General features: G+C 55.8%; 3 protein-coding genes and 2 long non-coding RNA genes across 9 annotated transcripts; 2 read left to right on the forward strand and 3 right to left on the reverse strand.

Annotated features, from left to right (window-relative positions):
- Nucleotides 1–1,568: 1,568 nt before the first annotated feature.
- On the reverse strand, nt 1,569–25,948 carry LOC139046148 (uncharacterized). Its single transcript, XR_011505756.1, has 5 exons — nt 25,599–25,948; nt 23,431–23,531; nt 14,850–14,963; nt 6,808–7,032; nt 1,569–2,562 (listed from the first exon to the last, which is right to left on the reverse strand). It is a non-coding gene; the product is annotated as an uncharacterized lncRNA (long non-coding RNA).
- Nucleotides 3,810–63,907, forward strand: CAMK2A (calcium/calmodulin dependent protein kinase II alpha). 3 transcript variants are annotated; one of them, XM_014852627.3, is made up of 19 exons: nt 3,862–4,069; nt 18,944–19,038; nt 25,618–25,677; nt 31,586–31,640; nt 32,467–32,532; nt 32,641–32,713; nt 35,613–35,715; nt 37,004–37,087; nt 37,220–37,314; nt 38,339–38,461; nt 38,838–38,921; nt 40,442–40,484; nt 43,013–43,053; nt 47,838–47,870; nt 48,850–48,898; nt 55,232–55,307; nt 57,942–58,036; nt 61,802–62,030; nt 62,331–63,907. In XM_014852627.3, the coding sequence occupies exons 1-19, from the start codon at nt 4,008–4,010 to the stop codon at nt 62,332–62,334; spliced, it is 1,470 nt and encodes a 489-aa protein (XP_014708113.1). In that variant the 5' UTR covers nt 3,862–4,007; the 3' UTR covers nt 62,335–63,907. The 3 variants fall into 3 exon arrangements, with proteins under 3 accessions (XP_014708114.1, XP_014708113.1, XP_070373296.1); XM_014852628.3 differs by lacking the exon at nt 47,838–47,870 and having other exon boundaries at nt 3,810–4,069; XM_070517195.1 differs by lacking the exons at nt 61,802–62,030; nt 62,331–63,907 and adding an exon at nt 58,878–59,090 and having other exon boundaries at nt 3,866–4,069.
- Nucleotides 63,908–72,882: 8,975 nt separating this feature from the next.
- SLC6A7 (solute carrier family 6 member 7) lies at nt 72,883–93,673 on the reverse strand. Of its 2 annotated transcripts, none has more exons than XM_044777831.2 (14): nt 93,068–93,673; nt 88,131–88,314; nt 86,317–86,415; nt 85,992–86,226; nt 84,129–84,267; nt 82,573–82,707; nt 81,503–81,606; nt 81,250–81,374; nt 80,439–80,551; nt 80,052–80,183; nt 79,476–79,575; nt 79,181–79,281; nt 78,500–78,667; nt 72,883–74,668 (listed from the first exon to the last, which is right to left on the reverse strand). In XM_044777831.2, the coding sequence occupies exons 1-14, from the start codon at nt 93,656–93,658 to the stop codon at nt 74,459–74,461; spliced, it is 2,436 nt and encodes an 811-aa protein (XP_044633766.2). In that variant the 5' UTR covers nt 93,659–93,673; the 3' UTR covers nt 72,883–74,458. The 2 variants fall into 2 exon arrangements, with proteins under 2 accessions (XP_044633766.2, XP_014708112.2); XM_014852626.3 differs by having other exon boundaries at nt 86,317–86,448; nt 93,068–93,671.
- Nucleotides 92,756–95,967, forward strand: LOC139046149 (uncharacterized). 2 transcript variants are annotated; one of them, XR_011505757.1, is made up of 3 exons: nt 92,756–93,076; nt 94,850–95,011; nt 95,833–95,967. It is a non-coding gene; the product is annotated as an uncharacterized lncRNA (long non-coding RNA). The 2 variants fall into 2 exon arrangements; XR_011505758.1 differs by lacking the exon at nt 92,756–93,076 and adding an exon at nt 94,477–94,595.
- Nucleotides 95,968–98,900: 2,933 nt separating this feature from the next.
- Nucleotides 98,901–115,599, reverse strand: CDX1 (caudal type homeobox 1). Its single transcript, XM_014852675.3, has 3 exons — nt 115,048–115,599; nt 100,469–100,614; nt 98,901–99,899 (listed from the first exon to the last, which is right to left on the reverse strand). Exons 1-3 carry the CDS (start codon nt 115,490–115,492, stop codon nt 99,687–99,689), a joined length of 804 nt encoding a protein of 267 aa, XP_014708161.2. The 5' UTR covers nt 115,493–115,599; the 3' UTR covers nt 98,901–99,686.
- Between the last annotated feature and the right edge of the window lie 9,753 nt (nt 115,600–125,352).

Genomic DNA, 125,352 nt, shown 5'->3' on the forward strand with positions numbered 1-125,352 from the left:
TTGGCCCACTTTCCACCGATTCTGCTCCCCATGCTCACTGCCCTTAGTGGGACAGGCCTGTGGGGACCCTTTAGATGGCACGTTTTCTGTGGCACCTGCCTGCGACCTGCAGGACCCTGAGGCCCTCAGGCACGGGCACGTGAGCACGTGTGTGGGCTGTGGAAGGGGGGATTGAAGTCGGCTGTCACAATGCTCCTGGGGCTCCAATCACCCACCCACCCCCTGCCATGGCCCAGGAACTTGGCCCTGGTCCCGTCTGTCCCTCCCCATCTACAGGGGTACAGCGTGTGTTCACGGTCATGTTCCTCATCCCAGCGTGTCAAAGCCATGCTCAGCCACCTCCAGGGCTCCCACCCCTGGCCACCAGCTCATGGCATGCGGGCCTGCTCTTGAATACCACATGCGTGTTGCAGATGGGGGCACACGTGCTGGCTCGCATGCCTGCCATGGCCCTAGGGAGCGGGGAGTCTGGCAGGAACAGTCCCCCTGATGCAATCATCGGCTCATTCTCTCAGCACCACGGAGGCAGGGCTGGCTCCTCACTGCCCCCCACCACCGGGCACAGCTGCCAGCCTCAGCCTCGAGGACACAGGGGAGGCAGTGAATTAGTGGTCGTGCCTCTTACTCAGGGTGGCACTTATGCTCAGGATGGGGGCCTGTCCGGGGCAGTGCCCACACCCCTGCGCTGGGTTCTCAAATGTTGGGAGATGTGTGTGTGTGTGTGTGTGTGTGTGTGTGTGTGCGCACAGGTTAGAGTTGCCAAGGAGACCTTTTCCTCTTCTCCCACCCGTTCCTCCCTCTCCCTGCTCTCCGGCCATCTCTCCATCAGCAGGATCCTGCAGCCTGGGCCCTGCCCATCCCCCCGCAGGGAGGGAAGGAAGAAAATGGAAAAGCGAGAAAGTGAAAAGAAAGAGGAGAAAGGAGAGCTGAAAAGATAGCAGGATGTCAGAGAAGAGACAGATGGGGTGACGGATGGATGGGGCTGGGTTGGCTTTGCCCCCTGAAGCCACATAGGCCACCTCTGTGGTCCCCATCAGAGACAGGGAGAGAGCTGGCCATCTACACCTCCGTCCCTTCAAGTCCTCCTCTGAGTCACCGCTGGCTCTTCCTGTGACCTGGTGGCCGGACCTCCCCCCATGCACTCTACGCTCTTCTGAACGTGCTCCATGTCATCAATGAGGTGGTCAGCCAGCTCCAAGCCAAGCAGGACTACCACCTCCTTTGCAGAGAACATTAGATTCCCATTAATACAGCCTCCAGGCACATTTGCCCTTTACTTTACTTGTTGATTTCTAAAGCAGAGTTATCTTGGCACCTGATGAGCTGGACGCCTTGTGACCCCTACCCCTCTAGCCCCAGTCCTTTGTTCCACAGGCATTGCTGCAAACCAGGCCTGGGCAAGGTGATGTTCAAACCACAAGCTCAACTCCAGTGGGGACTCAGAGAATGGCACCCCAGAGTGCTGAAACCTGAAGATGGTGGTGTGTGCTTCCAAAATTCAGAGAGTGATGGGGAGGAGGAAGGACTTTGAGTCCCTTAATAATAATAATTGAGCATTTACAGTGTGTCAGCTACTGTGCTCATTTCATTTAATCCTTGGGACAGCCCTGGAGGTAGGGAATATTATTAAGTCTATTTTGCAGATGAAGAAACCGAGGCACAGAGATGTTAGGATACTCATCCAAAATCACACAGCCTGTAGGTCGTGGGGGCACTCTAACCACTGCGCAACACTGCCTCTTCTCTCCCCCGGGGCAGTGACTGAGGTGGCCTCAGTGGTCACTAAGCTCTCACATGTGGAAGCCGTCCCCTCCTGGGGACAAGCTAGAGGGTCTGGGGCAGGGAGGTGGCGGGGAAGCCCTTCCTCCACTTCCCAGCATACACTTCTAGCCTCTAGCGGTATTCTTTGCCCTGCCGGCTGCCCACTAGCTGTGCAGCCCCCGAGGACGGGCCTCTCTTCTCTGCCTCTGAATTGCAACGTTGGCGGCAGAAGCGGGAAGCATATTGTGCACAGAAACAAAACTGAGTGGTTTTTCCTTTTTCCGAAGGTGGTAATGGTGCAATTAGTGGCTAAGCCATTACCCCCTCCCTTGCTCGCCTCCCCCCCCCTTTCCCTCTGCCTCCCTCCCATTTCTCTCCTGGGAAGAAGTGGCTGCATCGGAGATCCAACCCGTCATCCTTTCCCACCCCCGACTCCCAGGCAGAGGGGCAGAGTTGCAAGGGGGACCCAGATGTCACACCGGTCCTGAACCTGGGGTAGTAAGGCAGGGACCTGCTGGGGTTGGGAATTACCAACAAGCAGACAAGGTATCCAGAAATGAGGCGACCAGTAAGGCAATTGGGAGGTTCAGAAGGGGTGGGCTAGAATCCCGAGGGTTTGCATCCTAGATCCTTTGATCTGATCTGTGCCTGTTGTGGGCTACTGCTGGCGTGAGGCCTCAGCCTGGTGGGCTGTGAGACGAGCTTGAGCGGATGGGTGGAGGTGAAGGGTCTGAGATTCTAAGTCCAGGCTGGAGCGATAGGGGTGGTCATGGTCCTGCTTTAGACCTTCCTTTTTGCCTTCTAGAAATGAAAAAGAGGGCTCGTGTTTACATACTTCCCAAAGGCCTCCACAGCCCTTAGCCCACTCCATCCTCGCAGCCTTCCTCTGCAGTGGTAGCTTTGTTCTGTTTGGTAGAAAAGGAGCTGGAGGCTCAGAGAAGGACAGTGACTTTCCTAGGGTCACACAGCTAATAAATGTCAGAGCTGGAATCGAACTCAGATCCTTAAACTCCAGTCCTTTTCCATCTTAACCCCCCAGCCTTGGGATGAGATCTTGGGGCTGTAGATATGGCTGCTGCCCTGAAGAGTTGAAGTTGGCAGGAAAAGTGTCCACAAAATTTTGGAATGAGGATTTCAGGGCAGGTCCACGGCCACTCCCCTCCATGCCAGGCCACACTTCCCTCCCCACAGCCTCCTCCGCCTCTTTCACCTTGACTCGAAGCACAAGCAGAAACTGGGACATGAGCCCCAGGAGACCAGATTTCCATGGTCCCTCTGGAGGCCTGGGGTGGGGGAGAGGTTGCAAAGAGGCTTCAGGAGCAGACCAACTGTCATGACCATGAGGGGTAGGGGTGAGCAGGCAGCCAGGGCTGTTCCCTCCAGAATCCTGGTGTCTTCTCTGCACTTCTCGCCCAAGCTGGAGTGCCAGTGTGATGGACAAGGTGGCAAAGAGCAGAGAGGGCAAGAGCAAAATAAGACAGACAGAGGCAGAGGCAAAAGAAAAAAAAATATAGAGGGGAGCAGAGAGACAGGTACAGTGATCTACTCAGAGAGAGGGATCTCCATGAATTAGCTATCAACCGATAGCTGTAAACCTTAGAACCCAGCTGTTGCCAGGGCAACGGGGCAATACCTGTCTCCCCAGAGGAGATGAAGTTGCCAGGGTAACTGCATCCTGTCTTTCCTGGGGACCATCCTGGAATGTGGCACCCACTGACTGTTACCATGGCAACTGCCTTTTTGCCCCACTTAATCCCATCCTGTCTGCTACAAGGGCCCCACAGTTGGAGATGGGGGAGGTGGGAAGAGAGAAGATCACTTGTGGACCAAGTTTGTTCTCTTCGCCTCCTCCAGCCCCGCCCTTGGGCCATCACCTCGGGGGAGCTGGGGCCACCCACCCTCGGACCCACAGAGGCCTGCAGTATTGTGTGCAGTAGGGCCAGGGCGTCCCGGAGCAGGTTTCACAGTGGAAGGCAGGCAGGTGTTGGGGAGGCAGTTACCGGGGCAACGGGAACAGGGCGTTTCGGAGGTGGTTGCCATGGGGACCTGGATGCTGACGAAGGCTCGCGAGGCTGTGAGCAGCCACAGTGCCCTGCTCAGAAGCCCTGGGCTCGTCAGTCAAGCCGGTTCTCAGTTCGCACTCGGCAGCAGGGGTAGGCGAGTGGCCCCTAGTTCCGGGAGCAGAGCAGCAGCGCCCCAGTCCTGGTCCTCCAGCCCCGAGCCTCGCCTGCCCTCCCAGCGCCAGGATGGCCACCATCACCTGCACACGCTTCACGGAAGAGTACCAGCTCTTTGAGGAACTGGGAAAGTGAGTTGCACCTCAGAGAGTCCTGGAGGGTGCAGGGGGTCAGCGTCATGGGCGGAGGGTGTGCACCTGCCGTGCTTCCTGTGCACACACAGGGAGGAAGGCTGCGTGTGCTTGGGGGCACTTGCATGTGCAGGGTGCCCAGAGCCGGGCATGGGCATGTTTGCGGGTGCACCAATGTGCCAAGGCCAGCCAGGCATGTGTGTCTAGGGGTGAAGTGTTGACAGTGCATGTCAGTGCGTGCGCGCACACACACACAAATGCACATCACCTGGGCACACACAGATTCTTAGAAACTCAGGGTTAAAAAGGGATCCTCCCAATCAACTGAGTCGAAGGCTGGACTCCCCTGTCGAGTTTCTCTTGAGGTGGCCATCTGGCCTCAACTTGGATATCTCTGATAACAGAGAGTTCCCTACCTCCCAGATAGTCCTTCCTGACTCCAGACACCTGCAGTCGCTGTGCAGAGTGGCGGACTTCTCCCTGTAAACACATCCCTCCCCTCCTTCCTCCTCCCAGCTCCTCTGGAAGTGAGGGCATCAGTACAGCAGGGGTTAATAACTGAGCGACGACCGAGGAGGCTTCCTGGGCATTTGGAGGAGGGGAGGGGCAATCGGGCTAGTTGGAGGGGACACTGCTGTTGCAGAGGCTAGTGGCGCGAGGGTGCCCCAGCTCTGGTCCCTGGGCCAAGTTGTCCAGCCCCAGAGCTCATTTTCTACCTCCGATGACTAGTGTGGAGAGAAGAGTGGGAGGATGGGGGGAGAGGGGAGCCCCTTGGGGTAGCCCAGTAGGCTGTGGCGTGTCAGGGAAGCGTTCCTGGATGTCCCCAGCTAGGTTGGCGGAGGATCTGGGATGGGTCCAGGGTAGGGTGCAGTTTGGGGCAGAGTTTGCCCTGTGGGCAGAGCAGCTCCAATGCCCTGGGTGGTCTCTGCTGTAGCAGCAGGAGTGCGGGGGAGACGGGCCCTGTAAGCAGGGACGTGCTGGTGTGAGGTCTGGCTGTGCACACACAAGTGTGCATTTTAATGTGTATTGTTGTATAAGGACTGACTCGGGTACACTGTGTGCACTGAAAGGGTGTGCGAGTGTTCATGTGTGTGCGCCAGGAGGAGATGCTGGCGTGTGTTTCATGTGTCAGTCCTGAAAATGCGAGTGTGCCCTGCAAGGGTGCCTGTGTGTGAGTGGCATAAGGGGTGCTGTTGGCTGATTTGCATGGGAGTGAAGGTGTGAACATGCATCACTGTGTGTGCACATGTGTGGCAGGTCAGAGCTGTGTGCACATCAGCAGGCAAATGTGTGTGAGGTCTGGGCGTGTGCAAATATATGTCTGTGTAAGGATGCAAACATATGTGCGTGGGACTTCGGCACAGTGGTGTCCCTGTGAGGTCTGGATGTGCACATCCTTGTGAGGACTAGGGGGCGTGCACACAGGAAGGTTTACGTGTGTGCATGTGGGGCCTGGGCCCACAGGCTCGGGTGGGAGTGTGGGTGTTGTAGGCATGTGGAGCTCATGCTGGTGTCTGCCTATGCGTGGGAGGTGGGCCTGTGGCCGTGTACAAGTAGGCTGCCTGCACACACACATACACGCACACACGCTTACACACCAGGCTATCCTGACACCTACAGGCACATGCCAGCTCCCTTGTACAGACACACATCCATGTGCAGACATGTGCTCACTCTTGTCTGCAGACTTCCTGTCTTTCTGAGTGTGTTTTTGTGCTGGGGGCAGGGGGGTAGCAGGAACAAAATGTTTAGGGCTGCTCTGGAGGATGGGCTGTCTGCTAAACTTGTGCAGAGCCCCCATCTCAGCTGGTTTCCAGTGCCCCCTGGAATCCAAGGATGCCCTGATTAGCTGGGAGCTGCCTTTCGGGATGCAACCCAGGCTGGGTTCTGGGAAGACTGCATCACAGAGTGTGTGCCGAGGAGTTGAGATGTGACTCAGGCCCTCAAAGTGAAAATAAAAGTGATATTTTGCCCCAAGAAGAGATGGATATCATGAGGACGGGTGCTGTGGGGGCGACTTGGCAGAGAAAGCCTTCATGAGCCGTCTCAGTCACAGTGGCTGCCAGGGCGCCTGGAGGGACCCGGGCAGGGGCAGAATTCCAGGGGATAGGGAGCCCTGTTGTGGCCACGGCAGGAACACCAGGGGTGGCAGGCATGGCCAGTCCTTGTCTGATCAGTTCTGGCCCTCTTCCCTCCAGAACCACTGGTGCTCTTAACCTTTTTTAGGTCACATATTCCTCCAGGAATCTGATGAAAGGCTAAGTCTGCATTGCCCAGAGAAATGCACAAACCTACGAAATGTTGCCTGTAACGTCAGGAGCTTGCAGGGCATGGGAAGGCTATGGATGGGCCTTAGGTTAAGGATGCTTGGACTGGAAAAAAGGGGATGAGGCTCCACACCTCTGAGTGGCCAGGGTACCACTGAGGATGGGGAGCACAGCATGGCAGCTACAGTCCAAGCGCCCAGTGGAACAGGTAGGGGCAGCACCCAGCGGAGGGCACAGGTTCTGGACCTCATCACCCATAGCTTTGTGATACTGGGCAGCTATGGCGCCTCTTCCGCCACCTATAATCTGGAGATAAAAAGGCCTGTGAGGGTGAAATGAGATGGTATGCGTGAACACACAGTGACAAGCTTGGCACACAGTGGGTCTTCAACAAGAGATGGCTGCGGGATCATTGTTGCCCCCAAAGGCTGGGCAGACTGGAGCTGGGGCTGGCGGCTGCCACAGGTTTACCTTTTGCCTGGAGTTTGCCTGGCTGCAGGAAGGAGCTGACCAAGCCTTGCACCTCCTGGGCTGTCAGGGATTCAACAGCTCCTCTTCTGTCAGGAGAGGCAACCAAGATGCCTGAGGGCCCATCCTTCCATTGGTGACCCGCCATGCCTGCCGGCTAGGACGCCGCAGTCACCACCGAGAAGCTGAGCTCCCTTCAGATCACTGGCAGAAGCAGCTGGGTTGGCCCTGCAAGGGGACATAGGAGCCTTTGGACCTCCTGCAGGCCCTGGGCTGCCCAGCGGGGGAGGAGGGCATGTGCCTCTCCAGGGCTCCCTGGCGACCTGCCCAGTGAGCCTGGCTCGTGACTGCAGGCCTTCGAGGAGCCTGGGGTAGAGCTAGCTAGGGATGCAAAAGGTGCCACCCCTCTCCCGCCTAGTGGGCAGCCGGCTGGATGGCCAGGGCTTTGGGGGCCTCTTGATGCTGCTGGACAAAGGAGCCACTGCAGCATATGCTCCAGATAAGCCAGGAACTTGATTCCAGGTCCCCTAGAGGGTTGAGGTGGGGCTGCCTCTGGGGACCCAGAGACTAGCTCACTCCCTCCTCTCTTGACCCGAATCCTCCTTCCTCCCAGGGGACCGGGGGACGGGAGAAATGAAAGCCCAGACCTCAGAGGCAGAGCAGCTTGTTCGGAGGTGGGATGCAGCAACGCCAGCCCCAGGGTCAGGGTGGGCCTGGGCAGTGGGGCCAGAGCTCCTGGCAGACCAGGGTCAGGGGAAGGGGTCAGGTTCCAGGAGGTGGAGAAGGAGGACACCTCCTCCAGCCTTGGACACTCTCAGAGCTTTGAGTCCTGCTCCCAGGAAAGGTTAGAGAGGCAGAGGGTTGCCCTGAAGCCTGTGTAATCACTGGGCTGTGCAGAAAAGGAGATTTTACTGGAGAGAGGAAGAGGGAGGGAGCGAGAGAGACTGGAGAGAGTGCAACCCACTCTTTCTCTCTAGAAACAGGCATCTGAAATTGACTCTAGGGCAGTGTTGGGGCTAGGGGAGGGTCCCAGGGGCCAGCAAGGTTGGCAGAGACAGGGGAAAGAGCTGGCCCCGGAGCCCCCCACCCTCTCTTACCTCCATGTATTTGTATCATGGCCTGGGCTTGAGCTGGACTGATCAGTGGGGGACACTGGGGCCCAGAGGTAGCTCCCTGCAGTGGGGGGGTCCAGGGTCCCGGGTGCTTAGGTTCCTTCTTGGATGCAAGCTCTAACATCTGCAAAATGTGTTTAGCAATCCCGCCCTTCCCTGGCAGAGCTGTTAGGGGGATCAGTGGTGTAAGACTGGAGAGAGAGATGTTGGACATTGATGCACCACCCAGAGCCGACGGCTGTGCTTTTACTTTGCTTCTCATAACCTCTCACATTCACAGCACTTTGGGACCAGCAGGCGCTTCTCCATCCATTAGCTCATCTCTGAGGGAGGCAGAGGGCTTATTCCTCCATCTTACAGATGAGCAGACTGAGGCTTGAGGAGGTGGAATGACTGGCTCAGGAGGCTGGTGACAGCCTTTGCACCTGTATGGTCTCCAGCACCCTGCATATGGGTGGAAGTTTGAGGAGGGGGACCACTCCTGGTGCTGTGTCTAGGGGACCCTGCTAGGGAAGAGGGGCAGTGGCCTTGTGGACGAGGGAACTCTGAGCTGTCGTTTACTTTCCAATCATGATTCTGCCTCTAATTTTCTGGGCCACCCTGGGTGAATCTCTTGTCTCTTGTATACCTCAACTTTGCATCTGTAAAATGGGGATCAGAATACCTCTGCAGGGGCTCGAATGACCCATTAGAGTTGCTTCCCTCTGTAGCCTCCCTCTGCGGAAGGCACACACGGGAAATTTCAGACTCTCACAACATCAGGACTGGAAGGACCATCGACCCTGTCTACTCATAGCATAGACAGTGAGCCACCAGCCAGGGAGAAATGGTTTGGCCAAGGCCACGGGGAGAGGCCATGGCAAAGCCAGGGTAGGGGACCACATGGTGTGCAGGGGCCAGAGGGCAAGGATGGGAAGTTGGGGTGCAGGTCCTCAAGGAGGGGTGGCACGGACAGGGGAGGGGACAGCCTTTCCTCCCTCCCCCTCTAAGCCATCAGAGCCGCAGGCACGCACATGTTCTGGTGCATGCCGCAGTCCTCCGCCCCCACGCAGCCGCCCCCACACAGGCTGAGCCACACTGACACTGTGCCGAGCCTTCCTCCCGCCTGCCTGCTTCCCTACACAAACATACAGTGACACTGCTGCCGGCACCCCTGCAGTCTGGGGCCCCGGCCTCTCTGTGGAGTGAGGGCAGAGCCTCGGGATGCGACGCCTGCGTTCTGTCGCTAGTGCACACACACAGGTGCATATGGATGTACACACACACTGGCTCCAACAGAGCATTGAGCAAAGTCTACCTCCCAGAGCAGCGAGAGCAAGATGGTGCTGGCTGGGCCTCTGGGCTCTGCTGTCTGTCTGTCTCTGTCTCCATCTCTCTCTGTCTCGGCCCTTCCCTCTCTTCCTTTCTCTATTTCTCCCTGGTCTCTGGCTCTGTTTCCCTCGCTCCCCTTCCCTCTCTTCGTGCAGGTCCTTTGCCATAGGCCACCCTCTCCTGCATGCATGTTGCCCGTGTCACATTCTCTTCTGAGCTTCTCCCTGGCACAGCAGGAAGCCTGCACCCCAGGCCAGCCTGGCGCAGCCCCCAGAGCATGTCACAACCTGCTGAGGCCAAGCCCAGGCACTCGAGGTCCTCGTGGGGCATGGCTGCCCACTCAGGCATCAGGTGGGGCTATAAGGCCAGTGGGATTTTCTGTGCTGGAGAAGAGTGCGGGCCTTGGTGTCTTGGGGCCATGTAAAAGGAGGAACTTGTCTGTGACCCTTGCATCCACTCAACAAGTATTTCCTGAGCACATACTCTGTTCCTGGCTCTGGGCTGAGCCCAGCAGGTGCCACATGCAAGACTTATGCAGTCTCCACCCTCTTGGGGCTCACGGTCTACTGGGAAGCGGACATTAATTAAATCACTTCAGAAATTATTTAAATGCAACTTTAGGGGCCATGAACACAAACAAGGAGCTATGAGCTGCAAAGAGACCTCAATTAGTTGGGGTGAGGGAGGGATCAGGGAAGGCTCCCCTGAGGAGGTGACATTGGGAAGCTGGAGGCCAAATAAGAGTTAATCAGAGGGAAGAGGGTGGAAGAGTGTTCCTCAAAGGGGGAACAGCACAGGCAGAGGCTCTGAGGTATGTATTTTGGTGGAGCATGTCAGCCCTGGGGGGATTGAGGGGGGTCCCACTTTTCTTAGGTCTGCTCAGCCTGCCCCCAGTTTTTAGATGCCTGGGATCTTGAAGGATTATTAAAAACCTGTAGATTGTCTAGAGAAGGGGGGCCAGGCAGGGTGGTGAAGTTCTGGAAGCCATACCAAGTGAGAGAGGGCCGAAGAGCTGGGGGACTTCAGCAGGAAGAAGAGACCCTCGGGGGCGTGCCCTCCCCTCTCATCTCCGCAGGAATGTCCTGATGCCCCAGAGCAGAGAGCGCACAGCCCTGCGTGGCCCTGGAGGGCAGAGCAGGGCCAGGTCTGCAGAGTGACAGGGAGGTAGATTCCAGCTCAACATCAGAAGACCTTTCTAGTGGTCAGAACTGCTCCTCCAGGTGGACGCGGCCTCAGGAGACAGTGAGCGCCCTGGTAGCAGAGAAATGTGCATTCATTTCCAGCCCTCGTCTCACCCCTGTGCCTCCATCTCCCTCCTGCCCCACATCCCTGACTTCGCCCAGTGAGATGCTTTGCTGCAAGCATGAAGTGGAAGATGGTTTAGGGGCCAGAATATCTTCAGTCTCACTAGAGTATCAGAGTGATATTCCCCTTATTCTCCCTTGTCTTATGGATGGGGAACTAAGGCCCAGAGAGGGCCAGTGTCTTACCTAAGATCACACAGCCAGTGACACATGAGAATTGGGCACTCCAGCCTCTTTCTAGTCCAGTGCTTGGCTCTCTTACCCCTTCGAGCCCCTCTCCGAACCTCTCAAACCCTTTAGAGTGTGCATGTGGACAAAGGCAGGCCAGGAGGCCATCTGAGGCTGGGGACAAAGCAGCTACTTGGCATTTCCTCTGCTTTGCCTGCTCTGGTCCTGCCTCTGAGCTCTGTGAGTATTTTTCTATTTTCCTTTTTGTAACCCATGCAAACCAAAACCGTGCAAGAAAACCCATGCACAGCCAAAACAAGGAACATGTTGGAATTTCTGTTGGTTCAATGTTCCCTGAAGCAAACAGAATCTTCTGGTTCCCAAGCCTTCTGTGTCCCCCGTGAGACTTCTGCTGGGTTGGCGTAATGCAGGCCTGTGGGGTGCAGGACGGCTCGAAGATGCCGTGTCCCTGCAGCATCTTTTGGAGTCTGGGCCTGGGCAGCTGCAGCTGGGGGTGGGAGGAGGCGAGATGTGTGGCTTCAGTAAGAGGTCCTAGGATTTTCTGGCTGTAAAATGCTGTCGTTTGTGAAGTTCTGGGCAGAGCTGCTGTGGTGAGCCGGGGAAAAGAGAGAGGAAGCCAAGCAAAGGAGGTCCTGAGTCCCCAGCCCCTATCTTCCCTGATCCCTTTGCCATTTGGGGACCTGTACAGCTGTGTTTTGTTTGTCTGTTCTTAAGAAAAGGCACTGCTGCTTACAAAGAAATAAATAATGAGAAAGAGAGGGCTTAAAAGAGACTGATCAACAGGTGATTTCACAGATGGGTAAACTGAGGCTCCAAAAGGGAAAGAGAGCTGCTTGAAGTACATAGAAGTGGGTGTTGTGGAAATGGGATATTCCTTTTGTTTCTGAACAAATCTGACCTCAGATTTTTAACTGTTTTGCGAATCTAGAGGCCCTCAGAGAATCTCATATGAGCCACAGCCACTCTCCCCACAAAAATGCATCCTCGCTCCAATGCACAGAATGTTGTGTGTTATTTCCCAAAGATCCCTCTGCACTAAAGCCCATCTGTGGACCTCAAGTTAGGGCCCCTCTGATCCGAGAGTGTGGGGTATTGGAAAGAGCAATGGACGATGAGTCAGGAGTCCTGGGTTCAGGGTCTTGGCCTCAGTTTCTTCATCTGTGGAATGGGGAGAGGGTAGGCCTCAATGTAAGATCTCACTGCGTGTTCCAGCTTCCGATGCAAACACACATGGCCCACATGTCGCTGGCCCCTCTGGTGGAGCTGCTCCAGTGGCTGACCCCAGCTCTGTCCCATCCCCCAGACATCCTAACCCCACCTGCTCTGGGTTCCATCTACGCCCCCAGGCCTTGCTCTGTGCTGATGATCTGATCAGCTAAGCTGGGCTGTGAGCTACTGACCACCAAGAGGTGCTGGATGCTAATCCTCTCACAGATAACAGCTCTGCATTTGAGCCAGAACTTTCTGAATCACCCTAGCTCATCTCAGAGAGAGAGAATGCTTCGCGATCTTAATGGAGAGTGGGGTGACTTTAGAGGGGACCCTGGACTTTGATTATAGGGTGCCTGTCACGTAGCATCTGTGCAAGATGGTGAATAGCTGAAAATTTGGGACTAGAATCCTGAAGAGAAGATGGTCTATGTAGAAGCAGATTTCAATCTTGGGTGATGGTCAGTGGCTTTCACCATTCGTTGTCACAGAATCCTTTGTGAAGCTGATGAGAAATATTTCTCCTCTGCCCAGAGCAATGCACAGACACAGAGTAATTTTATTAAAATTTTAGGTGTGTTGGTGAACACTCAGGACTTCCCCAGAGATTCCAGCTAATGGCCCGGTAGGGAGGATGTACGGGAAAGTGGTAAGAGAATGGGTGGAGAGAGAACAGGGAGCTGCTACGTTGTTGGGGGGGAAGATAAGGAAGTGAAAGCAGTGTCGGCGCGAGGGGAACACCAGGGAGAGTGCACCCACCCAGAAACGAAGGGAGGATGGGCCTCCATCTGGGTGTCAGTGGGGCCAAGTGCCACCTGGTGTGGGGCTGGGCAGGCAATGAGGCCCAATGAGGGCCGCAGGGACTGGGGAGCATTGGGTGGGCAGGCCTGGCACAGCTTTTCTTCTAGGGAGCCCGGGGGTGGGAACCAGATTGTGGTGGGTTCAAGGAGTGTGGGAGGTGGGAAGAGGAGGCGGTGGATGTCGGACACTTGTTCTGGAAGTTTGGCAGCAAAGGAGGGAGGAAGGAAGTGGCCCAGGTTGCTGGGTTGAGAGAAAGGTTCTTGGTTTTTAATTTTTAAAAATGTTTTGGGCAGGATGGTTGTTTATTTTTCCAGAACGAGGGAGACCTGGGTGTGTTTGAGGAAACACCCAATGAAGGGAAGACCCTAAAGATTATCAGGCCCCCCGACAATGAGACCACCAAGGTGTCTAGGTGGAGGGAGGGTTCAGTGACTGTGCTGTCTCCGGAAGGCCCCGTAAACAGTGTGTCTGTCTGCTGAGACCCACAGGCCTGCCTGGGCTCTGGGCGGCTCCGGGTGAAGGTGGAGGTTTCCTTTAGAGGAAGTCGGCAGTACCCAGTTTAGGGTAGCAGGAACCCCTCCCCATCCCAGGAGGAAGTGGGGCTGGGGCTCCTCATCTCCATCTTTCAAATGGGGAAACTGAGGCCCAGAGGGATAAGCAAGTGGGCAGCCAAGCTGGGTGAGTCCCCAGGTCTTTCAATCCCCATGTAACACTCTCAGTGCTGCACCTGGCTGCCATGGCAGCATTTTGGGGTGTCTCAGGCCAGAGAGGGTGGTAAGCCCCCTGTGGGCTGGCAGCCAGCAACTCCCAGGACACCTCGCCTGCCAGGCAGCCAGGAAGCAATTTCCCAGCATGGATCTTGCTTTTCAAGGCCCATTAGCACGTTCTCACATTCTCGGCCACGCTGACCCGCTCTCACAGTGCCCTCTCAATCTGTCTGTTGGGACGCTGGGCACAGCCTCGCCGTGGACTCACGCTCATGCCTGCACACACCCGGGGCAGCTGCTCTGCCCTGAGGAGCAGCCCCCTGCCCTCCTCGCCACGGGCCCCACACCTCTCCTGGCTTACTTCCTCCCCAGGCTTGCCAGACAAGGTCCATTTTGTTTCTGATGATGCCAGCTGTTCTCATCAGTTTATAGATGATGATGCCTATAAAAGGCGTTGTTTCTTGAGCATTTACTATACTCCAGGGACTGTGCTAAACCCTTTGCATACCTCATTATCTTGAATCTAACACTGAAGCCTTGAAACAAGTGCACAGGGTGGGTACTATTCTCATCTGCCTTTTACAGGTAAAGAAACAGGCTGCCTGAGGTTAACCTGCTAGTAAGGGACAGCACCACGGTTTGAACTCTGGTTGGTCTGGTTCAGGAGCTGCTGTTCTTATTCACGTGGAACTTCACTGTCCCATATGGTGATCACTAGCCACAGATAGCTATTTAAATGAAAGGAAATAAGAAATCCCGTTCTTCAGTCACACCAGCCACGTTTCAAGCGTTCCTTAGCCATCTGGGGCTAGTGGCTGCCACATTGGACAACACAGAATATTTCCACCATCACAGAAAGTTCTGTTGGACAGCGCCGGTGTAGAATATTAAAGGTGGGAGGGCCTCTGTGCTATTTATCCTCATCCCTGCCCCAACCTCCCTGTTGCGGATAAAGAAACTGAGGCCGACGTTGGGGCAGACCCCTGCTCGAGAACTTCCAGCAGGGCTGAGGGCTGAGAGTCCATCCCTTCAGTGTCTGTCTGTCTCACACACGCTCCTCCCTGCCCGCATTCTGTGACCTTCTCACTCACATGAGCACACTCTGCATCCAGGGTGACATAGTATGCTTTGTGGCAGCCAGAGCCTCATGGCATCACGTACACTAGGACAGTGATGGGGCTGCCGACACACACTTCTGGGCAGACGTGCCCCCTTGACCCCTTTGCACCCAGGAACACTTTCACAGGCACCCTCAGGACCCGCCTGGGGACATCCCTCGTCACACAGGGCCCTCACATGCAGGCCTCCTCCCTTCCCCTTGGGACCCCTGGTCACACCCTCCCACCTACCCTCCCCACCTTGGCCTCCTCCCCTCTCCCACCCTGTCCTGTTCCAAGTTCCTGCCCACCCACCTGCCGGCCACCTGCTCTGCTCCGGGCCGTGGGAGGAGTGGGCTGGCTCTTCTGTTTGCCAAGGCTCTGGGCTGTGGCCACTCGCTCATGCAGGAAGAGAGTGCAGAAATATGCCTTTTTTAAACAAAGGATAAAAAGAGGAAGTTAGGGCTGCAGGCTCGCTGCCCCTACTCTTATTTTTGCTGCAGCGTCTCCTCTGCCCCTCATCTCCCTGATCCCAGCACCATGGCAGGCAGGGGTGAGCCCTCCCACGTGTGGATGGAGACCTGAGGCTGCATAGGTGGAAAGAGGGGTTCCCTGGCCCCGGCCCTGCCCTCGCCCCATTTGATGCTCTATGTGCCTGGCACTGTGCCCAGTGTTTGCACGTGTCAGCTTGCTGAATCTCCCCAACACCCAGAAGGTAGATGCTATTATTGCTGCCATTTTACAGGAGGAAACAGAGAGGTGAAGTGCCAAGTTCAATATCACACAGTGAGTTGGGGGCGAGTCATGATCGGACCACAGGGCTTTGTGAGCCCAGAGCCCCTACTCTTGAGGGTCACACTCTCCTGCCTTTGAAGGAGTCAGAAGAACAAGTGCAGGTGACCTGGATTTCTTCACGGCCTCACCAGGAATATGCCTGCTCACTTGAGGCCTCAGTTTCCTGGTCTGTTCAGTGGGGGCTCATAATGCCCACTTCACAGAGTTGCAATGAGGGTCAAGAAGAAGCTTAATGGGGAATGTGCTTTTAAAGGGAGGACGTCTTCTGGGTATGTGAAAGGCTGGTGGCCTCTGGATCAGCAGCTCTAAACTGGTTTGTACAAACTCCTCTCTCTGAGCATCTGCTAAAAGCTATGCATCCTTGCCCCAGAAAAAAATGCACATACCCACACTCAGAGGCACAGGATGTCCTTGGGGAGCACAGGACCCCTACGGCCGCACCCCCCACATCCTGGCCCCCTACTTAGACCCTGGTATTTACACAAAAGCTTGGCGCTTTGTTCTGAGGAGGAAGTTCAGCGAGTGTGCCTTCTCTTGTTTACAGGCGTGGCTCTTAGGTCCTCGGGTCCTGGGCAGAGCCCGGGCTCACAGGGCCTGTGGAGCCTGATGCACAGAGCCCCGTGGGACGGCCTCATCAGTGCTGACTTCCAGGAGGCCGGGCTCTACAGGACTTCCCTGGAACACGGGCAGGGCAGTGCCGAGCAGGCTGGGACTGTGTGTTAAATGAAAATACGGATTTCCTTGGCCCACACCCAGAGGTTCTGGCTTGGTAGGTCGGGTGGGGCCTTGGAATATGTATTTTTAAATGATCCCCAAGGATCTTGAGGATTCTAAGGCAGCCAATTTGATGACCATTGATTTAAGGTCTTTACCCAGAATGGAATTTTGTTTCTCTAGTGGAGAAATTGCATCCCTCCCTCCCGCCATCCACCTCTGATTAATTGAGCTCCAGCTCAGGACCAAGCAGGGGCTAGCTGCTGGTAAGTGAGACAAGACGCAGCCCCTGCATTCAGGACCTGCGTGCCCCTCCTCTCCCTGGAGTTCTTAGAACCTTTCCCAGAAGCGGCCACTTCAAACATTCTCTCCCCTGGGGCCTTTGAGGATCGAGGCCTCCCTCAGGGCAAGGACATGAAGGTCTTGGGGTCCATCCCCTGCCAGGGTAGGGTGGGAGTGCTTCAAGAGACCATCACACCCCCTTCCTCAGATGCCTCTTCCTGTTCCTAACACCCCTCCCTGAACATCCTCTCCCTTGTCTCATTCCAGTCCCTCTCGCTGTTGCTGGCATCACCTCCTATTCCTGCAGGTGACATCTATGGAGGCCCGCAGGGGAGCAGGCATTGGGTACCCGGCATGGGGGTGTGGGGACAGAAATAAAGTCCTGGCCCTCAGGAACTCATTGCTGGGTGGGCAAGACAAACGGCCAAGCAACTACAGCCTGGGCTCGATGGGGAGGGACTACAGGGTGCTCTGGGGGCACAAACAAAAGACCCTCTGGCAGCGAGGCTCCTCAGGGAAGGTGGCCAGGCTCCTGCTGCTTTCCTCCATGGGAAGGACAGGCAGGGGCTGCACAGCCCAGGGAGAGTCCGTTGCTTTGCGAGACCATCCATTTGTCATGAATTCTGGCCTTCTCTGGCTTTCCTAAGAGGTCATATTTCCTGGTCTCTAGCCCCCCTCCCAGATCCTTCTTCCTCATCTTTCCACACAGTTCCCTACCCCTCTCTTCATATTGCCCAGACACGGAGCCCGTGACAATGTCCAGGGGCATGTGCATTGCGGGCAGCTGTGCCCATCTGCAGGCTTCCTCACTGCCTGCCAGGTCCTTCCCTGCTCCCATCAGCCTCATCTTTGTGGCCTGGACCTGCCCATGCACTTAGGAGGGGACATCAGAGTTTGGAGGGTGTGATGGGGTGAGGCCACGTCAGGAACCCGGACGTGCAGGCCAGGAGGTGGCAGATTCACTTGGTCGGGGAGAAGCCAGAAATCTGGGAGTGAAATATTTGAGTTCTAGCCTCAGCAATGCCTGGAACTAGCCACGTGACCTTGAGCAGTCTACACTGAGCTACGCCAATGCTCCAAGTCTGGAGCCCTACTCTAGCCTTAAGGAATCAGAATCTGCGTCTTAACAAGACACCAGAGTGATTCGCATGGATCTCAAAATTAGGGAAGCCTGCCCCGCAGACTTGCTTCTTGCGATTAGCCTATGGTTAGGGCAGTACTGGTAGTGACCGTGATCAGCATCCGGCCCCTTAGGGGCCTCCTCTGTGATAGGAAGGGGTTGGACCAGATGACCTTTGTGGTAGAAGGTACAACATGGCACCCAGATACCACATCTGGTTCTCAAAATAGTTTTGTTGGGCCCGATACTCTGTTTACTTTTTTTGGAATAAGTGCCAGTATTTAAAAGTTGGGAAATTTTGCATAAATATCCATATTTTCAGCTTTTCTTGAAAAATCAAACAATCCAGGAAATGGGCCACATTCCACGTGGCAACAATCAATGTCCCTTGCAAACAGTGATACTCACAGCCCTCACTCCCACTTCTCTTCCAACCACGAATACTTTGAGGGTAAAGTCCCAGGAACCTCTTAAAACATGTGAAAAGATGCTCAGCCTCCCTCTCAGTGTGAGAAACACAACTCAAATCTACCCCGAGTTGCCGTGTTCCACCTGTCTCAGTAGCAAAGATAAGAAAGTTTGGTAACACATCCTGTTAACAATGGCAGAGGAAATGGTCCCCTCACATGCTGTTGGGAAAGTAAGTTGGTACCATCTCTAAGATGGAAAATCCCTTATCATCTATCAAAATTAGCAAACAACATCCACCCTATGACCAAATACACCAGCTCTAGGCGTTTATCCACAGACACTTGCACGCATGGGAAACGTAATTCTCATGCACACGTAGATGGTTAGTCCGTGCAGCACTGTTTGTAATTGCTGTAGATTGGAACTAACCTGATTGCCCACTGATGGGGACTGGCTAGGTAAGTTATCGGACCACAGCTGTATGATCAAATGCCATAAAATGAGGAGCTCTTTGTGTTATAACATGGAAAGAGGATCTCCAAAATATTTGCCAAAAAAAGGAGGATGCAGAACAGCTCACAAAGTCCAGCACCATTTGTGTGGGGATACTGCCTGTGGAAAGATGCTCTGGTGACACTGGCTGTCTCCAGGGAAGGGACCTCGGAGACAGGGGTACAGGGATGGGAGGGGGGTCTTTTTGCTATCCACACTTTTGTATCTTTTGAACTTTGAATCATGTCAATGTGTTATCTACTCAAAGAATAAACAACTAAAAACTTTCAGGGACCTCAATTCTGCAATTCTAACACTACATGATTCTAATGTTTTTCAATTTGGTGAGCTAACTTATTACAACTCTGGAAAGCTCATCTCTCGTGTGGCCAAGCTCCTAATAATCCAGTACCTGTGGTCCTCTGGGTCTTGGGCCCTGCTCTTCTCTGGCTCGGGTCACAGCAGCCCCTATGAGCTCAAGCAGCCCTGGAGGAGGGCTCCCAGCTAGCATGGTGCAGCTGCATGGACGCCAGCGTCTCCTGGGGATGCAGCCCTTGGCCCCTTCTCACCTCCTTTGCCTTCTCTGTCCTCCCAGGGGAGCCTTCTCGGTGGTGCGCAGGTGTGTGAAGGTGCTGGCTGGCCAGGAGTATGCTGCCAAGATCATCAACACCAAGAAGCTTTCAGCCAGAGGTAAGTGGTGGATCCATGCTTGGCCCACCCTCTGGGGCTCTCCCTGCCTTCACTCCACCCTCTACCCCTTGGGTTAGAACCAAGGCCTGGGTCTGTCCCCTTGGTCAATGTCACATCCTTTGAGGGGCTTCCCTGACCCCCAAATTTGAGGCAGTCTCCCAGATTTTATCTCTCTCATTACTGTTTACTTTCTTTGTGGCTTTTCCCCAACCTAGACTTTTCCCATTTACTGACTAGACTCCTTGTTTATCATCCATTTTCTCTCTTCACTAAAAGCTCCAAGAGGGTGGGGATGGGTCCCATGCCCTGCATGTGCCCAGCACCTAGGACAGCGCCCAACATCCGCGGGGCTCGGCCAGTGCCCAGTGAGCTCCAGGGCACTCTGCTTCAACCACTCCAGGACAGTGCCTCCCAAACCTGTCCTCACACTGGAATCCCCTGGAGAGTTTCAAACACTCCTGACGCCTGGGTCCCGACCCCAGAAGTTATGATTTAGTTTGTCTGGGGCATGACTTGGGTTTTAGAAAAGATCCCAGGTTAATTCTAATTTGAAAGTGGTCCTAGACCAACAGCATCAGCATCACCAGGAGGTTGTTATAAATGCAAATTCTTGATTCCAGACTTAAGGAATCAGAATCTGTATTTTAACAAGACGCCCGGGTGGTTCATGTGGACATTAAAACTTGGGAAGCCTGCCCAGGAGCTTGCTTCTTGCCCTTAGCCTGTGGTTAGGGCAGTAATGGTGGTGACCATGGCGAGAGTGTTGGGGAGAATTATCTTCAAAGAGGCAATCGCCGCTCTGAACCATGTCTAAGCGTGTTGGGGACCCCCTGAGGTGGAGGGAATTCTGCTGGGTGAGGCAGGTGTCCGTGCTGGTTGTGCAGCCCATGGCTTGTGCAGCCTGGGAGATGTGGTGTGAGGGGCTGGTATGGTGCGCAGGTGTTGACCTGGCAGAAGCCTCAGCTGTGTCTGGGCCGGGGCCTGGCAGGTATGGGGTTCACCGAGGCTGGTACAGGATGTTCATGCTGTCCCCCACAGGCCTCCCCATGGGCCCCTTGTTGGACCGCATGTTACTGCCTTTCATCTCTCTGGCTCAGTGTGGCTTGAAGCCTAGCACTTTCTCCTAGTTACTGGACTCCCTGTAGTCAGGCCAGTGTCCCGCAGGGAGAGAGGCCGGGGATGGGGGGCTTCCCTGAAGGCCCAGAGCCCGTGATGGCACACAGTCAACATGAAAGCTGGGGTGGACAGGCAAAGCCTGTGGAAGGTCCAGAGCCAGAGCCAGGGGTGGGGAGCCAGGGCAGGTAGGAGTGCTGCCTCATGTCCAGATGCCAGACTGGCCTTGCCATAGCTGTGTGGCTAGTGGCAGTTTGGTGCCCTCTCTGTGCTTTATGTCTCTAGTGATCAAGGAAGATACCCAATCCCTGAGATACAGTGGGGGCAGGACTAGAACTATGACTTGGGGTGATAGGTTGAGATAGCCCCCAAACGAGAGAGGGTCAGGAATCAGGTCCTCCCTGGATGCCGGAAATCTTGAGCTGGTTCACCACACTCTCAGAGCCACATCTACACACACGCGCGTGCACACACACACACACTGACAGAAAGAGACAGATGTGGATGGGAGAGAATGGAAGGGGCGTTGCCTCTTTTCTGGAAGATGACTAAGCATTCCTGGGCAGTGTAGACTCTGGGCTGTGCCAGGCAGTAACTGCCAAGCCCACTCTCTTTGGCGATTTGTTGAGCCTTTGACCTCCTGGGAGGAAGGTGGCCCAGGCCAAGGCGAGTATGCAGGGTGGCCGGGAGGTCCTCAGGGGAACCTTCTCAAAGAAGCCCACCAACCGCCCACGCTCTCCCCGCAGTGGGGGAGGAGGAGCACAGCTTCTTTTAGGGTTTCTTTGCCACTCATGGCGCCTGGGGTGGGGAGTGGTGTGAGGCTGAATATTTGGCAACAAGCTCTAAACGTCTCCTGCTGGCACTCCTTGTGACTTCAGCAGTTCCCGGCGGGGGGGCGGGGGGGGGAGGGCGTGCCCACCCGGGGTGTCCGTCCAGCCCCCCAGGGAGCTGTGACTTCCCCTTCCCCACCCAGGCCAGCCTCTTCTGTAGAGTGGTTCCCAAACCCAGCAGATATTTTTTGTATGTATTGTTAAACTAGTCTTTTCAATAATATGCTCATAGAATAAACAGTTCTAAGAAGCCATAAAGACATGAAATGAAATGTAAACATTTCGCCCATCCCAATGCCTGCCAAATCATCTAGGGACCCTTAGAAAAATGCAGCTCAGTGCCACCCCTGAGGGTGGGATTCAGCAGGTGAGGCCCAAGCTCCTGCATTTAAACATTCCTGTCAGCAGGGAGCACGGCAGTACGGCTCAATGCTAAGTCCCCACCGGCTCTGCTTGCTTCCCAGCCTAGCCTCCCAGAGCCCACAGAAAGAATCCATTACAGGCCGGCCCAGTGGTGCAGGGGTTAAGTTCCCACGCTCCGCTTTGGCAGCCCGGGGTTCGCTGGTTCGGATCCCAGGTGTGGACCTACAGTTATCATGCCATGCTGTGGCAGGCGTCCCATGTATAAAGTAGAGGAAGATGGGCGTGGATGTTAGCTCAGGGCCAATCTCCCTCAAAAAAAAAAAAAAAGAGAGAGAGAATTCATTAGCATTGTAGGGCATGCTGGGCACTGGGCGTGTGGATGAAGTTGGTGCAGCCAGAGGGCTTGGCTCATTTACGGCCCCCCTCCACAGGCCCTACTGTCCACCCCAGCGCCAGGGGGTCACTTCCTCCACTCCCTGGTGACCAGTCCCCATGGTGTGGGCTCATTCAGGTGCCCCTGAGCTTCTGGTCCACATGAGGGAGCCTGTGAGGAGGCAATGAGGCACCTCTTCCCTGTCTTTCTCATCTTCCTCCCCACCCCGCCCGGCACTCTTGGTCCTCGAGATTATTTCTCCACCTCCCAGGAGCCTGATCGAGGCCCTGTAGAGGGAGGGGCATTTCCTGTTCCAGGACAGAGATCTCTTTTCTCCCCTGGTTCCTGTGCCTCCAGCCAGCATCCCGCTGCCCGCCTGCCTGCTGGAGCCCACCCCCTCTGCAAGCAGAGCCCCCCAGGCTGCCTGGTTTCACTCTCCCGTGCTCTGCTCTGTCCCTCTCTACCATGCTGGCACTGTCTGGCCCCAGGAACCTCACCCCCAGTCTGCTGAGCTCTGGGCAGGGCTGGCTCCCTTAATCCCAAGACCCTGGAGCCTGCCCCCAGGACTGGAAAAGGTTGACAGGGTATCACAGCGGGCACTGGGGCAGTCTTCCAGGTACCCGGGGAAGAAGGCTGAAGACTAGCTTCCCTCCGACCTCTTACTGTTGTGGGACTCTACTGAGATGGAAGGATTGATTTATCAATCAACTAATTATCAGAATGGGAGGCACATAGTGTAGTAATTATGAACATGGGTTGAAATCCCAGCTCTGTCACTTCTTAGCTATGGGAACTTAGGGAAGCTGCTCGAGTGACTCTAGGCCCAAGGAACATGTAAGTGACCAACAGACAAGGTCTTGCTCTCACTGCACCTCTTTTCTATGGAGGGAAATTGAAAAGAACAGTAAACACACAAATAAGCTGGGTAAGTTCAGGTAGCAATGACTGTTATAAAGAAAATAAGACAAGGTAATGGGGAAGTGATGGGGCAAGAGGGACCCTCAGTAAAGGCAGCCAGGGAAGCTCTCTGAGGAGGTGACATTGTGCTGGCATCTGCTTGAGGAGAAGGAGGCAGCCATGAGAAGACCCAGGAGAAGTGCGTTTGAGGCAGAGGGTGCAGCAAGTGCAAAGGCCCTGAGGTGAGAAGGGGCTTGATGCACCTGAGGCCAGAAAGGGGGCCAATGCTGCTGGAGCTTCAAGGCCAAGAAGAAGCAGGACCCAGCAGGGTCTTGCTCCCCGTGGCAAGGAGTTTGGATTGTATCTTAGTACTTTGGGAAGCTGTGGGAGAGTTGGAAGCCAGGGAGCGGGCAGGGCTAAATTATATTTTAATAAGAGGTCCTTGGCTGCCGAGCATTGTTGGTCAGGGCAGGGGTCAGGGGGAGCATCCGGGGTGGTTCCTCAGGGCCCTGAGTTCTAGGAAGACTTGACCACCTGATGAGCAATTTTGATAAAGGGACTGCTCCTTCTCCCTGGGCCTGTTTCCCCATCTACATAACGGAGCAAGGCCTCAGAGGTCAAGAGCAATGTGGTCCCCACATTTCTTGAGGTTCCCTGTATATTAGAAAATGGAAACATTTCAAACAGAGTTACAAAAATTATCGTATAAAACATCTATGTTTACACTGAATGCTTTTAGCACTGAAATTTGCAATGCCATGTATTGTCCTTCACACAAGACTATTGCGAGATTTACAGAAACGATTAATTCCTCACCTTTCCAGCAATGAGGTCTGGCAACCAGGTATAGATCCGAACTTGGGTGACCAGTGCTTCCTTCTTTCAATGCTGTCCATGCAACTCTGCTCCTAGGTGACCTCACGTGGGGAAAACACCAGAATTCTAGGTTAGGTCCCTCCGCATGAATGTGTAGCCTGGGCCAGAAGGCTCCCAGCCCCCTCTGACAGGCCCCACATTGACCTGCCTGATTTCTGGCTCTGCTGGGGATGGGTGGGGTCGGGGACAGGGCATGGAGCCTGGGGGGTGTCCCTCCTTCCTCAGCCCACTGAGGGCCTCCGCCAGCCCTTGGGGGGGTTCCCCCTCCTTTGCCTGGGAGTCAGCCTTCCCCTACCCTGGAGGATATAGAAGGAGGCAGGGAGGGAGGGGGACCCAGGAGGATGCCCCCCAACCCTGAGCCGGGCTCCCTTCCCCTAACCTGCAGCTGCCTTCAGCTGGGGAGTTGAGCGTACACCCCACGGAAACAGGATTGGCCTTAATTGCTTTGCTGATGGAAAAGCCACATTGCAGTATCGATCTTGGCTTGCGCAGCCATTGAGGATGACCGGCGATTGCTGCCATGGAGGGGGCCGGGGGAAGGCGAGCTGGCTGCCTGGGGACAGGGGCTGGGACTTTCTACATCCTCCTCGCCCTCCCTGGTGCCTGCCTGCTCTGGAGGGGCCATTCAGAGACCGGGGTTCTAGTGAGTTCTCTCCTGTGGGCCTTGATTTTCCCACTCAGGAATTGGGGGCAGGTGGAGGTGGTGGTGGTGACTCAGGGCGTGGAGAACACTGTAACCCCTGGAGTCTGGCTGCCTGGGGACAAAGAGGGGCTCCACTGCCCACCACTGGCACGACTTTGGGCCAGCTGCTTAACCTCTCTGAACCTCTGTCTCCTCCTCTGTAAAGCCAGAACAGTGATAGCACCTCCCTCAAAGGCTTGTCATGAGGCCTTGAAATGTATGAAAGCGCTCTGCACACCACCTGAAACATAGTGAATATTCTACGTTTCATACTGGCTGCTTTTTTTTTTTTTTTTACTGTTTTGTTTTTAAAATTAGGCATTAAGCACCGAATTGTGAGAAAAGCACCAAAAAGGGAATTAAGAAATGCATAAAATAGGGACAGTGGTGGCCGTAGCCCAGGGTTGCTGGAAGACTGAATGGGGTCACAGCTATGGTTGCTCCCAGCCGCCTCAGATGCAGAGGCCACAGGTGGCAGGTCCTGAGCAAGGCTTCTCTCCCAAGTGGGTGGGGGATCCAGGGGATTTGGACGAAAGTCCTGGAAAGCAGGGATGAGAGCTCCGGGGAAGCCCCGAGGCTGCCACATACGAGTTCTACCCTGCAGATTCTTTGGGGCTCTCTGTGTCCTCGTCCCGGAGTCCTCTGCAAGGGAGGTGGCTCTGTGAATTAATGCAGCTCTTCTTCTTCTCCCTTAGACAGATTTGTTCATTCGATCATTTGTTCTTTCATTCAGTTATTTCTTGAGCACCCACTCTGTGCCAGGCATTTGGGTAGATGGCAGGGTGCAACAGAGGCTGAGTCCTTGCCCTCAAGGCTAGAGATACCCATGAGGCAGCGCGCAACGTGCTGACCAGGGGCCCTGAGATGGCAGAGGAGGGGCCCCTACCAGGCTGGCAGTCAGGGCAGGCTGCCAGGAGAGGGCAACATCTAAGGATGGGTAGGAGTGAATGATGGCCAGGAGATGGATGGGAGGTTGAAGGAGAGTGTTCCAAGCTGAGAGAACCATGTGTGCGAAGGCCTGAAGTGGAAGGGCTGAGCAGGATGTGCCAGGAGAAGAGAAATTCAGTAGTTAGTGTGGCTGGAGTGCCGCGTGAGGGCAGGGCTGTAGGAAGGGCAGCAAAGGCCAGCCTGGGGGCGGCTCCAGGCTGCATGGCCCCTGGGGCTTATTACAGGAAGGGGCTCATGGATGCTCCTTGTCTGAGAGCCCTGGAAACCGAGGCCCAGAGAGGGGAGGGGACTTCTGAGTACTGCACCCAGGCCTCTCCCTCTGCAGCTGCATCCCGCTGCCTTCCTGGAAGACCAGGAGGCCCTGCCCGAAAGGCAAGCTTTTCCAGGATGCAGGGGCTGCCCCGGGAGGTGAGATCCTGAGGGCTGTGAGGAGGGAGCGACGGAGTGGGTGCAGGTTTCTGCCTCACCTGGGACTCACCTGGGCATCTGTGTTTCAGACCATCAGAAGCTGGAGCGCGAAGCCCGCATCTGCCGCCTGCTGAAGCACCCCAACATTGGTGAGCCACAGGGGACGAGTGAGGGTGCGGGGTGGGGCCAGGCCGGCTCCCCCTCCCTGCATGGTGGGTGTTGGGGGGGTGGTGCAACTGCTCTCTTCTCCAGGGATGGTGGAAATAGAACTGGGAAAGGGGGTGTCTTTAGTGGTTTCCACATTCCTCAGAGACCATCTTGGTTGGGGGGAAGGTGAGGAAGGGGCCCTTCCTCCCAGCCCACGCTGCCAGCAGCCTCCTTCAGAAAAGCTGTTTCAGGAAAACTCCAAAGCTCTGAGAGAGACGAAAATAGGCCAAGCTTGGCCTTGACCGGCGCAGTCCACTCCCCAAACCCACCCCTATGCTGAGTCAGCCTGGCACCGTGGCCCTGCCCACCTGCCTAGAACAGTGACCCTCAAGCTGGGAAGTGACCTCTGCCCCAGGAGTAGAATGAGCACAGATTGCATGGAGAGGCTGGGCCCAGAACAGGTGGGGATGGGCATGGAATAATATGCCACTGCCTGACCTCCCCTTCCCCACCCCTGCACAAATGGCAGGTTGTGTCCCTGCCTGTCAGGGTTCTGAGTCATGGGAGGAGGAAGCACAGATTCTAGATATAGTTCTGTCGGGAAATGGCTGTGTGACCTTGGGTAGGAGCGCTACCCTCTCTGAGCCACTTTCCCCCATCTTCATAAGGAGAGGGTTGTCTGGACTACCTGGGCATCTTGCTAACAGGTAGATTCTGGCTCAGTGGGTCTGGGTGGGGCCTGAGACTTTGCATATCTAATATGCTCTGAGGCGATGCCAAGGCTGTTGCTTCACAGACCACACTTTGAGGAGCAAGGTCTAGGTGGTCTCGAAGGAATATTCCAACTCTGACCGCCACTGCGCCTTCTCCCTGGGGAGAGAAGCATCTCTCTGTGCCCAGGGCCCCAAGGGTTAACTCTCCTGCTAGAGAGAAGCATCTCCATCTGCTATTTATACCCAGAAGGCACCTCCCCTTCCCTGTGCCTGGGAAGGGAACAGAGCTGCACAAACAGCAGCCCAAGGCTCCAGGGCCAGAATCAGAGAAGGGACAGCAAGGGGGCTGGTGGGGAACAACCCTGATTGGACCCTGGTCCTCGACAGTGTGGCCTTGGGCTGTTCCTGCCCCCTCCAGGCCTCCAACTCCCCAGCTGTACGATGGAGAAGGCTGTGAGTGATCGGTGACTGTAGAGCCCCATGGTTCTTAGAAAGGCTGTCAGCTCTGGAGGAAGGAAACAGGGAGTGTGTGCGTTTGTGTGTTGCTACACAATTGCAGCTGTCTCAGGTCAAGGCTGCCTCCTCCCCTCTGTGCCCGCTTCTCCCTCCCATTCCTAGCTATAATGGGGAGCAGTAAGTTACAGGCTCTGGAGCTAATAGGCTGCAGCTCAAATCCTGGGTTTGCTGCTTAATTGCTATGTGGCCCTGGACATGTCACTTAACCAGGCTGAAGCTCAGATTTCTCCTCTGGAAAACGGAAATGATACCTACCTCATAATAGGACTGTAATGAATAAATAAAGCATAGCACAGTGACAGTCCCGAGGGAAGTGCTTTATTGTCGTTAAGCTGCCCTCCTTTTCCCCAGTCTACATCTTCCCGCAGAACAACCTTGCCTGAAGACTTTCTGAAACTCCATACAATCCTTTCTGAATAACATCCTTTCTGAAACTCCACACAATTCTCATTCCTCTGAGCCATCGAGAGTTTTGGCCAGCAGTTTGGGGTGCTATATAGAACATCGTGGCTCAGAGAATGGAGTTTGCAGTCAGACACACCTGGGTTGAAATCCCAGCTCTGCCGTAGACTAGGTGTTTGCGCTTGGCTGGCTATGGACCTCTCTGAGCCTTGGTAGCCCCCTCTGTAAAATGGGGATGATCATGGCACCCACCTTCTAGAACTGTTGGAAGGGTTAATTAAGATATTCCAAGTAAAGCGCTTAGCACAAGACTGACCCATGGTAGAATCTCAGAAATGACAGCTGTCATCTTCGTCATCATCATCAATGTTGAATCATTTATGCCTTCATTCCTCCATTTACCTGATGTCAAGTGCATCTGAAGCCCCACCATGTGCCAGGGCCCTGAGGATGTACGGACGAAATGAGGGTGACGGATGGGGGCTGGGGCGTGGGTGGCTGATACCCAAGGAAGCGGAGAGCAGAGCTGAGATCCAGAACAGGCAGACCCTCAGAAGAACCTGGCGCTGTTGTCAAGGATGGAAGTGTCGTGGGAGCCTGCCCCTTCCTAATCCTTCAAGCTTCTCACTTCAAAGTAGATTGTAATCGGCCCAAAGATGTACAGACAGGTACAGATGTGGATGCAGAAGCTGAGAGGCGAGTCTGTGCCTGGAGAAACTAGACTGAGTCCTATTCAGCCTGCTTGGTGAATCCAGCCAAGGTTACTTCCTGGCTGCTGCCTATGTGTGGCTGCTGCCCAGCCCCAAGGGGACCAGGTCAGGGAGGTCCCTGGCTCAGCACAGGTGGGTCCAACTGTGCCATGTGCAGAGCGCTTACCTCCAAGATCCTGCTTGGGGGAGGACAGTACCCTGCTCTCTGTACCATTACCACCTGCTTATGGGGCGACCCCTGAAGGCCACCCCAGGATGTATGCAGCAGACAACCTGAGAGTTTAGCATATGATTTGGGGTGGAGAAGGGAAGTGAGGCTGGTCCATGATGATGACAATGTCTTCATTTATTGAGTTCTTCCTAATGCCAGGCACTGTGTTGAGTGCTTTACGAGCATCGTCTCATTAATCCCCCACAGCAGTCCAGTAGTATTAGCACTGCTGCTGGGAATGGAGGCTCAGAGAGGGTAAATAGTTTGCCCAAAGTTACACAGCTTGTAAGAAGTGGAGCTGGGAGGTGAAGCCAGCAAGCCCAACTCCAGAGCCCACGTTCTCAGTCATTCTGTTTAGCTTCCCAAGTGGACGTCAGGAGTGTGTTGTCAGGGGCACACATGCAGAGGGGAACAAGTACTACCCTTCAGCTTCCAAGAAAAAAATAACCATTAGGAATATGACAGGAATGTCAGAAATTCATGCGTTCAGCTGCATGAATGAAGACTAGGTTACAGACTTGTTTGTTCTATGACAATATTTTAAAAAGTCAAAAAGTCACAGCATCACTCCATGAGCACAGACTCACCAGTCTCTCCCTGGGGAGGTGGGACCAGTGGGTAGCTGTGGCCCTTGAATCCTGCCTTTCCTCTTGGGCTCCGGGCTGTGATTCAGCCACCTCTCAGGGGCAGAAGCCGACTCCAGTACCTCCCGTGGGAGGGGGCTGGTCCAGCCCGTGTCCCCCTCACCTGGCTGCTCAGAGGGGCAGCCTTTTACAGTCAGCACAAAGGCACCATCTGAGCTAGGGTCAGCTCTGAGACACCCCCCCCCCAACACACACACACACACACGCCAATTCCGTCCATTTCCCCGAGCCCTAGGACCTTCTCTAAGGGTCCCCAGCCTGCTTGGAGCTCCTCCTGAATGGCTGTTGACTGGTCCTAAAAGCCCTTCCTGTAATGCTTCTGGCCACCGCTTAGCTTCTTAGAGCTTCTCACACTCAGGAAAGGGGAGTTAAAAACTCACCTAGAGAAGAATAGCCAGGAAGGAGGCCACTCCCCAAGCGTACACTTGGAGGAAGGCAGGGAGCGGAAACGCCCTTTTTCAAAACTTGATCTTGATACACTAATCATGCAAGCTTATTGTAGATAAATGAGAAGACAAATAATTTTTAAAGTATCTCCCATAACCTCAGCATCTAGAGCTAAGACTGTATGATATAAGCTGTCACATGATATTTGATGTGTGTACCTACTCAAGTACACCTGTCCATGTTATCTCAGGCCAGGTTTCCTAGAAGCAGAGCTTGAGGCAGGGGTTCAGGTGCTTGTGGTTTATTGAGGGTATGCTCCCAGCGGAGACCTGTAAGTGATGGGGTGAATCAGTATGGAGAAGGGGAAGGACCTGAGCAGGGATGTGGCATCAAGTCAAGTCTAACTTTGATTGGATCCCAGGTGGAGGGTGCAGGGGGGGCGCCTCTGGAGCATAAATCCTGTCTTGGATTTGTTCCTCCTTAAGGCAAAGAGACTGGACGTTTGCACCAACCCTGCCTCCCATACATTCAGTTATTGGCTGAAGCCTGCAGGTAACCTCATAGGCAAGGTGGCTCCATCAGCAGTGGGCAACTCTCCAGAAAAGGGGGGCAACTGTGAGCTGTTAGCAGCCAACCTCCCAGCAGCCATACGATGGCTGCACCATCTTACTAAAGGGGGGCTGGGCAGGGCACCAGTGGAAAGCTGCCAGATTCTACACACAAAAAAACACAGGATGCCCAGCTCCATACACATATACATTAAAAAAATTAGGCCTGCGTTTGCTTTGAAATGCATTAAAAAATTAAAATAGATTAATGGATGGAAGAATGGATAGAAATGTAATAAAGCAAGTATAAGGAAACATTAATGATAGAATCCAGGTGGTGCATGCATGAGTGTTCACTTGATTATCTTTGAAATTTTTTATAAGAAAATGATGGTAAAAAATTAAAGCAGGATTATATTATATATACTCTTAGGTGACCTGCTTTTCAGTTTTACTTTAAAATATATTTAAAAGATCTGTCACTCATTATTTATAAGTATCAATCATTTAAGAATTTTGAAAAATTTTTATTTAAATTTGTGTGCCTTTCCTCCTCCATCTCTGGCCCCCATCTCCCCTCCCCAGTAGGCGCCGATTCTGGGGTATTCTATTCTATGCCTGTTCTCCAAACTTTGTGTGCAGACTGGAGAGCCATGAGCGATTTAAGGGACCCAGTGCTGAGTCGGAAATACATGTAAATGGCAACAATTCAGGTGTCACTAGAGTTGACAGTGAAAACTAAGTCTTACAGATTCGTGACCGCTGCTCCCTCAATTCCCCTCCCCTAAGGCACCCCCAATGCCCACATCTCTGTATCCTTCCAGAAAGACTTAGGACACATACAGGCTTAAATACATCCTTTTTCAAAAGCACCATGTACACTGTTTTGCACTTGCTTCTTCAGCAAACAACGTAATTGAGAGAGGGTTGCAAACCAGAGGATACATAATGGCAGCATTATTTTAACAGCTGTGTAATTTTCCATTGTGCGATGTGTCACAATTCTCTGGGCCAGAACCCGCTCTGTGGACATTTTTAGTTTGTGGCGCAGAGGAGGACGTGAGCCTGTCCTCGGAGAACTTGCCCTTGGCTGGCAGCGTGCGGGCCCCCAGAGTCAGCCCCAGGCCTCAGGCCCTTCCTTTCAGCAGCTCAGGGGCGATTTGGGGGAGCTCTGGGCTCCTGGGAGCCTTGCCTCTGTTCTTGGTAAATGAGGTATGAAGAGAGGACAGTTTCTCAGCACGTCAGAACTCAGGGACCGCTGTCACTGCCGCCTTCACGGGCTCTATTATCTCCTCAGACCTAGAAGCAGAGCAGGGATGTTAGCTCAGGGCCAGCATCGAGTGAGCACCCACTGTGTGCCTCATGGAATTCTCACAACAAGCCTTCAAGTCCAGGAGTCTTAGTCTCATTGTGCAAGCAAGGAAAGAGAGGCTCAGAAAGGCATAGCAGCTTGCCCAAAGTCACACAGCTAACGAGTGGCAGAGATTTGAGCCACAGGCTCGTTCCGTGACTGCCTAGCAAGGAAACTGAGAGTTGGAAAGGAGAGAGAGCCAAACTTTGACCAAAACAGGGGTCCGTAGTATTTAAGCCCAGGCCTCTTTTGGCGATGCTTAAGGTCAGTGAGCCCTGTTCACCTGCGTTTGTCAAAGCACCTGGTACCTAGCTTGTGCTCAGTGACTGTCTGAGAAATTGCAGTGTTGGCTGTCTGAGGGCTGGGAGGGTGGGTGGGGGTGGGGAGCAGTGTGCCCGGCATAACTGGCTGCCTGGTCCTTCCCACAGTCCGGCTCCACGACAGCATCTCTGAGGAGGGCCACCATTACCTGATCTTCGACCTGTGAGTTTGGCACCCACCCCCCCCCCCACCCCGACCCGGGATGTCCTGTGGGTATCTGGGCAGCCTGAGCACAGGTGCCCTCTCTGGATCTCTTGGCCTGAGGGGTCCCAGCTGCCCCCAGGCTGGGCTGAATCCCCTCTTTTGATACAGTTTCCCAAATCACAGTCAGCCTGCCACCCGAGCAGCACACATCTGTTTTCCTGAAACACCAACACACACTTTTAACTTTCGCCGTCATATATTTAGTTTTGTTTCTATTTGTGGCCAGTGATGCTCGTGTTCCATTTCTAGCAGGGGTATAAAGTTTCCTTTTGGAAGAGTTTTAAAGTTTTTTAAAGCCGGTCGATTGAATGAGGAACAATAATGGAATGATAGGCCTCAGTGGGCAGAGAAGCTCAGCAAGGATACTGGTCTCCTCTGGGCTCTTAGGATGTTGATAATGGAAGAGCGAGGGGATCTATGGGAAGTCTCTGTACCTTCTGCTCAATTTCGCTGTGACCCTAAAGCTACTCTAAAGATAAAGTCTGCTGAAAAACAGAACAGCCCAGCCCTTGGGCTCCAGGAGCCTACTGAATCCTAGTGATGGGTTCCTGGTATCCCACCTCCAGTCCCAACTTCAGCCTGGGCCTGGTGGGGACAAGGGCCGGGATGGAGGGGACGAAAGTCAGTGAAGGGTGGGCTGGAAGCCAGGAAGGGGTTGTAGCAGGGGGCACCCCCATGACCCCTGGGGTCCCTCGTTTGGGGGCTGAGGTTCTGAGGTCCCTGGGCCTCGCCCTTAGCTGCCTGGGGCCTCTGTGAGAGGGTGACTCCATGCCTGTCTCCCCAGGGTCACTGGCGGGGAGCTGTTTGAGGACATTGTGGCCCGGGAGTATTACAGCGAGGCGGATGCCAGGTGAGTGCCGGGTGTGACCTGGCAGTGGCATCCCAGGACAGGGCATCTCGCCTGGCTTCCCGGGGGGGGGCCCCCCTCACACGATGACCCCTTCCTTTTTCTCCCCAGTCACTGTATCCAGCAGATCCTGGAGGCCGTGTTGCATTGCCACCAGATGGGGGTGGTGCACCGGGACCTGAAGGTGAGCAACTCGCCTGAGGGTGCGGCTCACCAGGGAGCTGGCCCCTCTGCCCCTGCCCTTCCCTCTGCCTGCAGTATTCCCAGAATCCCTTCAATTTCCCTGAGTTGGGCTAGATGGGGACTATTTCCCCCACTGTTCCAATGTGGAAACTGGGCTCAGGGAGGTCGAGCATCTGGGCTCAGGATGCAGGTCTCCCGACTCCCAGCCGCACATGCTTTGTGCCTGGCCAGGTGAGACGCAGTTAGACTGCCAGGATTGGCTATGGTATGGTCCAGATCCCTGCTAGGCCGCTTTCTAGCGGCACGGCCTCAGCTTCTTTACAGTGAGGGTTGCCATAGCAACGTCGGCACAGGGTTGGTGAGGATGTCAGAGGAGACACCAGTGCCTGGTACACAGATGCGATGTTACTCTTGTTTCCAGGTCTCTGGCAGGTGGAGGAGGGGAAAGACAGGGCTTGAGGCCCTTGGAGTCCTTCCTCCTCTCCCTGGAGAAGGAGATGGTCAGGACTAAGGAGATGGGCAGGCTGGGGCTGGCACCAGCCGCATGGCTTTGCCCAGTCAGCACAGACTTCTCAGCTCTCCTCTGCTGGGCCTCGTGGCATCAGCCGCTGGTAGCTCATAACATCGTCCCCACTTTGCAGAGCAGGAAACTAAGGCCTAAAGAGTCCAAGGGATTTGCCTGAGAGTATGCAGTTCAGCTATGCTTGAGCTCAGACTGGAGCCATGAACTTCTGACCCCACATCCCATGCCCTGGGTGTCCTAGGGCTAAAAAGCCACTCAGTCCAGCTCCTGCTTCTACAGTAGCCCCTTCTAGGTGACCCTATTGGGTGTCCATCAAACCTCTTCTTTTTGGCCTTCGGTGACTGTGAACTCACTTCTGATGAGGTGGCCCCTTGCACCACTGGCAAATGCTTCTTCCATCTGTCCTGCTGTGGGATTTTGCCTGTGAACCCCAGTTCTACCCTTTGGGGCCACGCAGATCAAGTATCCACCTCAGAGCAGCCCTGAGGCCTCTTGTCGTAGCCCCTGAGTCTTCTGCAGGCTGTTCTCCATCCCCACCCAGGACGGCATGTCCAGGCCCTCCTCACCCTGGGCACCCCCCTGGGCATCCTCATTTTCCAGGTCCCTTTCTGGGGTGCAATGCGCTGACCAGAACCCCTCCCCACCTCTGACTGTCAGAGCCATCTGTGGCTCCTCACCTGAGCCCAGGTGAGCCCCCAGTGGGTCAGTCCAGACCCCCAGGCAAGCGTGTGCTGGAAGAGTGTCTCTGGCCAGACCGCAGGGCGGCTCTCCCTGAGGGCCTGTCCCATTATAGCTGCGGCTGCTGCACGGGAGGGGGAAGGAGGAGAGGCAGCACCAATTCAGGCCACTTCAGATAGATTCATTAGTGGCACATTCATCAAATCAGGGCAGGACGGCGACCGAGACCCGGGACATGCTGGGAACACAGTCCCCAGAGGACAAAAGAGGCCTTCACGAGGGGCAGACAGAGCTATATTTGTTTGCGTCCTGCCTAGCTTTGGGCAGTGAAAGGTCAGATGCGGGACCCCTTGAAAGTCCCGGTGAGGGAGGGGGTCAGAGGAAACCAGCTGTCTCCAGAGACTGGGAGCCCCACCACTGAGCAGAAAATATGAGTACGGATGCATCTCAAGCGCTTGCCGTAGGCCACCACAAAGTGCTTTACGTGGGTTATCCCAGTTAACCCGGATGCCACCCCATGAGGTAGGCATTATCCCCATTTTTCTGAGAGGAAACTAAAGCTCAGGGAAGGGAAATAATTTGCCCAAGTTCCACAGCACAGAAGTAGCTTGCACTATCTAGCTGGAGAGTCCACACTCAAGGAGGGGGATTTCCTCTCCTCTGGACCCAGCAGAAGACAGCAGCCTTGATGCACCAGAGGTCACGTGGCATGTATGAGGCCCCCCATCTCTCAGCTTAGAGTGCTTGAGACCACTGTTCTGGAGCCAGACTTTGCCTCGATTCTGGCTCTATCACTTATCAGCTGTGTGATCTTGGTCTAATCACTTAACCTCTCTGAGCCTCAGTTTCCTCATCTTTACACATATAACAAATGCCTATTAAGTGCTTGCTACGTGCTGCCCACTGTGTTAGGTGCTGGTGATACAGTGGTGGACAGGACAGATAAGAAACTCACATTTTGCAGAGGTGACAGATAATGACCAAGCACACAGACAAGTGGGGAAAAACATCACAAATTGTGATGAGATCTATGAAGGTAACAAAGAGCTAAGACAGAGGATACCTGGGGGCCCCTCCTTTAGAAAGAGTAGTCATAGAGGGCTTCTTGGAGGCGGTGACATGAAGGTGAGAGCCAGATGAAGAGAAGGGGCCAGCCCTGTGAAGTTCAGAGGGAGAGCAAGTCAGGCAGGGGGAATGGGAAGTGCAAAGGCCCTGAGGTGGGAACAAGGATGACTGTTTCAGGGGCTGTAAGAAGGCCACTGTGGAGAATGGGGATAATAGTGCCTGCCCCAAAGGGCTGATGAGATGATGTATGCAAACCTCTTAGCCAAGTGGCTGGCACATAGTAGGTCCACAGTAAATGTTGTTTCTCTTTCCTTATTGTGGTGGTGGCTGTCCCCGCACCCCCTGCCCTCACCTCAACCCCAGCCCAGACCTGAGGGGAGGGGAAGGAGGGGATGGCTGGTGGAGGAAAGCTCTTCCTGTTGCAGAAGGCGGAGGACTTGCAGTGGGGTGGTCCCCTCTCTTGGGCCTGAGGCTCAGGGTCCTGTGGTTGGGACTGCAGGTGGGGGAGGGCGCCTCTGGATGGTGTGGCTGTTCCTCCTGGAAGCCCCGGCCACTGGACGTGAGGCTCTGAACCCGCTCACTGTCCTCTGGCCCTCTCCCGCCCCTCTTCCCTCTTCTCTCTGGTCCCGGGAAGCCGGAGAATCTGTTGCTGGCCTCCAAGCTCAAGGGCGCCGCAGTGAAGCTGGCGGACTTTGGCCTGGCCATTGAGGTGGAGGGGGAGCAGCAGGCGTGGTTCGGTGAGTGGGGCACCGGTGGCAGGGGATGGGGGGCCGGTCTGGTGTGGAAATGTCAGTCTCTAGGGACCCTCTGCCCAAGGTGGGGCTGGCTGGAGACAGCTGTCGCACCAGCCAGGGCTCAGGGAACAGAAGTCCCACCCCACCCAGCCTCTGGGTCCGTGGGTATTGCCCATCCTATCTCCCAGGGGCCAGGCACAGGGACATGGTTATCATTCAAACAGCCCACAGCTTCTTCACAGGCACAAATGCCCTCGCTGTGGGCCAGGGGCTCCCTTGGGTTCCCCTAACAGCCTGGGCAAAGGAGATTATTACCCTGATTTTACAGACGAGGAACAGAGGCCAAAAAACTTGGAAAAGGTCTGGGGATATTAAAAGGGGAAGAGCCAGGACCGAAGCTCAGATGACCCAGTGTGCGCTGAGATTTTGGCATCATTGACTCCTTTCCACCACGTGGGGACACTCTAGTGGACACTACTGATCAGTGGTTAAGAACCAGAGCTCTGGGTTCACATCCCGACTCTGCTGCTTACGAGCTGTGTGACTTTGGGAAAGGCATTTCGCCTCTCTGAGCCTTCATTTCCTCCTCGGAAAAAAGGAGACAATGAAAGAACGCTCTTCAGGGCTGCGTGAGGATTAAATGAGGTCGGGCATAGAAAGTGCGCAGCCCTGCTTAGCACTCACACTCTGTACATAGGAACTATTCTTACGATTACCTGTTCAAGCACTTTGAGTATCTGTTGTTTCAGTTGATTCTCACAACAACACTGGGAGGTATGTAAGATAGGAATCCTTACCCTTGATAGATGAGGAAACTGAGGCCTAGACGGAAAAGAGGCCTCCCCAAGGGACTTAGGGCGAAGCCAGAGTCAGGGACAGAGCTGCCACCCCAGGACCAGCTCCTACAAGGAGCGTGGAGTGGGCAAGGGTTCAGCTCAGCCTGGAATGACACGGCGAGGACATTTCATCGAGTCCACCAGCAATTGCTTGGTAGTGGCTGCTGGGAGGGTTGTGCTAAGAGTTTGTGATGCTGAGCTGGGACTCGGTGGGAAGAGCTCTGGGACTGATCAGTGGCTTCTGCTGATGGTTCTGGAGTGGGGGTGGTGACAGGTGTACTAGGTGCTTGTCCACCCTGGTCTAGCGCTGTTACTGGCTTACCAGGCCCGCTCTGGGCGACGGGGCGTTTCCCCATCTCCAGGGCAACCCATATCCCTCTTCCAGCAGGTTCTTGCTCCAGGTTACTTACCACCCTCTGTGTGTGTGTCTGCCTGTCTGTGTGTCTGGGGATCAGGGTTCGCAGGGACACCTGGATACCTCTCCCCAGAAGTGCTGCGGAAGGACCCTTACGGGAAGCCAGTGGATCTGTGGGCCTGTGGTGAGTCCATCCCAAGGCCCCTTCATCCCCCCGGCCGCCTGCAGCTCTGGTGTCCTCTCTCTCCTTTCCCATCACTCCCCCCCATCGCTCCTCCTCGCAGCAGGCTAAAGCATGTCCTGGTCCTCTCCCCAGGGGTCATCCTGTACATCTTGCTGGTTGGGTACCCCCCGTTCTGGGATGAAGACCAGCACCGTCTGTACCAACAGATCAAAGCCGGAGCCTATGATGTGAGTGTCTCTCCTGTCTCCAACCTCCCTGTCATCCCCAGGCCCCTTCCCGTGAAAGCCAATGCCCAGTGAGGTCAGAGACCCGGTGATGCTTCCCGCCTGCCCCCCCAGCCCACTTAGGCCTCCCTGCCACTCTCTAGTTGTGGGGTGATTGACGGGGGAGCTTGAGGACTGACTGGGGCCAGGCGAGGAGCTGGCCATGCCTAATGGCTGGGGCCTCTTAGTGATGGGATTGAGCCCGTGGGGCCCCAGAGGGCAGAAGCGGCACCAAAGTGGGGGAGAGCTGGGGGCACAGGCTCCAGGAGCCAGGTTCTCTCTCTGTCTTTCTTCCCCTTCTATATTTACACAGATATATTTAATATCTACAAGTAATAATAATAGCTAACACTTATATAGCACTCTTCTAAATGCTTTCTATGTATTATTACAGTTAATCCTCACACCAATCTATGACGCAGGTACTGTTGTTATCCCTGATTTACAGACAGGGAAGCTGAGGCACAGAGAGGTTGCATGACTGCCAGGATCACACAGCTGAGAAATGGTGGAGCTAGGATTTGAACCCAGGCAGTCTGGTTCCACTGTCCCTGCTTCTAACTGCCAAGCTATACTGCTTTTCTATACACTGTCAAGCTGTGTGCCACGTGGTTAATATCACATTTAATCCTCTTCGCTAGGGACAGCTCGAGGGGTCACGTGGCTTGCCCAAGGTCACATGGCTCAGGAGGCAGAGCCAGGACTCGAACTCAGCCTTCTGATTCTGAAGTCTGGGCTGTACCCACTGGTCCCTCTGCCCTCCAGATAGGACACAGCTTCAGAATAGCAGAGGGAGGCCTCCTTTCCCTCCAGCTGGTGTTCTGGTTTGTCCTGGGATCAGGGGACCTGCCCCAACTCCTCCTGGTTGTGGATGCCCGAGTGGATGGGCAGTAGGACCCCTGCCTGCTCCCCTGCCAGTCAGGGGCTGGGGGATCGCAGGGGTGGCCTGGCGTAGGCTGGGCAAACCTGGCCCCTCTGCCCCTTCCAGTTCCCATCACCAGAATGGGATACCGTCACTCCAGAAGCCAAGGATCTGATCAATAAGATGCTGACTATCAACCCGTCCAAACGTATCACGGCCGCCGAGGCGCTCAAGCACCCATGGATCTCGGTGAGCTGGCCTCAGCCAGGCTCTTCCCAGAGCCCTCCAGACCTAAGGGTTAAGGCCGGCACGGAATCCTGTTCCTGACCCTAGCTCCAGTATGGGGCCGAGGGGGCTTAATCCGAGAGATATTGACCCTGCTGTTGCTCTGAGGGGAAAGTGGAAATGGGAGGTGTTCTGGGTCAGCATCATGACTAGGGGTGCTACTGGCATTGAATGTCTGGTGCCAGGAATGCTAATCACCTGCAATGTTGACGACATCCCCTGGAACAATGAGGGGGAATTGTTCCCCCCAAGATGCCAATCACATTCACGAGACGCCCTGCTGAGGGGTCCTTGGGTAGGCCTGCCTTCGGCTCACTGGCTGCTCCCCCTCTTCCTCCAGCACCGGTCCACCGTGGCCTCCTGCATGCACAGACAGGAGACCGTGGACTGCCTGAAGAAGTTCAACGCCAGGAGAAAACTGAAGGTAACAGGTCCTTGCCTTCCACGCCCCCAGGACGTGGGAGTAGCTTGGCCTGGGTCTCCACAGCGGCCAAGAGCCCTGCTTACTGGCTCTTTCCTTCACTGAGTCAACAAGCGTTTGTTGCCCCCCTACTGTCTGGGCTGGGCAGCGAGCAGTGGAAAGGACAGACAATAACCAGGACATTACGGGGCAGTGGTGAGTGTTTGTGACCGCACGCCCAGAGGCTGTGGGAGCACATGGCAGGGCTGTGAACCAGGTCTGGAAGGACCAGGGAGGGATCTCGGAAGCCTTCGTGGGCAAATGGCATTTAAGCCAAAACCCTGAAGGAGAAGCGGGTATTTGCAGTGTAGGGTCAGCGGGCAGATGTTCCAGATGGAGAAAAGCCTGTGCAGAAGTCTGCAAGTGTGAGCCTGACCTTGCAGGGGACTGCAAGTGTTTCAGTGTGGCTGGGCAGAGGGTTCAGGGGGTGACGTGTGACTGGGCAGGACACCATGGTGGGGTGGAGGCCCCAGCTGCTGAGCCCTGGAGAGGAATGACCAAGAGACCCGGATGGGGTCACGGCCCTGAGGAAGCCACAGTGGGACCCAGGTGGGCCCTGAGCTGCTGGCCTCTCAGCAGGTCTTATGTGTTCTCGGGGCCCTAACAGCTCCTGACCTAGGCCTTGCCAGGGACCCCGTGAGCAGGTAGGAAGAGCAGCCAAGCAGCTCCAGCCGGTCAGAACAGAGAAGCCATCAGCATGCTGAGTGACGGATGCTGAGGCCCTGGCTCGTTCAGTAACTCCTCATCCACTGCTTCTGGGCCTGGCGTGGTGGCTCAGGATGGAGACATGGGCCAAGGGGACGGTGGCCAGCCTGTTGCCAAGAGAACTGAGTCCCAACTCTACCCCTCAGTGGGAGCTGTCATGGAGGAAGTCTCAAAATGTTGGAATCAGGGATTCTAAAAAATAATGGACCGTCAGATTCAGAGAGCATCCAAATTAGACAGCCTCAGCACCAGAAGGGCATGTCCCCTAGCCCCTTGTTGACAGAAGAGAGTTTTTCCATGTTAATCCTCCAGGATCCTGAGCCCAGGAACCACAGAGGGATGAGCTAGTGTTGGAGCTGGGGGCCTGGGGCAGAGGGCAGAGAGGGGGAGGGGCCGCGGGGGCGCAGGGTCTACTGTCCTTGCCCAGGCAGGAAACTTCCTTGGCCTTTAGGAGCCCCCGCTGACAGGTGTCCCCAAGCCCTTCCACCAGCTCGGGCCAGACCAGTGGAACCTATTAATATCTGTTCATAGGATGGCCCTGTCCCTGGAGCTGTGCCAGCTAAGCCCTATCTCATCCCCACTTCTCCAGGGAGGCAGGGGTGGTCCCTGGGCTGTGGGTTGAGGGACAAATGGAGGAGCGGGCACAGAAGGCCTTGGCTTTGTGTCTGACTGGAGCCCCTTCCTCTCCTTGCCCACTCCCCTCCCATTTCTCTGTCTCTCCTCTCCCCGCTCACCTCCGGCCTCCTCTCCCCCACCCTCCCTCCGCTTCTCTGTTGCAGGGGGCCATCCTCACCACTATGCTGGCCACCAGGAACTTCTCTGGTAGGTGATGGGATCTCAAAGTCCCAAAAGCATCCTGCAGGAGGTGGGGACATTGCTGTGTCAGATATCTGGGTACCCTCAGGCCAGGAGCCTGGGGAGAATGGGGGCCGCAGAAGATCCCGTCACTGGGGGCTTAGCTATCCTGACACAAACCTGCACCCAGAAGTGGCAAAAGGTGAAAGATCAGCAAGCCAAGGGCCCACCAGGAAGGGTTAGAGGTTTGGTCTGTCTCCCCCACTTCACAGCCCTGCTGGGGTTCTCCGGCTGGGCCGGCTGGAGGGGAAGGCCTCCCGAATGCTTGGGGTACAGGTCCGGAGGGACTGAGCCAGGCCCAGGGAGTAGCAATAGGCCCGTTTCCCATCGTTACTGGAGCCCTGTGCTGAGTGGTTCCCGTGCTTTTGCTCAGGTGGCCTTCGTGACAAGGCGGTGGGGGCTCTGGCCATGCCCATTTTCTGGATGAGGGAACGGAAGCTCAGGGCAGGGACTGACTGGCCCCAGGCCGCACTGCCGGAGGGCGGCGGAGCCTGTGCTCTCAGCTGGGTTTGAGCAACCCCAGAGCAAGCGCCCTTAACCAGCTGGGTCACCGGGGAGGCCAGGGCAGGAGCTGTTGGCCTCGGCCAAAGCCAGGCTGGTCAAGGCAAGGAGGGCCTGGCGACTTGCAGCATGTAGTCCTGAAGAGAGGATGGGAAGGGATTGGTGTCAGAGCTCAGGGAGAAGCTCCCCTTGGCAGGGTGGAGCATGCTGGGGTCAGCCCCACCAGAGGCTCGGCTCTGGGCCGCCCAGGGTGGCTGACAGGCAGCCCAGCAGATACAGCAAAGCTCACCTGAGGGGCCTCCTGACCGGGGCTGGGGCCAGCCAGAGAGCGCTGCTGTGGACACGTGGCGGGCCCCACAGCTAGGGGTCGGCTCTGGGGAGCTACAGCCCTGGCTTCTCTCAGAGGGTCCACCAGCCCGTTTAACCAGCTGGACTAATGAGACCCAGAGGTGGGAAAACCCTAGAACTTCAGATTTGGGCATTCTCCACGGCCTTGAACTGCCTTCACACTCTCTCCCCAGACAAGGATCCTGCAGTTCTTCAAACTGAAAGATGAGCCACCCAGACAGTCAGAGTCTTTTTTTAACAACTGAAGCACCCCTAGAGAACTCTAGCCCAGAGCTCATAAAATGGTGCTCAGGGGTCAGTTCCCGTCTCCCGATGTACTTGCGGAGCCAGTGGTATTTTAAAAAATATTTCTGGAAAGACTTTCCAGCACTTAAAAACCAGGAGATTTCATAGAAAAGCCAAGATTTCTGTCTTCTCCTGAAAATCAGAATATGTGGCCTCAAGAGACCCACAGTCCTGCTGTAGTGGGCTGGCGCTGAGACGGGCCCCCTCGAGGCACGAGGGGCAAGCATGCCCCTGTCCTGCTGTGCACCCTAGTCCAGCCACAAAGCCCTTGGCGAATGGACAGCCATTCCTCTGGGCTTTGGGATCCAGAGGTACCCACCCCCCACGCTCACTTTGCAAGAAGAAAACTCTGGACGAAAGCCTGGATGGGGTCATAGGTGGAAATGTGAGCGTGACCGGGAAGCTGAAGCAGCCACAAGCCCCATCCCTCTGAGCCTCTGGGGCATCGATGTCCTGTACTGCCCCTCCTCCCCACTCACCCTCTCCAGGCCACCAGGAGAAGGACTTACAGTGGCCACCATTTCCTGAGCATCTACGTCGTAGAGGGCAAGTGTGGTGCTAAGCACTTTATAGAGACTCTGTCTCATTTAACTTAAGGCATTTGCTTGAGGTCTGGAGCCGCTGGATGCCAGGCTGGGCAGGGCTGGGTATTCATGCCATTTCCTGGCTGATGCCCTCTCTAAGGGCTCTGGCCAGGAGGTGAGGAGGGAGGGAAAGGGAATGACAGAAGTGGGGTCTCTCTGAGAGCTGTTGCTCTGCTTTTCCTGGCCACCAGGGACACAGCCAGCCCCAGCATGGGGCTCCAGAGTTTGAGGGTGGGGAGGCCTCTGCAGGGGATGGGTGTTCTGGCAAAGATGGGCCCCAGAGGGGGGCATCTGCTTCTTGTCACCGGCAAAACGCAGCTCGCAGCTGTCCAGAGTGAGTAGGCAGGGCTGACACATGACCTCTGCAGCAGCGTGGGGCTAAAATTAGAATGGGCTGGGGTGAGGAGGGAGCGTCCAGCCCCGGGCCAGGCAGCTGGGCCTCTGGGTTGGCTACCACCAGCACGGGTGGTGACTGGGTTCCAGAGGGAATCCCCAGGCTGAAACAGCAACCCCATGGGTCTGGGACGCGTTGGGCACCTCCCTCAACCCATGGGGCCAGAGGGTCACATTTGAGATTGCTGAGAACTGGGGGAGCCCAGGCCCACCTAGTGGGCACCGGCTTGCTGTGGAGGAAGGAGGAGCAGGAGGAGGAGGGCTCCCCCGATCGCTGAGCCGGCTCCGTGCCCTTCGGCTGCCCGTGGATGCTGCTCTTCCTCGCCCTGTGGGCCCTGGTGCCCTGCCTGGTATTGGTAACCCTCTACTTTCTCTCCTCCGCAGGAGGGAAGAGTGGAGGAAACAAGAAGAACGATGGTGTGAAGGTAAGCCCCCTGGGAGCCCAGCAGGGCCTGCCTCTGGCTGTGTTTCCGCCAGCAGGGCCCGGCTTTCAGGGCTGGGGCACGATGCAGGCCTTGCTGGTGGTGTTCTGGGCAGATGTGGTCACCCGTGCAGCCGGGCGAACACCAGACAGAGAGACCTGGCTTTGGTGCCCACCCACTCACCAGGATTGGTGGGGGCAGGTTGGGGAGGGGGAGGCTTGAAAGAAGGTGGGAGAGGCAGGTGGCCTGGGGTTGGGGTGGGCACAAAGAAAGGGGCAGGTCCGAAGGCGGTTTCTGTGGTTCTCCGGGACTGGAGGACTTGTGAGCGAGAGGATGCAAGGAAGGGACAGACATAATCGTGAGGGGTGACCTCCTCCTTCCCGAGTGTGGCCTGGCTGGAGTGGACCCCTGACCCAATGTGTACCCCAGTCCAACCCACAAAGTCTGCGGAGGATGGACAGCCATTCCTCTCGGCTTTGGGATCCAGAGGTACCCCGCCCCCAAACCGAGGCCTGCTGGTTCAGTGCCAAGAATCCCCTCCTCCCCAGGCCTGCCCTCTGACCCCACCTCTGATGCCCGAGCTACTTCCCTCCACACCCCCCTGACCCCTCCTTCCCTCCTCTCTCTTCTCCCTCTGCTCTCTGGGGCCTGGTCCCCCGCTCTCTGCAGCTCCCTTCTCCCCTGCCACTGGCTCGCCTTGTGGGTTCTCCTCTCTTGAGACCCTGCCTTTTTCAGGGCCCCAGGGCTGGGCTGTGCCCAGCACACTGGAAGGTATGGGACGCTGTCCAAACACAGCCAGCTAGGTGGGCTGGTGGCTTCATGGCTTCGTTTGTAGTGGCATTTACAGTCTCAGGCCGCTGGCTTTGGTCTGCCAGGGTCTGCGTGGGTGGGAATCTGGGCTGGCTATCCGAGGCCAGGAGTTGGGCCTCCTCTCTGTTCTTAGCCCTCTGGGGGCTTGAGTTTCCCCATAGGTACAATGGGTGAGGCGGGAGGGGTGTGGACTCCATGATTTCTAAGATTTCAGCTTTAAAAACAGACAAGTGAAAAAAAAAAAAAAAGCAACAAACCCTCTCTAATCATTTCTCTCCTCATCTTGGGTCCGTGAGCAATACAGAATTATTCGGTTATCAGCCAAAGTCAGCGGTTTTCAAACTGAACTCCTTGGACCCCAAAGGTTCTGGGGAGGCACCCGTGGTGGCAGATAGGGTGCAATTAGAAAGGGGGAGTATGAGCAGAGGAGGCTGTGGGCTTCTTGTGCCCACTTCCACCAGGGCAGCTCGATGTAACCGCCGCGGCAGTGGTTCCGCGAGCTGGGGTGGGCTGAGCAGCTGGAGACCTCGGCTGGCTATGTGACTGCCCCGAGCCTGTGTTTCCTCCTTCAAGCAATGGGAGCAAAAGAGGTTCCCACCTTCCAGGGCTGTTTGTGAGCGTGACCTGAGACCAAGTATGCTGAGCGCATAGCGCTGTGCTGGCGTGCGGGCCATGCTCAGGAGGTGCTCGTCAGTCTTATTATCTTTTCTGTTTCATATACTGGACTTTTGGGTGAGATGTCTCTTGAAAACAAAGTTTGAGCAAGAAGATATTTGGAAACCACAGGTTTAAAGCCAACCCGATTTATAAAGTTAACACGTGCCCGTCCCAAATCCTGTCATGGAATCTAGAATTGAGTTTTGGCTCACCTGCTGTTTTGGGGTGCCCATAAGTCAAACCTCCTCCTCCCCAGTTTGAAAGGGTAATGGGGGGATATGCAGTGTGGGGCGGCCTGTTTTGGGGCACCTGGGCCCTTCTCTGGCCCTAGGGTGTAGACACCGGGGGTGCGGGGTTCCTGGGGAAAATCATATTTGGGGGATGGGGCAGAGGCACAAGCGCTGGTGGGCTGTGGCCCAGGTCACTGGGGGAGGAGGGGGCGGAGGGAGGGCTGCCCCAGTCTGCTTGACTTTCGAGTGTGGTCCTGGTAAAGGGCGAAGAGCCACTGGGTGTGAGGTCAGGGCCTCCCTCAGGCCGGGTCTTGGGACGAAGTTCTAGTCTGGCTCCTCTCCGGGTCAGGCCAGGAGGTAGAGGCTGTCCGAGGGCAAGGACATCTCAAGGCACGGTGGGCTCTGGCTGGTCTCTGCAGGGCTTTCCCATGGGCGCAGCTGAAGAAAGTGTGGCTGCTTCCTGCAGCACAGGACAGACCCTGAGTGATGTCCCAGGGTGGCCTGGGTGTGGATGAAGAGAAGCTCAAAGGCTATTCCTGGCCAGACTGACTCTCTGGGGCTCAGCCTCCTTCACTTCCTTGGGGTGAAGAAGCAGGAAGTCTGGCTGGAGGACAAGAGTAACCCAGGGGGCCGTGCCCAGGATCTGTGGAACCCAGCCTGCACCATGTTGCTCTGGGGGGCCTGTAATGTTTTTACTAGGAGTAAACTGGACCTCAAGTCACAAAGCCGTGGGTTTGCATCCGGGCCCCACCGTTCCCTCCCTTGGGGACCTAGGTCACCATTTCTGTCATCTGTGCTAGGGGACAATGATGGTTGTTTGTGGGGCTGGTGAGAGGCTCACACCAGAGGGGGCCTGATGGAGGCGCATCATGTGTTCCTTTAACCAACACACTTCCAGTCAAAGCAGGGAAATTCGTGTTCTTCCTACAACCTGGTCCTGAGAGACAAACCACCAATTTGTTTTGGGGCTTTGCTGAAGAAGCAGTGATTGGTTCCAAGGCTGGAGGAAAAACTGGCCGGCCGCAGTTAGAGCTGTGACACGATACTGTACTTTATGGGCTTTTAAGGGCTTTTCAAGGCTGATTTTGACCACACTCCATTTCCACCATCTTCTAACCTTAGAACCGTGCTTCTACACGTGGTTCTAAGAGATGCGACTCTGCCCTTCCTGAGAGCCCTTGTGAATTACGGTCAGAGCAGGGTCATCATCAGCATCAACATCATTCGTGATTCAGGGAAATTGAGTCCTTCTATTACCAAGAAGCTTCCATTACCAAGAAGTGCTTCTATTACCAAGAACCCCTCCCAGCCACCCCTAGGCCCCAACTTCTCTGAGGAGGGGCCGATCGCTCCCACCCCTCAATCTCACTCACTGCTCCCTGTTGGTGTCCCATCCGTGCCGTCGTGACCTCTCTCTCCTATGTCCCATCCTGTCACTGTACGTCCGAATCTGATGCAGTCTCTGCTCTGTGTTCCCTCCTCGTGTCCCACCTGGAACCTCCTGGACCCACACTGCTCCTCAGATTTCTGCTGACAGCTGAGCTGTGTGGGTCTGTCCCCTCCCACACATACTGTGCCTGGCCCAGCTCCAGCCAGGAGTGAGGCTGACACTAGGAGGAGAGGGGAAGAGAGGAGGAGAGGGGAGGAGGGGCTGACTGCAGGCTGCTGGCTGTGGAAGTCACACTGTTTGACCCAGCTGGGGCAGACGCAGGGGCTGTGGGCATTTACACGGGACACGCCCAGTGAGCCACTCTGCCATGTCTGTGGAGGCTCTGGATGGAGGGCACAGGATCTTAGGCCCCTGACATTCAGAGGCTCCTGGATCCTGGAGTCAGAATGCCCAGAATTAGACCCAAGGACCCTCAGAGGATATCCAGTGCCTCCCCCTGGCAAAGGCCTACCCTGTGGGCATCTCAAGTCCCTCCTCTGCTCCCCCCACAGTGCAGTGAGGAGAGAGGCCTCCTGGCCTCTGGGCCGTGAGCGCGTCCAGGAAGGACGAGCCTTTGAGGAGTGGTCAGGCTGCGGGTGCCTGGAGACCCGGACAGTGGAGAGAGCCTGTACTTAGGGGTTCCAGCTTCCGCTCAGCTATTGGCTACCTGAGAGACCTTGGGGGGGCTCACTGCCCATCTCTGGGCCCCAGGTTCTCATCTGTGCAATGCAAGTGTCAGCCTTGACCTGCAACCTTCTACGAATGTGAGTCTGTAAGACTCCTGGCTTAGAGCCAAGAGAAGACGATCTACGTTTGTCCTCTCTTTCCTTCTCCTGGTTCCACGGCCAGTGATACAGGGGAAGCTACAAATCCCCCAAAAGCTAGAATAGGCTGAATGGCAGAGCCCTGAGGCTCAAATTCTGGGCTCACCTGTCTGTCTGGCTGTGCCTCAGTTTCTCTAGCAGCATAAAGGAGCTAAACAGGCCAGTCACTGAAGCTGTGAACACAAGCAGGATTTCAAAGGCCACTTAGAGGACTGGTTCCCACCCCCAGGCCTGCTGTGGAATCACCTAGGAGATTGTTTAGAATGGAGATGCCCAGGGCCCGCCCCAGACCCAGTTACCAAACTGCTTGGAGGGGGCCTGGTTACTTGTATTTTTAACAAATTTCCCAAGTGACTATGACACCCAACCAAACCAGGAGTGGTGTCCTTGCAGCAGAGATGCAGGGCGAGTCTAGGAGGAGACACTGGGCCTCATCTCTAGACCTAGCGCCCTTTTATCCTTCAAGAGCTTTGGATTCTGGAGGCCTTAGGCAACTGGCATCCAAGACCCAGGGATTGCTTCCCCCATCAGAGCCTGGCGTAGAGGGAGCCCTGGTCCAAGGGAGGCTTGGCCTGGAGCTTGGTGGTTGAATTGGCGAGACCCAGGCAGCTGTGCACGAGGCCCCAGGACTTCAGGCTGAGAGAGGACTGGCCCGGCCAGGCCAGCTGTTGCTGGTCGCCCTGACTCCTTGCCCCGAAGTGATGCAGGCAAGGGACCACAGAGGATGACCCTGAGGCCCATCCTCCTTCCAAACCTCCCCTGTTGTTTGTTCCTCTGCTCCCTGCCGTTTTCACGCTGTGTCTTTTCCTGTCCCATCTCTTCTCCTTGTTTTTCCAGAAAAGAAAGTCCAGTTCCAGCGTTCAGTTAATGGTGAGTGTCTGCCGTCTCCCAGACGCCGGTAAATGCTGGGCCTCGAACCCTCGCTCCTGCCTCCCTCCTGCAGGCTGCACTGGGAACCCGGGGCGGGGAGAGGGTGCTCAGGGCGTGCTTGGTACGTGTGCCTCGTGTGACAATGTGTGTGTTGTGTGTGTGTGTTGTTTGCGTGTTTCTGTTGACACCTCAACTCCATGGCCCAGACCAGCAGCCTGACGGTAGCCCTGAGACCTCCCTCCAGTGCGGAGGGCGATCTGAATCCCGTCCCACGTCCAGTCCTTGGCTTCTCGCTTCTCCCCACCCTCTGCTCTGGAACTCATCTCAGGGCTTGGTTTGTACCAGTTGCGGCGAGGGGGGGGCGTGATTTGGCCAAAGCAGTGGGCACCGCGGAGGCCCCTCTTGAGCTTCTGCAAGGCTACCCAGGGCCCGCCGGTGGCAGAGGAGCCTGCAGCCCCTGCCTCTGTCTAGGGGTTCCAGTGGTGGCATGGTGGCCCACGTCCCTCTTCTTCTGATTCCACTGCTATCTCCTCAGTTGTGTGGTTTTTCTGCCCCTGAAAAGCCCACCCTCTCTCACACTGGCCCTCCCTCTCTCTCTCTTTTCCTCTCCTGCCAGTGTGTGTATTCCTTCCCCATTCTGTGGCCGCCGTGGGCCTCTCTGCTCCCCCGCACCCCCTCTTCGCTCCCTCGAGCAGTCAGGGCCCAGGAGCCCCTCCCAGCCCCTCCAGAAAGGCCAGGGTTCTCCTCACATCCACCCCTTCCTCCACAGCCCCGCCATCAGCCACCTGCTTAGCTGGGCCCTTCCCTTCCTTAGGCTTGGAAGTCTGACAGGGTTTTCAGTGCAGCATCTGGATGGCAGAACCAGTGAGGCTGACAGAAACCGAGCCACAGCATCGGGCCACTGGGGCAGCCCCCGGCTGGCCGCGCCTTGTCCCGCCCGCCTGGCAGGCCTCACCGCCTCCCCTGTTCTCTTTGGCAGGAATCTTCAGAGAGCACCAACACCACCATTGAAGACGAAGACACCAAAGGTAGGGGGTGCCTTGCCTTCAGTGTCTGGGCCCCCTGGGCCTCCTGGCAGGCCCCGTTCACTGACAGCTCCCAGCCTAGAAGGGCCCCGGTGCCAACCTTCTGTCCCACTCTTCTACACAGAGCCTCGCTGTGGCTTCTTACAGACTGGGTGCGCTGCGGGCGCTGTTTCTCGGGTGGGGTACTCAGCCCCCTAGAGGTATACAGGTGGACGTTTTGTATTTTAGAGGTTATGTATTTACTTCAATACATATCAGAAAAAATTGATTTAACATACTCAAGTCATATATGTACAGTTAGTGGTATAGATTTTCCTTTTGAAGTGTTTTTGAATTTTTTTAAGTGAGTTGATTTTTGAAACAGGAAGTAGTAATGGTAAAGGAAGAGAAAGCAAAAATTCAGGAAGTTCAGTTGACTAGAGTATGGGGAACGCGGCCTAAGAGCACCCCAAAATGCAGGGGCCACAGTAGGCAGTGGCAAGCAGTCCTCAAAAACTCTCGGGTGGACGAGGGGGCAAACCCCAGGTAACTGTGATCAGGCAGGAAGAGAGGAAATAACAAGGACAGTAATAGGAATCCCAGCTGCCTTTTATGGGATGCTTGCTGTGTGCTAGACTGTTCCAAGGGCTTTATATTCCCCTGAGCTTCACAACAACCCTCTGAGGTGGGTGCAGAGGTTAACCCCATTCTCCAGCCTAGGAAACAGAAGCGTAAACTGGCCCCAGGTCCCATAACCTGTAAGGGTAGTTAGAATTTGAACCAAGGCAGCGTGGCTCCAGGGCCTGGCCCGGAACCACCACCCCGGAGGCCTTGGTGAGTGGAAAACATGTGTGGAGCTGGGAGGAGGCAGGACACAGCGCTGACGTCTGCTGAGGGGACACTAAGTCCTTGGATGAGTTGGCGACGTTCTGCTGTTCTGCCTGCACCCAGGACAGGGAGACCAGAGAGCGCAGGGGTTCCCACACTCAGGTGTGTGTCCGAGACGCCTGGGAGCATACAAAGACCCTGTCGACCTGGAGAGAGCTCAGCTGTACCAGTTTAGATATTTATCAGAAGCTTGGGTAATTTGCCTCTAAAAGAATACAAAGATGGGAAAAGAGAATTTTATTATGTAGTAAATATTTCCACGAGATTGCCATCCAGGCTGTAAGGCCGATTTGACACACTGAGCACCCTGGCTGCCTCCCGACTCTGCCAGGATGCCCTGGACGATGGGCCCCACCCTGTGTGTGTCTCTCTCTGGTCCTTCCCGGCTTGGGGGGGGTTGGTGGTCACTATCACCATAGCCTGGCACTAGGGCCTTGTCTCTCTTCTGGGATGGCACGAGTGACAAGCTTTAAAAATACATTGTCTTGAAGAAGAATTCCCTGTTAGCATCAGGTCGACATTCTAAGTACCTCAAGTATGATTTTCTAACCACATTCCTGGCCCTGGCTCTGTGGATTTCGATTCCATGGGTCTGTGGTGAACTGAGACCTGGCGTTTCCAAGATATTCCCCATATCAGAGGCTCGCTGTCCCAATGGTAAGACTGGTATTTGAGGAGACTTGTTGTGGCCTCATACTCCTGGTCTCAGAGCAGACAGGGACCGTGGAGGTGAGCTGGCTCTGTGCTTCTTCACTAGAAGCCATTTTGCTGGGTGACCTTGGACAACTTACTCAACCTCTCTCAGCCTCAGCTTCCTTAACAATAAAGAGGCAATGATAACAGTACCAACTTCAGATGATTGCTGTGTAGATGAAATGAGAAGCTGCGTGTTAAGTGTTACACAGTGTTTGCACATGGTAACTGTTTAATAAATCTTATTTTCTTCTTTTTAAATTGGAGCTTGGGGTTGAATGACAGGAAGCCACATGACATTTTCTTGGAGCATCAATTTTACTCAAAGATTATTTTAAGGCAAATATTTATATGTTAAGCAGACAGGGAAATATTTGGAATAGAATGCAAAATTTGTATGCACTATTAATGTAAAATGGGAGCCGTCAAAGACATTTTCCGCCTGGGTGATGGCTCTGGGCCCCACATTTACAATCTTTACCCTCTAGAGAGATCTCGAGGGATGGGAAAACTTGTGACGTTTTGGATTTTAGTTCACCTATGCTCCTTTTACAGAGGGAAATCTGAGGCCCAGAGAGGAGAAAGGGCACATCCGCTTTATTAACGGCAGAACGGGGACCGTGTTCCCTGCCTCAGTTTCCCCCCATGTAAAAGGTCATGTCTGATGGAAGATGTGCTGGCTCAGCCAGGAGCTTCTCCCATATGTGGCAGGAGAGAAGAGCCCCGTGCCTCCCCCAGCTTCTCCAGGGCTCAGACAAAGTTTCCAGAGAACCATTTTCTGGTGTTAATTTGTTAAGTCTTCTTACTAAGTGAGAATAGCAGCTGGTGGGGTGGATTCTGACCTAACATTAAAGTTAATTAGACATGTCATCCTCCTGGGAACATTTTCCCCTGAGCAAAGAAAGGGTCATTAATATTTCAGAGCACCCCGGGCTTAATGCACAGGGCTCTCACCCTCCAGGCTTCACTGGACTCTGCCAGGCTTCCTCCCCGCCCCCCTGCCTCCTCCCGGTCAGCTACATGAAAAATTAATTTCCTCTCCAGCCCAAGGAGCTGCCTCAGAATCTCGGCAGAGGCATTCTGGAAATATCAGTCAGGAATGCTGCCCCCATGTCAGCCTTGTCCTGCTGTGTGACCTTGAGAGAGTACCTGAACCTCTCTGGGGCCTCAGCTTTCCCATCTGTAGAGGAGCACCCCTGGATTGTCTGGGTGAGCACCTGGCAGATGGGAAATGCCAGAGGTTGCTACTGAGCAGCCACTGGATGAACCCCTCGCACAGCAATGGGGCTGCTGTGGGCCTGCGAGGGGTCCAGAACCAGAATGAATTTCTCAGACTGAAGGAGCACCAACTCTCAGATCTTCCATCCCAGAGAATGTAGCTGGGGAGAGTCCTGCCCACTAGGCTTTGACTGTTGGCAAACTCGGTGTCCTGAGTGGCACAGCCAAGTTAGGCAGTGTCTCAGGCTGCGTTAATGGAGCTGTGTGGGATTGTGTGCTCACACTCTGGGAGGCATCCAGGCAGCTCAAGGACCCTTGGAGAGTGATGGTCAGCTTGAGTCAGATCCTGCAAACCACACCCTGGAGGCCTTCAGCCTGAGAAGAGAAGAGTGAGGGGTGGGGGCGGGGGGGGGGGGCATGCAGACAGGGACATATTTGGAATAGAATGCAAAATTTGTATGCACTATTAATGTAAAATGGGAGCCGTCAAAGACATTTGCAGAGCAGAGCTCTCATTGCTGGGCCCAGATGGCAGAAAGGGAACCAGAATCATAACTAGGAGCGTTCAGGCAGACAGATTTCAACTTGAAAGGAGGCAGGGGCAAATGGTGAGAGCTGTCCCACCGTGCGGTGGGTTGCCCAGCAGGCTGCAGGCCCCAAAGTTCCAACCCGGACCGAACCATCACATCTTCAGCTGCTGGGAGCATCCCTGCCTGAGCTGGAGGTCAGAGGCTGTTCTCAGGAGGAACTTCCCGTTCAGAGATTTGCCGATGATAATAATCACAGCCCTTATTTAGGGAGCACCCAGAACTGCTCTAAATGCTTTACATAATGCATCATTATTTACATAAACGAGTTGCTATAAAGAGCTTGGAACGGGCTGGTTCTTACTGAGGACCATATATGTCTTAGCTATTTCTATTGATATATTCTTAACTCACTTAATCCTCAGAACCACCCTATGAGGTAAATACTATTAGTAGCTCCATTATACATATGGGGAAACCGAGTCATGGGGCAGTACCTTGCCCAAAGTCACACAGTTATTAAATAGCAGAGCCAGGAGCCACACTCAGGCAGCCTGGCTAGAGAATCTAGGCCCTTGTCGCTTTGCTAGCCTCTCTGAGATGCAGTGAGAAGCAGCCCACAGGAGACAGACTCCTGGAATTTCAAGCTGGAAGGGTTCTTAAAGGCCATGCAGAGAAGGCCAGGAAGGTAGCACAGGTCCCAAGGCCCGCCATGAGCAGGTGGACTCGCTCTGGGCCGTCATGCTGATCCCAGGTGGGAGCGCTGGAATGAGGTGTCCCCTGGCAGGGGTGGGTTCCTCCCATCCTCGGTCTCCAGCCTCTAGAAGGCAGAGTTGAGCAGGATGCTGGGCTCTCTTATTTTCTTTTTTTCTTAGAGACAGAGGCCACCAGGCCACTTGGGCAATTCCAAGGAACAGGGCAAAGACAGAGGTCCAGTCCCTGGTTGGTGCCATATAATCATTCATTCATTCATGCTGCCTCTGCCCCAGTCCTAGGCAAGACCCCAGAGAGAGAGGGGTGACAACCCCTGAGTGGCCCGGCAGAGCTCGTGGTCTAGGATGGGCTCATTCCCAGCCCTGGTGACTCTTAGTGGAGCCAGGAGAGAAAGAATTGGTCGTTCAATGTGGTGACTGACATTGTAGAGGATAATTGCCATGTCTGCTGAGCACCCACCATGTGCCAAGAGCTGTATGGGACATGGGTCCCACCCTGCACGGTGTGTGGTGGGGGAGAGTGGTGGGCTTCGGGGCTGCAAACACTGGTTGGGGCGGTTTCTCAGCCAGGGCAGACTATTCAACCCTTCACCTTCCATTTGCTCATCTCTGACGCGGAAGTGATGATCACCTGCTGTTGTGCCGTGAGGCTCCAAGATTCTGCAGGTTACACACACAGCACAAGGCCCCGCCCACTCACTCATTCAGTCCTGAGTGCCTGGGTGCCAGGCCTGTTCTGGGCTCCAGGGGTCCAGCCAGCCAAGGGCAGCCACGGCCCTGCCAGCAGGGAGCTCATCTCTGAGCTGGGGAAGAGACAAGCACACGGGCCCAGCACGTCTGGGAGCATGTTGGTTGCAGGGATCCTGTGGAAAAGGCCCTGGGCTGGGAGCCAAACTCTGTACCCCATATGTTCTGTGTCCTCGGGCGAGTCACAACCCCCTACTGGGCCTCAGTTTCCCCAATAATTTGATAAGGAGGCTGAGTCCCGGTCTCCAAGGGTTCTTCCATCCTGGATGTTCTGTGATTCTGTGTCCTCTGGGCCTGCAGTCAGCACCCGGGCATGAGACCGGGTGGGGTGGCACAGGGAGTGGTGAGTAAAGGGGCCAGGATAGGGCCTCAGCCAGGCGTGGTCTGTCTCCCCCACCCTAGACTAGGAAATGGGCAACGTGTCCATTGACATCATGTGAGGCTGCTCCCTAGCCAATGAGCCAACCAGGTTTGAAGCTAAGCTTGAGCCTGGGGGTGGAGGGGAAGAGGGTCTGACTCAGACTCAAATTCCTTTATCATTGAGGATGTGTCAGATGGGGGAAACTGGCCCTGCTTACCTCCCAGGGTGTCTGTCCGGAGCGCAGGGGCAACCGTGTGGGAGGATGCAGGAGATGGCACTTACAATGTGTACCCACCATGTGCCAGGCTTTGGTCCAAGGGCTTCGTGCACAGCATCTCGTGCCCTGAGAGATCTCCATCTGACAGCCCAGGAAACACCTTGTGGTCCATGGCTGCACAGCTTGGAAGGACCTGGGCTGGAATTTAGGTGAAGTCTGTCTGGTACCGAAGTCTGGGTTCTTTCCATGACATGTTCAGCACTGAATGAATGAGAGGTGGTACTGTCATTATTACAGAGAGGAAAACTGGGGCTCAGGACATCACGCGTCTAATAAGAAAACTGATATCTCACTCTCTACGGGAAAGACCGGCTGTTCATGGTGTTTCAGTGGCGGACAGGGGAGGACGAGCCTCCATAACTAGGATTCATTACCCCTAGAAAGTTCTGGAACAGCTCAGTGCCTGATTTCTACACATACCCAAATGGAGCAGAAAGCTCACCCAGACCTAAGGGATGAGTGAGCCCTAAGACCTTCCTTGGTGGCCCCAGTTTGGGCCACGGGGGAGCCCCTGGCTCATGGCTGCTAGTGACAACCGCCACAGTTGATCCTATTTTGGTTCGGGTGGCAAAGCAAGGTGATAGGGAAGCATATTTTGGAATCAAGACTTGGGTTCAAATCAGGCCTAGAGTCAGAGTATCCACTAGGCATGTTTTTTGGAGGAAAGGCTGCCGACTGAGACACTAGCTCTGCCCCTTGTAGTTAAGGGAGTTCACACACCTTTCCCATCCCTCTGGGCCTCAGTTTCTTCTTCTGAAATGGGAGTAAAGATACCACCTCCCAGGGACAATGTGAGGACAAATGAGACGATACAGATGAGGCCCTCGGGTCCCGCACAGGGTCCGGCACGTGATGAGGACTCAGGAAACGGTAGCTGGTGCTCCATCACTGTTACTATTCCTGTTATTTCTCTGTGTCCCCTCCTGCCTACAGTGCGGAAACAGGAAATTATAAAAGTGACAGAGCAGCTGATTGAAGCCATAAGCAATGGAGATTTTGAGTCCTACACGTGAGTCGCTGGGCCCCTTCTGCATGTCCCGCCTAGGTGGTTGTCCAGGGGGGCTGAAGGCTAACCTCAGGGGTCCGCGTCTCTGACCCTCATTCACTCACTCTGCATGTGCTGTGAATCAGACTGCACTCGTGCTTCTGCTCTGCATTCGGACTCTGCTTTGATTAAGCTCTCTGTTGACAACACCTCTGTCTGTCTCGGTCCTGCTCCATCCTCCTCACGTGCTGTTGCCCAGGAGGAAGTGCAACAAACTCCTATGCTTCCCCCAGAAAGAGGGGGTGGGCTCCACCACAGGATGGGGCTCCTAGGAGATGAGCTGGGAAGAAGGGAGGGAAGCAGGCCCTCAGCCCTGCCATGTGGGCCTGGGTCCTCACGCTGGACCTCCCTTGGACCTCTGACCTCCGACGGGTGGGGGGGGACAGGAATCCTTAGGGTGTGTACCTCCAGTGAGCGGGGTTGAACAAAAGAACCTCAAGGCGGAAATTCGACTCCTCTGGGGAATAAGGCAGCTGCACAAAAAGAACATAAAATGAAACAGCGGTGTGAGCCGTCCCCACATCCCTGGACCAGCCGTTGGGGGCGACTGGGTGCGCGCAGGCTGAGCTGGAGCGCCCCCTGGTGGCCACCCATCCCTTCGCGGTCTGGCCGGGAAGCAGGCCCTCAGCCCACCCTCAGTTGGCCCCAGGGAGAGTGCCAATTCTGGGCTGAGGCCTCAACGTCTTGGCTAGGGCTGACAAGGCTGGGCCTCGAGACCCCACAATGCTTTTTGGTGGACAAAAGCTGCCGACTAAGGCCGAATGAGCCTTGCCTGTTGGGTTTAGGTGAGGTGGGAACAACCTGGCCGGAGTTTGCCCCTTGGGCAGCCTGTTCCCGGTTTCCGCTGTGCCCAGGAGCTGCAGGGTGTCTCCTAGGACTTGGCAGGGCAGGTGCATTCTACTTGTGGGAGGGTTTCTGCAGGGGTGGCAATGCCCCAGCAATCTACTGGTGTCTCTGGAGGAACAAGGACCTTGGGAGGTGCAAGTGTGAGACCGAGGCTGCATGCATATGCATGTGTGCATACACTTGTCCACGCGTGCACATTTGTGACTGTGTGCAAAGGGGTGTGCCCAGGTGTGTGTGCATATGTGCACCTGAGTGTTGCATAAAAGCATGGGAATGCGCTGTTGAACAGGTCTTGCAGCTGGTCCTAGAAGGAGTCACGTCAGCCATGGGAGAGCCCGAGACTGGCTTTGGAAGGACACAGCGAGGGAGGGAGAGAAAGGGAGGTGGCTCCTGTGGACTCCAAGCCCCACAGTGCCATTCCTGGGGACCCCCTCCCACCTCTGGGATGTCACCTCCTCTAGCATCTGCAGCCTGCTCTATGTTCTGACTCCTTGCCATGACCTCTGAGGCCCATGGTGCCCTGAGTCTGACCCTCCCCTGGATAAGCCCCTTTGTCTCACTGAGCCTCGGTTTCCCCACATGTACAATGGCATTGGAACAGATGGTCTCTGAGTCCCTTCGTAGGCAGGGACACCCAGAGACCTCCTGGAGAGGGGCTTCTCCAGTGGGGGTGCTCCCTCTCCTGGACACTCAGAGCTCAGACCCCCAGCCTTGAGGGATTCTGGGGCTAGAAGGGTCCTGAGCATCCTGTATGGTCTGAGCACAGCCCCCCAGACTCTGCCTAGTCCATCTGGAGAATCTGAGGTCCTGAATGGAGAAGCGAGTCGTCTGGGGTCACACGGACAGGAAGTCAGGGCAGAGCAGGGGTGGAGCGCCCTGCACATCCCATGGTATCCGGCTTGGATGATGCTGGGCCTGATGCCCGGTGTCTCCAGTTCTTCCTCAGGTTGGGATCTTTGCTTGTCCTGGGGCATCTCCTGTCCCTGGCTTCATTGTCATTGTCCACAGGGGTCCATGCTGTGCCACAGAAGATCCCAGAGACCTGGGGATGGGGGCGACAATTTTTTCCTTCTCCCACCTGGCTGTCAGGGTCTCAGAAGACTGAGACCTGGAAGGGAGCACGGAGCTGAAAAGATACAGCTGAGGGCCTCCTCGACACGCTCTGTGTCCCTTCCTCCCAGGCATTACTTCAAGGAATTTCGTCTTACAGAAGAAGAAACTGAGGCTCACCATGAGGGATGCTGCTGACCATAGGGCACCTTTGTTTAAAGTAGCAAAATGCTCCCCTCCAGGGACATAGCTGCTTGGCAAGCAGAAGTCACCCCCACAAGAAGACAAATTACGAAAAGCCCCTCTGGATCTGCTGTGCTGGGCAGGGGGTGTGATTTGGAGAGTAGCGTCCAGGCTGGATTAGTCCCTCTGGCGCCTTAGCGCAGTGCACAGCTCTGCACCACTGTTCATGGTGCTCTTGCTTAGGGAGGTTAAGCCCCTTGCTGTGGTCTCATAACCAGTAGGTGGCAGAGTCAGACTCCCACTCAGGTTTCCCAGTTCTCAGTGGTACCAACCCATCAGCAATGCCCCATACTGTTCAGCTGCAAGCCCTTCCCATCCACCAACCTCACTGATCCCGTGAGGTGGGTGCAATTGCTCCGATTTCACAGGCTCCCCCTCCTGGGGCCCAGGCCCCCGGAATTAGAGAGTAGTCCCGAGAGGCCACCCCAGCCCCTCTTTCCTCTGACTTCCTCCCCCTAGGAAGATGTGTGACCCTGGGATGACGGCCTTTGAACCCGAGGCTCTGGGGAACCTGGTCGAGGGCCTGGACTTCCATCGATTCTATTTTGAAAACCGTGAGCAATCCCTTCTCTCTGGGGTGCCTGTTGTCTGCTCTGGTTCCATGTCCTGCCAGATGGCACAGCAGGGTGACGGGCAGGGCCCCCGGGGTGGCTCAGGAGCCAGAGAAGAGGAAGATCCCATGTGGACAGGGGTAGGTACCATCTTAGTTCCCTCTCCTAACCCTGGCCCCTCCGACTGCCAGCTGTCTCCTGTCACTGGGCATGGGGACCTGGGATGAATGTGACAAGTCCTCCCAGCCCTCTCCTGCCCATGACCGTGGGAGGGCCTTTATTACCATTTTACAAATAAGAGGGCCTTCCTACGGGGCCACACACCCAAGCCACAGTCATCTTAATGCCTGGGGCCACCCCAGTTGCCCAGCTGGTCACAAGCTGGCTCGTGAGTCGTTATGCAAGTGCCCCCTGCGGGCGGGCAGTCTGGGGAAGAGGAGAGGACCCGAGCTCACACTGCTGTGCCCCTGTCTGTTTGTCTAGGTCCTGTCTGCGTGTCTGTCCTTTGGGTCTCTCCTCTGCAGGAAAGACCCTGGCAGCTTTGCAAGCAGGGGCTGTCAGGGGGCCGAGGCTGGGCCTGACCTGGGGTGCTTTCGGCCTGTGTCTGTGTCTCATCTTGGCCGGGGGTCAAACAGGGACCAACCAAAGCACACACAGGTTAGAATCATGCAGCTCAGGACCCGGAGGAAGGCCCCGAGGGGTGGCATGTCCAGGGTCCCCCAAAGGGAAGGCATGTGCCACTGAGGCTGCACAAGATGATTTCTGGTGCTTGCGGGCACCACTTGAAACAGTGTTGGTTCACACAGGGAGCAAGTTGGTCCCTTTCTGAATTCTCTTTCACTAGGTCTGGCTCCGTCAAAGGGAAGGCTCAGTTGGGTGCTAGCCTGTCCTTAACACCTCTTGAGCACTTTCGAAGTCCCCTCTTGGTCAGAGAATGGGCAGTCTCAGGCTCAGACCCCTCGCAGACAAGAGCATGGAGCTAGGATTACGTAGCTTTATTTCAGTTTCACTGGACTCATTATTAAAACTGTATTCTGTGACACTGGTTGTTCATTAATCATGGTGCTAGAAAGTTTTCTTTTAAAATAAATTTGGATAAATTAATAAACTGCATCAATTTAAGGGAATATTTTAATGAAGTAGGTACTGGTGGCACTTGTAGATGGTAAAAATAAAGGCGGTTTTTAAGTGACTGAAGTGGGATCTAGTCAAAGTCTTCATCACACAGAAGGGGAAACTGAGGCCCAGAGAGGGGAAGTGACTTGTTCAAAGGAACCCAGGAAGTCGGTGGCAGAGCCTGGTCCTGACTCACTCCAGCGCCCCTTCCCTTCCCTGTGCCTCTCCCCATCTGCACATTCGTGGCCCCCAGCTGGGTACTCCTCTCCTGCCTGCACCCAATCTGACCGAATCTTAGAGAGCACAGGGGCTCAAGAGCAGCCCAAAAAGCTGTGAAGAAGGAAGTTGCTTTTTCCATTGACAAATCAAACTCTGATTCTCCATGGCTAGCAATGGAGGTTGAATTCTCATGTGAAGAGAGATGGATGGACCCAAGGGTCCCCATCACCCTGGAGCTCCCTGGCTGATCGCTGCGGCCCCCTCTAAACTGGTCTGTCCTCTGGGGGCACTGGTTCCCCAGAGTGGACCCCTCAGTCCCCACAGAGCAGAGCAGAGACCAGGAGGGCTGGCTCTAAAGGCTCGGGGATGGCAAAAGGGAGACAGAGAGAAAAGCCAAGCCAGCCCTTGGCCTGCGTCCAGGCAGTGGCCCCATCATGACACCGACCCCCTGGACTCTGAGCTTGAACATCTGGTCACATCAAAGGACCCACGAGAACAAGACCCAGGGTAACTGCCTAGTCTGGCCAAGTCCCACCCTCCTGCCTGCTTTCTCCTGCTGGAGGACCCGGCCATTTCTCCCAAGCAATCCACGAGGGTGGATGTTGGAAACATAGAGTCCACTCAAGAGACCCCACATTAGGGTGGTCATTTCTTTACAAATGCCCCTCAGGACTCCAGCCCTCCCCAACAGCAGCAAGGCCCAGGGCCCTAACAATGCCAAGCTCTGTTTGTCCCTTCCAGGATTGTTCTAGATTGTCCTAATTCAGTCCCACCTGGAGACTGACTTCATTCGGGTTCTACTGTGTTTCTTTCAGAAACTAGCTCAGCTTGGGACAAGTCAGATTGCTTCTCTGGGCCTCAGTTTCCAGATCTGCTAAATGGATGCATTGAACTAGACGGTCTTGAGTGCCTCAGACTCTGGATGCTGCTGAGGATGCTCGCGGTGGCCTCCTTGCATTTTGTAGGAGGGCCATTGGATGATCTCTGACCCCTGAGGTCACTCCCAAGCCTATGACACAAAAAGCTCTACATTCTCTCTGTCTGAGAGCCCAGAGTGTAGAAGTCTTAGTCTACATAAATCAGACTCAGAGATTTTGGCCCTTTACCCAAAGCCTGGGTCTAATGTGATTACATTAAGGCATGGGTACTACTGGATGCTTTCTGCAGTCCTGAAAAAAAAGGCATTTTACATTTTTCAGGAAATCCGTGGCTCACAAACCTGGCTGGGCATCAGAATCAGAGGGCAGGGTGGGGAAAGGGGGCTTATTAATATTACAAATTCCTGAACTGGCCTCTCCAAAGGTGGGGATGGGCAGTCTGTATTTTAAGTCAGCTCGCTACGGGATTCAGACCTGCATTTGGTCTACTCTAAGGGGAGCCGTGAGGATTCCTCTGAAGCCCAAGATCCTGGTGACCCCTGTCCAGCCCCTCCCTGGGTCATTGTCTTTCTGTGCTTTTGTTTTCTATCTTGCTGAAAAAATGAGAGTTCCTAGAACCAAAATAATTAATGATAATAATATTAATAATAATGGTGGCTCACATTTCACATAGGGAGAGCTGGTTTCAGGTACTTCTGTCAGTTCTGTCATGATTACAAGACTATGCATTTTGCCCTAACTCTGGAATATTCCATGACCTCACCCCATGACCACCAATACCATCCTTACAATTCCAAGATTCTAAGATTCAACAATTTTAAGATTCCCCCAGTTTCCGTAATTCTATGTGTTAAGAGTACAAGTGGCAAATATGAGGCCATATCTGGACTTCACATGTTTCATGTGGCCTGCATGATGTTTTACATTTGAATTACATGCCAATAATTAAAAATGAGGCATTTTCACATAAAAATGCAGATTTCTAGATTCTCTTGAAAAATCAGAAGGTGAGGCAACGAGTCCCACTTATTCATACAGCAACCACCAGGAAAGCTGTGTTTAGGGAACCCTCTGTAGACGGGACAAGGTATGCTATTCACCACAGTCTCCACCACTCCCTATTGTCTCCCTGACCCAGAGGCAAAGGGTCATTTGGCATCTATACCCAGCTCAGCCTCCTCGTTTATGTGCTTGTCTGGCCTCTGTAGGGATCTGAGTTTGAGGCTCTGGTCTAAGCTCATTTGATTCTATAATCATCTTAGCCCTATATTTCTGTGTCTGAGATACTATGATTCTCAAATTCCGTTCCTCTGCATTTGAAGAATTAGGCATGCCTAAAATCCATTGTGTCCAAGCTGTGATACCATCTAGTCATCTAGAAATTCTGCCTTGACTCCCAGGTAGCTGAGCCCTGTCACAGAGACCCCTCCTCTGGAAATGAGGCAGGCAGAGATGCCTCTTCCGAGAGGGTCGCTGGAAGTTAGGCAAGTAAAGGAAGTGAGGCAGGAAGCCCCCCAGGTGCATCTCCTCTGCTCCCTCCCGTCCCCACCTCCAGTGTGGTCCCGGAACAGCAAGCCTGTGCACACCACCATCCTGAATCCCCACATCCACCTGATGGGTGACGAGTCAGCCTGCATCGCCTACATCCGCATCACGCAGTACCTGGACGCGGGCGGCATCCCCCGCACGGCCCAGTCAGAGGAGACCCGCGTCTGGCACCGCAGGGACGGCAAATGGCAGATCGTCCACTTCCACAGATCTGGGGCACCCTCCGTCTTGCCCCAGTAAGCGCCCCTCCTTCCTGCCGTCCTCTGTTCAGGACAATCTAAAGGAATGGCGTGGTGTCGGTCTGGAGAGGGTGCATGTTTGGGAACCTGGATGCTGGAAGGGAGTGGGGTTGGGGGCAGGACCGTAGGGAGGGGACCTGGCCTGCAGGTCCCAGGGGAATAGCTGGGCAGGACCGGCAGGAGGCAGCTTGAATCCGGCTAAGGAGGTGGGGCAGGTGATTGTGGGGCGGGGGCGGGGGGCACCATGGCACCCTCGGAAGCACCTGTGTTACCCACTGCATGTACTGTGTCTTACAGTTGAAGGAGCAGGCTAGAGAGATCCACTCTTCATCCATGGAATGTGGCTGCTGGTTCTCTCACTTGGATTTTGCTGGAATTCCCCCCATCACGTCACCCCGTCATTGTCACCTTCTTTCATACCTACGTCGAGAAAACCTGTCTGTTGGCAAAAGCCATCACGACTTCAGAGCAAACGGCTGCCTCTCCCTGCCCCCGCGTGCCACTCTGGCTCTCTGTCCCCTGCCAGGGCGGGGCTTCCTCAGGCCTGGGTGCCCTGGGTGCTGGCCCCGAGGACACCCCCACCCGGCTATCATTGGCCTGGTCTTGCCTTGGCCGTAAGCCAGAATGCCCAGCAGTGCGTTCACCCAGGGGCTGGGGAGAAGGAGGGGCAGAGTCAGGAGGAATGTGGCATCGCCTGTCCTCTTCGTGGTATCACGAAGGTATCTAGCCTGTGGTATCGCTCCTCTTCGGGGGCCCCCTGGGGAAGGGCAAGTGGATCCCCAATCCCCTGAGCCAGCCTCCCCTGCAGGAGAGGGTGAGAGAGGAGCAGATGAGAGGAGCCCCCTGCCTCGAACTGCCTCCCTGACTCTTCTCCCGGCCCGTCCTGCCCTCCTGGTCCCTGACTCCCCCTTCTCCCTCGGCGTGGGGAGCGGGGTCCTCTCAGGGTGCCCCCACTTCCTTCCTTCTGCCTTCTGCTGATGTTTACCTCCAACATTAACCGCCCATTCCGCCCTTCCATCAGGCCCGGAGAATTCCAGCTTCGTCAGATCTAAGGGAGAGAATCTGATTGCTTTTTGGGGGCAAAAGAAAGCAACATTTAGGTATCACTTCTACTTGGACCGCATGCCTTTTTATAGCCAAACTTCTGTGTGTTTCGTAAATGGATTTCGCATTAATGGATATTTCTGTAATAACTCCACCTCTCCAATTATTGTGAGGAGGATTGCGTTGGACTGGGAAGAGAGGTGGGAAGAGGGATGAAGGGTAGTTTTTTTCTGTTCTAGGTCTTTTTTTTTTCTTCTTTTTTTCATGTCATCTCTGAGATGGACTTTGTCACCTGTGGTTATCTGGGGCCGAGGTGGACTCAGCCCTGGGGGAAGGGCCTCTCTGACATTTTGGTCTCAAGGATCCTTTCAGGACTGTAGACGCATCAGATGTTAGTGCTGATGAGAAACAGCAAATCAGGGCAGAGAGAGTGGGGAGGTTGTTGGGATGGAAATATGTGGACTTCTCTTTGCTTGCCTCCCAAACCGGGGTCCTTACGACCATGCTTCCCAGGATTTCATCTGACCCCATCTGTGTGCCACCGCAGTGTCCCCCACCCATCTCTGGGGGGTTCACAGCATTTGTCTTCATTGCCTCGCCCCTCGGCATCTGCTGGTCCAAGCAGAGCACTGGAATTCCTGCTCTCCACACCTCGTCCTGCATCCTGGGTTCGCATCTCTCTCTCTCTTTCTTTTCCTTTCTCTCTCCCTCTTCTCCTGGGATTGACTCAGATGTGGAATGCCTCAGCACATCCACCAGGACCTACTGTCTGCACTGTTTTCTTTGCATGACTTTATATGCAGTAAGTATGTTGAAAAAAAAAAAGAAAAGAAGAAAAAACACTCAGCAAAACCAATCTACATGTTTTGGACAAAAAAAAAAAAAACCAATAGAGGTTGTATTCTCAGTGTCCGACTCGGAATTATGTTGCTGCCTCTCTGTGCTTTTGGCCTCTGTGTGGCCGTGTTTTGCCAGCATGAGATACTGTCCCCTCTGGAGGATTTTAGGGGAGGAAAAGCCACATCCCCAGGGATTTGGAGGAGCCTCTGGTTCCCCCGAACCTCTGTGAGTCCTGGGTGTTGGGTGGAGCAGGGCTGAGGGGGATGTTTGATCCAGGACTTTCTGAGTTTTCCCTGATCATGAGCTGTCTGCTGGGCCCTTTTCTCAGCTGCTGCTGCCCCCGGAACAGGTGAGGCAGGCCGGGCGGGGGCTGCAGGCCAGGAACGAGGCTGCCCAGGCCTCCTGGTCTCCAAACTGGTCGATCACTGGCCTCTATCCTTGGCAGAGACCCTGCTGCCGAGGCCCTGGGCGGGGGCACTTGGTCTGGCCCAGGCCCAGAGGGCTTCCCAGTAAGGCCCAGTGATCCCAGCAACCCAGCAGCAAAACCACCTGCCTCCCTTGTGAGCTGCCAGGTCCCCTAACCACCCCTGAGCCAAAGGTGAAAGTGTGTCCTTTACCAGGGGATGCTGCAAATACCAAGGCAAAGTCCGCCCCATCTTTAGCCTCAGTTTCCCCATCAGTTAAAGGGGTTAAACTTTCCTGCCCAGCCTATGTTGCAGGACTGATGGGGAATCAAGCAGGATGTTGAGGTGAAGCCATGTGCACCTGTGAGAACTGACAGAGTTAGTCACCAGCTGGACTCCTGTTCCATTCTGGGCCTGGCCAGTCCCCACCCCCACCCCGGCCCCGCCTGCCCCTTATTCCTCTCTTTGGTGCCTGTCAACTGCTTATCAGCAGTGGGCTGCAGGGGAAAGAGCCTGGTTTGGGGGTTATTAGGATTGCATTCCCAGCTCTAACCAGACTTGCTGTGTGACCTCGGGGAAGTCTCTTCCCCACTCTGGCCCTTGGTTTCTCCGCCAGAGGAAACTGAGGTGAGGGACACCAAGGTCCTGCTTTTCATGGGCTGACACACCTCCCATCCACTGTGTCCCTCTCTAAGTGCCAGAGAAGTGGAGGTAGGTCCCTACCCCAAGCTGAGATGGCCCCACTGTGAAGGCCACGCTTGTGGGTGGGCAGCCAGCTGGTGTGGATCCCAGGGCACCGGCGTGATTCTGAGACAGCAGGCCGGGGAGACTGGCAGAAAGCACCACCCAGAGCCCACCCCACCAGACAGCCAGACTCTGTGCTCCTCCAAAACATCCCGTAGATGCAAAAAATCCCCACCTAAGACAAGACCTCAGCTCCAGCATGCAAACGCGTTTACAGGAAAGTCTGCTCCCGGAGTTGTGCCCACCGTGGCACTAGTCCTCACTCACGGCCTCCTGTCTTCCGTCAAGGGGAGACCCTTTGGGGGGATGTGTTTGCCAGACTCCCCGTGCTGGTTTCTTTGTTACTAACTGTTTGGGGGTTTGTTTCAGTTCTTTTTTTTAACATATGGCTGTGAACTTGAATGACCACTGCTCAAATTTTCTGCTATGGGGCGGGGAGGGAGGGAAGAAGGGGTGTCTGTTTTATTCTTGGTGTTTTCAGTGCAATAAATAGCTACAAACTTCTGTGCACTCGCTGTGTGCCTGTCTCGGTCAAGTGCGCACGCTGGGAGGTTAGGCTGGTTTCTTTCCTGTTCCAGAGCTCCCCACAGTGCAACAGAAAAGCCCAGGTCTTCACTCGGATTGGACCAAGTTGGTCACATGCTCAAGGCTGAGCCAGTCACTGTGGGATTAGGCCTGGACCATGTGCCCCAGCTGTGGAGCCAGGGATGGGGCTGGCTTCCTCTCAGGCACATGGGTGCCCTTAACAAGAGCGAGGGGTGGACATGGGTTGCCACAAATAGCCAACAGCAAAGTCTCGGTCAGGGGCCTGGGGCAAAGCTCTTCTCCAGGTTTCCTTGTATAATGAGGAGGCTGTTGCAGAAGAAGTCCCTCTCCACCCATTCTCTTCTCTACACCCAACCTCACAGACAAACCCCCAGGCCTCAGAGCCCCAGGAATCTGGTTTGGAGAACAGGGCAAGGGGAGGCAGGGTCTCTTCACCCCCAGACTATCTGTGGACCTAGTGCCTGGGGCAGTGGCCTTGGGGCTATACAGAGGGATGGCAGGAGAGGCTCCACTGGCCCAAGGGAGACCTCCAGGGCATTAGAGGCCAGTTTGGTTCTCTGAGCCCAAGCTGCTCAGGCTGAGCCAGGGTGGTGAGGTAGAGGCTTTGGTCTTCCTTGGGCCACAACACAGTGCCCAACTGTCTGCCAGCATAGGTCTTTCATTGCTAGACCCAGGACAGGCCTGGGCAAACCAGACAAGTCAGTCACTCTAAGCCACGCCCCCACGTAAGCAGCCTGGATTCCACAAGGCCAAGGGGCTGTGCCTTCTGGGGCCCACAGTCTCCTCTAGACCATGCTCAGGGCGTCCAGGACTCCAGAATTCCTGCACCAGCCACTCCCTGAGTCTATGCTCGCTGATGGTGTGCATGGTGACCAGGAGGGATGCACCCCTTGCACACACATGAGGACCATCACGGTGAGAGCAGAGGCCAAGGCTGAAAAGAGCCAGGAGGTGGGTTGCAGAGGGACCTGGGGACTTCCATTTGCGCTCTTGCCCTGGAGCCTGCCGACGTGAGCACCACGACTTCTCCCAGCTCCGCATTCATGCGGCGCCCTGGGATCTCCCACCTGGAGGATGTGCGGGTTTGGGTTGCCATTTCAGACACTCGCCAGCAGGTGGCAGCACAGGAGCAGGTTACAGGAGGTCCTGGGCCGTGAGCAGCAACTAGGCTCCGGCAGCTCCCTGTTGACCTCAAGCGGTATCCTTTAACTCTCGGAAAATACCAACTCCACCCAAAACACTATTATGTCCCAAGAGCAGGACCCTTTATAGTTCGCCAAGTGCTTTCACAACACCACTTGTCCCAGTTACAGCAGCCCTATTTTGAAGATGAAGGCGATGAGACTCAGAGGCAAAGAGGCTTCTTGCAAGCCCGAGCCAGGACTGCAGAGCTCTGCTCCTTCCGGGGCCTCATGTGCCCTGGTCTGTGTCTCCCCATCTCTGACAGCCAGCAAATAGTGACTGGGATTCTCAGGAACACCCCCTTTCTTTGACCCTCTGTCCCTTCCAGCTACTGCCCCAGTTGTCTACACCTGCAGTCTCTATCTCCTCACTGCCCATTTAACCCAAAACCTGCGGCAGAGGGCTGGCTCCCCCTCATTCTCTTGCTCAGCACATAGCAATGCCTTCTCACCCTTCAAGACGCAGCTCCGGTATCTCCTCCTTCGAGAAGCCTCCTCTCTCTCCCAGCACACACTGGGGTGGGTCCTCTAGGAGTCTCTACAACCCCCTCCACCCACCTCGCCATAGCTCTCTGGGTTGAAGTCACCCAAGCAAGCGTCTGCAAAACTGTGCCCTCCTGGAAGGGGGACCAGCGTCTCGCTACGCTCACCGTGCACACAGCAAGAATCACCATTCTTGCAGAGAGTAGACCCCGGCCAATGTGCTGCTGGAACGCAGGAGGAGTGGACGCTGCAGGGGCTCGAGCATTCCACCCCCTCTGCAATAACCACGGCTAACACTAGACACCAAGTGCCAGGCACTCCGACCTCCCTTATACATGCTCTCTGATCCTCAGTTCCCCTGTCTACTGGGCACTGCTCCTCCCTTCCTTACCCGAACAAGGAGACTGCAGTGCGGAAGAGTGAAGGAACCTGCCCAAGATGGCCTGGGGCGGGCGGGAGGGAGGTGAGATTCAGAATTTTAGCCGCTCCGAACATCGGCTGGGGCGAGCTGCGGCAGGCTGGGCTCTGAGGAGGGTCCAGAGATGAGCCAGACTTGTCTCCCGTCCCCAGGAATCCCCTATGCCACCCCAGAGAGTGAGAGGCATGCAGAGAACTGGAACTCAGGACAGTCTGGGACGGGGGCTGGACCTGGAGGTACAGAGTGGTGGGAGCCAGAGAACGAGCAGGAGCGTGGCAGTGGCTGGGGCCTCTGCGGAGGCCCCAGCAGCTGCTCACAGGCTGAGATGCGGGGAAAGAGTGCAGGCATGAGCAGAGGCTGGGGGCCTAGAACAGTGGGTCAGGTAGGGGTCGGAGAGAAGGGTCTAGGGAGGGGGCTGTGGGGGACCAGAAGTGTCAGAGGGCCGACTCTGCCTCGAATCTACCATGCTGTGGGTGTGCCTTCCAGGACATGGGCGGGCCCCCAGCAATGGAATGGCCTTCCCCAGACTAGGGTTGTAGTAAATCTTTTAGGAAACATCCTCCAGCAGGTGCTAGGAGTATTTGCACAGGGCAAGGCAGGGCAGATCCAGTCCTGTGGGAATGGCCCCCTTTCCTGTCCTTCCTCCCAAGGTGAGCCCCACCCTTCCTTCTCCACCTGGGCCTGCCAAGGTCTCAGAAGCCACTTCCCTCTGGGAAGCCTGGCTCTGCCATCCCTTCCTGGGCGCCAGGCCACACCTGGGGGGTGGATGGAGCTAGCTAGCAGTGAACTATCCCTTCTCCCAAGAAAAAGGTAGGGGTTATCATCATTGTCTCTCAGTGTGACCTTGGATGAGTTGCTTTCCCTCTATGGACCTCAGTTTCCTATTACAGCGATGGGGTTGAACCTGTGGTCCCCAAATATGAGAACAGGGCTGGCTGCTGCAGAATCACCCAGGGAGTCTGCTAAAAATACAGATGTTTCAAGCCCCACCCGCAGAGGACAGGATATGTTAGGCCTCCTGGGCAGGGCTCCAGGCAGCTGTAGTTTTAGTAAGCACCCAGTCTGGGAATCCTGCACCCCCTTCTCCAGTTCTCACAGTCACACTGGGAGCTGGAAGATCCAGTTATTGGCAAGCCCCACCCCAGGCTTCCCGCTTCCCCATCCCGCTCCCCTGACTCAGCTAGATCAATATTTACCATCGGCCCCTCCCCTGCCTCTGACTCCTGCCACCCCAAGCCCCGAAGCTCTCTGAGACCCTGACCCTGAGGCAGCAGAGTCAAGGTCAAAGCAAGGCTCCTAATATTGTCTCCATCCTGCAAGAGGGGCCAATCCCTGAATCCAGCTCCAAAGGAGATGCTGCTCCCCCCTGTAGCTCTCCTCGGCATGGTCCCTAGCAAATGGTTGAACTGGGCTGGTGGGGGCACAGAGCCCCCCTCTGCCCACAGCTCTCCCCCGAAGCACCTCTGTGGGGTGCACTGTTCCTGTCCAACCTATTCATTTTACAGACGGGGACACTGAGGCCCCAGCCTCCACGGCACCTTGCCATGGAACAGGAAGGTGCCAGCAAGCCCTGGGCCTCCGTCTTAGCTGGTCTTTGGCTCCAAGCACACTGACCCCACCCTCCTTCTCCCTGGGCTGGTTGGAGGCAGGAGCTGGGCCTCAGTTTCTTTATCTGTACAAGGGACAGCAGGCTCATGAGAACCATCCCACCTCCAGAGTTTCTACCTGCTACGTTTTGCACTAAGCACTTGGGTCATTTTTTTTTAAATGTGCATGGAGCATCTATATTATCTCATTTAATCCCCTTCCAGGGGAAAACTGTTCTCCCCATTTTACATCTGAGGACACTGGGGTTCAGAGAGCTGAAGTAGGAGGTTCAGCCGGGTTGCACAACCAGTGAGGGGTGGGGCCGGGACTGGGCTCTGACCAATGGAGGTCCAAGTCTGCCTTGGCTCCTACCAGCTACAATTCTCGAAAGGATGCGGCTCACAGATGCTGTGGACTTTAGCAGGAAAAGGCTTTCTTTCCCCAAAACAAAAAGTGATCCTGGATGAGGGTGCTGGGAGGGGGCCTCCGTGTGGCAGGGGGAGGGGGGGTTGAGGGAAGCTTGCAGGGGGGCAGGCTGCTGCTCTGTCCTGAGGGAGAAGGTCAGGCAGCAGGAAGTCAGGCCGAGACGGAGCCGGGGGGTGTGGGCCAAGGATCTGCGGGCGGGCAGGCGGCCCTGGACGCCCTTCCAGGGCAGGACCAGCGTCAGCGATGCCCCAGAGGGAGTGGCCTAGTGCTCAAGGAGCCAAACTTTCCATGAGCCACCAGCAAAAAATGAGTCTGGAGAAGAGGGTCCACCACAGACCCCAGAGACTCAGCAACCCAGGGTCACGTGGAATTCGGAGGGGCCGCGACTGTCTTAACTCTTCCATGTCTGTCCCCAGAGCCGCAGACAAACAGCTTTCAGTTTGACGCTGCATCGTATAAAGCTGTGAACTGACACTGTGGGTCGTCACGGCCCCACAGCCAGGGAGGGGCAGAGCTGGGAGTGAACCGGGGTCTGCGTGGCTGAGCATGCCCCGCCTCCCTCATTATGCCTGCTGCCTTGCCGCCCCAAGTGCTCTGGTGTCCAGGGAGCATGATAGAAGCAACTCAACTGCACAGAAATGAAATGGATTGTCTCAGAAGACCGTGAGCGCCCCGTGCAGGCTGCGCTGGGCTGTCGGGGCTCGCCAGACGTGGGGCTGAACCAGGCTCCCTGAAGACTCTGGGAGTCCGCACCTGGTGGGCAGGGGGCAAGGCTTGTGGAGGACAGAACTTAAAGGACAGACAGGATTCCCGTGGGCGGATGGGGAACATGCAGGATCAGGTTGCCTGGGCCTGCTCAGGGTACCACGCAGGGATGAACTCAGCTGTGGCAGTGGAGGGGAACACAGGAGGTAGGGCCTACTGAGGACCAACATCAAGGGAACCGGTGTGGCCCCTGGGGTTGTCTGTTGACCCTCACTTGACCTGGTGGCTGGCCCCAACAGTGTAGTGAGGAGCCCCTCCCCCTTCTGCTCCTCCTCCCCAACTCCCTCTCCGTCCCCACCCCCACTCCCGCTCCCCCCCCCCCCCCCCCCCCCCCCCCCCGTCCCCCAGCTTTGCTCTCACAGATCCCAGGCTGGAAGTGACTGCAGATGGTCCAGTGCCCCATCTCAGGGCTTCACAGCACTGCTCAAGAGAACACTGAGTGCCAGAACAGGAATGAAGGGCCCCAGGGCACCCTCCATCACACCCCAGCCAGGCATATATGCTGTCCCCCAGGGCCCCCCACCAGCCTCTGGAGTCAGGGGTCATGGACACAAGATCAGCTGAGGCAGGGAGCAGAGCACTGAGTGGGGCTGGGGAGCCCTGGGCCTGGCCTCAGCTCTAGCTCACGCTCACGTGGGCCTGGGGCAAGCCCTGCCCCTCTGGCTGCAGCCCCCCAAGTCCGCAGCTATGACCCGCATGGAGAGGCCCATGGGAGGCCCTAAGTGAGCCACGCTGTTTTACGTCTTTTGAATCAATTGCTCATATTTAAAAATGGGAAACTTCTCATAAAAATCCGGATTTCCAACTTCTCTTACAAAGCTGGGCTACCTGGCTACCCGGGCCCACACTTCTAGGGGTAGTCTCCCTCTCAAGACAGGCCTGCTTTCTTCCTGCTTCGTCGCAGCCTCCCTTCTGTCTCGTCCCTCCAACACTGACCAAGAGGCAGCTGCCATGTATTCTCCTGCTCATTCCTCCAGCTCTGTCACCGGGTCCCCTGCCTGGCCCTGGAGGCTCTTGGGTTTGGCATCTGCTAGGACAGTCTAGGATTCCAGGCTGGGGTCCCACTCCAGACAGGGCACATGCTTCCCCTCAGGTGCCTGTTCTGCTGTCATCGGGGTCCCTGGTCCCTGGTCAGTTCCTACTGCAGTAGGGGCCCGGCTGGGGTTGTTCTGAGCCGGGGAGTCCTGAAGTCAGTAGAAGGACCAGGATGGGAGGAGCTGGGAGATGGCACGGGCAGCAGAGGGAGGAGAGGGTGGTGTGGCAGGAGAGCGCGTCTGGGAGCAGCGGGAATGGGAAAAGCAGGACAGCGTGGAGGACCGGGCTACGGAGGGCTAGTGCAGGAACCACAGGCCCAGCAGCAGGGGAAGGGAAGGAAGGAGGAAGCAAGGCAGGGGAGGTGAGGCTGGTGGGGTCCATAGACTCCCAGAATCCTCCAGTCACAGTCTCGGAATCTAGGGAGAAACCTAAATTCCACATGTGACTCCCAGGAGGCCAGGCTGCAGCCAAGAGGCTGGGTGAGGAGTACTCTCAAGTCCATAGCCCGGGCCTGGGGTCTGTCCCAGAGCAGCGGGGAGAGCTGGCAGCGCCTCCTCCCGGACAGAGGCCCGGGGACAGGGCCACTTTGCAAGGGCTGGCGCCAGGGGCTCTGTTAGCAAGGCTGGAGCCTGCCCCCGGGGTGTGGGAAGAAGCACCCTGAATTGTGAAGGCCATTCTTGCATCCTCTGCAAATTAGCAAACCCATTTCTCTTCCCCCACCTAGAGCCCCAAACAAAGAGGGGCGGGAGGGGGCCCGGCCCTTTGTTAGGGGAAATTTATTAATATCCGAAATATGCAGCGGCCCTTCCTCTCCACCCCCAGTCAAAGCCTTTGCAAACACCTGGCCTCGCATTTGAAAGGCCCTGGGGCTCTTTTATATGGCAAGGCCCTGCCAGGAGGGGGTGGGCAGAATCAGGAAGTTCTTCCAGCCTGGGAAACCCTTGGCTCCTCCCAGCCCTGGTCTTCCAGCTTTGGCTTCTCCTGCAGGTGAGGCTGGGGAACCGCTGGAGAGGGAAAGCAGGCGGCAGTGGGTCGGCAGCGGGCCGAGAACGGAGAACGCTGGTGGCCGCGCTTTGTCCTGGCTCTGCCTGCCTCAGCTGGGCAAACTGGAGCAAGTTTCTTCCCCTTCAAAGGCCTTGGTTTGTCCAGGTGTCTAATGGGGGACTAAGTGGTTTTTAAGGGCCTTCCTCATCTTCATCACCCTTCCTCAGCCCTACCCACCCACCACTGGCCACAGAGAAATGGCAGAGCAAGTGTCAGAAGCCACGGGGGCCAGGAAAGGAGGCAGCTGAACCTCAGTTTCCTCGTCTGTCCAGGGGGAGCCGGAAAGCCCCGTGCTGCCCACCTCACAGCTCTCAGCAGTAAGGAGACAGCGTAAGGAAGATTACCTCATTGGCGTTTATTAACAATAAACCAATAGAACACGGATGGCTTGGGGAGACACCAGGAGAGAGACAGGGCACAGAGGCTGTCACAGTTGCACAGGGGTGCCCTGCCCCACTGGAGAACGCCATGTGCAGGAGACCTGCTCAGGCATTTTCACACCCTGCCCTCATCTCTCAGGGAAGGAGGGACCCCAGGGCCCCTCTTGTGCCTGGGGATTGATGGTGCCAAGGCCTCTAGCCACAGGCCTGGGGTGTCGGCTGCCCACTGTCTCTGCCTTCACCCTCATGTCTGGGCAGAGTGGGCAGCATCAGGACCAGACAGATATGTGTCTCTTAGTTGCCCTGGTCTTCCACAGCCACGGCCAATTTCCCAGCAACTCCTGGAGCTGGAGGAGACTGTGAGGGCCGCCAGGACAAGGGAGAAGGGAAGAGACAGGCCCTGGGTCCTGACTATGACCCCTTGTTCCCACCTCTGCAGCGTGTACAGCTCAGGCCTCCCTCCCCTCTGTCCTAATCAGGCCCAGGGCTCCCTATGCTGGAGGGTACGGGGCCCAGCAAGGAAAGTTGTGGGGCATTCTTGGAAGTATGGGGTCTTCCTTTCTCTCCTCACCCCCAAAACCCTAGCTCAGGCCACCAGACCCTCTTGACCATCCTCCACAAGCCACCCACCTCCACCCTGTCCCCTCCAATCCAGCCTGCACCCAGAAGAATGTTCTATCGACCAGATCATGCAAACCCCTGCCCACCCCACATCCCTGGCTCCCCGCTCCCCGGCATTCTCCATTCCCACCTGAACCCTGTTGTCACCTGCTAACACCTGCTTCTCCCACCACCCTCCCTGCTCCTGAGCCCTTGGTCTCTGCCCCCGGCCTCCTCCTGGCCCCATGGGAGGAGGAGGGGCCTCCCTTCTGGCCTCCACACCTTGGCTGGGCCAGCTCCTCCCCACTCTGACCTCTTCTTCTTCTCTTTCTCCAAACTTGCCCATCCTCCGGGCCCTCAGGTCCCACCTCCTTCAGAGAACACGGCCCGTGCACATGAAGCCACAGGGATCTCACTCCCACCTGACTTGCTAACTCTTGATGCCCAGGGCCACACGGGCCTCATGGTGCCGAGTCTCCCGCCCAGCTTAAGATTCCGCCTGACTTGTGTGGCTCAGGCTCCCTGGGGAAAGGGAGGGCTCTGGGCCCTGAACAGAGTTGAGAGGGTGGTGCTAGCTGCCACATGAAAAAGGGAGCTGGCTGGTCAGGAGGCCTGGGGTCCAGTCCCCTCTGCCAAGTGACCTTGGGTAAGTCCCTCCTCCCTGGCTTCAGTTTGTCCATCTGCAAAGTGAGGGCTGAGCAGAATCATTCTCAGCTTCAAATGGGTCTGTGTGTGTGTGTGTGTGTGTGTGTGTGTGTAGGGGGTAGACAGAGGTTTCCAGAGAGGCAGAGGCCACAAGGAGGGACTTGTACGGGGGACCAGCATCACCATGGCAACCTCCAGCAACCTCGGGCCTCTCAGACCCCCAGAGGGCGGGCTGCCCACTGCGGCCCAGGCAGGGCTCCCGGCCGTCCGCCTGCTTCCTCCTTCACATCATAGACTCCTCCTCCTCGGCGATCTCCCGGTCCACCTCCATGGCGGTGTTCTCGAAGCTGGTGATGCCCCCGTACTTGCGCATGTGCACCATCAGCGGCTTGGGCGACTGGCTCCCGGCCAGTGTGGCCACATACATGCCCGTCCGATTCTCCTCCAGCGACGGGCCCCAGTCCATGGCCGGCCGGCTGGCCTGCTGGAGCCGCTGTGGCAGAGCAAGGACAGCGGTAAACAGCTGGCGCTCATGGAGATTGCCAGAGGCAGGCACCCGGCAAAGACCTCACCACATCACCTGGATTGACCCACGCAACAACCCCGGGACGGGGGCACTAACTCCCCAGAGGGAGTCGGTCACATGCCCGGATGAGAACCCTGCTCTGCCGCTTGGAAGGTGGCATGGAATCAGCTCTCTGTGGCCTGCTTCCTCCCCTGTAACCTGGGGATCATGAGGCCTCCTGGGATGTGAGCGCCCTGAGATGAAGCACCTAGCAGGGCGCCTGGAACAGGGGAGGGCCCGTGAACGGTGGCTGCTGTTCTGATTACTCAGCAGGCCAGTCCAGGGGCCCATTCTGGGTCCCTCCCCCTAAATGCTGAGGCCTAAGGAGCTGGGAGTTTCTGGGAAGAGCCATGACGGGAGAATTGAGGCGGGGATTGTCGCTGACCTTCCAAGTGCCTGACACTGCCTCGTTCTGACTCAGTGGCAGCCTTGATCCTCCCCTCTCGGGGCACCAGCTTCCATGGAAGGTGGGAGCTGACTAAGATGATGACTAAGCCTGTACATCCTGGGTTCCTTCTTCCTCAGACCTCATTCCCCAAGCCCTCTGCCTGCCCCCCCCAGGGAGAAAAGCCCCTGACCCTTCAAAGAGGCAAGACAACCAGCATGAGGTGGGGCCCACTGGAGGCCCTTAGCCCAGGGCCTAGCACGGCTCCGTGCTCAAAGCACAGTGATGCTTTTTTTTTTTTTTTTTTTTTGACGAAGATTAGCCTTGAGCTAACTACTGCCAGTCCTCCTCTTTTTTTTCCCTGAGGAAGCCCGGCCCTGAGCTAACATCCGTGCCCGTCTTCCTCTACTTTATATGTGGGATGCCTACCACAGCATGGTGTACCAAGCAGTGCCATGTCTGCACCCGGGATCCGAACCGGCGAACCCCGGGCCGCCAAGAAGTGGAATGTGCGAACTTAACCACTGCACCACCGGGCTGGGCCCCACAGTGACGCTTACTGAACTGTAGTAAGAGCAGTTACCTCACTGTTCAGAAACCTGCCAACACTTATCATCTCAGTGGAGAGAAATCCCAGTGCTCACAACGGCCTCCATGGCCTGGCCTCTGGTCTACCTTTCTGACCTCAGTTCCTGCCACTCTCTTCCAAAAACCCGGATCCAGCCCTGCTGTTCTCAAACATGTCAACCCCCCTGCCTCAGGGCCTTTGCACTGATTCTCCTCCTGCCCAGAATGCTCTCCCCTTAGCTATCTAAATGGATCACCTCGTCCCTTTGGTCAGGCTTCTGTCACCTCATCAGAGAGGCCTTCCCTGGCCACGCTGGCTGAAACACCATCCTCCATCATGCTCTATGCTGTTATCTGATTCTGGTTTTGATTTTGTTCTTGTTACGTACACCAAGTACCGCTGTCTATGTTTATTTGTTTATTGTCTGTCTCCCACATTAGAACACAAGCTCCCTGAGAGCGAGGACTTAGATTTGTCTCCGGCTGAACACTGGTGCCTGGACCAGGCTTCTCAGCCCGAGCACGTTGACACTGTGGTCTGGAGAATTCCGGGTGTGGGAGCTGTTCTGCACCCCGAAGGGGGCTTAGCAGCATCCCACCCTCTATCCACTGGATGCCAGGAGCACGCCCCCTGCACCCTGTCCTCCCAGGGCAATCATAGCTGTCTCCAGGCATGGCCAGATGTCCTCGGAGGGCAGAAGCACCCCTGAGAGAACCGCTGGCCTGGAATGGAGCACTCGCCGCCTGCCAGCTCTGTGCTAAGTGCGGCTGATTTAATCCTCACAGTAGCCCTGCAAGGGGACCTTATTGTTTCTAGCCTCCACCCCTACAGATCTTCTCTGAAAGTAAAGTTCAGTGTGGTTAGTTAAGTTGGCCAAGGTCACACAGGTGGGAAGTGGGGTTTGAACCCAGGCCGTCTGACTCCATCCTAAACTTTTAAAATACTCTGCTTCTCTGCCTCTCATAGTACCAACTGTGCTGACAGTCACAGCAACCCTATGGGTAGGTATCACTGTCCTCATTTTAAGGACAGACAAAGCAAGGTTCAGAGAGGTGCATTAACTTGCTCAGGGTCACGCAGCTGGTAAATGGCAGACTCAGGATTCCAATCCTAGTGCATCAGTGCTGGAAGCCCTGGTCTCTGAAGGTGGCACTCCTGAACTCGGCAGTGACTCCTTGGAGTGTCCCCCCATGTGTCCCCTCCACCCAGCTGGGGGCAGTTGCAGCAGCAGGGCAGCAGGGAGGCAGAGCAAGGCTTGGGGACCATGAGCTTCTGGGGGGCTGTAACCCCCGACCCTGAGCAACCCCCCACCTCCTACACTTTGCAGACACCCTGGCTTTCAAGCAAGGAGACAAGTTTCCTTTTGTAGCACAGGTGGGGCTCCTGAGGTTCAGAGAAGGCAAAGGGTTTGCCCCGGTCACACAGCAGTTGGAGGCAGAGCAGTGACTGGACTCTAGGACTCCCCCGTGGTCTGGGCGGTGTGGCCACAACCCACTTCTGCCAGGGAAGGGCTCTGAGCCTCTCTTCAGGTGGAGACAGGGAGGCAGGGTGAGGGACAGCTGAGGGGCTGTATGGGAAGTGGGGGCAGTAGTGTGCTGGTGAGCAGGCTGGGGATGGGGGTGGAGGGCGCATCTGTAGCCACTTTAGTGGTATAAATATCCCCACCATGGGGCCGGCCCCGTGGCCGAGTGGTTAAGTTCGCGCACTCCGCTGCGGCAGCCCAGGGTTTCGCTGTTTCAGATCCTGAGCGCAGACATGGTACCACTCGTCAGGCCACGATGAGGTGGCATCCCACATGCCACAACTAGAAGGACCCACAACTAAAATATACAACTATGTACTGGGGGGGGGGGTGGGGGGAAAAAGCAGAAAAAAAAATAAAAGCAAATAATTGAAAAAAAATCCCTACCAATGTCCATTTCAAGCTATCGATGGTTTAACAGCTGGCTCACAACATTCCTGAGTATTGAACAATCAGCTGTCACGAAGCAGTACTAGCAGGTTCTAGCACACCTCTGATGGGTGTGGGGGTGTGGGGGTTTGGGGGTGTGTCAGGGGTGGATCCCCAGGCTTTCTCAGTCCCTAACAGACTTACTGAGCTCCGCTCACTATGACAGCCCCTTGCCACCAGAGGACTCCACACCCACGGACTCAAAAGTGGATGGCTCAGTGTACAGAGGGCGCCCTGAGGCTCAGAGAGGGGCAGGACCTCAGAGTGGTCACACAGCATGTCCACTGGCCCACAAGGGGTCACTACTCATATCTTCCAAGGCCTGTAGATTCCCGTGCCAAACAGCTCTATGCTTTCTGGGTCTCTCCACACAGCCCTGGCCAGGGCCAGGGCTCACACCATCATCCCATTCCCAGGTCACCTGTGGGCCACAGGAGGAGGGTGACAAGCCCACTCTCTGGGGTCCCTCCGTGTTGCCTTCGGACCCTGAGTTCCATAGGGAAGCTCTGGGCTGGTGACCTGCATTCAAGTCCTGACCTTGCCTGACTCACTGTGGGACCTTGGTAAGTCCCTTGTCCTCCCCTCGAGACGTGGGCACTGGCTGACGCTGGTGATCTTTGGACTGTGACCCCTGCAGAGGCCTTGTGTGGTGTGAGGGGCCACAGGGCAGGCCTCAGCCCCCAAGCCTGCTTCCGAGCTCAGGCTACTGGTTAGAAAAACTGCTCTTGGGGCTAACAGAGATCTGCACAGCCCTGGAGAAGGTGAGGGTGCAGAAGGTTTCTTTGCCAGCAGGTGGGCCCAGGGCAGGGCCACAGGGCGGGAGGGTGGGGGGCAGGCAGGGTGGGGCGGACTTACCTCCCAGAGTGAGCCCTCCTCTCGCAGCACGGCCACCAGCATGCCGGCGGGGATCATGAGGCAGGACAGCAGGCCCATCAGGATGCCGAGCAGCTCCGCCCAGGCTGGGAAGCGGTAGCTGCCATACTCCGACGGCTGGTACTTGACGATGCTATACACCAGCAGGGCCTGTGGGCGGGGGACCCAAGCATCACAGTGGGCCTCAGCCAGGCCCCAGGGCTTGGGGTAGCCCAGGTCTGAACTACCTTAAGGCCTGAGACAGCCCAACCCAGAGCCACTCAGTGTCTGAGACAGCCCAGTCCTAATCTGTACGAGAACCTGAGATGGTCCGTCTTTGGAGCCTTGGCAAGTCCTGAGACAGCCCAGCTCTGAAGCACCCTAATTCCTGAGATGGCCTATCCCTGAGCTGCTCCAACCTCAAGGCCCCGGCCCTAAGGCCCAGAAGCCTGAGATAGCCCCCCTCATTGTGTTGACCAATTGCAGGACTAGGCCCAGAACAGCTACAAAAGTGGGGGCATCCAGGGGGATGGGGGTAGACCAGAATCCTCACGCCCGGCCCACCCCTCAGCCCTGACAGAGGTCTACCCTGGACCAGGGCAGCCCTACCAGACTGGACACCCAGAGGGGCCCTGCCCTCAGTCCCGGGCCCCATCCAGCAGCCCTGCCTCCCATCAGGGTTACCAGGAGCGTGGCTGGGGACAGGAACAGCCAGCAGGCCCTGAAGTAGAGACCCGGCTTGAAGCCCAGCATCATGTGGATGTCCCGGCAGAACCTCTGGATGCCTGCACAGGGGAGGGGCGGGAGGAGGATGGCCCACCCGCAGGCCCACAGCGCCAGCGGCCCCTCCTCCACCCCAGCTGCCGCCACCGCAAACCCCAGCCTCGGGACCAGGGACCCAGCTGCAGGGGGCTCCAGGGTAGACTCCCACCCTCCCACTGTGGGGAGCCTCGACCCCACCTCCCACACCCCCTCTCACCATACACCCGGGTGACGGCGAGGCACGTGGTGATCACCACCACCATTAGCCCGAAGCTGGCGCTGTAGTCATCCAGAAGGACCAGCCAGTACATGCCCCCCTGCAATACAAGTCACAGCTCTGGGGGCCCCTCACCCCGGCCTCGCTCCCTGCTGCAGCCCCTCTCCAGGCAGGCAGCGAGCAGGAAGCAGCCAGGCCAGTGGGGAGGGCAGGACGATGACAGTGTGACTGCTGTCTCCCTGCCAAGCCCTTTATATACATCATCTTATCGTAGGCTCACAACAGCCCTAGATGAAGACCCCCATTTTATTGATGGGAAAGCAGGCTCAGGGAGGGGAAGCCACTTGTCCTGGTGTCATAAAGCAACTGCAGGAAACCCAGGTCTTTCAGACTCCAAAGCCAGGACTCGGGGTCATAGGCAAAGCTGCCTGTTGGGGGAGAGGGCACTGGGCAGGCTAGGTTCCTCCCAAAGAGGAAGAAGCGGGTGGCTCGGGGAGTGCTCAGCCTGGCCACAGACACTGCTGCAGGTGCCTCCCCAGCCTCGCCACCAGCCACCCACCCTGCAAAGCCACTCACGTCGGTGGTGAGGACCAGCCCCATCAGGTACATGGCCACGCAGATGAGCCCCGAGAACACGGCCTTCTTGGGCCGCAGGTAGTATGGGAACTCGTCCGTCACAGCTGTCACAATGGTCTCCAGAAAGGCAAACTTGGGGGGAGGAGAGGGGGCGTCAGCATTCTACCCCCACGACACACATACACACAGATACACACACTCACAGAGATACACATACACATCACACACACGCAGATACACACTCACACAGGCACACACAGATACACTCACATATCACACAGAAATACACACATCACATACATAGACACACACAGCTACAAAGTCACATATCTCACACGCACGTGCATACACACACACCACATACCCGCTGGCACGGACCAGGCTCACCTGGCTGTCCAGGCCGAGAGTCAGCAGCATGAAGAAGAAAAGGAAGGACCAGAAGGGCGACAGAGGCAGCATGGTCATGGCCTGTGGGTAGACAACAAAGGCCAGGCCGGGGCCTGGGCCCAGGGCACACGGGGTCAGCAGCCTGGGGCATGCAGTGGGCCCCACATACAGACTCTGACACACACGGGCGCTTATACCCACTCGGCAAACCCAGAGGCGTACATTAACTGCACACTTCCAACACTTTCTCACGCCTAGGGCACAGGCCGCACACTGTCAGCACTCAGTGAGCACAGGCTGATAAAACAGATGGATTAATGAGCAGACGAATAAACACAAGACCCAAACATAACACCTCCTTCCAATACCCTTATGTACACAACCTTTTGCACAAACAATCCCACTAATGCGCATACTTAGACACATCCATTAGCACAAGACACTGATGCACAAGACCGTTTGTACCCTCCATTCACCTGAACACAGACATCACGACACAGGACATGACTCATCTGGACAAGTAAGGAGAGTTACTAAGATGTGATAAAACATAAGACAATCTCAGACAGAAATCTGTCTCTCTCTAAACACAGGTTAACACACATTAATTTGCACACCCATCCCCCTTTGCACAGGGACACCCAGAGACCAGCTAAGACATGTTAATTTGTGTGTTCATGCACTCACGTGTACACACACACACTTGACATACACATCCACAACCTTGCTGGTCCACACATGTGCTCACTTGCCCGGGCCCAGCTGTGCCCGACACACACCCTCACCCCTCAGCGCCGGGCAGCCTGCCCACCTGCTTTGGCTACTTGGTCCACAGGCACACCCAGCTCTTGAGACATGTAGCCCAGCACGGAGAAGATGGCGAAGCCAGCCAGGATGCTGGTGACGGCGTTGCCCAGAGTGACGATGAAGGTGTCTCTACCGGGAGACGTCCAGGCACAGGCTGGATGAGCTGGCTCCACCCTCACCCCACGAGGCCCTCCTCGGCCAGCCACCCTCCCCCCCAACTCCAGCCCCCAGGGTGTGGGAGGCTGCAGGACACCGACCTATAGATGTTCTGGTGAAACGTGTTGTAGGAGGCAAAGGTGAGGAGACCCCCGAAGCCCACACCCAGGGAGTAGAAGATCTGAAGAGCAGCTTCGATCCACACCTGTGGCAGGGAAGGAGGAAGATGGAGCGCAAAGAGAAGGGGCTGCCCACGATGGTGTCCGGAGGGCCAAGGAAAGAGGAGGAAGGAGGGCGGGGCGAGAGGCGGGCGGCAGCTCCAGGGGTGGCTTGGTGAAGCGCCTGGCTCACAGGTGACGTGGGCCAGGAGCAAACTCGGCTGCAACACTTACACTGGAACTCGGGCAAGTCCCTTCCCCTTTCTGGGCCTCAGTTTCCCCTTTCCCTTTCTGGGCCTCAGTTTCCCCAACCAGGATCTAGAAGATGATCTCTAAGACTGGTCCAGTTCTGAAGGAAGTAGTGCCTCGCGTAAATTTTTAGGAGACTCAGCCTGGCGATAAGTCCCTGTAACCCCTTTACTCGCTCCCTGGAGCCAGGGAGACCTGGATTTGGATCCCAGCTCCACTGCTTTCTAGCTATGTAGCCTGGGCAAGCCACATCACCTCTCTGAGCCTCAGTCCCTCACCTGTGACGAGGGGATAGGAATAATGCCTCCCTCGCGGGGTGGTGTAAGGATTAAGTGACTACATATACACGAAGTGCTAGGGCAGGTCAGGCACAGCCATCCGTCAGTAAGCAAGGCATGTTGGCTGTTGGTACCGTGGTTGTTACTGTTATTATTACTAATGCTCTGCCTGGGGTTTTAGAGTCAGACAGATCTGGGTTGGAATCCCAGCTCTGCCACTCCCTAGCCGTGTGACCTTCAGCTGATCACCACCTCATTTGGGCCTCAGTTTTTTCATCTGTAAAGTGGGAGAATAACGTCTACTTCATAGGGTTGTGAAGAAAAACAAATGAAAAGGACACACAGTGCCGAACACAGTACCTGATACTGGGGGCTCACCACATGAGAGTCCCAGTCCCGGCCTCCCTTTGTCCCCAAGGGGCCCTCTTTCAACTCCCTGGCTCAGGCCAGACCCCTCCCTCCACATCCCAGCCCCAAGGGCCTCACCTTAGAAGACAACAGGTGGTGGAACTGGGGGGTGAGATAGAACTGGACGCCCTTCCAGGCCCCCGGCAAGGTGACTCCACGGACCAGCAGCATGAGCAGGATGAGGTAGGGGAACGTGGCCGTGAAATACACCACCTGGGCGACGACAAGTGGAGATGCAAGGCACGCGTGGCCCTCCTTCCACCCTACCCCTCCGCCAGAAGTCCCCATCTTACTAACTCGCCTCCCCACCCTATGGACAGCCCAGGTTGGGAACAGCTGTCATCCCTGATGCTTCTCTTTCCCTCGCTCCCTCCCTCCACACACGGATCCCATCAGCAAAGTCCTGCCACTGCTCCCCACGGCCGTCTCACATCCAGCCACTCTCTCCAGCTCTGCCGTGCCTGGGTCCGGGCCACCACCGCCCCTTGCCTGGAGGTTATAACACTCTCCTCCCCGCCATGTCCACTCCCCCAGCCCTGCACACCCACCCTACACGGTCACCAGACAGTGCACACTCCAAAAATCCCCTCTGCCCCGTCTCCACCGTGCCCAAACCTCCAGCCAGTCCCTCAGCAAACCCCTCCAGCTCTCGAGCTCCACGCCGACGGCTCTCCTCTCCTGCTGCGTGGTTTCTACCCTGTCTTTCTAGCCTTTCTTTGAATGATTCTGTTCCTCGTGGATAACACTTCTCAGCACTTTGCAGAGGCACAAGTTCTAATCTATAAGTGGTTGAGTAAACCATGCAGAAGGTTTCCAAGCCCTTCTGAAACAGCTTTACGGCCCTCCTTGCCCTTCCTAACCTAAAGTGGGCGTCTGTGGTTTTGTCTTCCCAGCATCTCGTCGGCCTTCTTCAGATAACGGTCCCCTGACTTTCCCTAGCTGGGGCTGATTCCATTCTCAGCTCCAGGGGTGGGCAAGTGACCCAGGCACAGCCAAGCAGAGCACTCCGGCCCTCCTGGCCACAGTGACTGGTTCAGGGATGGAAACAGGATCCAGCTTATCTGGTAAGACTCAACTCTAGGATTTTTGAAAACTGGGAGAACCCTTCACTAAGTGGGTAAGATGTAAGCCTGGAGCTGCTGGTGGCAAGCTCCTGGAGAATGAAGCTTGAGAAGGAAGCCAGTCTGGAGGAAAGCATTGCCGAGAGATGGGGAGAACTACATTCCTGATAACATCTATCGAAACCCTAGATCCAGCCGTGCCTGAAGCACACCCTTTGGACTTTCCAATTGAGTGTGGCACTTGCATCTCAAGGAGCCCTGACTCATATACCCACCCTCCAAGTATTCAACAAACGTTTGCTCAGCCTCTTCAAAGTGCCAAGCACTAGGTAAGGATACAAACTTGAATAACAGATAGGTCCTGCCCTCAGCAAGTTTCTAGTCTAGTGAACCAGCCGAGCTGCTGTCCATCTTTACCTCTACCTCTTTCTTCAAATGCCTCCATGCCCTCTCCCTTCCTATCTTCCCAGTTGAAGTCTATTTATCCTCTCAAGCTTAGTTCATGCCCTGCCTCCTCCGGGAAGCCTTCACCCTACCCAGCCCCTCAGGCCTCCAGGGCCTCCCAGGGTTCACCTTGCCGGAGGACTTCACACCCTTGAGGATACAGAGAAACACGATGACCCAGGCGAGCAGCAGGCAGAGGCAGAGGTTCCAGCGGATCCCCCCGGGGCTGCCGATGCCCCGGCTCCCTTGGATGTGGAGAACGTAGCGGCTGTGGGAGGTGAAGGTCTGAGTCACCCTGCCACACTCCACAGACATGGAGTGAAGCTGTGGCCAGTCTACTAGGCGATCCTGGCTATTCTCCATCTGATTCCTCCCCATCCTTCTCTGACCAGCTCTGCACCCAGGAGGCTGTCCTCTCCAGACCCCACCACCCAAGCTGCCTTCCTCCTCGTTTCCATTTGGGTTTGGCTAGTGGGAGGCAACGGCAGGAGACTGGAGGGTGGGAGGAGTGAGGGGTTGGGGTGCTTGCACACACACGTGTACACATGCATGCATGCGTGCACACGTGAATCACACATGCCATCAGAGGGTCTGGCTATGACTGCCTTCTACCGCACAGCTCTCGTTATGCAGCCCCTCCATCCAGGCCACAAATCGCCCTGGTTCCAGTAACACCGGTCCCTCTCGCCTCCTTGGCTCAGGGATGGTACGGCTGTCCCTCTTGCTAGTCCCTGGTGCCTCCCCTTTCCTTGTGGATTCCCCGACCTCTGTAAAGTCCCTTCACCAAACTCCCTTCAGTGAAGCCCTCAGAGAGGGCTGCGTGCTTCCCGCCTGCACCCCAACCCATGAGGCGGCATGGTGTTTCCACGGACACCCCTGGAAGCTGCCAGTGACCACCTCACGTTCTTCAGCTTCAAGCTGCAGGCCCAAGCCCGCCCTTTCCCACTGGTCTGACATACTTCTCAGCAGGTGCAGACACACGGATGGACTTTAAATAGACAAATGAATGAACCATGTAATAAATGCAGGTTGGAGACCAAAACATTTCAAGACAGGGGATCCATCTGGGGAACAATTCCTAAGAGCAGCCCTTTGCAGGTGAAGGGATGGGGATATCTGGTCTGTGTCCTCTTGTCAACCAATGGTCCCTACCTAGGGACCAGGCTACTCTGGAATGTTCCAGAAGAGGACCAGGAATCAGGAGTCCTTGGTTCCAGTACTGCCTCTGCCACCAACTATGGAGCAAGCCTCTGCGCCTTGTTTTCTCAGCTATAAAGTAGGGCTTCGGGACAGGCTGATGAGCAGCGCTATCCTGACACCCACCAATCCTGGGGCTCTCAATGCCTGGCGCTGTGATAAAGGTTTTACGTGCATTACCTGGTCTAATTCCCACAACAGCCCCTTACTCTACTCTAGTCTTCTCTCTCCCATTAGACGAATCCAAGACGGTCCCTCCTATGTATGGTGCTGGCCCACACTCAGCGCTTCACCTACTGACGCAGGAGGGGCTCAATAAATACCTATTGAAAGAAGGAGGGAGTGACTGACTGGATAACATCCTAGGAAGCAGGGACCGGTACCACCCCCTAGTACAGAGGAGGAAGCTGAGGCTCCAAAAGGTTACTCTTACCATCATCACCAGCATCACTATTATCAGTTAGCATTTATGGAGCACGTACTACCCACCAGGCTGTTTGGCACAATTTATACGTCTTCTCTCCTTTAACCCTCACAGCAGCCCTCTGAAATACTCTTATCATAGCCCCTTCAAAGAGAAAGCATCAGAAGCCACATAAATTTTTCAACATCACCCAGCTGCTCAGGTGAAGAGCTGGGATCAGAACCCAGAGTCCACCTAACGCTAGCACCTGAACTCGGCCTTCGAGGTGCACGCTGAGCCCCTTGGGGACGCCGGCACACTCCTGCCCCCGGGCCCCCTGCAGTGGCATGGGGGCCCTCCCAGATGGCTGCCGGCTCAGACAGCCGCCTGACCTCCAGTACTCCTCGCTGGGGCTGACGGTGCTGGTGAGGTTGAGGGGCAGGGCCCCGTTGCCGTTCTTGGAGCCTCTGTGCTCGAGGCAGAGGTCCGTGTTCCACCAGTTGCCACAGTGCTCCCAGGGCAGGGTGCTGGTGAGGGAGGCGAAGAGGTAGAAGAGGACGTAGGCAATGATCATGTTGTAGTAGATGGCCACCAGGCCCACGATGAGCAGCATGGCCGCGCCGGCACCTGGGCGTGGGGGCAGGGAGGTCAGGGGATGGGGGCAACCTCCCTGCCCTCCCCAAGCCCAGGCCACCCCGGGGACCACAGAGGCCTCACCTTTGAAGAGGGGGCTGATCTTCCAGACGGCCAGGGGCCCCAGGCTGGAGAACTGGCCCAGAGAGAGCTCGAGGAAGAAGAGGGGGATGCCGCAGATGGCTAGCATGAGGAAATAGGGCACGAGGAAGGCGCCTGTGGGCAGGATGGAGGGTGGGGGGGTCCGGCTGGGTCAGCTCCCCCTGAAGCCCAGCTCCAGCCCCGCCCCTCCCCAACACGACCTGTGACCCAACGGAGCACTTCTCACGTGGTGGAGTGGGACTGTCTGCTTTTACACCAGGAGACCACTGAGGACCAAGGGGCGGGGTGAGGGGGATTAACTCACCTCTGAGGCCCCAGTGCCCAGACCAGGGCTGGGCTCAGAGCAGACAGTGAGCAAGCGAATGAATAAATGAGTCAATGAATGAGTGAATTCCTGCTGAAGGAAGTGCAAACTCCCCAGTAGGAAAATCAACACCCTTCAGCACCCGGCTTCCATCCTCCTGCCTCTCTCCCTCCCCCGTCGCCTCAGATGCTGGTGGCTGCCACCCGCGGTCTCGTGTGTCCAACATCTCGTCCCCTTTTCTTCTCATAAAGGCAGCCAGATCCTTTAGAGAACAGCCCACCGCCATATGGCTCTGCAAGGGCTGCCAGCCCCCGGCCCGCCCCTGGCCCACACCCGCCCCGGCGTGGGCAGGTATCTCAAGCAGGCCCATGATAGGCCTTCCCTGCAATTCCGTACAGATGCATTCAGAGAGGGCAGCTCTGAGGATGAGGTCATCCCGAGCTGTCTCTGGCCACACCCCACCCCTACTGCCAGGAGGAAGCCTGTCCCAGGAGAAAGTGAGGTCAGCATACAAAGGGAAAAAGAGTCGGGGACGAGGGAGATGGAGTTCCTGGAGGTTCAGAGGCCAGCTCCAGTCCCACACTTCCCAGTCCTATCAATCCATCTTGTCCTGGCTTCATCTAGTTTTTTTTGGCTTTCTGTCTTCTGTCGATAGGCGCTTCTCTAACGAGTTCGGCAGAGATGGGAGGAGATATACAGTGCTTGCTGGTGGGAACGCGTCGGCTCTGGAGAAAGATAGTCCTGGGTGGAAGGCTGGCTTGGCCATCACGTGAGCTTGGGCAGGGAAGCTGGCCTCTCCAAGCCCTGGCTGCCCCGTCAGGACCTCGGTGCCCACCCAGGAAGGTCGTCTTCAGGGCTAAACGAAACAGGCATGGGGAGCACCAAGCTTGGGGCCTGGCAGATGTTGAGTGCTCCACCCCACTATAGATAATGAGGCTTAGAACAGTCACTTGATGGAGAAGCAGGGACAACAGAGAATTTGTTTAAGATGGGAGAGACTTTTGTTTGCAGTCTGAATGGAAGGAACCAGGGGAGGAGGATGGCTTGGAGATTCAAGAGCAGGAATGAGTGATGGAGTGAGGTTCTGGAGGAAGGGGTGCGGTGGGGGGGAAAGGGGGAACTATTAAGAGCACAGTGATTGGTCACTGACAGGCAGATACAGCCCTTTATCACGAAGCAGAGGCAGCCCCCTCTGCCCATCACTCAGAGCCCAGGAGGTGCCAAAGCTTAGGGAGAGAAGCACGTGGGTACCCATGCTGGGGATGAGAGAGAGTGGGGAGGGGCCCGGGTGATGAAAAGGGACAAAAGGGGCAGGGTGAGCTCCCTCCTTCCAGCCCCAAGTCACTACAAACCACTTTCAATGAATTCTGCCCAAGGTCACCTAGGAGACAGCGGCCGAGGCCACTTAAAACCTCACTCCAACCCGAGCCTTGGCCCATTGCTCTTGGCCCATCCCCCTGGATGCCCCTCAAGCAGCACCTCAGGCCCATACCTCCTCCGTTGGTGTAAGCTCGATAGGGGAAGCGCCAGACGTTGCCCAGGCCCACACAGTAGCCAATGCAGGACAGCAGGAAGTCCAGCTTGCCTGTCCAGTTCCCCCGGTCTGCAGCAAAGTCCACGTCCAGGTCCACATCTCCCTGGTCACTGGGGGTCATCAGCAGGTCTGGGGTGACAGGCTACCAGTAAGAGAGAACCAAGGGGTGAGAGAAAAAGGTGAGGCCAGGTTGAAACTCTGACCCCGACACAAGAATACGGACTTGATAGGACTCCATGCAAATACACTCTACTGCTTTAGATACTCAACCGCGTGCTTCTGGGCATCCGTGGTCATACGCAGGAGCTCCTCCGGGTCTTAGGTGACTAGAAACTTACGAGATCTGCAGGGTGGCTCAGGCATTAAGTAAGCCACCTTGATCTTGGCTAACGCAGAGGTTGAATCAAAGGAGGGCCCTATTTCAGTGATGATGACAACGATGATGATCTTAGTAACAGTGACCATGCGCTGAGCCTTCTGTGTGCTCACGGCACTGAACATTTCACTCACATTACCTGATTTCATTCTCAAAACAACCCTGTGAGCTAAGCATTCGTCCAAGCTCCATTGTAATTATGGGGGAAACTGAGGCTCCAAGAGGCATCATGGCATACCCAAGGTTTTTACAGCACTGGCTAGAGGGAGAACCAGGTCTCGAGCCCAGAGATTCCTGATGCTGAAGGGCACGTCTTCAACCACCAGGGCTGCAGTTTGGCTACTCCATCCAGGACATCGTATTTTAAGAAAGACACAGACAGTTTGGAGCACGTCCAAAGGGCAGGTGGCCAGACTGGAGGGTGTTCAGGAAAAGCGGTTACAGGAGGACAAGAAGAAGTCGCTTAAGCCCTGACTTGTCTCAGAACGTAATCTTCCTGTCACCGGAGGAGAGATGCATGCACAGGGAACAGAGGGCAGCTCTCCCTGAGGGTCCATCTCGCAGCAACCCCCCCAAGCCCGTGATTCCAGGAGTGTGGGGAAGTCTACTGGGCAGTGTCCCTTCAAGCTGGGGCTGAGAGATGGAGGCCCTCCTCCAGGTGCTTGGAATCTGGTCCCGAGGGATGTGAGTTAGCATGTCCATGAGCTACCTGGGTTTAGGGCCTGGAAGAGGATGACTACCTAAAATTCAGAGAGTAGGGCCTGGCCGGATGGTGCAGTAGTTAAGTTTGCACGTTCCGCTTTGGCGGCCCAGAGCAGGTTCAGATCCCAGGTGTGGACCTACGCATGACTTGTCAAGCCATGCTGTGGCAGGCGTCCCACATATAAAGTAGAGGAAGATGGGCACAGATATTAACTCAGCACCAGTCTTCCTCAGCAAAAAAGAGGAGGATTGGAGACAGATGTTAGCTCAGAGCTAATCTTCCTCAAAAAAAAAAAAATTCAGAGAGTAGTTCCCAGAAGCGACCCCAGGAATGGGTCAGGAGAAGGGGGCAGCCACATCTTTCCTGCTTGCCTCTGAAAGTCACACCCTACGGCAGGGAAGAATGGAACTGCAAAGAAGGCCAATTATCAAAAAACGTCCGTGGTTTTCAGAGAGGAGAAAGGGTCCTGCTGAGGAACGGTAGTGGGAATGCAGTGACTGGGAGTCAGGAGACCATAATTCTAGTCCCAGGTCTGGGCCAATTCACTATGCAAGTTTAGGAAAGAGTCTTCTGAGCCTCAGTTTCCCCATCTGGACACCAAGAGGATTGGATAGATCAGTGTTTCCAAAAACACATCCCTTGGGATGTTCATAGGTGTTCGGTGGAACAAAGGATTCTTGAATCAAAGAAGTTTGGGGAAAGCTGGGTTAACACAAGGTAAAACAGGCTTCTTTGCTGCAGGACTTGTCAGATCCTTTAATGGACCAATATGCACCGTGACTCTCCAAATAGCGACTAGAACAGATGGTATTCTCCAGTTCTATTTAAGAAAAGGGTTTCAAGGAGCTAGCATGCTGGGATATACTAGGGGAAATGCAAGTCTAGAGGATCTCTATCTAATAGTCTTCTGGCTCTGATGGTCTGAGGCCAGCTTCCCCAAAGAGACTTCCCTGGAGACACTTGCAGTGCTTGAGGACCAGAGAAGACCCATGCACAGGGACTCAGTAAGTAGCAACTGACCAGATTTGGGTTTCTCCCCTAAAATTGCCCTTCCTGGCACCAGCCCAGGTAGGTGTCTTCACACAAATCAGGTGGTGACAGAGGAGGCTTTGCTGGGGATTTGTCATATGAGCACTGCTGGGGTGAAGTACGAGTGTCACAGGACCGGAGGTGTCCGGCTGCAGGGCCAGGATGGGGGCAATAGGTGCAGGTGGCAGAAATGGGTAACAGCGCTGGGTTGACTTTCAGTGGTAGCAGCAACCATGGGTGTGATCCCGCCAGAGGCTGGCTATGGGCCAGAGGAGCCGTGGTGACGGGGACAGCATGGCATGATTATGGGTGATGGTGACAAAGATGAAGAGCAAAAACAAGCTGCTTTTCAATAACCTGGCTCCAAGGGTGGAAACAAACACGTGCCTGGCGGTTCCTGAGCAGCGGTCTCAGACAAGCTGGGGTGCGGGGAGCAGAGTCCCCAGACCTCTCTGATACCCACCCTTCCCTCTGATGCCCTTTTCCCCAAGGCTTCCTCTCTAGCTGTTGAGCACCAGCCCTCTGGAACTGCGCTCTCCCAGGTGAGCTCCAAGAGGGACATGATAGCAGTCAGTGGACACTGGCCCCTGGTATTGGGTGGCAAGGAGGGCCTGTCACCCTATGCCCCAGCTGGCAGGAGGGCCTGGTAATGAGGCTCCTCTGATGCCTCCTGAGAAGCTGCTGCCCTTTCTATGTTCACAGAGCGGTCCTGGCTCTCTGTTTCCATGGTGATAAGAGTTCCAAGAGCAGGATGCTGCCAGCTCTTCCGTCCCCCCCTCCCCCAATCAGAGGAAAGCCCGCTTCTGCTCCACGGGCAGGGGATGGGGTCCTCCAGAGCTGAGCCAATCCGAAGCCCACCTAGAGCCCCCACTCCCACCATGGGGTGAATCCCAGGAGGCTGGCACAGAGAGGATGGAACTGGTTGGAAGAGAGAGGAAAGCAGCCTAATCAATGGGGCAGGCTTGGAAGCTGAATGAATGGCTTTGCCAGACCTGCACGCCCTCTTTTAGGAACCAGCAGATGTAGGTCACCAGCAGCGGCAGGGGCTGGGAGAGGTCGGACTGCCCAAGCCAAGGCTCTCACACCTTCCTCAGGATGAGAGACAATAGGAATCTGGAGTCCAACCTCGTCATTGTGCAGCTGAGGAAATTGGGATTCAGGGAGAAAGGATGAGCCCAAGGTCAAACAGCAAGTTAAGGACAGAGCAAGACCAGGACCCAGCCCCCTGACTCGCAGCCCGGCGCTCTTCTCTGAACAACGGTGCTTCTTTGCTGACACCTGGCATTTCCTCACTCCCTGCCCCCTTCTCCTTGACACCAAGGGAGGGGACCCTGAGGCCAGGCGGCCCCACCCTCGCCCTGTTGGTCCTAGGTTACTCAGCCCACCTTCAGGAAAGCAGTAACTGCACCCCTCTGTGCCTCGTATTCCTGGTCTATAAAGCGGGGCTAACAAGACCTAGCCCCCAGAACTGCTGGAAGATTACATGAGACAAAGCTTCACACAATGTGGCTACTACCATGATGTGTGGCCTTGTGACAGTGAGGGGCGGGGGCTCTTGTGGGGAGGGAGAGGAAAGGGGAGAGAGTAAGAGGGTGCAAAAGAACAGGGGGAGGAATCAAGAAGACCCGAGAGACCCACAAATGGCCCAAAGAAGTCACTCATGTCAGCAAATCAAAAGAACCCACATATCACAGTGGTTCCATGCCCAGCTGCCCAAGGGCAGAGAGCTTGAATGAGTGTGTGGGGGGGGGGGTGGGGGGGTTGGGGGAGGGAAGTGGTCAATAACAGCAGCCCTGTGAGCAGTTCTCTCACATCTACCAGCCCCTGTGAGTTCACAGCATCCCCTACCCCAGGACTGTGGGCCTGCTTTTGGTGCCTGAACAGTGGGGATGGACCAGTGATGGTCCAGGTTAGAGAACGGACTTGCCCAAAGTCACAGGGGAAGTGGCATCTGCAGAAATAGGGTCCAGGAGTTCTGACTCCTTGGCTAGTCCTGGTACTTTTAAGCCAAAAGCCAGAAAACTTCCTCCAATACTCTCCCTCCCCATGCACACAGGCACCTTGGCTGGGTGGTCCAACCCCACATGACAAGGTGGGGAGGGGCAGAGGTCTGGGCCCAGGGCCCCAGGAACATATAGATTTGGGCCCCCTCTCTCATGCCAGCTTCCACTCCACTCCCAGATCCCTTTCCCATTTCCTCCCTTGTGCCTTTGATTCCCTTCAGCCCTGCTGAGGGGCACCCTGGGGTCCTAGCAGGGAAGCTAAAGCTGCCGGTAGAAGGATGGGGAAGCAGGTGGTGGGCCCAGCAGGGCAGGAGCACGGCAGGAAAAAGGAGGTCCCCCTGCTAGCTCTTGGAGTCTGCTTCAGTGTAGAGCGCATGGATGAGGACCAGGTCGACGCCCCCATCCCTCACCCCCGAAAGCTCAAGGCTGGCGCTGAGCTGTTCTAGTCCCCAGCCCCCAGTCAGCCCCTGGGGGAAATGGGAGGGGGCTTGACCCCAGCCACCCCTACCCCGCGCCTCCTGGGGCTGCAGACACCTGTTCGCAGGACCTGGCCCAGTGAACCCGGGCCCCCATCACACTACATCCAGACCCCCAAGCAGTTGGAGGAACACCTTCCCCCTCTCACCGCCAGACCGTGACCTCGGCTCTCCCCGCAGTCCAGCTCAGCCTGGCCTCCCCAAGAGCCCTGAGTCGGGTGCAGGTGCCCTCTCCACCCTCCCGGGGCCTCGATGGGGGCGGGCCTCCGCACCCCTCCCTCAGGTGCGCCCCCGCCCTCGCGCCCTACCTTGCGGAGGTGAGCTCCCTGGAGCTTCTTCATCTTGGAGGGCGGGTTACTGGGGCTTCTGGGCTTGGCTTCCCCTGAGCGCAGAGCGCGAGCGAGCGAGCGAGTAAGAGATGCGCCGCCGGCCGGCCGCCGCGCCTTTGCCCCGGCGGCTCCCGCGCACCGGCTGCGGGGGGCGCGGACGCAGGCGCTGCCGTCTGCCGGCTGCGGGCGTGGGGCGTGGGGCGCGGGCCGGCCGCTGCGAATGCCCTGCCTCTCGCTGCGCAGCGCCCGAGGCTGGGGACCAGAACACGGCTGCGCCCGCGTAGACACCCAGACAGACGGTCTGACGGATGGACGGCGGGGGGATGCGCGCGCCCCCGCACGCAGAGCTGCGGATTGGAGGGGCCCGAGCGCGTGAAAGGGGGGGGTGGGGATCCGCGACGGAAACTCTCGGAGGTCTGGAGGCCTCGGCCACCGTCTTCTGCGTGACCTTGGGCAAATAACCTGCCCTCTCTGGGCCTCCCGGTCTCCAGCTGGGCAGTGAGGGAGGCAGGCCATGCGCACGGGCACCAGCTGCTCCTCCTCTTCTTTGCTGTGTGACCTTGCCCCCATCACTTAAGCTCCCTGCGCTGCCGCTTCTTCATCTGGAAAATGGGCATAAGAATCTTGCTTTCTTTATCAGGTTGTGAGGAATTCGGGAGAGTGTGCTTAGAAAACATTTAGCACAGGGCCTGGCACGTGGTAGGGGCTCAGTTAGCATTTGTTGACTGATCGTGGGTTGCCCACTCCTGGCAACAAAAGAACAACAGCCGTTAGTCAGATGTTTGTCCAATTATCCAATCCACCAATATTTATTGAGCACCTAAAGGGTGCCAGGTCCCAGACGAGGTCTTATTTTCTCAACACAGTGACCTGGAAAGGCAAATGGTAATATCCCTATTTTACAGACAAGGAAACTGAAGCACAGAGAGGTTAAGTTGCTCACCCAAGGTCACAGAGCTAGTGAGTGACACCAGTGACAAAGTCAGGCCTTGGGGACCTTCTGAGCTAGCGGTGGTCCTGAACACTCCTCCTTTCCTAGCGATGAAAGCCCAACAGGGAGGTTTGGGAGAGGAGAAGTGGCAGGGCAAAGGCCACTGTGTTGCTATGATGGTTTGTGACTCAGATCATGAGCACCTGGGTTCCTGTCTGCCAGCAGTGTGACCTTAGGAATGTGACAGTCTCACATCTGTAAAATGGGCCATCGGCCAGCACCTTCTTAGCTGACCTCTCAGAGTGTGGCTGGGATCCAGTGAGCCCGTGGCTAGGATGGGAAGTTAGCCGGAGTGATCATAGGCATTGGTTTGTGGGAGGGCGCCAGTGCGTGCGTGCGTGCTAGTGGACACGACATGCATTACAAATCGTGCCCCTTTCACGCTCAACAGTGCCCCAGTTCAGACACTAAATCACAGGACTGCCCGACCATCAGCCAACATGGGGAGGCCTTTGGGGAAAGCGAGGATGATGTGGATAATGTGCTGCCTCTCACACCCCAGGAGCCTGGAAGAAGGTGGGAAGAGTTTAAGTCAAAGCGCAGGCTGGGATGAAGGGCCTGGCTGCGTCCCGCCCACCACTTCCTTCCAGGGCCCACCCAGCTGCTCCTTGCTTTAAGCCTGGCCTCACAGGGCGTGCCAGGGGCTCTCCAGAGCCAGGAGGAAGGAGCCCCTTGGCCATGAATGTGGAAGGAAGGAGCGTTCATTGAGCTCAACTGTGGGCATTAGATGAGCTCATATCCAATATCTAATTTTTAATTCTTCCCAGCAGTCTGGGAAGACAGGTTTGTGCGTCCCCATTTTGCACCTGAGGACACTGTCTAAGAGGAGTGAAGCTGCGTGCCCAAGGTCACACAGAGCACTGAATCTCTGGACTCTGCAGACAAAGCCAGGAGGGCAACAGCCAGCGGATCCTGAACCCAAGGAGGCCCAGGTAGGACCCCGTCCCCAGCCCCAGGGCCTGCCACCACATCTCTTACAGGACAGGCGGCACAGCTTTGCTGAGCCACCCCTTCCCGTTGGCACATGGGTTCTCAGACACTATGGAAGGCACAGAGAACCACAGGAACAGGGAGTTGGGGTGGGCATTGGCCCAGGAGCCCTGGAAGACTGGCCTCTTGATGGCCCCTTCCCAGCAGCACCTGCTCCCCCAGATCCAGCCCTGGGGGGAGCCAGCCCTGGGGAGGGGAGGGAACAGGGCTGAGACTTTATCTTTCCTCAAGCAAACGCCTCAGGGCATGACCACTGAACAGCAGTGGCAGTCACTGGGGCTGTCAGTACAAATGGGTTCTAGGCCCATGCCTTCCAGATGGGGAAACTGAGGCTCAGGAGAGGCAGGACTTGCAAAATCACCCTGTGCAGTCGAGGTAGGGTCAGTCCGGGAATCCAGGAGTCTGACCCCACCCAGGCCCTGCCCTCCAGATCACAGCTGTCTGCCACCCTCTCCCATCACCCCGGCCCTTGTCGGAATAGTCTGTACTTCATAGACCAAACCAAACCCCAACCTCTTCTAGAAGACATTGTCCACATTAGTCGATCTACCCACTGAAGCCCTAGTTTTATGATTATACAACTGGCCATGAGTTCAGCTATCAAACATCTTTGACAATTGCTGCCACCACTGTCCCCTAACGCCCTCCCAGAGGAAGTTGGGTACAACTTAGCAAGATAACTCCTTAGGCATCCATGTCAGTCAATCTGTCTCCCTTTCCACCTTCCCCTCCTCTCTCAGCCTCTCTCTGTCTGTTTCTCCAGGTCTCACATCAAACCAGACGTGAGATGTGTGCTGATTTAAGGAAAGTGTTAGATGAAAATGTACTTCCTTTTGTTATATGGAGATATTTTTAAATGCATATAAATAAACATTTTAATTCGCTTGAACATTCAGACTTGATCGCTGCAGAACATGTGTTTTGTTTCACCGGCGAATGGCGACTATGAAAAATGAGGGTCCAGACCGCTAGTCCATCTGGTGTGATTCAGAGACAGTGATTCCAGAGCAGTCGTGCTGGGGCAGGACTGCCCTGCAGGCCACCCTCTCCTAGCCTGCTGTGCTGCCCGCTTCTGCCTCCCACTGGCTGGGCATCTCATCCCCGCAGAGCCAGGCTGGTTTCCGGAGTGCCACAATCCTCCGGTCCCCGCAGCATAACCTATTACACACACACACACACACACACACACACCCCGGGCTGCTGGAGACCTCCTCCATGAGAACACTCCACTGCCAGCCCTGCGCCTGAGCCCTTCCCCGGAGCTGAGCTGTGTGCTCTCTGCTTGGCCCGCCCAATCTCTCAGCAGTCATGATGGGACCGGTGCCTCCACAAGACAGGCTCTCAACACGGCGTTAGGGGTTTATTGGGGAAATTGTACGCCAAACATAATGCTGATGTGCATGTTTCTGATTGGCTAGAGGCCATGACCAGGCCATGGGCCTTTGGGGGCCGGGCCAGTCCAGTCTGACTTTTGTCTGGAGCCCCGGTCTCCAGCATCAGCGCAGGGCCTGCCACCACGCAGAGGAGGAACATAAAATTGCTGGATGCAAAGCAGAAGCAGCATCGCCATTCCCAGTGGGAAAGCTGGAACACCTCCTAGCATTGGGGAGGGTGCAGGGATCCCTTTCCTGAGCCATTACAACACCCCAGTCTCTGGTGGAACTCTCCGGGTGACAGGGAACTCACTCCTTCACAAGGCAGCCCGTGGCACTGTTTGGAAGTTGTCTTAGATAAAAAGTTCCTTTTTCATGGAGCTCAAACGCCAACTGACAGGTGATCGCCAACGCAACCTGTGGGCCCCACCCAACCCCCTGACCGCCCGTGTGGACAGCAGCTGCAGCTCACCCAGGCCGCCAGGCCTGGCCACTGACCTCCTGCCAGGCAGAGGTCTTCCTGTGGCTGGGGACAGGCTTGTCCTGCCTCAGATCCTCCCAGTCTCCATCTGTCCTCAGCATTGGGGGTGGGGTGGTTAAAACATCAGTCAGGTCTGCCAGCACCTCACACTAGGATGCAAAAGCTCCATGAGCAGGTCACTGAAACACAGTACTTACCATGTGCCAGGCCCTCTGCTAAACCCAATTCTAAGATAGGTTAGAGTACTTTATTTCCACTTGACAAATGAGGAGGAGAGGCTCAGAGAAGCTAAGTAACTTGCCCGAAGTCTCACAGCTTGGAAGTCGTCAGGCTGGAGCTCAGGGCATCTGACAACAAGATCTGCTACCGAACCTTGTGTCACAGCTGAAGTGTGGCCCTCCAGCCCACAGCATCCCCACACTCCAGACTCTGCGGTGTTCAGTGGGGTGCTGGTAAGTGCTGGCAGGGGGCGCCTGGGTAGCAAAGCATGGGGAATGCTGGATTAAAGGAAACTCAAGGGGTTTCTTTGCTGTGACACTTGTCAGAGGCTTTGATGTGCTAATGCACCACTGTGACTCCTGAAGGGGAGTCTGCAGGATTTCCCAAACTTACTTGCCCAGAGCAGTTTCTTTTTGGTAAATGAACTGCCCAGTTTTACAGATGGGAAAACGAGGCTCAGAGAGGGGATGCAGTTACCCCAGGGTCACACAGCAAATGTCTTTGAAGATCAGAATATTCACTCTCTGCTGGCCACCCTTCCACCAACCCACTTCCTCTGCTCCTGGAAGCTTAGTCCTTTCCCCTGGTACCATCTGGTTCCCATGCCTTAGATGTCCAGTGTCCTCGGTGAAGCCAGGGTGTCTCCCAGGCCACCAGTAGGAGGAGAGAGAGAGGTGCCCTCAGGGGCTTGTGTGGGGACCGGATCCACCTCGTGCATTGCTGTCATGTGCCCCAGGAGCAAAGGGCAGACAGGCGGGCTGTGCACACTTTTTATGGCTGGGCCACCTCCCAGAACAGTAAACAGAGGGGCAGGCAGCTGGCACCGGAGTCCTCTAGGGAGAGAAGGCCCCAGGTAGCAGACGCCTGCCCACCTCTGGAAGGGAGTTGAGAACAGCAACTTTTCTCAGGAGTTTAAAAAAACCCTACTTTAAGTTCCTATTGTTCATCTTCTTTTTTACCATTCTTCCCTTATTGGCATGACAGCACCTACTAGTTCTTTAGGCCTCAGTTTAAACATCACCTCCTCCAGGAAGCCTTCGGGACCCTCCAAGATCAGCTGGGAGCCCGCTCTGGACTCCTGGGATGCTGTCTTTTCCCGATGCCCAGAGCACAGCTCAGACTGAGAACTTTTGGGGGACAAAGACTGTGCATTCCCCAGGCCCGGCCATGCCTAGCGCATGGGGGTGCCCAACGAATGTCACCTGTTAAAAGAAAAACTTGAGGGGTCAGCCCGGTGGCACAGTGGTTAAGTGCGTGCGTTCTGCTTTGGCGGCCCGGGGTTCACCGGTTTGGATCCCGGGTGCGGACATGGCACCGCTTGGCAAGCCATGCTGTGGTAGGCATCCCACATATAAAGTAGAGGAAGATGGGCACAGATATTAGCTCAGGGCCGGTCTTCCTCAGCAAAAAGAGGAGGATTGGCAGCAGATGTTAGCTCAGGGCTAATCTTCCTCAATAAATAAATAAATAAATAAGTAAATAAAATGGAAAAAAAAAGAAAAACTTGAGCTGAAAGTGTTCAAAAAATTCAAAAGCCTGATATATTGAGTCTGATGATTCTGCTTACAAAATGGATTTGCGATTTTGCAGCCTCATAGACTCACTCTAACGATGTCCTGTTTTGATCTTTCAAATGCATTTTAAAGGTGACCTCGTTGCAGGCCTACAGAGATGGATGGGACCATGAGCGAGGGACGGGTGAGCTGATTTATGCTTCAACGTTTTTCACTAATGCTACATACAATCATTTTTATACATTTTTAAAAAGAGAAAAAAAATTTATTCTCAAAGCTGCATCCAACAGATCCCACTTTATGTACAACACTGGCCCACTGTGAGCTCTGCTTGGTCCTGAGAAAGTCCTCCGGGGCTCCCCGGGCCCTGAGGGACACCTGCTGGGGTGGCAGAAATTCAGCAGGGTGGACGCCACCCCTCGCTCCCCCTCCCGGGACCTCCCCCCAATCTGGAAGCCCCGCTGAGAAGACAGTGAGGGGAGATGGCTGCAGCCCAGAGGGGCCAGTCGTCAGAGCCCCTCCCTCAGGCCCATCGGGTGGGCGTTGTGCTCTGCGTCCAGCCTGGAGAGGGTCCAGGGTGTGCTGTGATGGGGCAGCGAGAGGCGAGCCTTCAGGAAGAGGCAGGTGGAAGCTGACCGCTTTCCTCCCCCTCAGGTCACGGTCTGCAGGCATTCCATCTTCGCTCAGCTCCGTCTCCTTTCTCCAGGGTCAGTCTGGTCCCTACAGTGGGCTCCCACCCTTGAACCCACAGAGGAGGAGGTGGGGCCCCCTCACCCAGCCCTCTGAGGACTGCAACCTCCCCTCTGGGCTCCCTCATCCCCCTGAGGCCCAGAACACAGGAGCTGGCAAAGGTCCTTATCCAACAGGCTCGCTGCTCAGATGGGCCACGGGGATGCAGGGGCTGGGTGCGTGACTGGGCCGAGGTGACCCAGAAGGTCAGTGGCAGGGCTGGGAATCAGCGCAGGCCTCCTGGGCCCCCACAGGAGCCACATTCCCAGCACCTGAGTCCCTGCCCAGGGGTAGGCTGGGGCTACGGCAGGTACTCCTCCTTCACGGGCATCGGGGAGGAGGCGCCCAGGAGGCCGGCAGAGCTGGGGCACAGGGTCCCCAGGGGTGGCCCAGCTGGGGCGGGGGTGACTTCGGGGGCTGGCGGTGGGGGCGGTGGGGGCTGCTGCTCCTGCTGCTGCTTCTTCTTGTTCACTTTGCGCTCCTTTGCCCGCCGGTTTTGGAACCAGATCTTCACCTGTGGGATCGGAGAACGGAGATGAGGAGACCACATGACACAGAGCGAGATGAAGGGAGGGAGGACAGTGGAGCCCGTTTCTCGATATGGCGTTTGTGGCCTCCCTCCTGCTCCGGCCACCGAGACCAGTCACGGGCCCTGGATACATTCCCCTGCTCTGGAACTTGCGCCCCTACCCTCATGACAATTTTCTCTACAACCTTCTTCTCCATCTTCCGAGGCCAGGCTCTAACACCCCTCCTCCAGGAAGCCTTCCCTATTCTCCCTCCTCTGGAGAGTGCTCCCTTCTCTGGATTAAATAGCACTCAGACCTCTCACAGCACTGACCGTGCCCTACTGTAGCCCATAGCCAATCAAATCTCCCTATCCCCCAGTGAGGGTCAGGGATAATGGGTTTTGTTGTGGGGGGAGATTTGGCAGCAGCTCGGTTTCTGCTGTGCTGTGTGACCACGGCCAGGAGACTCAACCTCTCTGTTCTACTCCCTCAACTGAGCTCTATAATCTGCCTGGCAGCCTAGAGGCCAGGATCCCAGCACTGCTCCTGTGGCTGAGGTTGGGGGCCCACACACCTGCCGTTCAGTGAGCCCCAGATTGGCCGCCAGCTCTGATTTCCGCCGGATGGTGATGTAGCGGCTGTAGTGAAACTCCTTCTCCAGCTCCAGGCGCTGGTGGTCAGTGTAGACCACGCGGTACTTGTCCTTGGTCCGGGTCTTACCTGAGAAGTAGAGGGGCCAAGAGGGGAGATGAATGGGGACGGGGACCTTGCAAAAGGCCCAGGCGGGGCCCCGGGGAGAAAGAGCAATCCAGGCCCCTGAAGGAGGACCCTGAGTTGGGAGGGACGTACACTCCAGCCCCAGGGTGACAATCATTCCCCCAGGCTCAGGCTCGGAGACTCCCAGCTTAGAAGGCAAATAATGCTCTCATGCTCATTTTGGGAGGTGTTGGGGCTCAGGGAGGGGAAGTAACTTGCTCAGGGTTACACAGCAAACTGCTGATGGAGTTGGGAATTTCAGTCCAGATGTTCTGACCTACTCTGATCACCAGCTCCAGCAACTCTAACCCAGCAGCTCCAGGACGTGGCTGCACAACAGACACTTGGGGAGCTTGTGAAAAACACAGCTTCTAGGGCATCCCTGACAGTGTGAATCAGAAAGCATGGGGTGGAATCTGCTTTTTTTTTTTTTTTTTTTTGGTGAGGAAGATTTGCCCTGAGCAAACATCTGTGACCATATTCCTCCAATTTGTATATGTATTGTATCTGCCACAGCATGGCTCTCGATAGGACCAGGCCCAAGAGTCGAACCTACGAACCCAGGCTGCCAAAGCGGACCATGCATAACTTTAACCACTTGGCCATGGGCCGGCCCCTAGAATCTGCATTTTCAGCTAGCTCCCAGGTGGTTCTAATTCAGGGATCCTCAGACCACAGGGATGAACAGCAGAGAGAGCAAGGGAACCTGGCAGGTAAGGGTAGCTTGAGACGCATGAGGCATGAGAAGAGAGCAGGAAGAGCCACCACAGGCAGAGGCGGACGCAGGGAGCTTGCCGGATCTGTCCTGGGGGGTATGCTCCTCAATTCTTGTCGAATGTCTGGCAGCTGCTGGCCCCAAAGTCAGACAAAAAGGACCAAGACCACGGGCGGCCCCCTAGAACCTGCCAGTACGCACAAGGCCCTGGCCCTGGACACCAAGCCCTGAGCTGGGGCTGCGCCGGGGGCTGGGGCTGGGCTGCCCGGAGCCGCCCACACTCTCGCCTGAGCCGAGGCACAGAGCCGCAGCGACTGGGCTGGGCCACAGATGTTTCCTCTGCCCCTGCCGTGAGCCAAGCGCTAGGGCACAGCAGTGAGCCAAACAAAAACTCCGTGTCCTCGTGAGGCTTGGGTTCTAGTGGAGGGAGATAGGCGAAAATAAAGTAAATATGGAAAGTATTTGATATGTTAATTGATGATAAGTATTTCAGAGAAAAGAAGGCAGGGAAGGAGGATGGGGAATTTAGGGAGGAGAGGTGCTGCGATTTTAAATAGAGTGGTCTATGAAGGCCTTACTGAGAAGGGGAATTTGAACAAAGATCTAAAGGAGGTGAGGGGAGAGCCATGCAGATATCTGGGGAGGGGGCTCCAGAGAAGAGGAACAGCATGTGCAAAGGCCCTGAGGCAGGAGCATGCCTGAGGTCTGATGTGGGTGAGGAGCAGTGAGGAGGCTGGGGCAGCTAGGGCCCAGTGAGCCAGGGGAGGGGGCAGGTTGTACAAGCCATGGAAAGGACTGTGGGTTCACAGTCCGGGATGGGAGCCTGAGCAGAGGAGACAGGAGGTCTGACGTAGGTTTTAATATTACTCTGGCTGCTGCATGGAGAACAGATTGGCGGGAGGACGGGGGAAGCGCAGAGACCTGCAGTAACCCAGGAGAGAGAAGGCAGGGGCTTGGCTTCTGCACAGGGCTCAGCCTGGGGCCAGGAACTGGACGAGAGGATCTTCTGGGGTTAATGTCAGCGCTCTTTTGGGGACCAGGATCACAGGGCTGTCTGGAGAGAGTATTAAGAGTCATGCTTGGCCTGGGCTAGTGTGGGGGCCTGACTAAACAGCAGTTTCCTTTCGTAAGAAGCTGAGCACGAAGCTATAAATAGGAGGCACACGCAAGCACTTTGGGACCCACACACGCGTCCCATGGGGGCACGGCGGGTCTCCAAGTGACCATCGGCCCCTCCCACTTCACCCGAGTGTCCCCCTCGATCGCTGGCCTTCACCTCCCTGGGTTGCAGCTCGGGCCCTGCGCTACCCACCCCCCTATCCTGTTCCAGCCCCGCTCCCTCCACCAAGCCCACGCAGCTTGGCAGGACAGCCACCCGGCTCCCCGGGAGCCAAATGGCTGTGTGGAGAACAGGAGACAACAGACGTTCCTGGGCTCCTTTCCTCGGGTTTCCTGCCAGAGCGGCAGAACCGCACTGGACGCTTCCACAGCCGCTGACCTCAGCCTGCTGCCCCACGCAGCACGGGACAACCTCGGTCCTCAGCCAGGCCTGGCCCAGGAAAGGGACATGGGAGTGGTTGCTGAGGCCTTGGCTCCAGATGGCGTCCCTCCTTGGCCTAGAAAATTCAAAAACACTACCAGAGCCAGCAGAGCTCTGAATCCACAGCCCTACTGGGTTTGCTGGGCTTAAGCCAGAAGGAGCCAAGGAAGTTTAGTCTCTTCCCATTTTATAGATGAAGAGACTGAGGTTCAGAGTGGTTACACAGCTGCTGGAGGTCCAGACAAGAGAGGCCTTGTGAGTCTTTCTGGTCCAGACTCCCTGTATTGTCAGGGTTACTGAAGCACCAGGCAAGATGGACTTGCCCAAGGCCCTGTCACCTGCTCTAGAGCTCTTGCTCCCTGCTCTCGTGCACAGCTCCTCACCCCGTCAGGTTTGGGGTCCATGGAGCCCACCATGGAGCCCCCTAAGTGTTGGCAGCAGAAGTGCAAACAGGAGACCACCCATCTACTTGTACTTCTGGGAAGGGAGGGGCCAGACCATGGTTAGGGCAGACCCCTGAGAGCTCCGTAGGCTCGGGGCCCTTGAAAATGCCCAGAAGGGCCCGGCCCGGTGGCTGAGTGGTTAAGTTCGTGCACTCTGCTTCGTCAGCACAGGGTTGTGCTGGTTTGGATCCTGGGTGCAGACACGGCACCGCTCATCAGGCCATGCTGAGGCAGCATCCCACATGCCACAACCAGAGGCACTGACAACTAAAATATACAACTATGAACTTGGGGGCTTTGGAGAGAAAAAAAAAAAGAGGAAGACTGGCAACAGATGTTAGCTCAGGGCCAACTTTAAAAAAAAGAAAGAAAGAAAGAAAATGCCCAGAAGACTCATAGCCTGAGGTCAGGGCCTGAGGCTTGCTGCCTGCCTCCGCCTCAGTCAACGATATTACAAGCAGTGATTGGAAGACCCCCTTCCCCTCAGGCAGCCGGGTCTCACTCCCATCCTTTCTGGTGAGCAGGCGGGGATCCCTCAGGCCCGTTTCATAATGGGGAAGTGGAGGCTCAGGAAGGGCCCTTGCTGAGGGCCATCCTGCTTAGTAGTGGTGTGAACCTGGCCTCGGGTGTCTCCACCTGCAGCCTGGCTGTTCCCAGGGGCTGGGGGGTGGGAGGCGGAGGGAGAGACTAGATGGGAGATAGCGCTGTGGCTGCATATTAGCAAGACTGTAATGAAGACCCAGTCCACAGGCCCTGTCACCCCCTCTCCGGGTGGGTGGAACCCACTGGCCGACTTCTATCTGTGGAGCTACTCAAAGCACACAATTTCGCTGCTAAGAAAATGTCTCTGCTGAGGAACAAGGCATGTGAGATCACGCCGTGCGGTCCAGGAACCAGGGAATCCCATCTGCTGTCCGGGGAGTGATAACTGGCACATCCTCCTTGCAGCCAAACTTGGTGACATCTAGACGCACTTCACATGCACATCCCCTTGGACCCGTTAATCCCACTTCCAGGAACTGATCTCAGAGATAAATGCCAAAGCTGTAGCTGTTTCACACAACACAAGACTGAAAACAAGGTACATGCCTCCAGGTGGGGACCTGGTTAAATAAGAGATGGTAATCCATGTAGGAAGCATTACACGGTCCTTAAAAAGAAGCCATAGGGGCTGGCCCGGTGGTGCAGTGGTCAAGTTTGCTTCTTGGCAGCCCGGGGTTCACCGGTTCGAATCCCAGGTGCAGACATGGCAGCGCTTGGCAAGCCATGCTGTGGTAGGCGTCCCACATATAAAGCAGAGGAAGATGGGCACGGATGTTAGCTCAGGGTCAGGCTTCCCCAGCAAAAAAGAGGAGGACTGGCAGTAGTTAGCTCAGGGCTAATCTTCCTCAAAAAAAAAGAAAAAGAAACGGTAAAGCTTCACATGCACCAATATGGAGCAATTTTTAAGATACATTGTTAAGTAAAAAAACAAGCAAGACATAGACTGCTGTGAATAGAATGTATGTTGCTATTTTTGTATATAAACGGGGGGGCGGATATAAACACACTCACACTCATACTTGTTTGTGCACCATAGAGTTCTTTCTGAGAGAATATACGAGGAGCCGATAACAGGGGCTGCCTCTGGACAGGGAACTGGAGGCTGAGGGGCAGCGGGTAGGAGTCTCCAGGAAGTTTAAATTTTTACCACGTGCAGATGTGAATGTGTATTTTTAATGACAGTCGGGAGTCCTGGGCTCCCGTCCCAGCTCTGGGCCAGAACTCCCGACGCCCCGAGCTGCCCTCCCTTCCCCCTCCTGTGAGCACCTGTGCCAACGGGAGCCCAGGAGGGAGGGGGCAGGGCGTGCGTGAGAGCGGTGGGGCGGGGAGGGCCCGGGGTGAATGATTTACAGGCCCCCGGGACGCTGGGGCGAAGAGGGAAGTCCGGGCTCCTGCAACAGGTGTCTGATGGGGTCCGGCCGCTCCCAGCCACCTAACGAATAACCCTCTGGGCCAGACGCCAGTGCGAGAGGGTGGGGAGCCCCCGGGCTCTTCAGGGGTGAGCACGGCAGGGGACAGCCTTGGATAACTCACCCAGATGAGAGGCTTTCCCTCTGCTCTGGCTTTGGGACGTGAGGACCAGCTCATCCATGTGCACGAGGCTGCCATGGAGGTAGCAAATTCCCCATCCCCGAAAGTGGGCTCAGTGGAGGCCCTGGGAAACAACAGGCCAATGGTTCCAAACGCCTGGCCAGCAGCCTCAGAGCTGCCTGGGGAGCTTTATAAAAGCACAGACTCTAGCCCAGAAATCTGGATTCAGTGGGGCTGAAATGGGGCTCAGGGATTTGATACTCGAATAGCTTTCCAGGTGCCCCTGACACATGGTGGTTTGGGCCAGCAGACCTCTGGGGCTGTGTCGTGCATCTTCTCACTGGCTGGGTGATGTAGGACAGTCACCTCACCTCTCTGAGCCTCATTCTTTGTCTCTATAAAAGGGAGATAATTATTATTCTAACAATGGCCAACCTGTCCATGTGTCAGGCACTTTGCATGCATCTCTCAACAACCTATGAAGTTGTGCAACCTGTTTTCCCTATTTTACAGAGGGGAAAACTGAGGCTCAGAGGGATGCACACATTCGGCAGGTGGGATTCAAACCCAGGACCGTCCAGCTTCAGTAACAGCACTAGAACCTACCGCACAGTGTGAGGCCTCCCATGATTATCTCCAAACCTTGGGTGTACAGGGGAGCCCTTGAGAGGGATGGCCTACCACAGTATGTAGCACGTGGTAGGTGTGTGGGGAAGGGTAGATCTTATTCATTTCCAATCGTGAGGGGATAGCCATATGGCAGGCAGGCTGGGAAGTGGATCTGGGCACTGCTGGTGTGTTGGACGAGACTGTTTATTTATAAGGTCCCTTCCAACGTGGAGACATGACGCTCCCAGTGTTTGTTGATTCTCTGATTGCGTTTGTTATTGTTGCTGAAAGAATTCTAAGAGCGATTTCTGTCTGAGCGTCCCCTGTCCAGCTGGAAGAAAGGAACAGGAACCATGGCGGCCTGCAGTGGGGCCTCCCCATCCAGCCTGGGCCAGGCAAGGACAGAGTTCAGCCTCTGCCCCCAGGGTGGGGTGGGTGGCTCCGGGAAAATCAAGCGGCCTCTGGGTCAGCACTTCCTTTGCCCTCTTCCTGCTGGGTTTGTGGCCCTGGGGGATGACATGGCCAGCTCTGGCCCTCACTGCCTGGAACACAAATCCAGCCCCAAACTCTCCATGACCCCTCCCTGTGTGGTCCAGCCCCAACTGGCTGTGCATCAAAATCCCCTCCCCAATATACACACACATATGTGCGTGTGCACACACGTATGCACACATGCGTGCACCGAAGCTTGTTAAAAATACATATTCCCAAGCTCTAGCCTAGATTTCCTGCATCCTGACCTTCAAGCCATCTTTCACAAGCCCACTGGGAGATTCTGAACCATCAGCTAGAGTCAGTAAGTCCTGGTCGCAGCTCTATGCCAACTGTGCAGTCTTGAATAAGTCCCTTGTCCTCTCTGGATCTCAGTTTCTCTTGTGTATTAGAAAGGGTTAGGGCGTCAGCTCCAAGGGCCCCGTAGAGTCTGAAGTTCTGTGCAGCTCTGAGCCCCTTAAGGACCTGGGCCCAGGTCTGACCATCTTTAGCTGAAGGACTTGAAGTGACTGAGCTTCTTTGGGCTTTGGAGGTGAAAGCAGTTTGTAAAGGGCAAAGGGCTATGGAGATGTCAAGGAGAATGGAGTTATCTGCAGAAGCAGATGTTGGAGGGATCCCCTGGGAGAGGGAGGAATGCCACCTGACGGGGAGCCGCAAGGCAAAGAACACACTGGCCCGGGTGTGAGGAGACGTGGCCAGGCCACCAGATGGACATGTGATGTTCAGTTTGGGCCTGTTTCCCCATCTGTGCCTCTGGGAGGTAGGACCTCTGCTGCGGCAGCCCTGACCTCGCCAGTTGGATGACAGGTGGATGTCCCTCCTGGGCCATGAGGCTTTCTGTTGGACCACGATTGGATCCCTGTGCTGGGTGATTTGCCAGTCCCAGGCTGCTCTGTCACGGGTCCTCACGCAAGCCCTGGAGCAGGGGTGAAGCTGACCTGGAGTGGGGGTCTGGGGAGGACAGCCTGGGCAGCCACAGGCAGGAGCCCTGCAACCTTAGGCAAGCTTCCCTTGCCCACTGTCACCTCCCTCCAAGTCTCAGCCTTCAGTCATCACTGCACTCTCCTCCCCCCCAGGCCTCCTTTGCATCACCCCCTGCCCTGCCCCCTTCCCGAAGGTCCACAACTGACTTGGTCACGGGAGGCAGTGAAGAGGAAAGAAACTTCAGTGTCAGACAGACCCCATGGCTCTAACCCAGCCTGGCCATGTGCCAGCCGTGTGAACCCGAGCAAGTCACTGAAGCTCTTCCAATGCCAGTAGACTCATCCGTAGAATGAGGACGTGAACGCCTCCTTTATACACGGCAGCTGTGCAGATCAGATGTGCTCATCTATCTAACAAGGTAATTATTAATCAAAGCTAGCTGCGATGATGATGATGATGCTAGAGAAGAAGGTAAAGATGAAGATGACAGCCAAGACAAAAGAGACAGGAGAGATTCCTCGATAGGGAATACGGAGCCCATCCGAAAAGGATTATCATTCTAGGAACTCTTGAGAGGGATTTTCCTGTGCTGTCCCATAGCATAGCTATTGGCCACACGTGGCTATTTAAATTTAAATTAATTAAGTAGATTTAAAAACTCGGTTCTTTAGTCACACTAGCCATATTTCAGGTGCTTGATGGACACACGCAGTAGTGGCTAGCACACTGGACAGCCAGACAGAGAGCATTTCCAACATCACAGAAATTTCTACTGGACAACCCTGCTGGACCAAACTCCCCTCAAGGACCAGATGCCCACCCCTGCAGAGCATACCTACCAGACTGTGCTTGTACTGTCTGCAAAGTGGCCTGTTCTTGTATCTACCACCCATTTATATTCTCCCTAGGTTTTTCCACAGGGGCACCAAAAATAATGGGGTCCAGATCAGCCCTCCTAAGACCTGCAAACAGCAACTGCGTCCCTTCAAGTCTTCTCCTGGGCTCGAGGCCTTGCTGAGCTGTTTCCTGGTGGAGTTCCCAGGCCTCTGCCCTACCCTGGCCAGCCTCCTCTAGTCTGGAAGTGAAGTCCCTGCCTGACCGTCTGCAGGCGTGGGTCCCAAAGTCTCACATTCCGGGTGGAGGCTCAGGGAGAGGCTCTGGACTTCAGCCCATTTCTAGCTCACTGTGGGACCTTGGCAAACCCCCTCCCCACAGAGCCTCGTTCCCGGTATGCCCCGCGATGGTAGGGACCATGCCATCTTGCTCACCCAGTCCTGTAACAGCACCTGACACACAGAGAGCTCTTGATGAATCCTTGTTGAAGGTGTGCCTCCTGGTCTTCCTCATCTCAGAAACGGCCCCCCATCCTCCAGCCACTCAGATAAAAGCCGATGTGTACTTCCCCCGCTCCCCACATCCAATCCATCAGCTGCTCGGCTCAGCCTCCAAAGGACATCCTTCCGTCCAGCTCCACCGCTCCCACAGCCTTAGTCAAAGGCACTAGTCTAACACAGAAATGTGCAGAAATACCTGCATCTGAAATCTGCCGAGCACACGCTGAGCAACCAGTAGATGCCAGTTCACATTATTGTTACTGTGCTAGACGCTCAGTTAAATAGTTCATTCCCCTCTTCATGGGGTGGGGGGGCAGACTAAAAACAAACGAATGAAATGATTGCAAACTGGGATTACTATGAAGGAAAGCAAGCACAGAGCTGAGAGCTAGATTAAGTGTCAGGGATGGGGTAGAGGGACCCGCTTTATTTGGCTTGGGGAGGTCTCCTGGAAGAGGTGACATTTAAACCAAGACCTGAAAGTTGAGAAGGAGGTTTCCTTGTCACCAATGAGGAAGAATATTCCAGGAAGGGAGAAGAGCATGTGCAAAGGCCCTAAGGCAGAGAGTAGCAGAGTAAGGGGCAGACAGACCCAGCTCCTTGAGGGTACCCTGTCTGCCTTGTTCTGGCCGGAATCCCCAGCACCTAGAAGAGACACTTAGAGACTATAACTGTGTGCCTGCTGCCTGAATGAATGAACAAGAAAGGCACACGACGAGGCTGGAGAGACTAGCAGAGCTCTGAGCCCTGGGTGAGGGGTTCGGATTTGATTTCAAGAGCAACAGGAAATCACTGGAGGGTGCTGAGCCTGGAGCATCAATCTTGGCTCTTACTAACGCCCGCTCCCTCTCTCTGTTGCTGCAGAGGGATCTATGCGCCTCCTACAAGCTTGAAGAGTGAGTGTGGCTTGAGTTAACACCACTTAACACGATGATGGACCTGACTCCAGACAAAAATGTTGTTTCCAGATCCCAGGAGCTCCAGGACAGAAGCCGGAGGGGCCAGCCCATCAAGATAACTTCCTACTGACAAGCCAGAGCCTGCCGCTAACAAAGCTGTTTCGGACCTTCACGATTCCCCAAGCTCGCAACAGCAGCATCCGGCAAAGCGGGGGAAAAGAACACCCAACCAAAAAAAGCCTTCTGCCACCTTCTAACTGGGTCATTCCCCTTCCCAGCTACATCTGAGAGACGAGGTGTCAAACGGAGCTTCTGCATGGAGAACCAGTTTTAAACAGCCCGGCCCCTGCTGTGCCCACCCCACCTCTAGCCTCTTAGAGCTCTTCCCAGACTGGCCTCCTTTTTCCTCACCTGGACTGGGACGCACAGGGGGAGGGGGTCTCCCGTGCCCAGGGTGTTGTTTTATTTGATAAATGCTCTTAGGCTGCAGAGTTTGTTCTTGAACCCAGTGCTGCTGCATCCCAGCTGTGTGAGCTTGGGCAAGCCACCTGACCCTCTCGGAGCCTCATGAATTTTATCTGTGAAATGAGGCTAATAATAGATCCTCACACCTCTTAGAGTAGTTCTGAGGCTGAGGTGAGCTCACCCATGCAAAGCTCTTGGCACAGTGCCTGGCACACGGTAAGGACTTAGCCAATGCCACAGTTAGCAGCTTTATTGTGAGCTCCTACTATGAGCCAGGCCTGAGAAGAATGGGACTGATTAGGACTGGTCTTTGAGGGGATAACATGGTAGACGGCAAGGATAAATAAGACAGTCAATGGTAAATGTTGTTAAAACAAGGGCCTGATACAGTGCTCGGAGGGAAGGGAACCGAAGAGGGCTTCCTAGAGGAGGTGGCCTTGGAAAGGAGCAGCATCTGAACTGGTGAAGATATATGAGAAGGAAGGGCGGGTAGTTCAGGCTGAGGGGCCCAGACTGGAGAGGCAGGGAGTGTGGGTGTGTGCTTGCATGCACCTGCTAAGGACTGGCAGAGATGGTCACAGGCACCCGTGCACTGAGCACCTACTGTGTGCACCTACTCTGTGCTAGGCTCAGGGCTGTGTTTTATAGGCGTTCCTGATTCAAAGGACAATCCTATTACTATCCTAATGCTCAGTGGAAGACGCTGAGGTAAACTTGCCTGATGCTAATGCAGCTTCTAACAGAAATTCAACCCCAGGCCTGAGGCTGTCAAGCCCTGCTCTTCACTGTCCCCAGTCAGCATCTCTGTATCCAGGCAAACTAGTGGGAGAGTGGCTACAATAGTGGGTTGAGGCCAGTTTTCAGGAGGGCTCCTCTGAAGGCCACAGAAACAGGGCCGGATTTTATAGCAACGAAACGGCATGAAATGAAACGGCAATTCCATGGCAGTGGGGAGCCATGGAAGGCTCTTGAGCAGGGGATATGCCTTAAGAAGGTACATTTGGTAATGGTTTAGATGACAGCTGGGGCATCAGAGAGAGGCTGGAGGTGAGGGGCCAGGTTGGCGGCTGTGGCACTGGGCCAAGGGACAGAGTCTGGAATGTGGTGGGGAGAGGAGGGTTCATCCCCTCCATGGGCCTCAGTTTCTCCATCTGAAAGCTGAAGTGGTTGGACCAAGATCTAAATCCTGCTGCAGGAGCTTCAGCATCTGAGTGAACATCTCCTACTCATGTGGGCCATTACCCTCTGAAGGACTGTTTATTCACGAGGAATTGGAGGCTGAGCCTTCCACAGAAGGATCATTTATAACTCTTCCAATGAAAACGCCGATATTTATAGAGGCAAAGTGGGAAGACAAAAAAATAGAACCCCTCGTAGTCAGTTCCCATCATGGCATCAGGCCAGCGACAGCAATCACTCAGAACTGGTTAATATTTTGTTTATGGACAACATAACAGCCTCTCCCTCATCTTCCCCATTTTCACTGCCCCCTCCTTAGGAAAAGGCTGGCGTCTTCGTCCCAGCCTCAGCTACACTGTCCCCCACGGGAGGATGGAGGACACTCCCAGTGGGGAGACAGGGGCAACCAGGCTTCCACCATCGGCGTGAACTGCTCTACTGGACAGTCGTGGGTTCCAACTCCAGGGTTGGGACCTCAGGAACCTATGTCAAAGCTGAGATCTCGTCTCTCCCCTCTTCTCCCAGAGGGGTCTTACTACTCCTCATGCCTGCCCTGTTCATTCATTCCTCAAAGGTACTGAGTACCTACTAAACGCCACGCACTGGGCTGGGTGCCTGGAATTTAGTGATGGGTCAAATAGACATGACTCTGGACCTCACGGGTGTAAGTTTGCTTTGGTGGGTGGGCGGTGGAATAGACAACATACAAACACACAAATAAGTGAGTAAATTGAAACCAAGGTTAGCGCTTTGAAAGAAACACGGCAAAGATTATCAGTGGGTATAAGGGGAGCCTTCCTTGGGAAATCATGGAGGACTTCTCTCAGGAGGTGACCCTTAAGCTGAGACCTGAAGGGTGAGAAGAAGTTAGGCTTGCAAAGAGTCAGGGGAAAGAGGTTTCTGGGAAGAGAGAACAGCATATACACAGACCTGCAGTAGGACGTGACACGTCTGAGAAACTAAACGAAGGCTGGAGTGGCTAGAGCTTGGTGGTCAAGGGGAGTGGTCTGGGGTGAAGTCAGGGAGGTAGGCAAGGGCCAGGTGCTGATGCTCTATGCTCTTGCAAACCTCAGGAAGGAATGTAGATTTTGCCCTAAATATGGTGGGAAACCATGGCAAAATTTTTAACTGACTCATCCAGCATCCCTCCCAGCCCAGCCTCCACTTGTGTGAAACTAGAACATTTCTTACAGGCTCTGGGCTTCGGTTCCCTACTCGTATGTCTGGTCTCTAACTGTCCAGTTCAGATGTTCTAGAATGCTAGAGGCTCAGAGGGAGGACGAATGGGCTGGCCAAGAAGGGTACCATAAGACCTGGCGGCCAGTGACATTTCTGGGGCGTGGATGGCATGCACCGACCTTCCCTCTGCCATCCCAGGCAACAGCATTACACGAAAACACCCCTGCAGACCCTGGATCTTCATTGCCCAGAAGGAGAAACTGGGGCTAAAGCGGGGAGGGGCTTGGCCTCTCAGGGAGGGTCTGTACCGTCCCAGAAGCACTGGTCAGAGTCAGAGGCCCCCAAGGCAGACAGGCAGCAGCTTCTGGCTCCAAGAAGGCCAAGGCTCCTGCATCCTGGCAGAATGATCTAACCTGCCTCCTGGGGCAGTCACTCTCCTCCAGAGCCTGCAGACCCACCTTGGCCCTTTCTTCTACTTTCTGGGAGTAAAGGGGGAAAGGTTTTTTGCCTTTGGGCAGTTACTCCTAGTCCCCCTATCTGCCTGAGGACAATAGTTTCCGAATGATTCTTTAGACTAGAGGCTGAGCTGGGCTCGCAGCTCCTGTGCCCAGAGAGGAGAGGCAATTTGCCCGACATCACACAGCCTGGAAGCTCCTCCAGCGCTCCCACCAGTCTTCTGACCCCCCTGGACCACACTCTCCCCCTCACACAGTGATGGCCTCTCTGCCAGTCCCCACCCCTGGGGAATCTCCCCCTCCATCTCCAAAATTCCCAACAAGCTGGAAGCAACAACACGTGGAACAGAGGAGCAGGAAAAGCCGGCTTCCTTCTCCAGGGAACAGACACAGAGCCACAGGCCCCAGACATCTCCTCTCATACCATCTCAGGCAGGGTTTATGGATGAAGCTTCTGGGGGCCTCTAGAAACCTGAAAACGTCTGCCACATAGGCACCACTTTTTTCTAGGGAGAAGATTTGTTCTTTCCACCAGATTTTTCAAAGGGGTCCTTTTGTAACTCAAACAAAAGGCACAAGACCCTTCCCTCTCACGTCACAGATGGTAAAACTGAGACCCGGAAAAGACGCCTGATTTCAGGGAAGCTGTAGAGGGTTAGCGCACAGGCTTGGGGGTCAATGTCCCAGGGCTCCAGTTCCCGCCACACCTTTTACTGGTTATGTGGTCTTGCGCAAGTATTTCACCTCTACGCCATAGTTTCTGCATCTTAAACATGGGGGTGATAACAGTACCTACGCCAATGTTATGAGAATTAAATGAGTTAATACATGCAAGACCTTAGGTCAGTGCCTGGTCCATTAGTAAGTGTTCCATAAATGTTAGCTGTTATCATTTAGCTAAGGTCACAGAAACAAGTGGCAGAGCGCGGGCATAAACCCCAGTCCTCTGAGGCCTCTGGAGGCAGAGAGGAGGTCCTGTGTTCCTGGGACTCACTCCCAAGACGGTGGTCCGGTTACAGCCAGACCTGTAACTACTGATCAACCCTCCCCAGCATCTGTCCCCAGAGTGAGCCGGGCATGTGTGGGACATGGGGGTGAAGAGAGAGAGGAGGTGGGGGAAGTCTCAGGGTGGCTCCCAGCTGGGGGAAGGGGAGGAGGGGCCGGACATCAAAGGGTGGGCAGGCCACCTTCCCGCCCCCAAGGCCAGGTGGCCTTTGTCAGGACAGGCCCGACACAGTCGGAACCACGGGGTATCCTGTTCACTTTCCGGCCAACAGGAGTCACTAGCGAGCCAGGGCGCAGCCTGTTACATGACAAAGGGGGGCCTATAAAGGAGGTCAGGCCGCCCCTCATTAAAGCTGGGCTTTTGTCCTGCCCCCTCCCCTGCCTTTGAAGAGGGTGGATCAGAGAGGCCTGCCTGGGGGCAGGAGGTTCGCAGGCTCCGGAGCCAAACAGCAGCCACCTTCCCAACTGTTCCTGCTCTCCCCTCCCCCAGGGTCAAGAGTTCAGGAAGGGCCCTAAGACCGTAAGGTAGGGAACCCCCCCCCCCCCCATCTAACCAAAGAGGACTCTTTTTCAGTCCACGGGATGTGACCCGCCAAACTCTTCACTGTCCGGATGGGGAGACTGAGACCTGGAAAGGAAAGTGACCTGCCCATGTTCACACGATCACGCGTTGTCCCTGGTGGGGTGGGTTTGCAGCCTCTGCTTGGGGCTGGGATAGGGCTGGAAGAAACGGATGGCGACCAGGCCAGTGTTGCTACAAGAGTCCTGGGATAAAAGTCAGCGATCTGCGTTCTAGTTCGGGCCTTGCCGCACAACAAGGTGCGTTTCTTCGCTTCTCCGGGTCAGTTGCCCTGTCTATACGGACAGACGGGTTGTGGTTACTAAGGCTGCGGCGGGCTGGGATTCAAGAGCGGGAAGCTGAGAGAACAGCCCCCCAGGGCGACAGTGGCCAGGGAGGCCACGCTCCCGGAACCCAGGCAGGGCCAGGGCAGAGGTCAGACAGGGGGCGGCCGGGGCCTCGCGCTAGCACCTGCCGGTGCCCAGGGGAGCCGTCCGGAGGCGCAGGGCGAGAGAGGGGTCCTTACCGCTGCCACCGCCGCCTCCGGCCGCCACGCTGCGCCGCATCCACTCGTAGGGCGTCCGCCTTTGCGCTCCGGGCGAGGACGGGGCGCCCGGGCCGCCGAGGGGCTGCGCCAGGAGGCCCGGGCCAGCCCCAGGGGGCGCGGGCACCGGGCTAAAGTCTGGGGGGGGCCCGAATGCCAGCGGGGCTGGGCTGGCGGCGGGGGCCGCGGGGCCCGGGCCGTAGGCTGCGGCCCAGTCGTCCTTGGGCCCGGAGAAAGGCGCGCTCCAGGCCGCAGGGGGCGCGGGGGCCGGCTCCACGTGGGAGTAGCCTGCGAAGTCGGGGTACTGCGGGGGCCCAGGGGGCGGGGGCGGGGGGCCGTAGGCTTGCGGGCCCAGGCCGAGACCCGCGGGCCGGGCGGGGCCGGGGTACACGGGAGAATCCTTGTCCAGCACATAGCCCACGTACATGGTGGCCGCGGGGCGCCCCGCGCATGCTGGGCCCTGGAGCCGCCGTGCCGGCCGCCCCGACGAGCCGCAGCTCACCTGAACTCGCAGGCCCGGCCGCCGGCCGCCCCACCCAGGCGTTTTATAGCTCCGGCCGCCCGCGGCCCCCGCCGAGGCGGGTTTGCATTTCAAAGCGGGGGGAGACTCCGGGCCGCGAATCAAAGGGGGAAACCCGTCGGGGGCGGGGGGTTCAAAAGGAGACAAATTGCCGCCCCAAGCGGGAGGTGGACGGGCCGGGACCGGCGGGGTGGGTGCCGAGGGCGCGGCTGGGCGAGCGTCGGGGAATCGCCAGGTGCGCGAGTCCCCGGCGAGACCCGCGGCCTAGCGGCCCGCACGCCTAGTCCTCCCCGCGGCCGCGTGGACAGCCCCGCGACCCCAGGTGGAGAAAAAGGATCCGAGGAGCAGAGGGCGGACCCCAGGACAGCCACACCGGCCTGTGGGGCACTCCGCAGTGACCAGCTTCTGGTGAGGGGGCAACCTGACTTCAAACAGGGTTCCATGCGTAAGGTAGCGGGTCCTTCATCTTTTGGTGGGAGGGGTCACGACCCTCTAAGTCTCCGATGAAAGCTGTGGATGTTTTTCCCCGGGGAAAATGCACATATGCACATACACGAGTCTGCATACAATTGGGGAGTTAGCCTGAGTCTGCCGTGAGAGAAAGTACTTAAAGAGGTGAAGTAGGGACATCTTCGGGAACGTTCTAGGGAACTTTTCACATTCTCCTGACGTCCTCCTACCCCCCCCCCTTGATTTTAACGAGAAGTTTCAAACATACACAAAAGTAGAATTGTAGAGTAAACGACTATATACCCATCACCCAGCATCAATCATTATCAAGATTTTGTCACACTTATTTCATTTCCTCCCTTCCTTTTTGTGCTAAAGTATTTTAAAACAAATTTCAAACATCATGTCATTTTACCCCTACATACTTCACCATGCAGCTCTAAAACATGTGAACGTTTTCTTACATAATATGCCACTATCACGTCTAACACAATCAACACAGATTTCTGGGTATTATCTAACACCTAGTTCATATGCAAAATACTCCAGTTGATTCTAAAGTGTCTTTTTATCAGTTGGTTTGTGTGCATCAGGATCCAAGAGCCCTGATCCATTTATTATAGCTGAGGCCCCCTTGGCATTTTAAATGCATCAGGCGTTCCTTCCCCCCACCTCAAAGACTGGCAGACATTTCACAGCTACCCAAGGAGGGTGGCATTTGAGGAGCCATCAGTAAACTGGGAGCGGGAGTGTGTTGAAGCATTTGGCGAAGGATGGGGCTCTGGGTTGGGAAGCCCAGGGAAGATGGGTTTCCTTTCAACAGGGGGGTTCAGCACCAAGGAGCTATGCAGAAAGCCCTGATGGGGTTTGATCCTCCGACATTTCCTAGGGGCCCCCTAAGTGTGCAAGGACATGTGGCCCCCAGAAGGTGAGCAGAATCAAGGTCTTATCTATTCAACCTGTCCCTCCCTTGGGTCACCACATTAGCCAGGGCCGAACAGCATCATCTAGACATATCCGTCTAGGATCAGGACAGAATTTTCAGGGCCCAGTGCAAAATGACAGCGTGAGATCCCCTGTTCAAAATCATTAAGGATTTCAGGATGGTGACAGCAAGCATTCAACCAAGCATGGGGCCCGTCTAAACAGTGGGCTCTGTGTGACTGCACGGGTGACCTGCCCGTGAAGCTGGCCCTGGTCAGAATCTTACTCTTCTGGAGTTCTGATGGCTATTATAACAGAGTGAGGGACAGTCAGCCCAGGGCTCCTCTTCCTGCTCAGAGGAACTCTTCCTATTGTACATGTGGAAGCGTTAGGGCCCAGAAAGACAAGGGGCCGTGCCCAAGTTTATGCAGCAAAATGAAGGCTGCTTGTGGGAGAGGAGAAGAGGGGCTGCCTGGGTTGTTGCCAACATGGATGAGCATAGGGATGCCTGAGCAGGGTAGGCCCCCTTTCCCAGGTCAGGAACTGGACATGTTAGTGAAACTTTGCTCAGAAGTCATCTGAAGTGCTGGGCTCCGCTCAGGACCCCAGTTTTCAAGGGGTCAGTAAGAAACTGGGAAGTATGGAGAAGGGAGGAGAGGCCCAAGAGGACTGGTCTCTACTCTCTGAGCTGACATAACTGCGACTACTCAGATTGGAGGAAGAGAAGAGCCGGAGTGGGGCTTGAAGATCTGAGTTTGGGTAGGCAGACAGGGCAGACCTGGGACCTGAGAGAGAAAGCTGCAGGCACAGACATGGATTTCAACCCACCCACAATAAAGTGCTCTCTAAAGGACCATCCATCATAAAATGGGCTGTCACAAAATAGAGAGTGAGCTCACCATCACAGGAGGAATGCAAGTGACTGCTGGAGGTCCTGGTCAGGGATGCTGCAGAAAGCATGCCTATCCTGGGTGGGGTTGGGGTGGGTGGGAAGGATGGTGCCTTCTAATTCCCAGAATATGCTAACTCAGACCTAGATGGAAGGCTTAAAAGTCAGGAATAGGTATAAGAATTCATTCGTTCATGTGTGCATTCATTTGACAAATAGGCATTAACACTCCTCCTTTGTGCAGACACCGTGTTAGGCACTGGGTGAGGCCCTGCTCTTGGGGTGCTTACAGGCTGACTGGAAGGAGAAGCAGGTTTGAATCAAATAATCACAAATAAGGGTAAAATTACATCTTGGTGAAGGCCAGGAATCAGGGTATTTAACCCAAAGGGGGAAGACGTGGAAGTCTTGCAAGAGGAACTGACACTTGAGTTAAGGCCCCAGGGAGTGGAGCAGGGAAGGGCATTGTGGGCAGAGGGACAGCGTGAATAAAGGTGTTGAGGCCCAAGGGGACACGTGGTCCCCTAGAATTCAAAGACCAGTTTGGAGCTCAGTGATGGGGCCAGGAGATGAGTTTGGGGAGGGGCAGAGTAAGGCTGGGTGGGACAGGCCTGATGAGGGGTGTGGAAAGTTGTCACCCAGGGTTTTGAGGGGGTGGGGGGGGGCGGAGGGCAGGAAGACGGGCTGTATAGAGAATGAGCCAGAGGAGAGACAGGAGTCAGAGCAGCAAGGAAGCTAGGCAGGGGTCCAGAAGTGATGAAGACAGTGTCCAGGACTTGGGTGGTGGCTGAGAGATGGGGGACTTTCCAGACAAAGCATATTTCCCTGATCATGGAGAGAGCAGCTCCAGAGAGCCCCGAGGCCTAGTGGAGCCATCCCAGCTGCTCTGTGGGCCCCTCAGTGCTGTCCTCTCCCAGAGTGGAGGCTGGACATGCCTCCTACTCCACTGACACATCCTGGGGTGGGCCGGCTCTTTCCTGAGCCCTGGGTGTCGGGCAGGGTGGGGCAAATTGGCCCCATTTGCTAGATGGAAGAAGGAAGCACAGGGAGGTCCAGGTGTCTGGCCAAGGTCACACAGGCACAGGGCTGGGCCCAGAAACTGGGTCTCCTGGCCTTTCTTGCTGCCCAGCCTGAGTGGCCGAGGGGGTCCTCAGCCCAGCCTGTTCATCCTCCAAACGTCACCCCTGGTCTATCTGGGGCAGGAGAGCAGGGGCATCCTGAATTTCATAGCATCCTGACCTTGGAAGACCCTTAGAGAGCCAGCCCACTCATTTCACAGATAGGGCAACTGAGGCCCAGAAGCCTAAAGAAAGAAGAGATTTTGGCCACAACTTCCCACAGCAGGTCAGTGCTGTACAGAAATGGACCCAGGTCCCAGGTCGTCTGACTCCCAGCTCAGGGCCCTTTCACTGCATCTCTCTGAGATTGCAGGGTTTGGCCCTTCACCTGGTGCTGGGGTGATAACAACAATAGCACCACTCTTGACTGAGCGTTTACTAAGTGCCAGTTGTCAGGCCAAGTCATTTGCATGTATTGTTCCAGTTCATCCTCCGGGAGGTAGGGTCGATGGTTATCCTCCTTTTGCAGATGAAGCAACTAGAGCTCAGAGAAGTGAAGTCACCTGTCTGAGGCCACACAGCAAGGCAGTAGCCTCTCTGGAAGTTTTTCTTTCCTCTCCAGCTGAGCTAGCCAGGGAGACTAGCGACCTGTGTGTGCCTCTCCCCCGACCCTGGGGTTTTGCTTAAACAAATACCTGGTTCCTCTTCCTCCTCTGGCTTCTTCATGCAAAAGAGCCTGGCTCTCCCCTCGCCTGCACCCCTAGGTGGACCCCTCAATGAGAGGCCTGAGCCAGCCCTGATGTGACACTCCCAGCTTCCCCCTCCCAAGGACACCGTAACCTTGTTTAAAAGTCCCAGGCTGAGTGTCTGAAGTGGTACGTCCTGTGCCACCTTGGCCTCTGACTCACCATGTGGCCCTGAGCCCTCACCTCCCTGGGCCTCAGTGTCTCCATGTGCCCACTGGTTGCCTCAGACATGGTCCAGCACGGTGCTGTGACCTTGTGCACAATGGTGGATGCAGAAGCCCCCAGCCACCAAGTCGCAGCCTCTTCCTCTCTGACAGCCCCTTATCTCTGGGAGCGGCTGTTTATTGGACCCCTCCTTCCCTCTGGCTCCCCTGGTGGCCTCTCTTCCCTCTGGAAGTCCTCCCTCCGGGCTGCTCTCACACACCCAACCAGGGCCTCCTGGGGTGGGGCCCAGAGACAGGCCTCATAAAGATCCTGGTGATAACTTGGTTTTTAAATCAGGTTTATGGTCCTGCAAGAGAAAAGGGCTCAGCTGGGTTCAGCTTTCTGTTGGAAGTTGTTTGCTTAATAGAAGCTGGCGGGCACCAGGGCCAGCCTTAGGACCAGCTAGACTGCAGCCCAAGGGCCTTGACTGGGGGCCAGTCCCAGCCAAGCTGCACCCTCACTCTGTGACCTTGGGCAGGCGACTCTCCCTCTCTGAGCTGTTCATGAGGTGGAAGTGGCCCTGCCCACCTCCAGGGGGCAGATGTGAGGCTCATGGGTGGGTGCTGGGGCTCCTGGGAGGTGTCTGCCTTCCAGACCCCTCTCCCTTCCCGTCCCCTTTCCGTGGCTGCTCCTGCCCCCTCCAGAGGCTGGCGGCGCCACCTGCTGACACTGCAGGGTACTACTGGAAGGCTTAAGCTTGCCGGGTCTCGATCATGACCCCGGATGTGCTGATTGTCCTTCCCCTCCAGTGGAGAAACAGGCGTCCCGGAGGGAGGCAGTCCCTGAGTACACAACCACATGGGGCGCAGAGGTGACCTAGACTCGGAGGCTTGGGGCAGAATGTCCTCATCGGAAGGAGCACTGTGTCTGACCCATCGTTCAGAGGAGTCACAGAGGCCAGGGAAGGAGAAGAAGGTCACACTGCGAGTCAGTGGTCAAGCACAGACTGGGGCCCAGAGGTCCCAGCTCCCTGTCTGGTGTGTTCTGCAGCCTCTCGGATGGACGGGGGGTGGGGGAGGTAGTCAGCCACGGACTATTACAACAGGCTCCATCCTCGCCCCCACCTCTCCTCATGCCCCCATTAGTATGTCATCCACAGTACATCACAGTGCACCCACCTCGTCAGTCTCCTGTTTAAAATCCTTCAGTGTCCCCCGCCCCCTACCCCTCAGGATAAAAGCCAGAGTCCCCTTGGGCCCATGAGCCTCTGACGCCTGGCCCTTGACTACCTCTCCAGCCTATATCCCACCATGTCCCCTCTCTGTGCCTCAACCATTTTTTTCTTTCTGTTCAAACACACCAAGCTTTGGCACATGCTGTTCCCTCTGCCTAGAACACTGTTCCTGCCCTTGCATTGTGTGTAGGCTCTTAACCTCGGGTCTCAGCTGAAATATTTCTTCCCCAGAGAAGCCTTAATCTACCTAAACAAGAACCCCACCTACCCAGTCTGTTATTCTCTCTCTTTCATCAGATTTATCACAATTTTATGTTATTACTCTGTGGTTTCCTTGGTGTTTGCTCATGAGCTATCTGAGGCAGGGCACATAGTAGGTGCTCAATTAACTTCTGTTGGATGGATACATGGTGGGAGGGGCAGGGCAGCCCAGGATCAGAATCAGAGGCCTCTTTTCAGACTTGCTGTGTGCCCTCAAGCAGGTTTTGGCCTTCTCTGGGACCCAGTGAGGAGGAGATATGTGGCCTGTGGGGGCCCTGCTATTCTGATGACCCTTGAGCCATCTGTGTGTACCAGAAAGACACACCCTCATTCCCTGGGGCACGAAGACCCAGGCCAGCTGGAGGCTGGGGCGAGGCCAAGACAGGCAGGGTCTTGAAGCCCTTATCTCCTGCAACCTTGTGGGGCCTTGGTGGCTACAGTCTGGCCCTTTAAAAGCAGTCCTGGAATCTAGAGTGGGAATGTGGCCCGAAGCCCCCACCGATCCCTCTGCCCAGCCAGACAGCCGCCATGCTGAGCACGCAGGCCGGGGAGGGGCAGTTCCCACCATGTGCCCCTGCTGGCTCCCCAGCTACAGCATGAAGGCCTCCCTGCTCGGGGTGAGCAGAGTGGAAGGACGCTGCGCTGGGGGTCAGGCGTCCTGCATTCCAGGCCCTTTCTCTCTCTGCTACACTCGGGCAAGCCCTCTCCACTCTCTGGCCTCAGTTTCTGTGCCTGTACAATGGATGCTCTTAGGACTTTTTGGGCCCTGACATCCAAGATGACGGTGCTGATGCCTGGGACGTGTGTGCTGCTTTCTCGCCCCAGGCCTGGGGGGGAGGGCAGCGCTAGGAGCGTGGGAGAGCCAGATGTGGTGGCCGCTGGCCCTGCCTGAGTGAGTGCTGAGCCAGCCCACTGGGAATTCTCCTACTCAGGCGCCCTTTCCGGACCCCTCCCCCGCCCCACTGAGAGCTGTGGCTTCCGGCTCAGCTCTGAGGAGTGTGGGTGGGGGTCTGAGGAGGGGGGTCATTCAGCCTGGTTCCTTCCTTCAGGGAAGATCACGGGCTTGAGAGTCTAGAATAAGACTCAGTTCCAGGCCTGGTCTTAAATGTCACACAGCCTGGCACAGTCACTTTGCATCACAGGGCCTCTGTCATCCCTGCTAAAAAATGAGCTGTTGGACAAGCTTCCCTCCAGCCCTGACGGTGGACTTCTGTGACGGCAGCTCCCAGCGACACAAAGGTGAGAATCAGTCACCTTTGGTGAAGCTTTTCCACTCTGCTCTAGTCCTTGTACAAAACACTTTACGTGTATCACTTATTCAGACCTCTCAAAACAACTCGGTGAAGGAGGCCCCTGCATCCCCATTTTACAGCTGAAAACATTGAGGCTCTTGGGGCTCAGATAACATAACCTGTCCAGGGTCACACAGCTGGGAAGTGGCAGAGCTGGGTTGGAACTGCCCACATCAAACCTCAGGCCCTTAATCCTTGAGCGTGCCACCATGCAGTGGGGAGGGGGAGAGCTGACCCCCACGGCCCAGAGCTCGTCTGTCCCTCTCTAACCCACCCCACCCCATCTCACGCAGGGCTCCCCGTACTCCACGCTCGGCCCACCCACTCTCAGCCTGGCCTCCCCCAAGACAGGACTGGCTGAGGCTGGCCCCGCTCCCTGCATCTGGTCGGGTGGGAGACTGCCCGTGGCTCATCTTGTCCACAGTGGGGCTGGGGGCTACGCTGACCACCCCAGCGTGACGGTGCTGCACGGTCCACATGCCCTGCCCACTGCCCACCCATTCAGAGTGCACAGCGGAAGCTGAGGTCCACACAGTGATGGGCTGCAGCTGGAAGGAGGGAAATTCGCTATTTCAATAATAACGCTTCCAGACACTGTACTAAGCCATTTAAGTGCGTTACAAATTGCAACAGTCTTTCGAGTCATTCCTCAAATTACCTCCATTTTCCAGAGAGGAAACTGAGGCTCAGGACTTGAAGTGACTTGCCCAAGATCATGCAGCCTGGAACTGCAGACGCTGGGACTTGAACCCAGCTCTGTCTCTGGCAGCCCTGTCAATCACGCCCCATCTGCCTCAACTGCCCAGCCGTCGGCGAGTACCCTGTGGTGTCTCACGTGGCTCTGTGTCCCCTAGCCCCATCTCAGCTGAGAGGAGGCTTAACAGCTCTGGTGCCTGCCAAGGGTTAACGGTGGTAGGGGCTAAGTGATTCCAGATGGGCCAGCCGGATGGCTGGGCTGGCCGGAAACTGGCGGCCGCCGGCTTCCCCGGGGAGCCAGCACCAGCCGCCCCCTCCCCTCTGTGCTGCATCTCTGGCCCCCAGCTGTCCCCTTGCCCTGGGGCCCACCAGCCTGAGTCCCTAGCCAGAGTCCAACTCTAAGGAACTTGTAGACAGAGCATCCTGAGCACCTTCCAGCGCAGATGGGGAAACTGAGGCTCCGGGAGGACAAGGAACCTATCCAAGGCTACACAACAAGTCCACAGTTGGGGTTCCTGACTCCCAGACTAGCTTTTTGGGGATTAGGGGTTGTAGCGCCTCCTTGCCTCCCCTGAGCCATCCTGGTCCCAGCAGTCGGGCCAGAGCTTTGGAGGGAATGGCCAAGGCCAATCTAGGAGGGGAGTTGTGAAGAGTGATGGGGTCTCTGGGCACAAGAAATCCCTGTGAGGGCCTGGCCCTGGGGTCTCTGGAGTCCACCCGTATACCCTATGACCCCACTGCCACCAACCTGGGCCAGGCCCCCTCTCTTGGGAGGCTCTCCCCACACCCCCATGGCCTGGGGCCAGTCTGAGAACCTTCTCCCTCTGTGTGGCCCAGGCCAGATGCCCTGCTGGGCAAGCTCCACTGGGACAAGACCAAGAAACGACCACACGAGAGGTTCCTCTAGTTGGCATGAAATCCCAGCTCAAGCCAGCCCCCCACCCCATGACCAGGGGCCCAGGGGAGGCCTGGAGAAGAAGGGGTGGACAGAGGTGCAGAGGGCAGGACAGAAGGAGCCCTGGACAGAGTCGGGCTCTCTCTGCATGACCTGGGACCCCTTTCTTCCCCTCTCCAGGACTCAGTTTCCCCATGCGTACAGTAGTGGGGGCAGGGAGTGACTCAACTCAACTTCCTAAGCTCTTTTAAAATGATATCATTGGCATCAAAGGGCCAGGAGTCTGTGACTAGAGACATCTCCTGATCTGAGGAAATGAGGATGGAAGAAGTGAGGGGGATGAGAGGCCCAGCCGGGTCCTGGAGGAGCCCTGCAGACCCTAGTGGGGAGGAGGGCCGGAGGCTAGAGGTGGAACATAACAGGTACTCAAAAATATCTGTTGAGTGACTGAATGACAGCCACGGAAAGGGTTAACTTAGGAAGAAGGCAGGACAGGAGGGCCAGTCTACACTGCAACGTGGGTCATCCCTTGGGGTCAGATCCCTGCGTCTGTTCCAGCATGTAACCCATGAGACCTGATTCTGCTTAAGTTCTGCCACTGCTGTGTGAGCTTGGGCAGCTCATTTCACTCTGCTGGGCTTCGGTTTCCTCATCTATAGAATGGGGAAATAACCCTTTGCTGGTACTCCGGGGGCTTGAGATGATAGAAGGGAATATGTATGGAATCTGAGGTATGTGAGTGGCCTTGAGCAAGGCTCTTTCCCTCTTTGCGCCATCACTCCTCGGCTTTGCTTTCTTCTTCTGAGAAGCAACTGATAATCTTGGAAGGTCTTTCCATCTCTTCCAAGTCACCTCTTCTCAGAAGCCCTTTTTGATTCCCTCAAGCCTCAGTTAGGTGCCCCTCTAAATGCTCTCTGAGCCCCCTGCCCTCCCTCGGAGTACCCACCTGTGCATTGTCTGTCTCTCCCACTAGCCTGGGCGCCCCTGAGGTGAGGGACTGTGTCTTACACACTCCTGTGTCCCCAACGCCCAGCACAGTGTCTAGCACTTCGTAGTGCTGAACACGCTTGTTCAATGAATGTTGACTGAATCAACCATGTAGGTTATCAGAGCTCCCTTTCTAGATGGGGAAACTGAGGCACAGAGAAGGGACCTGCTCCTATGTGCCATGGCAAGGG

Source organism: Equus asinus, chromosome 9, assembly GCF_041296235.1.
Source record: "Equus asinus isolate D_3611 breed Donkey chromosome 9, EquAss-T2T_v2, whole genome shotgun sequence".
In the NCBI taxonomy this organism is placed as follows: Eukaryota; Metazoa; Chordata; class Mammalia; order Perissodactyla; family Equidae; genus Equus; species Equus asinus.

Bases quoted from the DNA above. Each gene is read 5' to 3' on its own strand.
- CAMK2A (XM_014852627.3), top strand. From the start codon at position 4,008: ATGGCCACCATCACCTGCACACGCTTCACGGAAGAGTACCAGCTCTTT. The intron at 32,533-32,640 runs GTGAGTGCCGGG...TTTTCTCCCCAG, and splicing joins TACAGCGAGGCGGATGCCAG to TCACTGTATCCAGCAGATCC. The intron at 58,037-61,801 runs GTGAGCAATCCC...CCCCACCTCCAG, and splicing joins TCGATTCTATTTTGAAAACC to TGTGGTCCCGGAACAGCAAG.
- CDX1 (XM_014852675.3), bottom strand. From the start codon at position 115,492: ATGTACGTGGGCTATGTGCTGGACAAGGATTCTCCCGTGTACCCCGGC. The intron at 100,615-115,047 runs GTAAGGACCCCT...TCTACTTCTCAG, and splicing joins CGGAGGCGGCGGTGGCAGCG to GTAAGACCCGGACCAAGGAC. The intron at 99,900-100,468 runs GTGTGTGGGCCC...CCGATCCCACAG, and splicing joins TGGGGCTCACTGAACGGCAG to GTGAAGATCTGGTTCCAAAA.
- SLC6A7 (XM_014852626.3), bottom strand. From the start codon at position 93,658: ATGGGGGCAAGGTCACACAGCAAAGAAGAGGAGGAGCAGCTGGTGCCC. The intron at 88,315-93,067 runs GTAGGGCGCGAG...TCTTACTGGTAG, and splicing joins AGGGAGCTCACCTCCGCAAG to CCTGTCACCCCAGACCTGCT. The intron at 79,282-79,475 runs GTGAGAGGGGGT...TCCCCTGTGCAG, and splicing joins CGCCGTCACCCGGGTGTATG to GCATCCAGAGGTTCTGCCGG.